Consider the following 144,179-nt stretch of genomic DNA (forward strand, 5'->3'; position numbering starts at 1 on the left):
TTTTTGTTGCCTGACTACTGAGGCTAGGACTTCCAGTTCTATATTGAACAAGAGTCACTGGTGAGGTTGGACATCCTTATCATGTTCCTGACCTTAGAGGAAAAGCTCTCAGCTTTTCCCCATTGAGGAAGATATTAGCTGTCTTTCCTATACAGCCCTTATATGTTGAGGTATGTTCCAACTATACCAACTTTGTGGAGGATTTTTATCAAGAAATGGTGTTGTATCTTATCAAATACTTTTTGCATGTATTGAGAGTACCATATGTTTTTTTTATTAATATGTTGTATCAGGATGATTGATTTGCAGACGTTGAACCACCCCCAACAGCTCAGGAATAAATCACACTTGCTTCTGGTGAATAATCCTTTTAATATACTTGTTGGATTTGATTTACTAGTATCTTATTGAAAATTTTTCCATCCATGTTCATTGGAGATATTAGACTATAATTCTCCTCTTTGGTAGGGTCTGTCTGGTTTAGTGATCAAAGTATTTCTGGGCCTCATAATTTGGAAGTATTCTTTCCATTTCTGCTTTTTGGGTTTTTTTATAATAAATTTATTTTTTATTGGCGTTCAATTTGCCAACATACAGAATAACACCCAGTGTTCATCCCGTCAAGTGCCCCCCTCAGTGCCCATCACACATTTACCCCCACCCACAGCCGACCTCCACTTCCACCACCCCTAGTTCGTTTCCCAGAGTTAGGAATCTTTATGTTCTGTCTCCCTTTCTGATATTTCCTACACATTTCTTCTCCCTTCCCTTATATTCCCTTTTACTATTCTTTATATTCCCCAAATAAATGAGAACATATAATGTTTGTCCTTCTCCGATTGACTTACTTCGCTCACAATAATACCCTCCAGTTCCAACCACGTTGAAGCAAATGGTGGGTATTTGTCATTTCTAATGGCTGAGTAATATTCCATTGTATACATAAACCACATCTTTTTATCCATTCATCTTTTGATGGACACCAAGGCTCCTTCCACAGTTTGGCAATTGTGGACATTGCTGCTATAAGCATTGGAGTGCAGGTGTCCCGGCATTTCATTGCATCTGTATCTTTAGGGTAAATCCCCAACAGTGCAATTGCTGGGTCATAGGGCGGGTCAATTTTTAACTCTTTGAGGAACCTCCACAGAGTTTTCCAGAGTGGCTGCACCAGTTCACTTTCCCACCAACAGTGTAAGAGGGTTCCCTTTTCTCCGCATTCTCTCCAACATTTGCGGTTTCCTGCCTTGTTAATTTTCCCCATTCTCACTGGTGTGAGGTGGCATCTCATTGTGGTTTTGATTTGTATTTCCCTGATGGCAAGTGATGCAGAGCATTTTCTCATGTGCATGTTGGCAATATCTATGTCTTCCTCTGTGAGATTTCTGTTCATGTCTTTTGTCCATTTCATGAATGGATTCTTTGTTTCTTTGCTGTTGAGTTTAATAAGTTCTTTATAGATCTTGGATACTAGCCCTTTATCTGATACGTCATATGCAAATATCTTCTCCCATTCTGTAGGTTGTCTTTTTTTGTTGACTGTACCCTTTGCTGTGCAAAAGCTTCTTATCATGACGAAGTCCCAATAGTTCATTTTTGCTTTTGTTTCTTTTGCCATCGTGGATGTATCTTGCAAGAAGTTACCGTGGTGGAGCTCAAACAGGAGGTTGCCTGTGTTCTCCTCCAGGATTTTGATGGAATCTTGTCTCACATTTAGATCTTTCATCCATTTTGAGTTTATTTTTAAAGAAATTTATTTATTTATTTATTTGCTTACTTATTAAATGTCCAGGTGTTGAACGGTTTTTATTGATTTTAGGGGAGGGGATCTCTCTATTTCCTGGATCTGAATGCCTGTTTCCCTTCCCAGATTAGGAAAGTTTTCAGCTAGGATTTGTTCAAATACATATTCTTGACCTCTGTCCCTTTTGGCACCTCGGGAACCCCAATTAAATGTAGGTTTTTCTTCCTCAGGCTGCCGTTTATTTCCCTTAATCTTTCCTCATGGTCTTTTAATTGTCTCTTTTTTCCTCAGTTTCCCTCTTTGCCATCAACTTGTCTTCTATATCACTCACTCATTGTTCCACCTTGTTAATCCTTGTCATTAGGACTTCTAGTTTGGATTGCATCTCATTCAACTTATTTTTAATTTCTGCCTGATTAGATCTAAATTCTGCAGTCATGAAGTCTCTTGAGTCCTTTATGCTTTTTTCTAGAGCCACCAGTAGCTGTATAATAGTGCTTCTGAATTGGCTTTCTGACATTGAATTGTAATTCAAATTTTGTAACTCTGTGGGAGAGAGGACTGTTTCTGATTCTTTCTTTTGAGGTGAGGTTTTCCTTCTAGTCATTTTGCTCAGTGCAGAGTGGCCAAAAACAAGTTGTACTGGGAAAAGGAGAAAAAGAGAGGAGAGAAAGAAGGAAAGAAAAGAGAAAAATAAAAAGGAAAAAATGAAGAAAAAAAGAAAAAAGAACAAAAAGGGAAAGAAAAAGAAAGAAAGGGAAAAAAAGTTGGGGAAAGCAAACAGAAATCAAAAAAAAAAAAAACACGCGGGAGTATCTTCTGATTCTGTATACTTTAAGTCCCTTGACTTCCCCTGGAAGTTGTCCGTTTAGCTGGTCCTCTGGGGGCGGGGCCTGTTGTGCTGATTTTCAGGTGTTAGCACTTGGGGGAGGTGCTCTGCCGCCTGCCTGTGGTTGTTTACATCGTGAGGCTGCAGGAGGAACAACCACCGTCCGGGGCCAGCTCTGGAGCCCTGGATTCAGCTCCCGTAGTAACTACGGAGGTCTCAGTCTGCAGGGCCTGGATGCTCCGGGGGCGGGGCCGCTGATCTGCTCAGCTTGGGGCAGGAGCGTCCTTGCTGTCCTGGGCCCTCCTGGCCTCTGCCTGTCCCGGGGGGTGGCCAGATCCTGGGCTGTTTCCCCAGTGCGCTGTGCTCCTGGGCCTGTACTATTGGATTCGTGCTCCCAGCCACGTAGCCCCCTCCACGCGAGCCTCCGCCCGAGCCCCTCCCAGCTGCACCGTGGTCCAGCCTTGCGAGGGCTGCAGCCCTTTAGGGAGTTCAGCACACTGTCCCCGGGGTGCAGGTGTCTGTTAGTGTCCCAGGGAGCCTGAGGGCACCCCGCCCTCCCGGGGTCCTGTTCTAACTCCCCACAAGCGCCTTTCTGCCCGGGAAGATTGGTGAAGCTCCTGCTTCTCTGAGAGGGAGCTTTCCTGTCCTGGGGGCACTCATCACGGCCTTAGCCCAGCTCCTCGCGGGACCCCTCCCCCTTGGAGGCCTTTTGTTTCTTTATTTTTTTCCCCCATCTTCCTACCTTGATAGAAGCGTGAACTCTTCTCACTGTAGCATTTCAGCTGTTCTCTCTTTAAATCTCAGGACGAATTTGTAGAGTTTCAGGATTATTTGAAGGTTATCTAGGTAATTTGGTGGGGACAGGTGATTTGGGGACCCTACACTTCCGCCATCTTGCCCCTCCTCCCATTTCTGCTTTTTGGAACAGTTTCAGAAGAATAGGTATGAATTGTTCTTTAGTATTTTTTTTTAATTGTTCTTCAAATGTTTGGTAAATTCCCCTGGAAATCCATTGGCCCTGGAATCTTGATTTTGGAAGTTTTTTTTTTTTTATTATTATTACTGATTCAACTTCTTGGCTGGTTATGGGTTTGTTCTAATTTTTCATTTCTTCCTGTTTCAGTTTTAGTAGTTTATATGTTACTGGGAATGCATTCATTTCTTCCAGGTTGTCTAAATTGTGGCACATATTTGTTCATAATATTCTCTTATAAATGTTTGTGTTTATTCAGTATTGTTTGTGATCTCTCCTCTTTCATTCATGATTTTATTTATTTGCATCTTTTCTTTTTTCTTTTTGATAAGTCTGACTAGAAGTTTACCAATTTTCTTTCAAAGAATCAGCTCCTAGTTTCATTGATCTGTTCTATTTTTTTTAATTTCTATGATTTCTTCTTTTTTATGACTTCCCATCTTTACTGAATTTAAGCTTTATTGGTTATTCTTTCTCCAGCTCTTTTAGGTGTGAGGTTAGTTTGTGTATTTGAGACCTCTCTTATTTCTTTAGGAAAGCCTGAATTCCTTATTCTTCCCTTTTGGGACTGCCTTTGCTACATCCCAAAGATTTTGGACTGTCATGTTTTCATTTTCATTTGCTTCCATATACTTTTTTATTTCTTTTTTAATTTTTTGGTTAACCCATGCATTCTTTAGTGGGATGTTCTTTAACCTCAATGTATTTTTGGTTCTTCCAAATTTTTTCTTGTGGTAGACTTCAAGTTTCATAGTATTATGGTCTGAAATTATGCATGGTAGTTTTCAACCTTTTTGTAGCAATTGAAGCCTGATTTGTGACCCAGTATTTGATCTATTCTGGAGAATATTCCATGTGCCCTAAAAAAGAAAGTGTATTTCTCTGCCTTAGAATGAATATATCTGTTAAGTCCATCTGGTCCAGTATGTCATTCAAAGCCCTTGTTTCCTTATTGATCTTCTGCTTAGATGATTTACCTATTGTTGTGAGTGGGTGTTAACATCCTCTGCTCTTACTCTGTTATTATCAATGAGTTTCTTTAAATTTGTTATTAATTAATTTACATATTTGGCTTCTCCCAAGCCAGGGGCATAAATATTTATAATTTTTAAATCTCCTTGTTGGTAGACCACTTTATTATGATATAGTGTCCTTCTTCATCTCTTATAAAAGTCTTTGGTTTAAAATCTAGTTTGTCTGATATAAGGATGACTACTCCATTTTTTTAATGTCCATTAGCACGATGAATGTTTCTCCACCCCTCACTTACAATCCAGTAGTATATTTTAGTCTAAAATGAGTCTCTTTTAAGCAGTATATCAATAGATCTTGCTCTTTTATCCATTCTGATACCCTATGCCTTTTTAAAATATTTATTTAATTATTTTAGAGAGAGAGATATTGCATGAGAAAGGGAAGGGGTAGAGTGAGAGAGAAATAATCTTCAGCAGACTCTCCACAGAGCACAGAGCCCAACATGGGAGTTGATCTTACAACCCTGAGATCATGACCTGAGCCAAAATCTAGATTTGGATGCTTAACCACCTGAGCCAACCAGGCACCCCTCTGATACCCTATGCCTTTTGATTGGACTATTTATTCCACTTACAATCAGAGTGATTATTTATAACTATCAGTTTAGTGCCATTGTATTACCTGTAAAGTTGCTGTTCCTGTAGATTGCCTCTGTTCCTTTCTATTCTTTGTTGCTTTTGGTCTCTCTTTCCCACTCAAAGGGTCCCTTTTAATATTTCTTGCAGAGGCAGTTTAGTGTTCATGAACTCCTTTATTTTTGTTGTCTGGGAAACTCTTTATCTCTCTTATTCTGAATTACAGCCTTGCTGGATAACATACTCTTTACTGCATATTTTTCCCATTTAGCATGATGAATATTCCATGCCACTCTCTTATGGCCTGCCAGTTTTCAGTGGATAGGTCTGCTGCTAATCTTATGTGTCTACCCTTGTAATTTAAGGAATATTTGTCCCTAGATGCTTTTAATTCTCTCTTTATCTTTGCATTTTGTAAGTTTCACTATGCTATGTCATGGTGTTGATATGTTTTTGTTGATTTGGTGGGGGAGTTCTCTGTATCTCTTGGATTTGAATGACTGTTTCCTTCCCCATATTAGGGAAGTTTTCAGCTGTAATTTGTTCAAATAAACCTTCTGCCCCCTTTTCCCTCTCTTCTTCTTATGGGACTCCTATGATATGGATATTATTTAACTTTATGGAATCATCGAGTTCCCTAAGTCTACCTTTGTGATCTAATAGCTTTCTTTTCCTCTTCTTTACAACTTCATTATTTTCCATAACTTTATCTTCTTTATCACCTATTGTCTCTGCTTCTTCAATTCTCATTGTGTTTATATCCCATCTATTTTGCATCTCAGTTCTAGCATTTTGCTATTTCAGCCTGACTAATTTTTAAATCTTTCATCTGTACAGTCAGGGTTTCTCTGGTGTCTTCTATGTTGTTGTTGTTGTTGCTGTTGTTGTTGTTTTCAAGTCCAGATAGTAGTCCTATGAATATTGTTCTAAATATTGTTCAGATATATTGCTTATATCTCTTTTCAGCAAGTCCCTGGTTCTAATACCTTCCTGACCTTTCTTTTGGGGAGAATTCCTCCATCTTGTCATTTTGGCTAACTTTCTGTTTTCTGTGTATTCTGAAAGTTTGTTACGTTTCCTGCATCTGAAAGTAGTGCTATATTAAAAAAGAATCATACATTGTCAAGGGCCTAGCACTTTCTGGTATATGCTATGTGCACTCTACTGTTGCTTTTTGGCTGTTCTTTCCCACTGGTCCATCATCTGTAAAGTTCCTCCTTCCTTGCAGTGGGGAGTGCTTGTACATTTAACTAGGTGTGCTTTGGTTTGTTTATTAAAATAAGGCTGATTCATTTCATGATTGGATTGTTTGTTTCTATGGTGTTGAGTTTAATAAGTTCTTTATAGATCTTGGAAACTAGCCCTTTATCTGATACGTCATTTGCAAATATCTTCTCCCATTCCGTAGGTTGTCTTTTAGTTTTGTTGACTGTATCCTTTGCTGTGCAAAAGCTTCTTATCTTGAAAAGAAACAGAAAGAGAGAGAGAGAGAGAGAGAGAGAGAGAGAGAGAGAGAGAGAGAAGGAGGAGGAGGAGGAGGAGGAGGAGAAGGAGGAGGAGGAGGAAATGAAAAAAACAAAGTAATAAGCAGAAAACTATAAGTTTGGTTTCAAAGGAAAAAAAAGTAAAGCCTGGTGATGCATGCAACGTGCTTCCTGTGCTGGTCTTCTAGAGGAGAGGCCCACTGCAGTGGCTCAGAGTGAGACCTGCGAAGCAAATATGCACTTGCCAGGCCTGAGGAATGAGTTTTGTTGTAATCCAATCCTACCTCCACTGGGGGAAGGGGGGCACTGTGTTGCTCTCGGACATCTGACTGTGTTGGTGGCAAAAGGGAAAATGGCACCATCCCATTATCTTGAATCCCAGGCAGGAGATCTCACATCTCCTGCTATTCAGGAACCTCTCATGGAATAGCAAGTGACATCAGCACACCCATTGCCACAGCTGTCCTGCATTTTATATTTGGTGTGGGGCTGGGATTCAAAACTCCAAATTTTAAACGACCCAGGACCATGTGGACTGTTCCCCTCTTCTGGCTAGAGCCTTACCCTGCTATGTCTGATGTCTTCTTTCCCAGAAAAATAGTCCCACACTTGTGCAGTGTGTAGAATCTATGGTGTAGCACAGGGAAAACTGACAACCAGGTTATCCACCTTTTTTTTCTGTCTCCTGCCAATGAAAGGTCATTTGCTGGTCCCTGAAGGGTCTTTTATCATTAGAAAGGCAATGGTACTCCAGGAAGGGGAACATTCTGCTCCACTGTGACACAGTAAATCCCTACACCATGTTATGTACTCCCCAGCCAGCACCCTCCTCCCCAGGGGCTCACACCACAGCTCTACTCTAGCAAAAGTTGCACACTTCCAAAACCTTGGAATTTGAGCTCTAGACATTGTTTACAAAATATCTGTGATACTCAGTACCCCCTTGCTCCCCAGACCATGGTCTGGAGAGGTTTTCTTTTTGTGCAAACCTGAAGCTCCACTCTCTCTACCCCTCTCTTTCTCTCTCTTTTCTTTCTTCATAGAAGGGGATCCCTCCCCTCTGTGGCACTGCAGTTTTTCTCTCCCCTAATTCAGTTCTACGTATCTCACACACACCACACTGTCTCTCTCCAACATGGAGATACTTCTCCCAGTCCTCAGATTGATTTTCTGGGTGTTCCAAGTGATATGACCTCAGCACAGTTCTGATCAAGATAAAAGGAAGCCTAGGATCCCCCTACTTATCCACCATCTTAACTCTTCCTATAATGTTACTTTTATATACCAAAGGCCATCTGTTACTCCAGTCAACGTTTTGTCTTTACTCAATGCCTTAAATCCCACCTAATGCTTTATGGAAAATCACCAAGGATCATACTCTAGCTAACTTCTTCCTTAAAATATAAAGAAATTCAAGAACAAGTGACTTATTAGAAAGAGAAATGACACATAATCATTTCTCAACTATAGCTCCCATCTCCATAGTCTTTCTAGTTGCTTCAAGTACATTCTGAGATATGTGCAATTCTTTCAGAATTAATTATGTTTCAGAAATGTTGTGGTGTTTATTAACCTGAAACAGTAGTTATATAAGCTTTTCTTGCAGCAGTATTCATATTAGCCCAATCAATGGGCACTACCACACTTAGAATTTAGATCATCTATTTGGTAAATGGAGCATTTAAAACCTTTTAGGTCTACAACATTAATATGAAAACTTCAAGCTAATTTTTTAAGACATACTTCAGTACTACTTTCTTACTCCTTTATTCCAATCATCTATACTCCCCTTATATATATACTTATTATATTTCCTTTTTATTTTATAAAGTTCTGTATGAGCTTCCATAGACTCTCAAATGAAGTCAATCTCAAAGGAAATAAATTATTTTGTCACTTTTTTCAGTCATTATATCTTAGAGCATGTTCGTTTAATTTAAATACAATGGTTTACAGAATCTAAAATTCTGAATAAAGGCCAGACTTCATTTTACTCAGGACAGGGCATTTGATATGTAGGAGTACATTTAAAATACCTCATGAACTGAAAGGGACACCTGGGTGGCTCAGCGGTTGGGCGTCTGCCTTCGGCTCAGGGCATGATCCCGGGATCCGGGATCAAGTCCCACATTGGGCTCCCTACATGAAGCCTGCCTCTCCCTCTGCCTGTGTCTCTACCTCTCTCTGTGTGTGTCTCTCATGAATAAATAAATAAATTAATTAATTAATTAATCTTTTAAAGAACTGAAAAAAAGTTGAAAAATAAGTGTGTCATCACTATAAGGTTTTCCACATACTACATGAAAGTAAAGAATTTAGGATGCATTTTATATTGTCCCCTTCTTTAAGGTAGACTGGGACCTATAACAAAAAGCAATATAGCTTCTAGACATGTATGTATGTAGGTATGAAATCTTGTGTAAAATATGTGTATATATGAATTTGTGTTTGGACTATTTTCTTTCCTGCTACAAAATAATGTCTGGACTGAGTGCCCTTTAATTATGTAGTTTTATGCAAGGTAAGAACATCACAGCATCAATATGTATCACAAAGCAGCATGAACAAAAGTAATCTAGATTTATTGGCACTTCTATGCTAACCAGATGATTAGACTTCAGGCTACTGTTAAAGACTGTTAGGTTAATAAAAAAATAGAAGAATTGGAACTGAAGATGATGTAGCTGGAACAGAGTCTACAAAAAGAAACAAAGAAATGAGTAAGTTAGACAAAGTAAGGCAGTATCTCCAAGTCCAAAGTTCAGAAGTTTATATTTTATTTTTTAAGTAATTTTTTAAAGATTTTATTTATTCATGAGGGAGAGAGAGAGAGAGAGGCAGAGACAAAGGTAGAGGGAAAAGCAGGCTCCATGCAGGAAGCCCGATGTGGGACTCGATCCTGGGACTCCAGGATCATGCCCTGGGCCGAAGGCAGGCACTAAACCACTGAGCCACCCAGGAATCCCCCAGAAGTTTATATTTTAAAATGATAAGCAATAAGAAGCAACTGAGAATACCCAAGTAATAAAATGAGATTAAATTGATATGCTGTATAAATAATCTGGCAGTAGTATGGAAAGCTTTAAGAATCAAACATTTATAAATCTAGAAAATGTTTTCCCAAAGTCCACAGTTCGCACTAAATAGGTAATAAAATAGTCAACATACTTAGCTATTAGCTTCAAACAAAAGACCAAATGACTGAGAGGTCTTAATGTTTACCAAGTGAATAGTCAGCTTGGGCTTTTTTGTTTTGGTAAGATTTGTTTTTTCTTTTCTTTTTTTATAATAAATTTATTTTTTATTGGTGTTCAATTTGCCAACTTACAGAATAACACCCAGTGCTCATCCCGTCAAGTGTCCCCCTCATTGCCCGTCACCCAGTCACCCCCACCCCCTGCCCTCCTCCCCTTCCACCACTCCTAGTTCGTTTCCCAGAGTTAGGAGTCTTTATGTTCTGTCTCCCTTTCTGATATTTCCCACACACTTCTTCTCCCTTCCCTTATATTCCCTTTCACTATTATTTATATTCCCCAAATGAATGAGAACATATGTTTGTCCTTCTCCAATTGACTTACTTCACTCAGCATAATACCCTCCAGTTCCATCCACTTTGAAGCAAATGGTGGGTATTTGTCATTTCTAATGGCTGAGTAATATTCCATTGTATACATAAACCAAAATGAAACACTGGGACTCCTGCACCCCAATATTTCTAGCAGCAATAGCCAAACTGTGGAAAGAGCATCGGTGTCCATCGAAAGATGAATGGATAAAGAAGATGTGGTTTAAGATTTGTTTTTTTCTAAACCTATAATTGCCTTTCTTTACACAGCCTATAGAAAAAAAGAAATCACTATGCTGAACAGAATGACCACCTCAAAGTAATCTAAAAATTCTTTTGGTATCAGATCACCAAGTAAATTTAAGAATGTGAGATTTGCTTCTCTTCTTCCCTGAAGAATCATGGTCTCTTTACCATGCCAGGCAAGTGCCCAACTGCTTTTATGGACACTCCTATAAGGTCACATGCCTGAAAAAGCTTAAAATTTCCCATTGTATTAAATATCCATTATAGAGAGGCTGTTACTTCTCTCAAAATTAGAAACATTGTGTATTCTGAAATGTATAATGAAATATATTTTGGTATTAACTGCTTCATGAAGGCTTAGAAGCTACTAGCAGTTGCCCCTGGAAATTTAAAATATGAAAAACTTCATGTCATACAATGAAAAAGGTTTCAGTCAAATGATTTAGCTCATTTTTCATTCCCTGTGCTTAGGGCATTGTCCTTTGGCATTCAGAACTGGTAGATCTGATTTTAGAACAATGGAGAAAGATCTCAGTTCTCTATTTTCAAGTGCCTTCTCAAGACACAAGATCTTCAGGCAAAGATAAATCTTTGCTGACTAACTATTGTGTTATTGACAAAGAGAAGAATGAACAAATTATGAAACTTCTTAATAAAAATGGTGGTAAAGTACCACCTGCTTTTCTATTGTTATGACTCCTTGCATTTAACAAATGTTTATTGACTGTCTACTCTGTTTCAAGAACTGGAAATACAAAGGTCAGTAAAAGAGGGCCCCAGCCCTCATGGAGCCTAGTCTATTTTAGGGGAGTCATATTAATCATACAAATGTAATTATATTAAATGCAAAGAGTAGGGATGCCTGGGTGGCTCAGTGGTTGAGTATCTGCCTTCAGTTCAGGGCATGATCCCTGGGGTCTTGAGATCCAGCACCGAACTGAGCTCCCCACAGGGAGTCTGCTTCTCTCTTTGCCTATGTCTCTGCCTCTCTCTGTGTCTCTCATGAATAGATAAATAAAATCTTAAAAAAATAAAGGCAAAGAGTAAAAGTGGAAAAGGAAACTTTGTTTACATATATATATTGTCCATTCCTCCTAATTATACTGTAAGGTTCAAGAGCAGGGATTTAATCTTTTTTCTCCCTGTATTCCCAGTACTGAGAACATAGTAGCATCTTAGTATGTATTAATTGAGAGACTAAATGGATAAACCATCAGATAAGCTCTCTGTTAGAGGGTTGTTTTGGGATACTTGGACAGAAATACAAGATCTTGGGACAAAGAACTCTCTATACAGAGTGAAATTTCTAAAGAGGATGCTAGTCTGGATCATTTCACTTACAGCCAAGAAATGTGCCTGGGAATCTGCTTGAAATGAAGCAAGATGACATTCTATGGAGAGCCTGAACGTATTCTGATTCATTGTGGAAGCTATCCACAAATGGGGCAAAAAAGTCTGCCTTAGTTTTTGTGATTGAAATGCTATTAAACATTTCATGTTTTTTCACCTTTTTTCAGCCCCCAATACTCATTTATTTTTAAAATATTTGTTTCTATTTATCTCACACTATTGTGATGACCTGTAAAAAATGAGAGTTCAATCTTCATACTCCCAGAAGGTTTCTATTCTAATGGTTTTTATCTTAGCATGATAAGTACAGTTATTGCATGTTTTGTTACATATATATGCCCCCCAAAGTTGACTAGGAAGTGAATTTCTTGAAATAAAATTTTAAGTAACATTGGTTTCCATTAAAGACAGAAACCACAGACAGATCATAGAGTAGGAAACTTACCAAAGAATTGATCAATATGGTTGCATCCTTTTGCATACAGGAGTGTATTATATAATAATAATACTAGGGCCTCATAGGATGGGAGAGTATTTGGCTTCTGCTATTTAATTCCAGGATCTCCCCTTACCTTTATTCTATTTATGCACTTTCCCAAATCATAAGAATTCCTCCCATGCTTGGTGAGCAACTGACTCATGTTCACCAAGGGTAATGTTTAGTTTGATTTCCCAGGATGATATTTCTTATGCATGTTCCTACCAAAAAGGAGAAAGTATGAAGTTGTAATTCCTGGAAATCTTGTTAATTGTATCTGTCATCACAGTAATTAAAATGACACTTGGGTTTATATAATGAATAATGCAGTGGTTCTTTTTTTTATAAATTTATTTTTTATTGGTGTTCAATTTGTCAACATATAGAATAACACCCAGTGCTCATCCCGTCATGTGCCTCCCTCAGTGCCCATCACCCAGTCACCCCCACCCCCCCGCCCACCTCCCCTTCCACCACCCCTCGTTCGTTTCCCAGAGTTAGGAGTCTTCCGTGTTCTGTCTCCCTTTCTGATATTTCCCACTCATTTTTTCTCCTTTCCCCTTTTTTCCCTTTCACTATTTTTTATATTCCCCAAGTGAATGAGACCATATAATGTTTGTCCTTCTCCGATTGACTTATTTCACTCAGCATAATACCCTCCAGTTCCTTCCACGTCGAAGCAAATGGTGGGTATTTTTCATTTCTAATGGCTGAGTAATATTCCATTGTATACATAGACCACATCTTCTTTATCCATTCATCTTTCGATGGACACCGAGGCTCCTTCCACAGCTTGGCTATTGTAGACATTGTTGTTATAAACATCGGGGTGCAGGTGTCCCGGCATTTCATTGCATCTGTATCTTTGGGGTAAATCCCCAGCAGTGCAATTGCTGGGTCGTAGGGCAGGTCTATTTTTAACTCTTTGAGGAATCTCCACACAGTTTTCCAGAGTGGCTGCACCCACCAACAGTGCAAGAGGGTTCCCCTTTCTCCACATCCTCTCCAACATTTGTAGTTTCCTGCCTTGTTAATTTTCCCCATTCTCACTGGTGTGAGGTGGTATCTCATTGTGGTTTTGATTTGTATTTCCCTGATGGCAAGTGATGCGGAGCATTTTCTAAACGCCGTGGTTCTTAACCTTGGCTGCATATTGGAATCTGCTGTGATGTTTACAAAACACTGATGTCTGGGATGTATTCCTAAAAATTCCAATTTAATTTGTTTGAAATAATATTGGGCATTAGGACTTTAAAAATTCTTCCAGATGATTCTAAAGTTTAAGCAATAGTGAGAAATACTGCTTTATATATTTTATTAATTTGACACCATCCACAGATGTGATAATAGGAACTTTCTGAATCAATAAAGTTGATAACTTCCCCTGAAGTAATTGGAACCAAACCAACATTTGAAGTACTTCCAACCAGGAACATGGGTATATGTCCCCCAAGATAGTATGAGAATTATACATTTCTCCCTCATACTATCAAGCCTTTGGGAAAAAAAAGAAAACTCTCTTGAAAATACCTTTTTTATTTTATTTTTTTTACATTTCCAGTGATGTATAGCTCTCACCTTGAGAGATTATAAGAATTAAAGGGAGATGATTCGATAATACTAAACATATCATTAACTGAAACACTCTGAGATATGTCTTTGCAATAGCTTCCAAAGTGGAGATAGGCAACAGTTGTGTTTGAATTGTTATATGGTCCATGTAGGAGCATGTACTATTTAAAAATTTGTGCCCCCTTCTATGACACAGACCAGTACAGTTCCATTAAGCCAGTTTTCTTATAGATAGCTGGGCCTTCAGATTTATCTGTTCATGACTTATCTTAAATAGTGCCAGCCAGGAGCAGCTTTACAAAGTAGCACGGTAATAAATTTAATATCACCACTCTTCATCTAGGTGACAGTGACCAAACCAATAAAGTAAGTAAAAGTGGTGATCACCTCTGAAACTTTAAGAATTCTGGTAACTTCTTTTAAGTCTATCTTGGTTGTTTCTCTCACCCGCTCTCCATTCCCCAACTTTATCCTATTGCTACATCATCCTAGTTGCTCCATGCTCTAGGGTAGTGGACTGCTGCTTATACTTTTAGATCATCAACAGCATTTTTCCATTTCAGTCAGCACATCCTCTGAAAACCCTTTAATTTCCCAACTTCCCAGTCATGGGGTTAACTGTCATGGCTTAATAGAATAGTCACTAGGAAGAAAACCTAGCAAGGACTCTCAAAAATTGTTCAAGGTCATAAGACCATTCCTTGTGAAGCAAGGTTAATGGAACTGAAACTATATACTATAGAGAAGAAAAGGCTTAGAGGATTAGTAAGGGAAGGAGATATCCTTGCTAACACTCATGGGAGCATGTTAAACAGCTTCCAAATGTTTTTTACTAATACTTTAATGGACGTAAGCTGCCAAAAGATAGGTATTCTATATAGGGCTTTAAAGGCAATATTAGGGCAGTCCGGGTGGCTCAGTGGTTTAGCGCTGCCTTCAGCCCAGAGTGTGATCCTGGAGACCCCGGACCGAGTCCCATGTCTGGCTCCCTGCATGGAGCCTGCTTCTCCCTCTGCCTGTGTCTCTGCCTTTCTCTCTCTCTCTCTCTCTCTCTCTCTCTGTCTCTCATGAATGAATAAATAAATAAAATCTTTTTTAAAAAGGCAATATTATAGGTAGTATTAAAGAACAGAATTATTTTTTCTTTTTTTCTTTTAGATTTTATTTATTTATTCATGTGAGACACAGAGACACAGGCAGAGGGAGAAACAGGCTCCATGCAGGGAGCCCGATGTGGGACTTGATCCTGGGGACTCCAGGATCATGCCCTGACTCAAAGGCAGGCACTAAACTGCTGAGCCACCCAGGGATCCCTAAAAAACAGAATTAAAAGTGATCTGTTTCTTTTCCACTTCTGAATTATTTGATATGTATAAGATGGCACTTATTATATGCAACCCAGAAGTCTAATTAGTTTTTTTCTTTACCTATGCCCCACTCTGGCTTCTAGATTTGCTGAAAGCAGGACAATTTTGCACTAATTTTTGTACCTTGGTAGCTAAGGTTCAGGCACATAATAGATTCTCAACAACTTATTGAGTATGTGAACAAAAGAGCAAACTCTGGCAGTAAGAAGCTTTATAAGCTGTGAAAGTTTTTTAAGAAAAATTGTAGATTCTTATTCCTTAGGATATATGACTTCAAGATTAGGGATAAGATAGAAAAATGTATAAGCATAAGGAGCAGAATTAAGTTTAGAACATTTATATTGGCTGTGTTCACAAGGGCATATTATTGTCTCCATTTCAACATTCCTGCTACAGCTGGGCTTCGTCAGCTTTTGCCACTTCTGCTTTGCTCCCAGACCAGTGAGATAGAAGAATTTGGTTTGCTCAAGTGTTCTCAACCTCTGTGGTGAGTGAAAGCCCGTGAACTAGCAGGACACATAGCTACTCTTGGCTCAGTCCGGAAATATCCCAGTACAGAACATGAGGAGTTCTACTTCCACTTTCCAGTCCCTAGAGAAAATAACAGTTTGGGTGTGAAAGGTGATGGCTGTATAAGGGACTAAGGGAATATACCAGGGAAAGTCTACTTCCTCTCTACTTGAATTAATCTGGACGGTATTGTGCAATATGAAGGAACACAAACTTTGAATCACACAGAACAGGGTAAGATTTGTGGTTCACTGGTTTCTGGGCAAGTTACTTAAATTCAGAGTCTCTGTTTTATATATAAAGTGATAACTGACAAAGTTGGGATTACACACACACACACACACACACACACACTTAGTTTTCAATAATCTTTAAGATCAGAGATCTAAAGTTTTTCCTATCCAGGGAGCTCCTTTGCAGGTTACCAAATACTCTGCTCTCCATAGGAAAGTTTTAGACAATTTCTTCTGACCTTGCTTTCTACTCTGACTGTTGTCAAACCATTATCTAAATGTGGGTTGTCTATTTTTTCTTTACCATTTTTCCTGATTTCAGAAACAATGCATGAAAATTATTAACAATGAGAACACCACAGAGCAGAATAACTTTTATTAAGCATTTATACACATTTTCCATTTTATCTTCAATATCTCCATATTTTATAATATGTAAATTTTAAGTTCTCTGTTGCATATGAGAACACTTAGTTGAGAGATGAAATAACTTACATAAGTTCCCATACCTTAATAAATAGCAGGTCTAGGATTTAAATTCAACCCTCCTTCTTTGTAGAACGTGAAAGGCCCTCATTAATCCACTCCATAGATTAAAGTTTGTCATTTTCCCTGCACAGAATTGCCCTATGTATATATTAACCTATTATTTAAATGGATTCATTATACATTCTCTTTTAAATTTTTTTCTTCAATTAAGAATATGTTGTAGACAACTCTTTGTTTCTGAACATAGTGTATAGATTTATACCACTTTTTAACAACTTCATGGTATTCTTTATTATATTGATAAACTACAATTTATTTAAACAATTCTAAATTATAGTTCATTTCTATGGACATATTGATAGATATTTAGGTTGCTTCTAATTTTTACCTATTATAATCAATGGTTCAATAAGGACCCTTGTCTGTATTTCATTTTACACTTGTCTAAAGATTTCTATAGAATAATATCCTAAAACTTCAATACCTCAGTAAACATGCTTTTTCTAAATATTGATAGATATTGCCAAATTGTCTTGAAAATGGTAGCAACAGTTTACACTTTGGCCATCTCCATGGTAGAGTGCCTCTTCCCCCATACCTTCAACACTGAGCAGTATCAACTGTTTTTATTTTTTTGTCTATTGCAAGTGAGTTTTAGCATATTCCCATGTGTTTATTAGCTAAATGTATTACTTCTTGTGCAAGTTATCTCCTAACTATTACTCAATTTTTATTGGTTTATTTAAATTATTTTTATTTATTTGTAGATGCTATAATATACAATGGATAATTTATGAGATTTTCAATGCTTTAGTCTTGTCTATTAAAGTAATAAATTATAGCTATAAAAAATTTTGAACTGGAACCCCTGGGTGGCTCAGCAGTTCAGTGCCTGGCTTCCGCCCAGGGCGTGATCCTGAAGTCCCGGGATTGAGTCCCACATTGGGCTCTCTGCATGGAGCCTGGTTCTCCCTCTGCCTGTGTCTCTGCCTCTCTCTTTCTCTGTGTCTCTCATGAATAAATAAATAAAATCTTTAAAAAATGGAAACAAATGAAAAGCAACAAGGCAAAAATTTATTTTAAGCCCACAAATTAAAAACAAGTATTTGATTATTATTTTCCACATGTATAATTATTAAAAAATATTTTAAAAATATGATCATTGGGAAAGATGGAAACTTAAAAGAAAAAATCAAATGCAATATGCAAGTCCATCATATTTTTCAGATTATGACCTATATAGAGTTTCATAGTCTGCTTTATTGTTTCCTATTACCTTGTAAACATTTTCCCAGCCATTACAATTTTTTCCAAAACTATGATGAAATTTTCAATAATTTTATTAAGATATAATTTGCAGAACATAAAGTTCACGTATTTAAAATGTACAACTCAATGATATTTATTATATTCACAGAGCAGTGCAACAATCATCATAATTGATTCTAGATTATTTTAATAATCTCCAAAAATAAATTTGTACCCATTAACAGTCACTTCTCAGTACCCTCTGTCTCCTAGCCCAAGGTAATGATTTATCCATTTTCTGATTCTATAAATTTGCCTATTTTTAAATGAAGTTTTAATGTTGGCTTATTTGTGTCTACCTGCCAATATGGTCACAGACACCTTCTTAAAATGGAATGTGTCAGGTAATGTAAACTTCTACTTAATACAGTGGGAATTTTATTTCATGGTATGCAATTACATAGCTTTGGGTATCCCCTAGGTTAAATCATTTTCTAAGGCAAAAGAGCTACTCAAGTCTGGGGGCTGAAGTCTAGTATATTGGTCAAGGATAGAGGTGCTGAAGAGAAAGTCACCCATCCACACAAGAAGTGGTCCTACTTCACCTTGAACTTCACTTAGAACCTCCTTATTTTCCTCCAATTATTCCTCTAAAAGACCTACCAAATCTTCAAAATCCATTTCAAATGCTACCTCAAACCCTTTCCTGACTCTTTGAAGATTTAGTCATTCATTCCCCTTTAGTTTTATAGCACTTTAAACTACTAGTTATAACATCTTTCATATTCAGTTTGGTTAAACTTAACAGATACTAAGTACCTGGCCCTTGGCTGGGCCCAGAATTACAGAAGTGAAAGTCATAGTACAAGACACAATATTGAATAATGGTAACCAGAATATGAGTTTTGGCTACAAACTGTATAGGTTCAATTCTGAACTCTGCTTCAAATTAGCAATGGAGCCTCACGAAAGTTGTCTACGTTCCTGCAGCTTTACCTTGTCATCTGTAAAATGTGAATAAAATTAGTACCTTCATCATAGCATTGCTATAAGGGTTAAATAAAGGAGACAGTCCCTGTAAGATACCTAACACAAGCCTGACAACAAGTCATCAATCAAAATTTTTGGCACTGAGGGGGGCACTTGACAGGATGAGCACTGGGTGTTATTCTGTATGTTGGCAAATTGAACACCAATAAAAAATAAATTTATTATTTAAAAAAATTTTGGTGAAATAAATTGGAATTAAACTGAAAGTCTACTCAAAAGAGGTCTACAGGAAAGACTGGCAAGCACAGCCTGTCAGTGATCTTCCTAGGCATTGGGATATGAGTGTTTCTTGCTCAAATCTCCATGTCAGTGGCTAAAGTGGGTGGGCGTAGGAAACTCATGAAATTTAGACAGTGTGTTTATATCACATCCACCCACTCAGAGTCACCACAATTGTTTCACTTCCTTTTTTGTCACCTTAAGAACTGGAGCTCAAGAAATTTTGAGTTTTATTGTTCAGTCAAAAAAAGAGCTGGTGGCATATGCTTGTTTCATTTTTTTTGTTGTTGCTGTTGTTTCCCATTATGTGTACATGCATGTAACCAATGGATCCAAACTTGATTTTCAAGTGCAGTCTTGGTTATTCCAGATTTATCAATTCTATTGGCTTTAAAGGATGAGGCAAGCTCAGAGTCCCCCTACTACTCACCATCTTAAGCCCCCATTGGCTTTATACTTTAGAAACTGGAGCCAAATAAAAAAAAGTAGTTTTACTCTGACCAGTATAGAAGGGGCTTCTTCTGAATACATTTCTGGTGGTAATTTAGCAAAACCTTCAGAATTAATGGATATTGCAGTATGAGTGGCAGTTACAAGCAGTCTAAGTTGTAATCCTGGTTCTGACGCTGATTTCACTGTGTAGCTCTGAACAAATTCCATTATCTTTCTTGGCTTCAATTTTTCCCACCTGTACAGTTGACGCAAAGTAGAACTCATGGTGATCTCATGGGATTCTCTAGGCTCTGACTTTCTGTGATTCTAAATATAGGCCTGGAGTTTGGTGGCAAAGAAGGGAGTTGAATGTATTATAGGAACTCTTGGTTCACCATCTTTGGGTCTCCGTTCCTTTCGCTACTCTCCTTTCCTCAAAGGGAAAGGCTTCACCTCCCATGGCTTCCCCATCATCTCTCTCTAAATGATTTTCAAAGAACTCCCTCTGGCTATGACCACTCATCCTGCCATATTCTCTCTGGGAGGACATCTCTATGCAGGAGTCACATCACTCTGTTTCCACATGACTGATCTCAAACTACCTTCTGTTAAAAATAGAAGAGTTCTATTTGTGGTCTTATTGTTGCCCAGGACATCCAGATCTATAGCAGTATCTGTGCTTTCCATTTAACCATTATTCACTCTGGCACAGCCGAATCTTAGCCACTCTTCTTTTCCCAGGCTCTGGTATCCACTTCTAATCTAATTTCATTGCCACCATCCTACATTTGCTCAGTTGTTGCACAATCATCCAGGCTGGTGTCACTGTTTCTACTCTTACCCCTCAGGAGTCTATCATGGAAAAGCCAGGAAAATCCTTTCCAAACACAAATCAGATCATGTGATTTCCATGTTCAGATACCTCCAATCATTCTTTATGTTAGAACAAAAGCTAAGACCCTTTAAACGATATATGGGGCCCTGCATGATATATTCTCCCTCAACCATCCCCTTTCCCACACATCCTCTACCAGTTTTCTCCTTCACTCAGTCTGCTCTAACCACTCTTACTTGAGCATGCTAGGCATGCTTCCTGCTTAACATCTTTCCATTTACAGTCTTCCATTCCTGAAATTATTTTTCTCCAGATATCTGCCAAGCCTGATCCCTCACTTTATCAAATATCTTATCAATTGCCACTTCTCAGGAAATACATGTCATCTTATTAATCTCTGTATTAGTTTTCATTATTGCCATAGCAAGTTACTATAAACTCAGTGGCTTAAAATGACACAAATTTACTATCTCACAGAACTGTGAGGCCATAATTCTGCCATGGATATTATTGAGCTAAAATCAAGGTGTCACCAGGGCCACATTACTTTCTGGAGACTTTAGGGGATAACCTATTTTAGAGTTGTCTTTCTCAGCTTTTAGAGGCCACCCACATTATTTAGCTAATGACTTCTTTCCTCCATCTTCAAAGCTAGCCATGTGGTAACTCCTTGTGTTTTTTATCCATAGTAACATTTTCCTCTGACTCTTTTGCCTCCTTCTTCCACTTTTAAAGACCTTAGTGATTACATTGACACCACCTGAATAATCCAAAATAATCTCAATGTTGATTGAGAAGTTGATTAACAACCTTAACTCCATCTGTAAATGTAATTCTCTCTTGCCATGTAATGTAACATATGCACAGATTCTGGGAATTAGTGGACATTTTGGGGGGTCCAGAATTCTCCCTACCACACCCTTTGTCCCACGGCACTTCTTTAACTTTATGGTATTCATCACCACTTGTCACATTATAGTCTATATTCATATTTTCTAGTTAAACAAGCATATAATCAAAACAGTCAAATAGTTATTCAATGCTTTCTAAAGCATTTCCCCTTCTTCAGAGACAGTTACTTTCAACTCTTCTAACTGATATTCTGATATTTTGACTTTGTAACTCTAAATAATGTCCTTATATTGCTATCTCTTTTATAATCTTTTACAGACATGAGAATCTAGCCCTCATTCACTCTCTTAATTCCATTTACCCAAATCCTGTACTTACACACTCATACATATTTCTAGTTTTCCCATTCTCCAAGTAAATTCATAGATAATTTTGGTGGTGAAAACAACTTTCAGCATATATGTTACTGGGACTTCATGGCTTAGTCATATTGCATATTTTACTTTTAATTTCCATATTTTTGGTTGTTTGTTTAATATTGATTTCTTTCCATTAGAAACTAAGCTCTATTTCTTTTTTAAAAAATATTTTATTTATTTATTCATAGAAACACACACACACACACACAGAGAGAGAGAGAGAGAGAGAGAGGCAGAGACACAGGCAGAGGGAGAAGCAGGCTCCATGCAGGGAGTCTGACATGGGACTCGATCCCAGGACCCTAGGATCATGCTCTGGGCCAAAGGCAGGTGCTAAACCGATGAGCCACCCAGAGATTCCCCTCTATTTCTTTTTAAAATTTAAATTCTATTTGCCAAACGGTTAGTATAACACCCAGTGCTCATCACATCACATGCCCTCCTTAATGCCCACCACCCATTGACCCTATTTACCCCATTTACCCACCCACCTCACCTTCAGCAACCTTCAGTTTATTTCCCAGAGTGAAGAATATTTCATGATTTGTCTTCTTTTCTGATCTTAACCCATTCAGTTTCCCTTCCTTCCCTTATGTATGGTCCCTTTCACCATTTCTTATATTCCACATATGAGTGAAACCATATGATAATTATCTTTCTCTGATTGACTTATTTCACTTAGCATAATAATCTTCAGTTCCATCCACGTCAGTGTAAATGGTAGATATTCATCTTTTCTATGACTAATATTCTAGTGTGTTTGTAATATATATATATATATATATACATATATATATTCATATATATACCACATCTTTATCCACTCATCTGTTGAAAGACATCTCAGCCTCTTCCACAGTTTGGCTATTGTGTACATTGCTGAAATGAACATTGGGGTGCAGGTGCCCTATGCAGAAGACACGAACAGACATTTCTCCAAAGAAGACCTACAAATGGCCAACAGGCACATGAAAAACATGATCCACATCACTTGTCATCAGGCAAATACAAATCAAAACCACATTAAGCTCTATTTCTGTTTGGTTCACTGTTATATTCCCAGTCCCTGGTATAGAATCAGAAGCATTAAACGTACACAATAAGCATATGTTCAGTACCTACTATGTGCCATATATATATATATATATATATATATATATATATATATATATAGTGCCTACTATATTTTTTTTTCAATTTACCAACATATAACACCCAGTGCTCATTCTACTGACCTTGTAAAGCCAGACCTAGCAAGGCCTTAACAGACAAACAGGTCTGTGATATCAAAACTATGCAATCTATAGACCCCTTTCAGAAAAATGACATGTTAGAACCCCAATAGATGTAGTAGAAAATATCAGAGTTGTTCTGGTTAATGTGGGTTTAGAGAATTGAAACCAGCAGTATATAGGTAAATGTTTAAAATCAGTTCTCTGAAGGGGAAAAAATAAGTAGCCCTGTATTATGGCATTCCATAGTTTTTGTGATGTAAATTTTTCCACCATGGTGGATTTCAAACTACCAACATGATGTTACTGAACATGGATTTGGGATGAAATATGCATAATTAGCTCTTTGGATTCAAGTTGGCTCCAGTACCCATCGGTTAAAAGAGTCATCTAAATCTCCCAATTCCCCCCTAAAGTGATACTCTTACAGGACCCCTAGAGATCCCCCATAACGTAGCTTAAAAATCCATGGGTTAAGATGACATTGCTATGGTACAGATGGGAACACTGAGGCACAGAAAAGATGAATCTAGGCCTCCCAATGCCTGTTAAAATGCTCTTTCCATTATTATGCTGCCAATAGCCTAATAGTTTCCCATTACCTTGCCTCCAATTTTTCCACTTTATTCCATTGGTATTCTGCCAGCAGATTTGGCCCTGAAATACCTCTTTCAGCAGAAGCAGCAGCAGCAGGTGCCAGTTGTACTCTAAAACCTTCTATCACTGCCATAGAAGCCTATTAAATCAAGTAGAGGCATCTTGGCTTGATTTTCAGGATCTGCCTAAATCCAGCCAAGCTTTTCCTGTCCCTACATTTCTATATATACAGAAAGCTTAAGTCAAATTTTCTCCCTCTTTACCATTACCAGGATTCTTATTACCCTTGCTGCCTCTGGTCTTTGGCCCTCTCTCACCTTACTTCTTGCCTGAAATTCCTTCCCCTTCTCTTTGCCTCATTAATTCTAATTAAATTTCAGGTCTCCACCCATATTATATCTTATTTGGAGAGACTTCTTAGATCATTGAAGTCCATGGGGTTTGTTATCACCTCTGTATTCCCATTATGCAAATGAGATTCTCTTATTCCCATATTCCTTAGTATGAAATCTGTTCTGGTTGGTTTGCTTTTAAACAAATCTGCCTATCTTTTTATGTATCTTTGGGCTAATGTTTATTTGTGTGTATCTGCATGTTTGCATGAGTGTTTATATGCTTATATGCATGTGTTCTCTGATTATGTCCTGCTTGAGTGTATCGATCTGTGTTTCAATGCTTTTTTGGGTGCCTATGCATGGCTGTGTATATTTGTGTGTCTGTGTTCTATGTATCTCTGCATTTATATTTTGTGTGCTGTGTGTAGATGTGCTAATATTTTATGTCTATGGCCATTTTGTGTGTACATATATGTGTGTATTTCTGTGCATCTCTGTTTATTTTATTTTTTAGTGATTTTATTTATTTATTCATGAGAGACACAGAGAGAGAGGCAGAAACATAGGAAGAGGGAGAAGCAGGTTCCCTGCAGGGAGTGTGATGTGGGACTCAACCCCAGATCATGACCTGAGCCAAAGGCGGTGCTCAAACACTGAGTCACCCAGGTGCCCCTACTTCTCTGTTTAAATGTGCATACGCATACAGGAGGGGTCTCAGCTAATATTTGCATACTGATGAATTAATGGCGAATTACCAATATGTCTTTTCAAACTTTTTCCAGGAAAGTAAGCTATGGAGGTGCAAGTAGGCAAAGTCATAATGACCTCTGAATACTAGTCCTTAAAGGATATGGGTCATTTTACCTGCTACTCACCCACAGTATCTGAGCTCTTATCCCATACATATCATCATCTTAGGAAGCACTGGATTTGAAGATAAGGAAAAGGTGAACTCCTTAGATTAAGGTAATATGCATCTTCCATGATGCTTCTTTTCAACCACCTCATCATTCCATGCTCAGTTCAACTATAGCCCTAGGGAATGGAAGAGGAAGGCACAGACTTTGAAAATAACATGAATTGAAAATCTCCTTTCTGACACTTAGCAACTATGTTACTGTGGGAATGTCCCTTTGTGTCTCTAGACCTCAATTACCTTAACTAAAAAAAGGGATTAATAATGTCTTTCTTGCAAGGTACAGCCACAGATAATGTGCCCAACCCAGAACAGAAGTGCTAAAAATGGTTGTCATATTCCTCTGGGAAGTCTTTCCACACTGTTTACTAGATGCTGTCTAAGCCACATTAATTAATTATCCAAATTAATAATCCATCATGTATCACTGTGTACATGTGTATGCACATCCATTGGTGGGTCCACAATGTATATCTTGACTCTATCTAGAACAAAATCTCATAAGACGGGGTTAATGTCTAAAATTTCTTTTCTCTCCCTTATAATATCTAAAGAAGTTCTGGAAATACTTCATATGTGGTCACTAAAGGCATAAAAGGAACACAATATATTGATGCTTAACAGTATCACTTTGGGAGACACAAAGAGATGAGTTGACATCTTGTCTAGGCAGCTTCTATTCTATGTCATGATTCTGGGCCTCAGTCTCATTTGTAAAATGGTGATTTATTCAACTTACTCATTAAAAATAGTGTCTATGACTATCTGTTATATGTCAGGCACTGTTCTAGGCACTGGAGATATAGCAATGAGCATGCAATACAAAGTTTCTTCCTTTCATGAGACTTATAGTCTACAGTAGGAAACAGACAACCAACGAGTAAACTGGGAAATATACAATATGCCAAGTAGTGGTGAATTTTATGAAGAAAAAGAAAAGCAACGTAAGAGAGTAAGATTAACAGAAAGGAAAGCACTAAAAGGAAAAGTGACCCAGAATCAACAGCAGGGAGTAGGCAACACACATAGAATACTCTCCCGAAGTGCCAGGTTCTTGAAAACAAGGGACATGGCAGAGCAGGGCACTCCAGGACCTCTTCTTCATAAAATCACTACTTTCAAGATCAGAACACATAGCTGACTTTCTTAACACAGAGAAGCAGACAAAATGAGGAGACAGAGAAATTTATTCCAGATTGAAGAGCAGGACAAGACTGTGGCCAGAGATCTAAGAAAAACAGATAAAACTAACATGCATCATGGAAAATTTAAGGCGATAATCATAAAGATACTCACTGGACTTGAGAAAAGAATGAAAGACATGAATGAAACCCTTAACACAGAGATACAGAATAACATAGCAGAGATAAAGGGTTAAATAAATTAAAAGAATTAAACAAATAATAGATGAACAGCAGTATAGAAGAAGAATGAATTAGTTACCTAGAAGACAGAGTAATGGAAATTAATCAAGCTGAACAAAAGAGAGAAAAGGGAATTACCCAACAAGAAAATAGATGTAGGGAAATCTATGACATCATCAAATATAATAACATTCATAATATAGGAGTCCCAGAAGACAAAAAGAGAGAAAAGGGGACAGAAAAATTATTTTAAGAAAAAAAATAGATGATAACTTCCTTATGTGGGTAAGGAAAAGATATCCAAATCCAGGAGGCACAAAGAATCTCCATCAAAATCAACAAAAGCAGATCCATATCAAGGCATACTATAATTAAATTGGCAAAATATAGTGATAAAAAAATTGAAAAGTATTAATAAAAAAGAAGACAGTAACTTACAAGAGAAAACCCATAAGGCTGGGAAGTGACTTTTTGGTAGAACTTTGCAAGCCAGAAGGTAGTGACATGATATATTTAAAGTGCAGAATGGGAAAAATCTGCACCCCAGAACACAATCCACCATGGCTATGATTCAGAATAGTAGGAGAGATAGAGTTCCCCCAAACAAACAAAAACTAAAAAGTACATGACCACTAAAACAGTTCCGTAATAAATGTTAAAAGGGAATTTTTGAGTGTAGAGGAGAGACCAAAAGTGACAGTATAAAGGTAGGAAACACAAAAGCAGTAAAAACGAATTTTTCTATAAATATTGATTAAAGAACTCACATGAAAAGGTTATAAAATATAATAACATCTATCTAAAATGTGGAGAGGAAAGGGAAAAGGAATGGTCAAACTTGCAATCATCAATTTACCATTGACTGTTCTTTGCAGAAGAGGTTATATACAAACACAATGGTAATTATATATCAAAACCACTAATGAGTTTGCAAAGAATAAAGAGAAAGAAAAATATATCATTAAAGAAAATCAGCAAAACATGAGAGAGAGAAAGAAAAGAAAGGACCAGGGAAGATTTCCAGAAACAATGACAAAACAAGTAATAAAATGGCAATAAATACATATCTATCAATAATTACTTTAAATTTAAATGGACTTCGGACCCTGGTTGGCTCAGAGGTTTGGCGCCTGCCTTTGGCCCAGGGCAGGATCCTGGAGTCCCGGGATTGAGTCCGTGTTGGGTTTCCTGCATGGAGCCTACTTCTCCCTCTGCCTGTGTCTCTGCCTCTCTCTCTCTCTCTCTCTCTCTCTCTCTCTGTCTTTCATGAATAAATAACTAAATAAAATCTTTAAAAAAATTTAAAAGGACTAAGTGCTTCGATCAAAAGATATAGGGTGTCAATCGAAAATCAACAAATGCAGGCCAACACCAAGACATATTATAATTACATTTACTAAATATCGTGATAAAGAAAAAATATTAAAAGCAGCAAGAAAAAAAGAATCCCTAACTTACAAAGGAAGACCCATAATGCTAACTGCAGATCTCTCAACAGAAACTTGGCAAACTGGAAGAGAATGGCATAATATATTCAAAGTGCTGAAAAGGAAAAATATGGACCCAAGAATAGTCTATTCAGCAAGATTATCATTCAGAATAAAAGGAGAAATAATTTCCCAGGCAAACAAAAACTAAAGGACTTCATGACCACTAAACTGACCTGCAAGTAATATTAAAAGGGATTCTTTGAGTACAAAGGAAAGACCAAAAGTAACAAAAGAAAGGAAAAAATGAAAATTGCAAGTAATAAAATGACAATAAATACACATCTATCAATAATTACTTAGACTATAAATGAATTAAACACTCTAATCAAAACATAGGGTGTTAGAATGAATAAGAAACGAGACCCATTTATATGCTGTCTATAAGAGACTCATTTTAGATCTAAAGACACCTGCAGATTTTAAATGAGGGGATTGAGAAACACTTATCATGCTAATGGATGTCAAAGAAAGCCAAAGTAGTGATGCCTATACTGGAAAAACTAGACTTTAAAACAAAGACTGTTTCTGAAGCCTGTATCAAGAATTCATTTCTATACCACAATATAGTATGGTTGACTGAAAAAAAAAAAGAAAAAGAAAAACACAGACTATAACAAGAGACAAAGAAAGACAGTATAAAATCATGTTTTAAAGATTTTATTTATTTGACAGAGAAAGAGAAAGCACACAAATGGAGGAGAGGGAGAGGAAGAAGCAGGCTCCCACTGAATAGTGAGCTCAACTTGGGGCTCAGACCTAGGACCCTGAGATTGTGACCTGAGCTGAATGCAGATGCTTAACTGACTGAGCCACCCAGGTGCCCCAGGACAGTATAAAATCATTAAGGGGACAATCCAACAGGAAGATCTAACAATCATAAATATTTGTGCATCAAACATGAGAACACTTAAATATATGAAACAATTATTACCAAACATAAAAGAACTCACTAATAACGATACAATAAGAGCAGGGGACTTTAACACCACACTTACATCAATGGGCAGATTATCTTAAGAAAAAATCAACAAGGTAAACACTGGCTTTGAACAACACCCTGGATCAGATGGACTTAATGAATATATTCAGAACATTACATCCTAAAGGGGTAGAATACACATTATTTTTAAATGGGCATGGGAAATTCTCCAGGATAGATCACATATTAGGACACAAATCAGGACTCAACAATTACAAAAAGACTGAAGTCATACCATGCACATTTTGTGACCACAATGCTATGAAACTAAAAGTCAACCACAAGAAAAAAATCTAGAAAGATCACAAATACATGGAGGTTAAACAATATGCTACTAAGCAATGAATCAGTCAACAAGGAGAGCAGAGAAGAAATTATAAAAATGCAGAGAAACAAATGAAAACATAATGACCCAAACTTCTGGGATAGAGCAAAAGTGGTCCTAAAAGGAAAGTATATAGCAATACAGGTCTACCTCAAGAAACAAGAAAAGTTTCAAATAAATTAACTGACTTTTCACCTAAAGGACCTAGAAAAAGAACCACAAATGAAGCCTAAAGTCAGGAGAAAGAAGAAAATAATAAAGATTAGAGCAGAATAAATTATATAGAAACTTTAAAAAAATGAACAGATCTATGAAACCAGGAGCTGGCTCTTTGAAAAAAACTAATAAAATTGATAAACATCTAAAAATTGATAAACATCTAACCAGATATATGAAGAAGAAAACAAAAAGGACCCAAATAAGTAAAATCACAAGCGAAAGAGAAGAAATAATTAAAACCATGGAAATACAAACATTAATAAGAGAATATTATGAAAAACTATTTGCCAACAGATTGGACAACCTAAACAAAATGGATAAATTCCTAGGAATGTATTAACTACCAAAAATGAAATATGAAGAAATAGAAAACTTGACCAGACTGATAACCAGCAAAGAAATTGAGTCAGAATAAAAAAAAAATCCAAAAAACATAGAAGTCCGGGATACATGACATCACAGGCTAATTCTATAAAACTTTTGAAAAAGAGTTAATACCTATTCTTCCAAACTCTTCTAAAAAAATAGAAAAGGAAGGAAAACTTTAATTTCATTCTAAGAGTTCAGCATTACCCTGATACCAAAACCAGATAAAGACACTATGATAAGAGAGAACTACAGGCAAATATCTCTGATGAATATGGATGTAAAAATTCTCAATAAAATACTAGCAAATCAAATCCAACAATACATTTTAAAAAATTCACCACAATCAAGTGGAATTTATTCCCTGGTTGCAAGGGCAGTTCAAAATGCACAAATCAATCAACATGCTGTATTACAATAAAAGAAAGAATAGAAAACATATGATCATTTCAATAGAAGGAGAAAAATATTTGAAAAAATACAAACACATTCATGATAAAAACACTCAACAAAGTTGATTTAGAGGGTACATTTCTTAATAAAAGCCATTTATGAAAAATATGAAGTTAATATCATTCTCAATGGGGAAAAACTAAGAGCTTTTTCTCTACCATCAGGAATGAGACAGGGATGTTTACTCTTAGCATTGTTATTTAACATAGTACTTGAAGTCCTAAACTAGTAATCAGACAACATAAATAAGTAAAAGACATTGAAATTGATAAAGAAGATGTAAAACTTTCACTATTTGCAAATGGCATGGTACTTTATATAGAAAACGGGGAAGATTCCACCAAAAAATTCTAGAACTGATCCATAAAATCAATAATGATGAAGGATATAGAGACAACATACAAATATATGTTGCATTTCTATGCACCAATAATGAAGCAAAAGAAATAGAAATTAAGATATCCATCCCATTTACAATTGTCCAAAAACAATAAGACACCTGGGAATAAACCTAACCAAAAATGAAAATATATGTACTGTGAAAACTATAAAATACCAATGAAGGAAATTTAAGATCAAATACAGAAATGGAAAGACATTCCATGTCATGGATTGGAAGACTAAACATTATTAAAATGTCTTCGCTACCCAAAGCAACCTATACTACCCAAAGCAACCTATATTTAATGTAATCCCTATCAAAGTACCAACAGCATTCTTCACAGAGCTAGAACAAACAGTCCTAAAATTTGTATGGAACAACAAAAGACCCTTAATAATCTAAGCAATTCTGAAAAAGAAAAGAAAAGCTGGACACATTCCAACTTCTTTTTCAGGTTATATTTCAAAGCTGTAGTGATCAAACACTATGGTACCTGCACAAAAATAGACACATACATTAATGGAATAGAATATAAAACCCAGGAATGGATCCAAAACTATATAGTTAGTTAACCTTCAAAAAGCAGGAAAGAATATCCAATGGGAAACAGACAGTCTTTAAAACAAATGACGGCTACAATCAAAAGAATGAATCTTGACCATTCTCTTAACACCATACACAAAAATGAATTCGAAATAGATTAAAACAGGAAACCATCAAAATCCTAGAGAAGAAAACAGGCATTAATCTTTTTGACATTGGCTGTAGCAACTTCTTTCGAGATATGTGTCCTGAGGCTAGGGAAACAAAAGCAAAAATAAATTACAAGGACTTCATCCAAATAAAAAGTTTCTGCAAAGCAAAGTAAATAATCAAGCCGAGAAGTCAGTGGCACTTCTATACACTAACAATGAGACTGAAGAAAGAGAAATGAAGGAGTCAATCCCGTTGACAATTGCACCCAAAAGCGTAAGATACCTAGGAATAAACCTAACCAAAGAGGTCAAGGATCTATACCCTAAAAACTATAGAACACTTCTGAAAGAAATTGAGGAAGACACAAAGAGATGGAAAAATATTCCATGCTCATGGATTGGCAGAATAAATACTGTGAAAATGTCAATGTTACCCAGGGCAATTTACACGTTTAATGCAATCCCTATCAAAATACCATGGACTTTCTTCAGAGAGTTAGAACAAATTATTTTAAGATTTGTGTGGAATCAGAAAAGACCCCGAATACCCAGGGGAGTTTTAAAAAAGAAAACCATATCTGGGGGCATCACAATGCCATATTTCAGGTCATGCTACAAAGCTGTGGTCATCAAGACAGTGTGGTACTGGCACAAAAACAGACACATAGATCAATGGAACAGAATAGAGAACCCAGAAGTGGACCCTCAACTCTATGGTCAACTAATATTTGATAAAGGAGGAAAGACTATCCATTGGAAGAAAGACAGTCTCTTCAATAAATGGTGCTGGGAAAATTGGACATCCACATGCAGAAGAATGAAACTAGACCACTCTCTTTCACCATACACAAAGATAAACTCAAAATGGATGAAAGATCTAAATGTGAGACAAGATTCCATCAAAATCCTAGAGGAGAACACAGGCAATACCCTTGTTGAACTCAGCCACAGTAACTTCTTGCAAGATGCATCCACGAAGGCAAAAGAAACAAAAGCAAAAATGAACTATTGGGACTTCATCAAGATAAGAAGCTTTTGCACAGCAAAGGGTACAGTCAACAAAACTAAAAGACAACCTACAGAATGGGAGAAGATATTTGCAAATGACGTATCAGATAAAGGGCTAGTATCCAAGATCTATAAAGAACTTATTAAACTCAACACCCAAGAAACAAACAATCCAATCATGAAATGGGCAAAAGACATGAAGAGAAATCTCATAGAGGAAGACATAGATATTGCCAACATGCACATAAGAAAATGCTCTGCATCACTTGCCATCAGGGAAATACAAATCAAAACCACAATGAGATACCACTTCACACCAGGGAGAATGGGGAAAATTAACAAGGCAGGAAACAACAAATGTTGGAGAGGATGCGGAGAAAAGGGAACCCTCTTACACTGTTGGTGGGAATGTGAACTGGTGCAGCCTTTCTGGAAAACTGTGTGGAGGTTCCTCAAAGAGTTAAAAATAGACCTGCCCTACACCAAGCAATTGCACTGCTGGGATTTTATCTCAAAGATACAGATGCAGTGAAATGCCGGGACACCTGCACCCTGATGTTTCTAGCAGCAATGTCCACAATAGCCCAACTGTGGAAGGAGCCTCGGTGTCCATCGAAAGAGGAATGGATAAAGAAGATGTGGTATATCTATACAATGGAATATTAGCCATTAGAAACGACAAATCCCCACCATTTGCTTCAACGTGGATGGAACTGGAGGGTATTATGCTGAGTGAAGTAAGTCAATCGGAGAAGGACAAACATTATATGTTCTCATTCATTTGAGGAAAATAAAGAATAGTGAAATGGAATATAAGGGAAGGGAGAAGAAATGTTTGGGAAATATCAGAAAGGGAGACAGAACATAAAGACTCCTAACTCTGGGAAACGAACTAGGGGTGGTGGAAGGGGAGGAGGGCCGATGGTAGGGGAGACTGGGTGACGGGTACTGAGGGGGGCACTTGACGGGATGAGCACTGGGTGTTATTCTGTATGTTGGTAAATTGAACACCAATAAAAAATAAATTTATTTTAAAAAAGGGGGAGGATCCCTGGGTGGCGCAGCAGTTTGGCGCCTGCCTTTGGCCCAGGGCGTGATCCTGGAGACCCGGGATCGAATCCCACGTCTGGCTCCTGGCGCATGGAGCCTGCTTCTCCCTCTGCCTATGTCTCTGCCTCTCTTTCTCTCTCTCTCTCTCTCTCTGTGGCTGTCATAAAAAATTAAAAATAAAGAAATAAAAAAAATTTAAAAAAAAAAGGAACAATGACGAAACTGGGCAGCCCTGGTGGCTCAGCCGTTTAGCATTGCCTTCGGCCCAGGGTGAGATCCTGGGGACCCAGGATCGAGTCCCACATTGGGCGCCCTGCGTGGAGCCTGCTTCTCTGCCTCTCTTGTCTCTCATGGATAAATAAATAAAATATTTAAAAAAAAAAAAAGAAAGAAACGAGAGCTTTAGATGATACACTGGACCAGATGGATTTCACAGATGTCTACAGAACTTTTAGTCCAAACTCAACTGAATACACATTCTTCTCAAGTGCACATGGAACTTTCTCCAGAATAGACCACATACTGGGTCACAAATCAGGTCTTAACCGAAACCAAAAGATTGGGATCGTCCCTGTATATTTTCATACTATAATGCTTTGAAATTAGAACTAAATCACAAGAAAAAGTTTGGAAGGATTTCAAACACGTGGACATTAAGGACCATCCTGCTAAACAATGAAAGTGTTAACCAGGAAATTAAGGAATAATTTAAAAGATTCATGGAAACTACTGAGAATGAAGATACAACTGTTCAAAACATTTGGAATACAGCAAAAGCAGTCCTGAGGGGGAAATACATTGCAATACATGCATCCATCCAAAAACTGGAAAGAACTCAAGTACAAAAGCTAACTTTCCCCCTAAAGGAGCTGGAGAAAAAACAACAAATAGGTCCTACACCCAGCAGAAGAAGAGAGTTAATAAAGATTTGAGCAGAACGCAATGAAATAGAGACCAGAAGAACTGTGAAAGAGATTAAAAAAAAAAAACAGGGGTTGGTTCTTTGAAAGAATTAATAAGACAGATAAACCATTAGCCTGCCTTATTAAAAAGAAGAGAGAAGAGACTTAAATAAATAAAATCATGAATGAGAAAGGAGAGATCACCACCAATACCAAGGAAATACAAACAATTTATAAACGTATTATGAGCAGCTACATGCCAATAAATAAGGCAATCTAGGAGAAATGGATGCATTTCTGGAAGACCACAAACTACCAAAACTGGAACAGGAAGAAATAGAAAACCTGAACAGGCCGATAATCAGGGTGGAATTTGAAGCAGTCATCAAAAACCTCCCAAGACACAAAAGTCCAGGGCCAGATGGCTTCCCAGGGTAATTCTATCAAACATCTAAAGAAGAAACCATACCTATTCTACTAAAGCTGTTCGGAAAAATAGAAAGAGATGGAATACTTCCAAACTTGTTAATTGAGGCCAGCATCACCTTAATTCCGAAACCAAAGACCCCACCAAAAAGGAGAATTATAGACCAATATCCCTGTTGAACATAGATGCAAAAATTCTCAACAAGATACTAGCCAATAGGATCCAACAATAAAAAGAAGATTATTCACCATGACCAAGTGGGATTTATCCACTTGGATAAATGGGCTGCATTGAGTGGGATGCAGGGCTGCTTCAGCACTCATAAAGCAATTAATGTGATAGATCATATCAGCAAGGGAAAAAACAAGAACCATATGATCCTCTCCATAGATGCAGAGAAAGCTTTTGACAAAACACAGCATCCATTCCTCATCAAAACTCTTGAGAGTGTAGGGATAGAAGGAACATTCCTCAGCATCTTAAAAGACATCTATGAAAATCCCACAGCAAATATCATTCTCAATGGGGAAACACTGGGAGCCTTTCCCCTAAAATCAGGAACAAGACAGGGATGTCCACTCTCACCACTGCTATTCAACATACTACTAGAAGTCCTAGCCTCAGCAATCAGGCCATAAAAATAAATGAAAGGCATTCAAATTGGAAAAGAAGAAATCAAACTCTCCCTCTTTGCAGATGACATGACACTGTACATAGAAAACCCAAAAGACTCCACTCCAAGATTGCTAGAACTCATACAGCAATTCAGCAGTGTGGCAGGATACAAAATCAATGCCCCGAAGTCAGTGGCATTTCTATACACTAACAATGAGACTGAAGAAAGAGAAATGAAGGAGTCAGTCCCATTGAAAATTGCACCCGAAAGCACAAGATACCTAGTAATAAACCTAACCAAAGCCATAAAGGATCTATACCCTAAATACCACACAACACTTCTGAAAGAAATTGAGGAAGACACAAAGAGATGGAAAAATATTCCATGCTCATGAATTGGAAGAACTGATATTGTGAAAATATCAATGATACCCAGGGCAATTTACACATTTAATGCAATCCCTATCAAAATACCATGGACTTCTTTAAGAGAGTTGGAACAAATCATCTTAAGATTTGTGTGGAATCAGAAAAGACCCTGAATAGCCAGGGGCATATTAAAAAAGAAAACCATAGCTGGGGGCATCACAATGCCAGATTTCAGGTTGTGCTACAAAGCTGTGGTCATCAAGACAGTGTGGAACTGGCACAAAAACAGACACATAAATCAATGGAATAGAATAGAGAACCCAGAAATGGTCCCTCAACTCTCTGGTCTACTAATATTCAACAAAGAAGGAAAGACTATCCACTGGAACAAGGACAGTCACTTCAATAAATGGTGCTGGGAAAATTGGACATGCACATGTAGAAGAATGAAACTAGACCATTCTCTTACACCATACACAAAGATAAGCTCAAAATGGATGAAAGAGCTAAATGTGAGACAAGATTCCATCAAAATCCTAGAAGAGAACACAGGCAACACCCTTTTTGAACTTGGCCACAGCAACTTCTTGCAAGATACATCCATGAAGGGAAGAGAAACTAAAGCAAAAATGAATTATTGGGACTTCATCAAGATAAGAAGCCTCTTCACAGCAAAAGAAACAGTCAACAAAACTAAAAGACAACCTACAGAATGGGAGAAGATATTTGCAAATAACTTATCAGAAAAAGGATTAGTATCCAAGATCTATAAAGAACTTATTCAACTCAGTAGAAAAGAAACAAAAAATCCAATCCTGAAATGGGCAAAAGACATGAACAGAAATCTCACAGAGGAAGACATAGACATGGCCAACAAGCAAATGAAAAAATGCTCTGCATCAGTGGCCATCAGGGAAACACAAATCAAAACCACAATGAGATACCATCTCACACTAGTGAGAATGGGGAAAATTAACAAAACAGGAAACAACAAATGTTGGAGGGGATGTGGAGAAAGGGGAACTGTCTTGCATTGTTGGTTGGAATGTGAACTGGTGCAGCCACTCTGGAAAACTGTGTGGAAGTTCCTCAAAGAGTTAAAAATAGATCTGCCTTATGACCCTGCAATTGCACTGCTGGGGATTTACCCCAAAGTTACAGATGCAGTGTAACGCCAGGACACCTGCACCCCAGTGTTTATAGCAGCAACGTCCACAATAGCCAAACTGTGGAAGGAGCATCGGTGTCCATCGAAAGATGAATGGACAAAGAATATGTGGTCTATGTATACAATGGAATATTATTCAGCCATTAGAAATGACGAATACCTACCATTTGCTTCGACGTGGAGGGACCTGGCGGGTATTATGCTGAATAAAATAAGTCAGTCAGAAAACGACAAACATTATATGGTCTCATTCATTTGGGGAATATAAAAATTAGTGAAAGGTAATGAAGGGAAAGTAGAGAAAATGAGTGAAAATATCAGTGAGGGTGAGAAAACATGAGAGACTTAACTCTGGGAATTGAACAAGGGGCAGTGGAAGGGGAAGTGAGCGGGGGGTTGCGGTGACTAGGTGATGGGCACTGAGGGGGGCACTTGGCGGGATGAGCGCTGGGTGTTATGGTATATGTTGGCAAATTGAACTCCAATAAAAAATAAAAGATAAATAAAAATTTAAAAATTAAGAATGAGCAGAAGACATGAATAGACATTTTTCCAAGTCCACATACAGGTGACTAACAGACACATGCAAAGATGCTGAGCAGTGCTAATCATCAGGGAAATTCAAATCAAAACTACAATGAGGTATCACCTCACAGCTGTCAGAGCGGCTAAAATCAACAACAGAAAACAACAGGTGTTGGTGAAGATGTAGTGGAAGTATAATCCTCTTGCACTCTTTGTAGGAATGCAAACTTGTGCAGACACTCTGGAAAAACAGCATGGGGGTTCCTCAAAAAATTAAAAATAGAGCAGTCCGGGTGGTGCAGCGGTTTAGCACTGCCTTCAGCCCAGGGTGTGATCCTGGAGTCCTGGTTTCGAATCCCACGTCAGTCTCCCTGCATGGAGCCTGCTCCTCTCTCTGCCTCCCTCTCTCTCTCTCACACACACACACTCTCTCTCTCTGTCTCTCAAGAATAAATAAATAAATAAATAAATAAATAAATAAATAAATAAAATATTTTTTTAAAAAAGTTAAGAATAAAACTGCCCTATGATCCAGCTATTCCACTACTAGGTATTTACCCAATGAATACCAATTCAATTACCAATGAATATCCTAATTCAAAGAGATACATGCACCTCTATTTTCCAGAGCATTATTTACAATAGCCCAGACATGGAAGCCGCCTAAGTGTTCATTGATTCATGAACGATTAAGAAGATATTTATAGCTGGGATACCTGGGTGGCTCGGTGGTCCAGCGTCTGCCTTTGGCTCAGGACATGATCCCGGAATCCCGGATGGAGCCAGAGCCGGAGCCCCGAGCCGATCAGGCTCCCTGCATGAAGCCTGCTTCTCCCTCTGCCTCTGTCTCTGCCTCTGTCAATGTGTGTGTCTCTCATGAATAAATAACTAAATAATAAGATATAAAAAATTAAAAATAAAATGATAAAATAAGGGCAGCCTGGTGGCCCAGCAGTTTAGCGCCGCCTTCAGCCCAGGGTATGATCCTGGAGACCCGGGATCCAGTCCCATGTTGGGCTCCCTGCATGGAGCCTGCTTCTCCCTCTGCCTCTGCCTCTGCCTCTGTGTGTGTGTGTGTGTGTGTGTGTGTGTGTGTGTGTCTGTAGTGAACAAATAAATAAAATCTTTAAAAAGAAAAATAATAAAATAAAATAATAAATATATATAAATAAATAAAAATAAAATAAAAGAATAAAATCTTGTCATGTGCAACAGCATGGATGGAGCTAGAGAGTATAATGCTAAATGAAATAGTCAGAGAAAGACAAATAGAATATGATTTCACTTGTATATGGAATTTGAAAAACAAAACAAGTGAGCAAAGGGAAAGAGAGGCAGTGAAGGAGAGAGAGAAATCAAAATCAGACTTAATTATAAAGAATTCACTTATGGGCACTTGGCTGGATGAGCACTGGGTGTTATGGTATATGTTGGCAAATTGAACTCCAATAAAAAAGATAGTGGCTATCATTTTTATTGTTGTTATTGTATGTATTGTGTAGTTTGATTTTTAAAAATCTGAAATGCTATAAACATCAAATCTAATAGTGCCTTGGTTGTAATTGAGGAAGCTGATGTTCAGATTTAACTTGCTCAAATTCTCAGAATGAAGTAGATGCAGAGCCAGGCTCTTCTCCAAGTTTCCTGACTTCCTCTTCAATGTTCTTCTCAGGGCTACTGATCCCACTGTATGATTGAAATTCTTCCCCAAAGAAATGCTGTGCATGTTTCCTAGGACATTTCTTTACCTTCACATCTAGAAAGTCCTAATAAGAGGCCAGAGGTAGTTCAAAAATACAATCACCAGGCCAGACAGAAATTGAAAAGTTCAACCTAATAGAGCATACCACTACCAGGTGAATGGGTGAGTACACTAGATGTTAAGCTTAGCTTTCCCTTTAAAAAATAAACAGGATCCCTGGGTGGCTCAACAGTTTAGTGCCTGACTCCCACCCAGGGTGTGATCCTGGAGTCCCGGGATCGAGTCCCACATCAGGCTCCCTGCATGGAGCCTGCTTCTCTCTCTCAAATAAATAAAATATTTAAAGAAATAAATAATAGAATCCTAATGAGCACACTTACCACCAAAGAGGTAGAGCTATTGGAGAAAAGTGATTCAAAGAGCTTTCTGAATATGAGATATGGGAGTATATATCCCTCATGCAACTTTACCCACGGGCTTGCCAATTATTTAAGCCTTAATTTGTAGAAAGCTCTTTCATACGCTTAATCTCTTAAAATCTGAAGCCACAGGCACCAACTCCCAAGACTGTTCATTTGCATAGGTGTATCACGCAGAAGTTGACTGCTGAATATTGTACAGGTCAGCAATGTTGATCTCTCCTCCCAGGCCCACCAAAAAGGAAAATACCCCTATATTGGAGAGAAAAAACTCATCCCAAAGGTCACCCCCCTCAAACCTCTGAGTCTTGTGGAAGAAACTCAAAATAAACACAGCCTGGGAGACCAAAGACCAGAGAGACCTATTGGTTCCATGGAAAGTCAAGTCAATATCCTAGCAGGGGGAAGAATTGCTTCACTCACCCTGAACCTCCAATCCCAGGCAGGGGAGGGAAGAGGTGCTCATGTGACTTGTGCTGAAATAGGGAAGGAAGGAGAATGTGAGATGGGGCTGGGAGTCCAAGTGAGAGATATAGAGGAGGAAGGGAACTGAGTAGGCACAGACGCTGGCAGCCATCAGAAGTCTAAGCAACTTTGATATCAGGAGTCTAGAAGAAAGGACAAAAGGGATTCTGGCTGTGATGGGGCTCTTACTGGGCCTCCTGTTCCTGGGCCACCTAACAGTGGTTACCTATGGTAAGGCAGCAGAAGGGGACTGGTTGCCACTGCTGGCATGGGAAAAAGGCTGGAGGGTTGGAACTGAATGGCTACTGAGGAAAGTCTATTTCTGCTGAATAGGCGAGTGTTCTCACATAGTGCTGCAGACTCTTTCAGCTTTGAGTAGGTGAAGACTGCTGAAGAAGCCAGGAGGTAAGTTTGGGAAAAAATGAAAAGGATCCTCTCTTGAAAAACATCCACATGATTTTCTAGTACTTGCCATATCTCTGGGACATTAAGAAGGTGCTCAATGCCACCCAAATCCCTCCTCCATTTTCTTTCACCTGAAATTCTATAGTTATACCTTAACCCCTCTGTCTCCAGGTCTTGATGCTTGTTAAGATGCATAACCTTCAAAGAAGGAATGTTGTCTAATAGCTAGATTGGACCTTAAAATTGGCCTAAACCCACTCTTCACTGCTATGAACAGTGCTCAAAATATCTGTTCACATATGTCCAGTGACTGAGAATTGGCCACTTTTCCAGACTATGTAGTCTATACAAGGGCAGTTCCAAATGTTAAGAAGTTCTTCCTTGTATTTAACTAAATTCATTTCCTTGTGGCTTCTATCCTAAGTCTGCAACTGTGTTCCTTGGAGACACATAGAACATATCTACTCCCTCGATGCTGTGACAACCCTTTAGAGTTCTGAGGGCAGACATCATGTCCCCTTGATTCATCTCTTCTCCAAGATAAACAAGCCCTAACTCCTTCAACTGGTCTTCACAAGTCTTGTTTCTTACCACCTCCTGGGGAAACTCACTTCCGTGTGAATATGGACCAGTTTTTCCAGGCTACCTTTGAGAAATTAATGCTGGATATATATCCTAAAAGAGGTCTGACTATCCCATAGAAACATTATGTCCTTGGGTATTTCTCCATCTTCTTTTATATCCATGAGAATTGAGACAGATTTTTAGGTAGCTAAGCCTAAGTAATAGCTAAGTGAGACCCAAGAACACCCCAAGGTGTTCTTGCTGAATCTCTGCTTGTTCCATATCTTTAGAGGGAGAGGCCAGATGTATGTTAGCTTGGTGTCTCCTATGTGATAAGAACTCAGCTTTTCATAGCTGACTCAAATTGTGCTACTCTATCTGTGACAAATCAAATTCTAGAACCTAAAGGTAAAAGGGATATTAAATTAAGTCTCCTGGGAGGGAAAAACTGGGCTCCAGGCCACAGAGAATTAGTGGCAGAGTTACTACTACTAAATAATAGTGCTTTCTTTAACAGATAAAATATTTTCATTCTCTAACATGTTTAGAGTACCCCTTTCTATTTTCTCCAAATCTGTTAGCTTGAGCTAATGCATACAGAGACAGGACTGGGACTCAGGGTAACATCCTGTACATGTTAAAGGTAAATTGTGTATGTTTACATGTGAGTGCTCTCATGTATATTGTTTCCTCCTCAGCCTGTGAAGTCCTCTAGACCTGGAAGCAGGTCTTCCTTTTGTGTGGAGTGTTCAACACTATAAACCTGAAGCTCTGGACCATTAACACATTCCCTCTCCTTGGATCTCAGTGTTTCTAGGCTATTTTTACAGTGAGGAGGTCAGCTTGGCTGGCCTCAAAGGACCCTGCCAGCTGAGCAGCACTTTAGAACTGTAGATTCACTTCTAAAAAGCTTCTAGGGGCCAGAATCAGCTGCTAGGTCAAAGACACATGTTGAAATAATCATAATAAAAATAAATTATTTTTTTAAAATATGAACATAAATGATAATAAAAAATAAATTTTATTTTATAAACATTGTAAATATTTTATTAACACTTATTATCTAAGCTAATATTCTATCCAGGAGTCAACCAAAGAGAGGGAGAGAGGCCAGACATGGAGATGTGGGATTCTGGGAAGAGCTCACTTTATGTTATGGTGAGAAGAGGAAGATTTAAAAAGGGACCCAGAATTGGCTCTATAAATAGGCCTATGCCCAGAAAGCCTTTCCTTTCTTTAGAATTGTTACATAGGCCCCAGGTTTTGCTCTTCCAAGTCCAGTTCCTATACCCAGAATGGGCTTCAGTACTGTCCCCTCTTTCTCAAATTAATTTTTTTCTTTTTTTAATAAATTAATTTTTTATTGGTGTTCAATTTACCAACATACAGAATAACACCCAGGGCTCATTCCGTCAAGTGTCCCCCTCAGTGCCAGTCACCCACTCACCCCCACCCCCCGGCCTCCTCCCCTTCCACCACCCCTAGTTCGTTTCCCAGAGTTAGGAGTCTATGTTCTGTCTCCCTTTCTGATATTTCCCACACATTTCCTCTCCCTTCCCTTATATTCCCTTTCACTATTATTTATATTCCCCAAATGAATGAGACCATACACTGTTTGTCCTTCTCCGATTGACTTACTTCACTCAGCATAATACCCTCCAGTTCCATCCACGCTGAAGCAAATGGTGGGTATTTGTCGTTTCTAATGGCTGAGTAATATTCCATTGTATACATAAACCACATCTTTATCCATTCATCTTTCGATGGACACTGAGGATCCTTCCACAGTTTGGCTATTGTGGACATTGCTGCTATAAATATTGGGGTGCAGGTGTCTCAGCATTTCATTGCATCTGTATCTTCCCAAAGATACAGCCTTGTGTCCTGGGGATAAATCCTACTTGGTCATGGTGAATAATTTTCTTAATGTGCTATTTGATTCTATTAGCTAGTATCTTGTTGAGAATTTTTGCATCCATGTTCATCAGGGATAGTGGTCTGTAATTCTCCTTTTTGGTGGGGTCTTTGTCTGGTTTTGGAATTAAGGTGATGCTGGCCTCATAGAATGAATTTGGAAGTACTCCATCTCTTTCTATCTTTCCAAACAGCTTTAGTAGAATAGGTATGATTTCTTCCTTAAACGTTTGATAGAATTCCCCTGGGAAGCCATCTGGCCCTGGACTCTTGTGTCTTGGGAGGTTTTGGATGACTGCTTCAATTTTCTCCCTGGTTATTGGCCTGTTCAGGTTTTCTATTTCTTCCTGTTCCAGTTTTGGTAGTTTGTGGCTTTCCAGGAATGCGTCCATTTCTTCTAGATTGCCTAATTTATTGGCGTATAGCTGTTCATAATATGTTTTTAAAATCATTTGTATTTCCTTGGTGTTGGTAGTGATCTCTCCTTTCTCATTCATGAGTTTATTAATTTGAGTCTCCTCTCTCTTCTTTTTAATAAGGTTGGCTAATGGTTTGTCTCTCTTATTAATTCTTTCAAAAAACCAACTTCTAGTTCTGTTGATCTGTTCCACAGTTCTTCTGGTCTCGATTTCGTTGAGTTCTGCTCGAATTTTAATTAACTCTCCTCTTCTGCTGGGCTTAGGGTCCATCTGCTGTTTTTTCTCTAGCTCCTTTATGTGTAAGGTCAGCTGTTGTGTTTGAGTTCTTTCCAGTTTTTGAATGGATGCTTGTATTGCGATGTATTTCCCCCTTAGGACTGCTATTGCTGCATCCCAAAGATTTTGAACGGTTGTATCTTGATTCTCATTAGTTTCCATGAATCTTTTTAATTCTTCCTTAATTTCCTGGTTGGGGATCCCTGTGTGACGCAGCGGTTTGGCGCCTGCCTTTGGCCCAGGGCGCCATCCTGGAGACCCGGGATCGAATCCCACATCGGGCTCCCGGTGCATGGAGCCTGCTTCTCCCTCTGCCTGTGTCTCTGCCTCTCTCTCTCTCACTGTGTGCCTATCATAAATAAAAAATAAAAAAAAGAAAAATTTCCTGGTTGACCCTTTCATCTTTTAGCAGGATGGTCCTTAACCTCCACGTGTTTGAGGTCCTTCCAAACTTCTTGTTGTGATGTAGTTCTAATTTCAAGGCATTATGGTCTGAGAATATCCAGGGGACGATCCCAATCTTTTGGTATAGGTTCAGACCCGATTTGTGACCCAGTATGTGGTCTATTCTGGAGTAAGTTCCATGTGCACTTGAGAAGAATGTGTATTCAGTTGAGTTTGGATGTAAAGTTCTGTAGATATCTGTGAAATCCATCTGGTCCAGTGTATCATTTAAAGCTCTCGTTTCTTTGGAGATGTTGTGCTTAGAAGACCTATCGAGGGTAGAAAGACCTAGACTGAAGTCATCAAGTATAAGTGTATTATTATCTAACTATTTCTTCACTTTGGTTATTAATTGGTTTAAATATTTGGCAGCTCCCACATTCGGGGCATATATATTGAGGATTGTTAAGTCCTCTTGCTGGATAGATCCTTTAAGTATGATATAGTGTCCCTCTTCATCTCTCACTACAGTCTTTGGGGTAAATTTTAGTTTATCTGATATAAGGATGGCTACCCCTGCTTTCTTATGAGGACCATTTGAATGGTAAATGGTTCTCCAACCTTTTATTTTCAGGTTGTAGGTGTCCTTCTGTCTAAAATGAGTGTCTTGTAGACAGCAAATAGATGGGTCCTGCTTTTTTATCCAGTCTGAAACCCTGAGCTTTTTGATGGGGTCATTAAGCCCGTTCACGTTCAGAGTTACTATTGACAGATATGAGTTTAGTGTCATCATGATATCTATTCAGTCCTTGTTTTTGTGGATTGTTCCACTGAACTTCTTCTTAAAGGGGAATTTTAAGAGTCCCCCTTAAAATTTCTTGCAGAGCTGGTTTGGAGTTCACATATTCTTTCAGTTCCTGCCTGTCTTGGAAGCTCTTTATCTCTCCTTCCATTTTTTTTAAAGATTTTATTTATTTATGAGAGACATAGAGAGAGAGAGGCAGAGACACAGGCAGAGGGAGAGGCAGGCTCCATGCAGGGAGCCCGACGTGGGACTCGATTGTGGGACTCCAGGATCGCGCCCTGGGCCAAAGGCAGGCGCTAAACCGCTGAGCCACCCCGGGACCCCTCTCCTTCCATTTTGAATGAGAGCCTTGCTGGATAAAGTATTCTTGGTTGCATGTTCTTCTCCTTTAGGACCCTGAATATATCCTGCCACCACTTTCTGGCCTGCCAGGTCTCTGTGGAGAGGTCTGCTGTTACCCTAATATTCCTCCCCATAAAAGTCAGGGATTTCTTGTCTCTTGCTGCTTTAAGGATCTTCTCTTTATCTTTGGAATTTGCAAGCTTCACTATTAAATGTCGAGGTGTTGAACGGTTTTTATTGATTTTAGGGGGGATCTCTCTATTTCCCTGATCTGAATGCCTGTTTCCCTTCCCAGATTAGGAAAGTTTTCAGCTAGGATTTGTTCAAATACATATTCTGGCCCTCTGGCCCTTTGGGCACCCTCGGGAACCCCAATTAAACGTAGTTTTTTCTTCCTCAGGCTGTGGTTTATTTCCCTTAATCTGTCTTCATGGTCTTTTAATTGTCTGTCTCTTTTTTCCTCAGCTTCCCTCTTTGCCATCAACTTGTCTTCTATGTCACTCACTCGTTCTTCCACCTCGTTAACCCTCATTATTAGGACTTCTAGTTTGGTTTGCATCTCATTCAATTCATTTTTAATTTCTGCATGATTGGATCTAAATTCTGCAGTCATGAATTCTCTTGAGTCCTTTATGCTTTTTTCTAGAGCCACCAGTAGCTGTATAATAGTGCTTCTGAATTGGCTTTCTGACATTGAATTGTAATCCAGATTTTGTAATTCTGTGGGAGAGAGGACTGTTTCTGATTTTTTCTTTTGAGGTGAGGTTTTCCTTCTAGTCATTTTGCTCCGTGCAGAGTGGCTAAAAACAAGTTGTATTGGGAAAAGGAGAAAAAAAGAGAGAAGAAAAGAAAAGAGAAAAAGAAAAAAGAAAAAAGGAAGAAAAAAGGAAAAAAGAGAAGAAAAAGAGAAAGAAAAATAAAGAAAGGGGAAAAAAGGGTGGGGGAAGCAATCATTAATCAAAAAGAAAGAAAAAAAAAAAACCACGGGGGAGTATCTTCTGATTCTGTATACTTTAAGTCCCTTGGCTTCCCCTGGAACTTGTCCGTCTAGCTGGTCTTCTGGGGGAGGGGCCTGTTGTGCTGATTTTCAGGTGTTAGCACTTGGGGGAGCCTGGTGCAGGGCTCAGTGGGGGTTGTTTACCCCGTGAGGCCCCTGGAGGAACAACCCCAGTGGCTGTGGCAGCTCTGGAAACCTGGATTCAGCCCCCACAGTAACTACAGAGCTCTCTGTCTGCAGGGCCTGGAGGCTCTGAGGCGGGGCCTCTGATCTGCTCAGCTTGGGGCAGGAGCGTCTTTGCTGTCATGGGCCCTCCAGGCCTCTGCCTGTCCCGGGGGAGGCTGGATCCTGGGCTGTGTCCTGGTGCCCTGTGCTCTGGGGCCTGCGCTGTTGGATTTACCCTCCCGGCCGCACAGCCGCCTCTCCGCAGAGCCACCCCTGAGCCCCTCCGAGCTGCTCCCGGGGCCACGCAGCCCCCTCCGCGGAGCCGCCGCCTGAGCCCCTCCAAGCTGCTCCAGGTCCCGCAGTGCGCGCTGCAGCCCTTAGGGAGCCTGGCGCACTCTCCTGGGCGTGTAGGTATCTGTTAGTGTCTCAGGGAGCCTGAGGGCATCCCCACCCTCCTGAGGTCCTGCTCTAACTCCCTGTGGGCGCCTTTCCACCTGGGAAGGTTGGTGCAGCTCCTGCTTCTCCGGGACAGGGCTCTCCTGTCCTGGGGACACTCGCCCGACCTTAGCCTGGCTCCTTGCGGGGCCCCTCCCCCTTGGATGCCTTTTGTTTCTTTCTTTTTCCCCGTCTTCCTACCTTGATAGAAGCACGAACTCTTCTCACTGTAGCATTCCAGCTGTTCTCTCTTTAAATCTCAGGCCGAATTCGTAGATTTTCAGGATGATTTGAAGGTTATCTAGGTAATTTGGTGGGGACAGGTGATTTGGGGACCCTACTCTTCCGCCATCTTGCCCCTCCTCCCTTAAATTCTTTTTCAATAAAGCCCCTTGAGTCGATGCTTAGCCCTGGTTTTCCTCCTGTGGGGGTATAATATTTGAAGAAAATCAATTTTTCCCTGAGAAATGAGAGCAAGGACTGGGAAAGGCTTTTCAGAAAGTAGCCAGCAGATAGGGATTCTTTTCCTAGGAATTTAGGTGGATATTATCCTAGAATAACATTCTTTAAGCCATGTCAAGTAGGCTCAAGTAAGGGGTTACTAGTTTCAGTTGTGGATATTAGATGAATAAGGTAAGAAGGCAGTGTAGCATCTTTATTCTAGGCCTCTAGGCCGAGCTCAGCTCCTGCTTTCTATGACTTTGGATAATCATGTTTCTCTCTCAGCTCGTCTATGTGTATTATGGAGGAAAGCAACTAAAAGCTTTTGCAGCTCTGCCATTCTAGAATTCTTCAAATTCTGTATTTCCTGGTACCTCAAGCTCTGTTACACCAAATATCTCAAAATTTGGTGGTTTTCTTGGATCTATAATGGGCAGAATATTCCCCCAGGAGGTGAGGTTTTCCTGAAATAGATTTTCCCTACCCAGTCTTCCAGCAAAGATAGGTGTATTGCTTAATTTCACCAACATTTCATATTGGCTATCAAGTCAGCCCTGTTGCTGTAGATACAGGCTACTCTGTCCTTTTCAACTGCCTTATAATCCAACGATGGCCTATTTCCTCCCCATAACTTTGGAGGTTCCCTCAGGTCGGTGAGGGTAGCTGTTTACCTTCTCATGTGCTAACTTCTCCTTCAGGTCATCATTAGAGCTGACAAATATCTAATCTAATCTAATCAATCTGTCCACTCTGGGGAAGACATATAGGGGACTTCTATAATATAAGAAGAATCAATACAAGTTTCTTTTGAAGGTATGAGACAGATCTGGCATTTATCCAGCACTTACTGAATGCTAGCCATTATCCTATGTGCTTTCACAGCTATAAGCTCATTTGATCGTCAAAATAACCCTCCATGGAAGGCTTATTATTACCTCCATTTTATTGATGACCTGAAGCTCAGATAGGTTTAGCAATTTACTCAAGGTTGCACAGAGATGTGGTGACACAGGTCACATGTTAAGACAAACCTTGGACTTTTATTGGTGTTATTCTTCTTACTACATCATGTAGTCTTTTGCTATTTTCCTGATCTCGCTAGGTGCTACTCTTCAGTGTTTCCCTAGTCTCTCTGAGAACCACAAGGATAGTTAGAAGGTGTAAGTCAATTATACTGAGGTTACCTTCACTTTGGAGATCAGAGTACAAGGTCTTTGTGTGTGTGATGCCCTGTGCCTACCCTACACTTCCTCTTTGTGATACCAATGAAGCAAGAGGAGGAAGAAGAGAAAACAAGAAAAAGAAGGAGGAAGAATAGAAGCTAGATGGAAGAAAGGGTTGAAGGAAGGAAAGAAGGTAGGAGAGGGGAAGAAAAAATAAAAGGGGAAAAAACAGGTAATTCTTAGAAATCTGGTTACTAACCCTGTCCCATACCCCTATTCTGGAATGTAGGGGAAAGAGTCAACTGTGACCTACTTTTAGAAGTGACTTTCAAGACTGAAAAATTGAGACTGGCTATTTACAATATTGACAGACCAGAGTGGACTATATAAGAATCCCCAGGAAGTTTCCAGAGAGGGTTATACAAGCAGTTCCCCCAAGATCAGAGAGAAAACATACAAACACATAACAAAGGCATTTTCAGCTGTTCCAGATGTCCTCACAACAGATTGCTGCCCTTTTGTCAGGAAAAGAGTGTGAGAACGCTTTTCAGAGGAGAGGCAGCAGATTTGGGAGAGCTGGAAGAAGATTAGTAAGAAAGAGCACATTAAAAAAAAAAGAGCACTTTAAACCAAAAGGCTTAGATGGTTTTCATGGGGCTTAAGGCTGGTATGTGTGTGCTTGCAAGTGACACATATGTGTTCATGATGATGATAATCCATGTCTGTATGCATATGGTGGTCTGGACCAGCAATAGAACAGTAAAACTCACTACCATCTGGTGAAAGTTCACCACCACCTAGAAAATAAAATTATTTAACTTCCATTTCCATTGTAGTCTATAAGCACTGAACCATCTAGAAGTGGAAGGGACCTTAAAGAGTAATGCTGTCCAAGACCTAAACAAAGCTCACTACTTCTCCCAGACCACTTAGTCATTCAATAAACAGTTCTGATTAATTATCAAGTTCATTGTTAGGACAAACCAAAATCTTCCCCTATCGCATTCCCATTTGTGGGTCAGAGTTCTGCTCCCTGCTCAATTTGAAACACTCCAGAAACTATGTGGTGGATTTAACAACATGGTCTCATGTTTATTTACTCTTTTTACTCAACACTTTTACCTTGGCCAAAATATGCTGGTAATGTTTTAAGAATCTCTGATGAGGACACAGGCTAGTGTCACCACATCAGTGGTACTTAGTATTTGGCAATAAATTCTGAGAGCAAGAATCCTCCCATCCTACTATCTGTTTGACTGAAGCCTTGGAATATTGGGCTACATAACAGGCATTTATTCAGTAATATCTTACATTTTTTTAAATTTTTTTTTAAATTTATGATAGTCACACACAGAGAGAGAGAGAGAGAAGCAGAGACATAGGCAGAGGGAGAAGCAGGCTCCATGCACCTGGAGCCCGACGTGGGACTCGATCCCGGGTCTCCAGGACCGCGCCCTGGGCCAAAGGCAGGCGCCAAACCACTGCGCCACCCAGGGATCCCACATCTTACATTTTGAACCTCCTTCTTCTAGGACAGATATAAAGAAATTGTCTACATACAATCCCTCACTCCTGGTTAAAGTTAAATAAAACACAAAATCCTCAAAATAAGAGCTTATGAATGAAAATTTCTAGTAGGAAATGATGGCTCTGTCACACCCCCAATTCCTCTCCCCTATTCTTCCCTCCCCAGCACACTAATGAGCAATCTCCTATTGGTCCTACTACCATCCTTACCACAGCCAGCTCTAGTATTTTATTCAGACCTTTTTCCTTTTCAGACATTTTCCTCTCCATTCTTCCTCAGGATGGAATTTTCCAATATACATTTGGTGAAACCTAAAAGAAACCAAAAGTGAAATACAGAAAGAGATGTCAGAAAAAAAGGTCAAGTTTACAAAGTGCAGATTTCAAATTCAACAATAACTAATGATTTTTGTTAAACATTTCACACAAATTTCCACCCTCAGAATTGTCCTTTGTCTGTGTCCTTCCTTCCTTCCAAAGAAGAGCTTAGCGTTAGGGATCTAAATACTGAGACTTTCTGAGGGAGCAATAGGAAATAAGCAGGGAATATGGCCCTTTCTTTCTTAGGTCTGTAGTCCCCACATTTCTCCAGGTATATAATTACATAGTAAAATATCCCAGATACAACTTTTCAACATTTGCTCCTATGCTTCCTTTGAAAAACATTGAAAGAAGTTCTTTTTTATAGACTTACAGAATTTCAGAGTTTGAAGAAAGCTTAGAGATCATTCCATTCATACTCTCTACATTATAGATTAATAAAATGGGTCCTCATGGTGGAAAGTGACTTATCCAGCGTCATCTCAAAGCAAAGCAGTGACAGGAAAGGAATTTTAAACTGTCAAGAGCCAAACAGTGCTGGGAGATTTCCTTCTGAGGACTGTTTCTGATTGATGGGAAGGCTGGCAGAGAACAAAAGGGAACATGAAATCTGAAAATATGATGGAAGGAAATTTGAGAGGTGTCTCAGAAGCCTCTTGAAGTCCTCCACTGCCATCCTAGCTCCCAGGTGGGTGTGCCATCTATGTCTGCTTTCTTCCTCCTCTTCAGGCCATCCCATCCTGGAAGCACCTGAAAGTGTGACAGGGCCTTGGAAGGGGGATGTGAATATTCCCTGCACCTATGGTCCTCTGCAAGGCTACACTCAAGTCATGGTAAAGTGGCTAGTACAACGTGGCTGGGACCCAGTCACCATCTTCCTACGTGATTCCTCTGGAGACCATATCCAGCTAGCAAAGTACCGAGGCCGCCTGCAAGTGAATCACGAGGTTCCAGGAGATGTGTCCCTCCAACTGAACACCCTGGAAATGGATGACCGGAGCCACTACACGTGTGAAGTCACTTGGCAGACCCCTAGTGGCAACCAAGTGGTGAGAGATAAGATCATCGATCTACGCATCCAGAAAGGTAAGTCACTGTGAGAGTAGGAAAGCACTGATAGACAAAGACCAAATAGAAGACAGTAATCCTAGAAAACCTCTAGAAACCCAGATAATTTTGTTCACTTGTACACAGGCTTTTATCAGTCATATGTATTAATCAGGAAATGTGGAAAGGCAGAGGGTCCTCAGGGTCATCACTCTCATAGTATAATTTAAGAAATGTTGGGAAGGGTTTCTGGCTTTTAAATCTCTACCCCTTCAAGTGTCCCAGAAATTTTAGCATCCACACCCTGGTTGCCCTCCTTGGGCTCTGGTTCTTGAAAGTCATAAAAATGAGTATATCTATCTAATCAGGATATTAGAGGGTAAATAGATGCTGACAAAGAAGCTCTGGTGAAAGGGATACTGGGTTTAGTCAAGATACATTTTGCTGATTTGACAGTTTCGTGAAAACCCTGGTCCTGGTAATCCCTGATAATCCAAAAGTGCCAACAACCCAAAATCTCTGTCCACTAAAGCCTAAAGAAACCTCTCTCTCTCTCTCTCTCTCTCTCTCTCTCTCTATATATATATATATATATATATATATATATATATATATATATATATATATATTTTAACTCTGGATTATCCAAAATGTTGATAACACAAAACAGTACCTAATATTCCAAAGGAAGCTATTTTTATTTACATTATCCTATTTCTTACTCTCCTCCTTAATAAGTAGCCCCTTTTATTGTCCTTTGCAGATATATAATTATCTCTGTACCCAGCAAGGATGACTCAGCCTTGTCTTCACATATCCTTATAACTTCCCAGAGCCTCTGCTTTTGTCTTCCTTTTGCAGTCTCTGTTTCCAAACCCACAGTGACGACTGGCAGTGGCTATGGCTTCACAGTGCCCCAGGGAATGAGGATTAGCCTTCAATGCCAGGCTTGGGGTTCTCCTCCCATCAGTTATGTTTGGTACAAGGAACAGACCAACAATCAAGAACCTATCAAAGTAGCAGTGTTGAGTACTCTACTCTTCAAGCATGCTATGGTGGCTGACTCTGGATCCTATTTCTGTGCTGCCAAAGGCCGGGTAGGCTCTGAGCAGCGCAGCAACATTGTGAAGTTTGTGGTCAAAGGTGAGCAATCCTTTCTTTTGGTGATCCTTGCAATGGACCATCTTGTACTGAAGATACCTTGTACAGAGAAGAGAGTTTGTATGTGTGGAGATAGAGGGTGTCCTGGGTTGCACAATCACAAAGAAAGAAAAATTCTGGACTGATGATAATAAGGCTGGAGACAATGCCTGTCATGTTGTAGGTTAAGAAGATAAAGACAGTAAAGGGGAAAGTGACATTCACTAATTAAATCATATTTGCCAGATACAATTCACAAGAATTTAACACACATTTTGTAATTGAATCCCATATCTATCTCATGAGATAGCTATAATTACTCTCATTCTACAGAAGAAACTGAAAATCATAAAGGGACATTTATTTGCCCAGGAGCTCACGGTTAGGAAGTTCAAGTTGGAACTTGCACACAGATCACATACTCTTTCCATTATGTCTGATTTTCTCTTATGGTTGAATCTTATTTATTTGTTTGTTGTCTTTTTTTAGTATAGTTGACACACAGTGTTATATTAGTTTCAGGTAGACAACATAGTGATTTGACAAGTTTATACATTATTCTGTGTTCACCACAAGTTTAGCTGCAATTATATCACTATTACAATGTCATTGACTATAGTCCTTTTACTGTGCCTTTTAAACTTCTTTTATTCCCTAACTGGAAGCCTGTATCTCTCACATCTCCTCACACATCCACTCTGGCAAAAATCAGTTTGTTCTCTGCATTAATGGGTCTGATTCTACTTTTTGTTTATTCATTTCTTTGGCCCGATATGGTCTTTTTATGTATGTATGTATGTATGTATGTATGTATGTATGTATGTATGTGTGTATGAGAGAGACAGAGAAAGCACTAGCAGGAGAAGGACAGAGGCTGAGGGAGAGGGACAAGGAGACTCCTCGCTGAGTAGAGAGCCTGGTCCAGGGATTGATTCCAGGACCCCAAGACTATGACCTGAGCTGAAGTCAGACATTCACCCAACTGAGCCATCTAGGCACCCCAGTATTTGCCTTTCTTAGTTTAACATATTTCACTTAGCTTAATACCCTCTAGGTTCACCATTTTGTCTCAAAAGACATAAATTTATCCTCTTTTATGGCTGTGTAATATACAGATATTATATCACACGTAATATATATCACACCTTCTTTATCCTTTTGTCTATCGATGGACACTTAAGTTGCTTTTATATCATGGCTAATGTAAATAATGCTGCAATAAACATAGAGGTATACATATCTTTTCAACTTAGTGTTTTCATTTTCTGTGAGTAAATTCCCAAAGGCAGAATTATTGGATCATATAGTATTTCTATTTTTAATTTTTTTGAAAACTTCCATATTGTTTTACATAGTGGCTCTACCAGTTTGCATTCTCACCAATAGTGTATGAAGTGATTTCTCCACATCTTCACCAATACTTGTTATGGCTTGTATTTTTTATTTTAACCATTCTGACAGGTATAAGGTGATATGTCATTGCTTTTTGTTTGTTTTGTTCAGTGAGGATTTTTTATTGTTATTTTATTGTTTGTGTTTAGTTTTGCTTCGTGAAATAAAAACCCAGATATCTACATAGTTTCCTTAATACCACCCCCCCTTCTTCTTCTTAAAGTCAAATGAAAGTTCTGGTTGAGGTCTCAATGAACATTGGCTCTGGTAAATCAATCTGGCTATTTCATACAGCATTATCCTGGGATTACTACAAACTATGTACATAAAGGCTGCAGGCTGAGGTTTAATTGAACAGCCCAGCAGTGATATAACTAAATGAATTTTGTTGCCTTCCAAGAGATCACTTTGGAAGGGAAGACATTTATTCAAACAAGGCTGCCATTTCCCAAAATACGTTGGGAACTAACTGCTTTTAAGTACTTATCCTAAGAGCCCCCTGAAAATTGCTATCCTCAGAATATAGCAAGGAAAATGACCATGCTGGCTGTATTTAGAATAGGAAACTAATGTTAGTTTGAGACTTCTAAGTTTATCTAGAGGGATTTCTTTCCCGAAGTTGAGTTGTAATGCATATGTGTGTGCTGTATGGTTTGGTCTACTAATTGGAGAAACAAGGGCAATCTCACTGTTAAGGAATTATATGGTCCAATTCTCTGAGAGTTGACAATATGGTCAAGCAGAGAGAACATTGCATGGCCAGAAAGTCCAAGAATTTTATACTTCATAAAGAGATAAGTTGAAAATTCTCACCTTTCTGTGAATTAGTTCCTAGCCCATTTGGGAAAGACCTTGCTTACAACCAATCAACTTGCCTATTCCTTATCAAAGTTTATGCTTACAGACAACATAGCTGTTAGGCAGTGCTTAACATTGCCCCCTACTGATGAAAAAGGAAACAGGCTCAAAGAAGGCCTTGTACCCTTCCCTGCTCTCAGACTTCTTTCTTCTATACCTCAAACTGGCTCCATGATTCTGGTTCCCTGTATCATCTCTGACATATGTAGCTCTGAGCTGTCATCCCTTTGTCTCACCCTCTATGCAGTGCCTCAGTTCTGGGAACGCCCTGTATGCTTTGCCCTTTTTCACACTCATGGACTGCTAAGCTCTCCTGATAAAACAAACACACAAAATAGCAGAGATGAAATTGATACCACTTTAATTTCATGCTGTATAATGTCAATTGCCCATCCTTGTGCTATTTACTAATTTTCTTATTTTTGTCCCATTCCTGATAGCAGCAGTTCAGAACATTTTCACTTTATTTTGGGCCTCCAGACCTACTCTCAGAACATGAAGTTACGTCCTCCTTCTTTGAGAATATCCAGAGACCCATGAGTTGTGACTTTTTTTTTGTATTTTATTGGAGTTCGATTTGCCAACACATAGTATAACACCGAGTGCTCATCTCATCAAGTGCCCCCGTCACTGCCCTACACCTAGTTACCCCATCCGCCTTCCCACCTCCCTTTGCACTACCCCTTGTTCATTTCCCAGAGTTAGGAATCTCTCATCTTCTGTCACCCTTACTGATATTTCCCACTCATTTTCTCTCCTTTCCCCTTTATTCCCTATCACTATTTTTTATATTCCCAAAATGAATGAGACCATATAATGTTTGTCCTTCACTGATTGACTTACTTCACTCAGCATAATACCTTCCACTTCTATCCACGTTGAAGCAAATGGTGGGTATTTGCGATTTCTAATGACTTCTAATGGCTGAGTAATATTCCATTGTATTTATCTATCTATCTATCTATCTATCATCATCATCATCATCATCATAATCATCTATCTACCTATCTATCATCTATATATCTATCTATAAAGATAGATATATAGATGATATAAATAGATAGATACAGCATATATATAGATAGATATAGATGATATAGATATCTATCGATATGTAAGATAGAGAGATAGAGCATAGATAGATCTCACATCTTTTTTATAATAAATTTATTTTTTATTGGTGTTCAATTTGCCAACATACAGAATAACACCCGGTGCTCATCCCATCAAGTGCCCCCCTCAGTGCCCCTCAACATACAGAATAACACCCAGTGCTCATCCCATCAGTGCCCCCTCACCCCCACCCCTGCCCTCCTCCCCTTCTACCACCCCTAGTTCATTTCCCAGAGTTAGGAGTCTTTATGTTCTGTCTCCCTTTCTGATATTTCCCACACATTTCTTCTCCCTTCCCTTATATTCCCTTTCACTATTCTTTATATTCCCCAAATGAATGAGAACATATAATGTTTGTCCTTCTCCGATTGACTTACTTCACTCAGCATAATACCCTCCAGTTCCATCCACATTGAAGCAAATGGTGGGTATTTGTCATTTCTAATGCCTGAGTAATATTCCATTGTATACATAAACCACATCTTCTTTATCCATTCATCTTTCGATGGACACCGAGGCTCCTTCCACAGTTTGGCTATTGTGGACATTGCTGCTATAAACATCGGGGTGCAGGTGTCCCGGCGTTTCATTGCACATAGATGAGTCTTCTTTTCTTTATCCAATATGATACCATATTTTTAAAGATTTTTATTTATTTCTTCATGAGACACGCAGACAGAGAGAGGCAGAGACACAGGCAGAGGGAGAAGCTGGCTCCACACAGGGAGCCAGACATGGTACTCGATCCTGGGACTTCAGGATCATGCCCTGGGCTGAAGGCAGGCGCCAAATTGCTGAGAGACCAAGGGATCCCTCCATATATTTTTTATTGGAACATTCAGTCCATTTAAATTCAGAGTGATTATAGATATCAATTTAGTGCCATTTTATTACCTGTAAAGTTGCTGATTCTGTAGATTGTCTCTGTTCCTTTTCTAGTAGTTGTTACCTTTGGGCTCTCTCTTTACTAAAAGGATCCCCTTTAATATTTCTTGTAAGGCTGGTTTAGCGTTCAGAATTTATTTTTTTAGTAAATTTATTTTTTATTGGTGTTCAATTTGCCAACATACAGAATAACACCCAGTGCTCATCCCGTCAAGTGCCCACCTCAGTGCCCGCCACCCATTCACCCCCAACCCCGCCCTCCTCCCCTTCCACCACACCTAGTTCGTTTCTCAGAGTTAGGAGTCTTTCATGTTCTGTCTCCCTTTCTAATATTTCCCACTCATTTTTTCTCCTTTCCCCTTTATTACCTTTCACTATTTTTTTATATTCCCCAAATGAATGAGACCATATAATGTTTGTCCTTCTTTGATTGACTTATTTCACTCAGCATAATACCCTCTAGTTCCATCCACGTCGAAGCCAATGGTGGGTATTTGTCGTTTCTAATGGCTGAGTAATATTCCATTGTAAAATTAGACCACATATTTATCAATTCGCTTTCATTGGACACCGAGGTTCCTTCCACAGTTGGGCTATTGTGGACATTGCTGCTAGAAACATCGGGGTGCAGGTGTCCCGGTGTTTCATTGCATCTGTATCTTTGGGGTAAATCCCCAGCAGTGCAATTGCTGGGTCGTAGAGAAGTTATATTTCTAACTCTTTGAGGAACCTCCACAAAGTTTTCCAGAGTGGCTGCACCAATTCACATTCCCACCAGCAGTGCAAGACAGTTCCCCTTTCTCCACATCCGCTCCAACATTTGTGGTTTCTCGCCTTGTTAATTTTCCCCATTCTCACGGGTGTAAGGTGGTAATTCATTGTGGTTTTGATTTGTATTTCCCTGATGGCAAGTGATGCAGAGCATTTTCTCATGTGCATGTTGGCCATGTCTCTGTCTTCCTCTGTGAGATTTCTGTTCATGTCTTTGGCCCATTTCATGATTGGATTTTTTGTTTCATTGCTGTTGAGTTTAATAAGTTCTTTATACATCTTGGATACTAGCCCTTTATCTGATACGTCATTTGCAAATATCTTCTCCCATTCTGGAGGTTGTCTTTTAGTTTTGTTGACTGTATCCTTTGCTGTGCAAAAGCTTCTTATCTTGATGAAGTCCCAATAGTTCATCTTTGCTTTTGTTTCTTTTGCCTTCGTGGATATACCTTGCAAAAGTTACTGTGGCTGAGTTCAAAAAGGGTGTTGCCTGTGTTTTCCTCTAGGATTTTGATGGAATCTTGTCTCCCATTTAGATCTTTCATCCATTTTGAGTTCATCTTTGTGTATTGTGCAAGAGAGAGGTCTAGTTTCATTCATCTGCATGTGGATGTCCAATTTTCCCAGCACCATTTATTAAAGAGACTGTCTTTCTTCCAGTGGATAGTATTTCCTCCTTTATCATATTAGTTCACCATAAAGTTGAGGGTCCATTTCTGGATTCTCTATTCTGTTCCATTGATCTATGTGTCCGTTTTTGTGCCAGTACCACGGTGTCCTGATGATCACAGCTTTGTAGTACAACCTGAAATCTGGCATTGTGATGCCCCCAGCTATGGTTTTCTTTCTTTTTTTAATTTTTTTCAGCTATGGTTTTCTTTTCAAAAATTCCCCTGGTTATTCGGGGTCTTTTCTGATTCCACACAAATCTTAGAATAATTTGTTCTAACTCTCTGAAGAAAGTCCATGGTATTTGGATAGGGATTGCATTAAACGTGTAAATTGCCCTGGGTAACATTGACATTTTCAAAATACTAATTCTGCTAATCCATGAGCATGGAATATTTTTCCATCTCTTTGTGTTTTCCTCAATTTCTTTCAGAAGTATTCTATAGTTTTAAGGGAGATCTTTTACCTCTTTGGTTAGGTTTATTCCTAGGTATCTTATGCTTTTGGGTGCCATCGTAAATGGGATTGACTCCTTCATTTCTCTTTCTTCAGTCTCATTGTTAGTGTATAGAAATGCCACTGATTTCTGGGCATTGATTTTATATCCTGCCACGCTGCCAAATTGCTGTATGAGTTCTAGCAATCTTGGGGTGGAGGCTTTTGGGTTTTCTATGTAGAGTGTCATGTCATTGGCAAAGAGGGAGAGTTTGACTACTTCTTTGCCAATTTGACTGCCTTTTATTTCATTTTTGTCTGATTGCTGAGGCTAGGACTTCTAGTACTATCTTGAATAGCAGTGGTGAGAGTGGACATCCCTGTCTTGTTCCTGATCTTAGGGGAAAGGCTCCTAGTGCTTCCTCATTGAGAATGATATTTGCTGTGGGCTTTTCGTAGATGGCATTTAAGATGTTGAGGAATGTTTCCTCTATACCTACACTCTGAAGAGTTTTGATCAGGAATGGATGCTGCATTTTGTCAAATGATTTCTCTGCATCTAATGAGAGGATCATATGGTTCTTGGTTTTTCTCTTGCTGATATAATGAATCACATTGATTGTTTTACGAGTGTTGAACCAGCCTTGCATCCCGGGGATAAATCCTACTTGTTCAGAGTGAATAATCTTCTTAATATACTCTTGTATCCTGTTGGCTAGTATCTTGTTAAGAATTTTTGCATCCATGTTCATCAGGGATATTGGTCTATAATTCTCCTTTTTGGTGGGGTCTTTGTCTGGTTTTGGAATTAAGGTGATGCTGGCCTCATAGAACGAATTTGGAAGTACTCCATCTCTTTCTATCTTTCCAAACAGCTTTAGTAGAATAGGTATGGTTTCTTCTTTAAACGTTTGATAGAATTCCCCTGGGAAGCCATCTGGCCCTGGACTTTTGTGTCTTGGGAGGTTTTTGATGACTGCTTCAATTTCCTCTCTGGTTATTGGCCTGTTCAGCTTTTCTTTTTCTTCCAATTCCAGTTTTGGTAGTTTGTGGCTTTCCAGGAATGCGTCCATTTCTTCTAGATTGCCTAATTTATTGGCGTATAGCTGTTCATAATATGTTTTTAAAATCATTTGTATTTCCTTGGTGTTGGTAGTGATCTCTCCTTTCTCATTCATGAGTTTATTAATTTGAGTCTTCTCTCTCCTCTTTTTAATAAGGCTGGCTAATGGTTGATCTATCTTATTAATTCTTTCAAAGAACCAACTCCTGGTTTTGTTGATCTCTTCCACAGTTCTTCTGGTCTCTATTTCATTGAGTTCTGCTCAAATCTTTATTAACTTTCTTCTTCTGCTGGGTGTAGGATCTATTTGCTGTTTTTTTCTCTAGCTCCTTTAGGTGTAAGGTTAGCTTTTGTATTTGAGTTCTTTCCAGCTTTTGAATGGATGCTTGTATTGTGATGTATTTCCCCCTCAGGACTGCTTTTGCTGTATCCCAAAGGTTTTGAACAGTTGTATCTTTATTCTCAGTAGTTTCCATGAATCTTTTTAATTCTTCCTTAATTTCCTGGTTGACCCTTTCATCTTTTTTAGCAGGATGGTCCTTAACCTCCATGTGTTTGAAGTCCTTCCAAACTTCTTGTTGTGATTTAGTTCTAATTTCAAGGCATTATGTTCTGAGAATACACAGGGGATCATCCCAGTCTTTTGGTATCTGTTCAGCCCTGATTTGTGACCTAGTGTGTGGTTTATTCTGGAGAAAGTTCCATGTGCACTTGAGAAGAATGTGTATTCAGTTGCGTTTGGACGTAAAGTTCTGTAGATATCTGTGAAATCCATCTGGTCCAGTGTATCATTTAAATCTCTTGTTTCTTGGGATCCCTGGGTGGCACAGCAGTTTGGTGCCTGCCTTTGGCCTGGGGCGCAATCCTGGAGACCGGGGATCAAATCCCACATTGGGTTTCCGGTGGATGGAGCCTGCTTCTCCCTCTGCCTGTGTCTCTGCCTCTCTCTCTCTGTCTGTGACGATCATAAATAAATTTTAAAAAAATTAAAAAAAATAAAAATAAATCTCTTGTTTCTTTAGCGATGTTGTGTCTAGAAGACCTATTGAGTGTAGAAAGCACTAGATTGAAGTCACCAAGTATAAGTGTATTATTATCTAAGTATGCCTTATCTTTGGTTATTAATTGATTGATATATTTGGCAGCTCCCATATTCGGGGCATATATATTGATGATTATTAGGTACTCTTCTTGGATAGATCCTTTAAGTATGATATAGTGTCCCTCTTCATCTCTCACTACAGTCTTCAGGGTAAATTTTAGTTTATCTGGTATAAGCATGACTACCTCTGCTTTCTTTTGAGGACCATTTGAATGGTGAATGGTTCTCCAACCTTTTACTTTCAGGCGGTAGGTGTCCTTATGTCTAAAATGAGTCTCTTGTAGACAGAAAATAGGTGGGTCCTGCTTTTTTATCCAGTCTGAAACCCTGAGCCTTTTGATGGGGTCATTAAGCCCGTTCACGTTCAGAGTTACTATTGAAAGATATGAGTTTAGTGTCATCATGATATCTATTCAGTCCCTGTTTTTGTGGATTGTTCCATTAGACTTCTTGTTAAAGGGGAATTTTAAGAGTCCCCCTTAAAATTTCTTGCAGTGCTGGTTTGGAGGTCACATATTCTTTCAGTTCTTGCCTGTCTTGGAAGCTCTTTATCTCTCTTTCCATTCTGAATGAGAGGCTTGCTGGATAAAGTATTTTTGGTTGCATGTTTTTCTTATTTAGGACCCTGAATTTATCCTGCCAGCCCTTTCTGGCCTGCCAGGTCTCTGTGGAGAAGTCTGCTGTTAATCTGATATTTCTCCCCATATAAGTTAGCAATCTCTTGTCTCTTGCTGCTTTAAGGATCTTCTCTTTATCTTTGGAATTTGCAAGCTTCATTATTAAAAGTCGAGGTGTTGAATGGTTTTTAATGATTTTAGGGGGGAATCTCTCTATTTCCTGGATCTGAATGCCTGTTTCCCTTCCCAGATTAGGAAAGTTTTCAGCTATGATTTGTTCAAATTCATATTCTGGACCTTGTTCCGTTGGGCGCCCTCGGGAACCCCAATTAAACGTAGATTTTTCTTCCTCCTGCTGTCACTTATTTCCCTTAATCTATCCTCATGATCTTCTAATTGTTTATCTCTTTTTTCCTCAGTTTCCCTCTTTGCCATCAACTTGTCTTCTATGTCACTCACTTGTTCTTCCACCTCTTTAACCCTCTTCATTAGGACCTCAAGTTTGGGTTGCATCTCATTTAATTGATTTTTAATTTTGGACTGATTAGATCTAAATTCTACAGTCATGAAGTCTCTTGAGTCCTTCATGCTTTTTTCTAGAGCCACCAGTAGCTTTATAATAGTGCTTCTGAATTGGCTTTCTGACATTGAGTTGTATTCCAAATTTTGTAACTATGTGGGATAGAGGACTGTTTCTGATTCTTTCTTTTGAGGTGAGGTTTTCCTTCTAGTCATTTTTCTCAATGCATAGTGGCGAAAAACAAGTTGTATTGGGAAAAGGAATAAAAGAGAGAAGAGAAAGTAGGAAAGATAAAAAAAGAAAAAAGAAAAAAGAAGTATAGGAAGAGAAAAAAGAAAAAGAAGAAGAAGAAAAAGGAAAAAAGGGCAGGGAGCAAACAGAAATCAAAAAACAGAACAAAACAAAAAAACGGGGGGGAGTGTCCTCTGATTTTGTATACTTTAGATCTCTCGACTTCCCCTGTAACTTTCCAGTACTGCTTGGTCAATAATTTGTTTTTCCCCTGTCTGTCTAGCTGGTTTTCTGGGGGAGGGGCCTGCTGTGCTGATTTTTAGGTGTTAGCACTTGGGGGAGCTCCTCAGCCCTCTGCCTGGTGCAGGGCTCAGTGAAAGATGTTTAAGCTGTTTATCCTGTGAGGCCACTGTGAGGCTCAGTGGGGGTAGTTTATCCTGTGAGGCCCCAGGAGGAACAACAATAGTGTCAGTGGTCAGCTCTGGAGCCCTGGATTCAGCTCCTGCAGTAACTATGGAGCTCTCAGTCTGCAGGGGCCTAGATGCTCCGGGGGTGGGGCCACTGATCTGCTCAGCTTGGGGCAGGAGTGTCGTTGCTGTCCTGTGCCCTCCTGGCTTCTGCCTGTCCAGGGGGAGCGCCGGATCTTGGGCTGTGTCCCCAGTGTCCTGTGCTTCCGGGCCTTCGCTGCGGGAATTGCACTCCTGGCAGCGCAGCCCCCTCTGCGCGGAGCCTCCACTGAGCCACCTCCAAGCTGCTCCCGGGGCCGCGCAGCCCCCTCCACGGGAAGACTCTGCCCGAGCCCCTCAGAGCTGCTCTCGGGTCCAGCCGTGCGGAGACTGCAGCCCTTTAGTGAGCTGGTCCCCGAGATGTGGCACGCTCTCCCTGGGGCGCAGGTGCTCTGTTAGTGTCCCTGGGAGCCTGAGGGCATCCCTGCCCCTCCTGGGATCCTGCTCTCTCTGTGAGTGCCTTTCTGTCCGGGAAGATTGGTGCAGCTCCTGCTTCTCCGGGCGGGGCTTTCCTGTCCTGGGGGCACTCGCCCCGGCCTTAGCCAGGCTCCTCCCAGGGGCCCCTCCCCCTTGGATGCCTTTTGTTTCTTTCCCCCCTCCCCCCGTCTTCCTACCTTGATAGAAGCGTGAACTCTTCTCACTGTAGCATTCTAGCTGTTCTCTCTTCTAGTCTCAGGCTGAATTCTTAGATTTTAAGGATGATTTGAAGGTTATCTAGGTAATTTGGTGGGGACAGGTGACTTGGGGACCCTACTCTTCCGCCATCTTGCCCCGCCCCTCTAGTGTTCAGAATTTCTTTAGTTTCCTCTTTGTCCTGGAAACTTTTTATCTTTCTTTCTATTCTGAATGACAGCCTTTCTGGATAAAGTATTCTTGGTTGCATATTTTTTTCCATTTAGTCCCTTGAATTTATCATGCTGGCTCTTTCTGGCCTGCCACATCTCTGTGGACAGGTCTGCTGCCACCCTTGTGTTTCTGCCCTTGTAGATTAAAGATCTCTTGTTCCAAGGTGCTTTCAGGATTTGATCTTTATCTTTGAAATTTGCAAGCTTCATTATCATATGTCAAGGTGTTAACCTATTTTTACTAATTTTGGGTAGATTCTCTTTGCCTTTGGGACTTGAATGCTTGTTTCCTTCCCCAGATTAGGTAAATTCCCAGGTATAATTTGTTTAAATAAGCCTTCTGTCCCTCTCTCTGTCTCTTCATCTTCTATGACCCCTATTTCACTTTATGGAATCACTGAGTTCTCTAAGTCTCCCTTCATGATCCAGTACTTGTCTTTCTCTCTTCTTTCCAGGTTCATTATTTTCCATCATTCTATCTTCTATAATACTGACTCTCCAGCCTTGTTTATCCTTGCTGTTAGAGCCTCCATTTGTGACTTCATTCCAGTAATAGCATTTTTAATTTCAGCTTGACTAGGTTTTAATTCTTTTATTTCTTCTGTTAGGGATTCTTTAGTGTCTTCTATGTCTTTTTTTCAAGCTCGGCTATTATATTTATAATCATTGTTTTATTTTTTAAGATTTTATTTATTCAGGAGCGACTGTACAGAGAGAGAGAGAGAGAGGAGAGGCAGAAACACAGGCAGATGGAGAAGCAGGCTCCATGCAAGGAGCCCATTGTGGGACTTGACTCCCCCCCCCCCCGGACTCCAGGATCAAGCCTTGAGCCAAAGGCAGACACTTAACCACTGAGTGAGCCACCCAGGCATCCATATAATCACTGTTTTAAATTCTAGTTCAGGGATGCCTGGGTAGCTCAGCGGTTGAGTCTCTGCCTTCCGCTCAGGGCGTGATCCCAAAGTCCAGGATTGAGTCCCGCACTGAGCTCCTTGCAGGGAGCCTGCTTTTCCCTCTGCCTATGTCTCTGCCCCTCTCTCTCTTTCTCTCATGAATGAATAAATAAAACGTTTAAAAACATAAATAAATTCTAGTTCAGATATCTTGCTCATATCCATATGGATTAAGTCCCTGGCAGTGAGTACTGCCTTCTGTTCTTTCTTTTGGGATGAATTTCTTCATCTCATCATTTTGTCCAGAAAAGAATAGAAGAAAAGGGAGAAAAGACAGCAATAAGAACAATAAGAAAAAAAAACAGAAAACAAAACAAAACAAAATTTAAAAAACTCAAACCAGAAACAAAACAGAAGAAAACAAAAAACTAGATCCTGAATGTGTTTTGGTCTGCTTGTTAAGAGAAACTAGGTTCCAATGTAGGAAAGGAAGAAAAACATATATACACAAAAATAAAATAAAATCAAAGAAAGAGGGATCCCTGGGTGGCGCAGCGGTTTGGCGCCTGTCTTTGGCCCAGGGCGCGATCCTGGAGACCTGGGATCGGGTCCCACGTCGGGCTCCCGGTGCATGGAGCCTGCTTCTCCCTCTGCCTCTCTCTCTCTCTCTCTCTCTCTGTGACTATCATAAAAAAAAATCAAAGAAAGAAACAAAATTAATATATATAAAACATATATAATTTTAAAAGAATAAAAAATAGAAAGAATAATAAAATAGCTGAAAATAACACTGAAAGACTAAACAGTTTTAAGTAACTCATGAATGCTATATTCTGCTTTCATCAAGAGCTGAAGTTTTGCAGTTGTCCATGATTCATAAGCTTGTTGCTAGGCAGTTATTCCTGCTGGTCTTCTGTGGGAGGCACCTGTTGAGCTGATCCTTAGGTGCCTTTGCAGTTGTTTTGGAAACATTCCTTCATTCCCAGGAGGCTGGGCTCAGAGTCAGTAGTTCCAATTTCCACTATGTGGTACTGTTTTGCTCCCTGAATGCTTTCATCACAGATAGGAGGGATGAAAATGATGGTACCCCACTCTCTAACCCAGAAGCTGAAAATTCAAGGACCCTGATATTCAGTAAGCCCTAAGAGAAGCAGTCTATCACCCTTGTCTCTCTGGCTTCTGTCTGAATTCTGTATTAACCCAGCCTGTGACTGAGTGTTTTTATCTGAAGCACATGACTCAGTTTCAAGACTCTGAATTTTATAGACTCCTGCAGTGTGGACTCATGCTGTTCCTCCTGGTGGAGGGAAGGGGATCTTTCCACATCTCTGCCTTTTGCTGGACCCCTGCCAGGAGAGTAGTGGATTTACTGTGCAACAGTTTGCAGTTTATGGCAACACAGCACAGAAAGCCAGCACATCAACATGTTTTTAGCTGGCTTCCCCACTCTTATGCCTGGGAACTTTGCTGTACTCAGGCACCCCTGTTCTTATTATAATCCTGGCAATCCTGAGACAATGCTTTCCCACCTGGGATTCCATCCTGCTTCACCACCTAAGCAGCTTTAAGCCAGGGACATCCCCCACTGTATCAGAATTCTAAAAGTTCTGATTTTGTGTTCCACTGCTAATAATACTTTGAAGTAGCCTCCTTAAGCCAGCTTCCTTCCCTCCATCATATCCTCAGATATATTACCCTGGATTCAAATCTCTGCACCCCCTACCTTCCAAAAAGTGGTCACTTCTTTTGGAAGAATTGCAGCATTTCTTATCTCAGATCTCTGATAGATTTCTCAGGTGTTCAGAATGATTTTATAACTATCTAGCTGAATTCCAGGGACTAGAGATTTTTAGGACTATTCTTCCACTATCTTAACTTTACCCACACCTCAGCTTACATTTATTTTGATTAGATCACTGGCCATTATCTCTTCCAGTTATTATTATTATTATTATTATTTTGGAATGAGTTCCTCCATCTTGGCATTTTGTTTAAACCTCTGTTTACTGTGTGTTAGGAAAAGCTGTTATGTTTCCTGCTCTTGAAAATAATGATTATATTAAGAAGTGGTCATATACTGTTCAGAGCATGGTGCTTTAGGAAGGATTTTTATTTTTATTTTTATTTTTAGATTCTGTGTGTGCTCCACTCTTCTGTTGGCTACTCTTTCTTTCTGATCAGTTTTCTTGCAGTTTCTTCTTGCTTGCAGTGTGGAGTGTTTGGACATGGTCCGGTGTGTGGCAACTTTTATCTAGTTATGTTTTGTTGTGCTTATTAGGAAAGGCTAGATCTTATTTCCCCTAGAACTGAACCGTTGTAGCACTCTATGATCAGTAGACTTGCTGCTGGTCTTCTAGAGAAGGGAACTGCTGCGCTGGTTCTCGGCCTATATGTCCTTGTATAGATGCACCTGCAGGGTGCAGTAGGGCAGGGCTCAGTGTAAGCTGTTCCAGCCTCCACTGGGATCACCGTGTTGCTCACTGAAGTCTGTCTTTTCTAATGGGCATGGAAAAAATGGTGTCACCTCACTCTCTCATCCACAGAGAGGGGAGTTCACATCTGTTTCTGTTCAGGAAGCTCTCAGAGAAGAGTGAACAATCTTCCTTCTTGTGTCCCCTCTTGTGCCTTCACTCTGTCTATGTCTGAGCCATCTGTTACCTGGCAGCACTGTATTCCTGTGTTTTATTTCAGGCATGTGACTGGGTTTCAAAGCTCCAAGTTTTGGGGACCTGGCACAGTACAGACCTGCACTGATCCTCTGGGGGAAGGTGTCACAATGCTTTGGCTGGTGTTATTTTGTGCTAGAAATGCAGTCACATGACCATGTGGGGCTAGGAGTTTATGGTAAAGCATAACCTAAAGCTCGCTTCCAGGTTAGCAGCCTTCAGCAACTGCCTCTGCTACTATGCTAATTAATGGGGCTGCTCAATAGCACCCACCTTCTCTTTTGTCCCCTGAGAGTCAGTGTCACCTCTCCCAAATGCACTCCAGGAAGGGGAACTCTTTCTCCCCATGCAACCCAGGGGATCCTCAGACCACGTTGTCTGCTCCTGGGCCTTTGCCCTCCTTCCCCACAGGCACAACCTTGTGTTGTACACCGTATCTTCTTTAACCAGGTGGTGCTGCTATAAACATTGGAGTGCATGTACTTTTTCAAATCATTATTATTTTTTTGGCTTTTAGATAATTACCTCATAGTTTAATTGCTGGGTCAAAGGAAATTCTATCTTTAACTTTTTGAGAAATCCCCATACTGTTTTCCAGAGTGAGAAATCAGTCATAAATCTTGTTGAGAATCTCTTATACATGATGACTTGCTTCTCCCTTGCTGCTTTCAATATTGTTTCATGGCTTTTGCTTTTAATTATGTGTCTTGGTATAATTTTTTCCCCTTATTTTCCTACTTGGAGTTCCTTGAACTTCTCATATTTCCAGAATAATGCTTTCATCAAATTGGAGTTTTTTTATGTTATTTAAAAATAATATTTTGTCTTTTTCCATCCTCTATTTCTAGGACTTTTATTATGTGTAAATTGGTACACTTGATGGTGTCCCACAGGTCTGTGAGGTGCTGCTCATTTTTCCTCATTCTTTTTCTTTTATGTTTTAGTGGCTAATTTCAACTGTCATCTTTTCAAATTTACTGAGTCTTTCTTTTGCCACTTTAATCAGCTCTAGTAAATTTTTCTCCCTAGTGATTTTTTTCTTTTGGTGATTTTCCCTTTCAACTCCAGTATTTGTAGATGGTTTCCATTTTTATAATTTGTGTCTCTTTATCAACATTCTCTATTTGGTTTGAATCAGCTTCATTTCTTCAGTTCTTCAAACATGGTTTCCTTTAGGCTTTTGAACATACTTAAAATAATTTATTTAAAATCTTTGTTTAGTGGGATGTCTGGGTGGCTCAGCAGTTGAGCATCTGCCTTTGGCTCAGGTCATGACCCTGGGATCCAGGATCGAGTCCCACATTGGGGTCCCCACAGGGAGCCTGCTTTTCCCTCTGCCTGTGTCTCTGACTCTCTTTCTGTATGTGTCTCATGAATAAATAAAATCTAATAAATAAATAAATGAAATCTTTGTTTAGTAAGTCTAATACCTGTGCTTTCTCAGAAACAGTTTCTATTTATTGATTTTCTTACCTGTTTATGAGATTTCTAGTTTTCTTGAATATCTCACATTTTTATTGAAAACTAGAGTTTTTTAAATAATATAATGTGACAATTCTGGAAGTCTGATTCTCATTCTTTCTCCAGGGCTTATTGTTGGTGTTGCTTGTGTGCTAGTTTCTGTTTATTTGTTTAGTGACTTTTCTGAATTAATCCAGTATACTTTTTTTTATATTCTTTGTCATAGATGGCCACTGAAGTCTCTACTATATTAGCTTGGTGGTCAGCTAATGATTGAATAGAGATTTCCTTAAATACCTGAAACCAATAAATTTCCCAGTCTTTCCTACAGGGCTCTGTTGCCTGTCGAAATATGTCTTTAGTACTTACACAGGCAGTTTGTAACTGTGTCATAACTTTCACTCCCTACTTACACAGAGTCTCAAGGCTAGCCAGAGGTAAAAAAGCCTATGACCTTCTCATGTCTTAACTGAACATGCACACAGCACTATGCTTGGCAGTGACCTTCTAGATTCTTAGGAATGTGTCAAGATTTTCAAAGCTCCCATTGACATTTCATTCTTCAGTTTTTCTTTTTAAGTTTTTTGATCAGTCTCTTGTTTCCCTCAACTGTTATCCATTGTCTCAGACAGCTGTGTGACAAATATATCTCTCCCCAATGGAGAGTCTTAGCACCGAGTAACCAGTAAAGACAAGTCTTTTGAGTCAGAAAATCACTGCACAGGTCAAATAATGAGAGTTGTTCTGGAATTAAACTGCTCTACTCATTCAAGGCTATTATTGGCCTGGGGAGGAGTAATGGGGTTAGGGAAAGTTAAAATGGCACAAAATTGCCATTATTAACATTAAGGTATTTTTCTTCTAAAAATGTTCCATGAATTGATGCAAACCCTTGGCTATTGTTTTAATTTGGGGGGAAAAGTTGATTTGAAAAATTTTGCCAGTTATTGTATTGCTTTTGTGAAGAAACAAATATCCAGAGGTCATAAATATACCATTTCCATTGACATTACCCACAGCCACCATCTTTGTAGTATTTTCTAAGTCTCTCTCAAGAAAATTAATAGCTAAATTTCAAAAGTTAGTAAAAATAAAATATGTCTTTCTAATCCATATTGAAAGACCCTCTGGACTCTAGTTACACTTTCCTTGGGAGTCTATGTACTCTGGTTTAAGAATCCTACTTTATAATGATGTGAAGGATGAACAGGTAATGCCTAACTTTTCGGCATCATGAGAAAAGTGTTGAGAGAGGTCCAGGTGTGGACTTGACTGGCCTTAACTTACTTCTTTTTAGTTGGCTTTCTTACTTGCTAACTTCTGCAGGGCATTCAACTGTTCACTCAAGGCTGCCACAGCCCTTGACTAACCTCGCTTTTCCTTGCAGACTCCTCAAAGCCACTCAAGACTAAGACTGAAGCACCAACAACCATGCAATCTCCCTTGGAAGGTGAGTTTTATTGTGGTTCTGTGGATGCAATAGAGTCCTGAAATGATGCCATGGAAGGCAAAGGAGGAGACTTTATGCCATTATATAGGTATTAAGAGGTCACTGAGTTCCTCGGAGAAAACATGGCAATAACAGAATGGAAATAAAAGAAAGGTAGTAATAATTAAAACGTTGTGAAAAATGAAATAATAAATACGTATACTCTTCTTTGTGAAATTTTCTGAACCAAAAGTAAGAAAGTTAGAATACTCATGTTGGAAAAGAGAAAATTCTGACTTCTATTTAGCTCTTAATCTGATTTTCTGTGGGACTTTGGATATGTTGCACTGCCTCCTCCATGGATTCTTCCCACCACTAACAGTAAGAAACCAAGATACCTCATCTCATAGTACTAATGGTAAATAGATGGCCAGGATTTCTGGAAAGCTCAGCATAGATGCCCAATGAAAGTACTCAAACTTTGCAGTCACCTTATACCTTATAGTTCTTGGCTAGAACAGAGGACTCGGATCCTAATACTTTGTTTTCATAGAAACATCTACAGTGAAATTGATTTGGAAGTGGACCACTGAAGTAGATGTCTACCTTGGGGCGGCCAGTGCAGAGCCAGGTAAGGGAAAGCCAGGATTTCTATCCTTCCCTCTTGGCTCCGAACTTTGCAATTGAAACTTCCCACAATAAACACTATTCTGTGGCTTTTTGACACAATTGTCAAAAGCCCTGGAGATGAGCACAGTGCATGGGATTGAGAGGGAGAGATACAAATTAATTAATGAGCAAAGCCAGAGTGGATTTAAGTGTTAGATGTGTTCTTAGCTGGTTCTCTATTGCCACAGTAATATACCTCACCTCCCAAACACTCTAAACAATAATAGGAATGGGACAATGGCCTCAGCCAACTCTCCTAGGAAGATGGGCATTGGACCACATAAGGGTATTTCAGGGCCTCATTATTATGTAAGCTCTTAACCAGGGTTCACCAAGCACCTTGCAGCTGATTTTTTATTTCTCCAAGGTTTCAAGGATTCCTAAGTCATGATCTCTAAGATTCAAACCTCAAAAAAAAAAGTATTTTTTGTGTCTTATCTGGAACTTATAGTCAGCTTGTATGCATAATCTAGGGCAACACTGATTGTTAAAATAATGAAAAACTTTTATGGTAGTTGATAATTATATGCTTTCATTAATCACTGAGCAACCTACTATCACCTGATCTGCTCTGCCTTATTTCTTAGAACTCTCCAGACCACACATGGTCCTGCAACAAAAGTGTTGATGCCTGGTATAGCAGGGGGTCTCTGAGACTCTATGTTTACAGTCAGTATCTGTTTTAATTTTTTGATGCTAAATAATGATGACTATCACTAATGGTTTCATCCTCTGATTGTGTATCAATAATGGTGGATTTCTTAATGTCCATGTACTTCTCCCCTTCTGATTGCACAGCTTTTTGTCTATCTTTAGGCATAGCCCAAATTTGTTTTGTGGGCTACCTTTATATTGCCATCTTCTATAATTCCATACCTCTTGCAGGGCAGCATCCAATGAAACAAGGGAGATTAGAAGATAATTTTTGGAGAGTTGGTTTGATAAAATGAGAAAATAACCTGGGGGAATGAAAATTCTCAGAATCTTGGCTGTGTGCCCTATATCCCCCATCAGTGTTTTTTGTTTGTTTGTTCATTTGTTTGTTTGTTTGTTTTTACTACTTGGATCCTCCCTGTACAAAGAATTTTTTCTTCAATCTTTATCAGTTTATAGCTTGGATTCTCTCATTCTATCCTAAAGCAGCAGAATACACATGATTTTCAAGTGCACATGGGACACTCTCCAGAATAGATCACATACTAGGTCACAAATCAGAACTTAGCAAGTACAAAAAGAATGAAATCATACCAGGCATATTTTCTGACCACAACACTATGAAATTTGAAATCAACCACACACAAAAAAATGTGGAAAAAACACAAATAATTTGATATTAAGTAACATGATACTAAACAATGAATGGGTCAAAGAGGAAATCAAAGAAGAGATGTAGCTTGGGTTATCTCCAACCACAGTTCTGAGGACCACAAATACCAGATGTTTTAAATTTATTTTTTAAATTCAAGTATAAGTAACACACAGTGCTATATTAGTTTCAGGTGTACAATGATTCAACAATTCTATACATGCTCAGCACTCATCATAAGTGTACTCTTAATCCCCTTCACCTATTTCACCCATTCCCCCACCCACCTCCCCAATGATAGTCATCAGTTTTTCTCTATATTTAAGAGTTTTGTTGCTTATTTTCTTTGGACATTTGTTTTATTTCTTAAATTCTACATATGAGTAAAGTCATATGGTATTTGTTTTTCTTTGACTGACTTATTTCATTTAGCATGATACCTTCTAGATCCATCCATGATTTTGCAAGCCACAAAGTATTATTCTTTTTTATGATTAAGTAATATTACAGATTTCTAAGACAAAATATTTTAGGGTCTGGTGAAAATAAAGCCAGTTGCAACAACAAATCCTAAGGACAGTGAAATTCCTTTCCCTATCTCTATCCCCTGGTCTCACCCCCTAAATTCAGAATACTGTAGCTACAAGTATATTAGACATTATATAATCTTTTCTCTTCATTTAAGATTTTATTTCTTTATTTGAGAAAGAGCATGAGTGAGGGCAGGGGAGAGGGAGAAGCAGACTCCCTGCTAAGAAGGGTGCCTGACGGGTTTGATCCCAGGACCCTGGGATCATGACCTGAGCTCAAGGCAGATGCCAAACTGACTGAGCCTCCCAGGTTCCCTGTGACATTATGTAATCTTTTCATTGAACTTGTGAGAAAACTAAGGCCTACTCAATAATTTGAGTAAAGCCACTGTATTTATTTTTCTCTGATGGCTATAAAAATTAGTACATTAAACTTAGTGCCTTAAAATAACACAAATGTATTATCATATACTCCTAGAGATCATCTGACACACTGGGCTAAGATCAAGGTATTAGCAGGGCAGTGTTTTTTGCTGGAGACTTTGGGGGAAGAATCAGTTTCTTTGTTTTTTCTGGCTTCTAGAAGCTACTCATCTTTCTTGGTTCTTGGCCCCCTTCCATCATTTTCAAAACTAGCAATGTAACATCCTCAAATCTCTGTCTAACTTTGATCTCCTTTGTTTCCCTTTTCCACTTTTAAATGACCCTTGTGATTACATTGAGCCTGCTCAGGTAATCAAGATAATCTCCCCATCTCATGGTCAGCTAATTAGCAACCTTAAGAATATCTGCAACCTTAATTCCTCCTTATAATTTAAACTAAAATACTCATGGGTTATGGGGATTTGGATGTGAACATCTTTGGATAACCATTGTTCTGCCTACCACAGTAATACAAGTAAATAACAGATCCAGGACTGGAAGCCTAGTCCAATGGTTTCCTTCAGATTGCAGGCATAGTTGGGATAGTTAACTCATGAGACCCAGTGGAAATATGTTTTGAGGAAAAAGAAAACTGAGCACTTGTCCAGAGAGTGTGAAGAAAAGAATTCTTTTTTTAATTGTTAATTTTAAATTCAATTTAGTTAGCATATAGTGTGTTATTAGTGTCAGGGTAGAGTTTAGTGATTCATCAGTTGCATATAACCCCCAGTGCTCATTACATCAAGTGTCCTCCTTAATGATCACCACCCAATTATGCAATTCCCCACCCACCTCCCCTTCAGCAACCTTCAGTTTGTTTTCTAGAGTTAAGAGTCTTATGGGAGGGCAGCCTGGGTGGCTCAGTGGTTTAGGTCCTGTGTTCAGCCCGGGCATGATGCTAGAGTCCCTGGACTCCAACATGGGATTGAGTCCCACATCGGGCTCCCTGCATGGAGCCTGCTTCTCCCTCTGCCTGTGTCTTTGCCTCTCTCTCTCTCTCTCTCTCTCTCTCTCTCTCTCTCTCCTCTCATGAATAAATAAATAAAATCTTAAAGAAAAAACAAGAGTCTCTTATGGTTTGCCTCCCTCTCTGTTTTTATCTTATTTTTCCTTCCCTTCCCCTATGCTCATCTTTTTTGTTTCTTAAATTCCACATGAGTGAAATCATATGGTATTTCTTTCTCTGACTTATTTCGCCTAGCATAATACCTTCTAGTTCCATCCATGTCATTGCAGATGGTAATATTTCATTCTTTTGGATGACTAAGTAATATTATGAGATATTATGATATATATATCCATTCATCTGTCAATGAACATCTGAGATATTTCCACATTTTGGCTATTGTGGACATTGCTACTATGAACATTAGGGAGAATGTGCCCCTTTGAATCACTATGTTTGTATCCTTTGGATAAATACCTAGAAGTGCAATTGCTGGGTCAAGGGTATTTTATCTTTAACCTTTGAGGAACCTCCATGTTTTCCAGAGTGGTTGCACCAGTTTCCATTCTCAACACCAGTGTAAGATGCTTCCCCAAGGGGAAATAAATGTTTTGCCTAGAAGCAATTGACCAGAATATCAATAAGGTAGCATTTTTGTGAAGCGGGAAGTCAAGGGACTACTTTCTCTTAAGAGTAGGTGAAAAGCTCTATTAATGACCCCAAGGAAAGCATGGAGGACTAGTTCAAATGCCCAGGCCAATTAGCCATCAATTAGAGGGTTTGGAAGAATATGTTTATACATGGAGTCTGTAGCCTCTGGAAGTCTTTCTCATAGGTTTAGGGTCTCGTTTGTCTCTCTGGTTAGCTAATAAAGGTAGGAGAAAGTTAAAAGTAGAAAAGAAAGAGTTATGGGCTGGTCTGGGCTGGTCCTTGGAATCTCTGTTTCTGAACTCATTTTCAGCCATATACGTCTTGGTCTTGTTTTACCTCCTAGGAAAGGGCCTGCCTGTGTTTTCTATTGTTCTCATCATTTCCCTATGCTGTATTGTGGTCTTCATCATGGCTTATGTCATGGTCTGCCGGAAGACATCTCAACAAGGTGAGTGATGAGTACTATTGAGTGGCTTTTTTTATTAATTCATTCTGACAGTATAGTAAGGCATAATTTCAAAGGGCTTCCAGCCTAGTTTGGGATTGAGGGTAGGTGTGCATGGAGACAGACATGCAAGCCAACAATGACAATATGATTTATGGAAGTTTTTTTTGTATATTTTTTATTGGAGTTCGATTTGCCAACATATAACACCCAGGGCTCATCCCATCAAGTGCCTCACTCAGTGCCTGTCACCCAGTCACCTCATTCCTCCCGCCCACCTCTCCTTCCACTACCCCTTTTTTGTTTCCCATGTTAGGAGTCTCTCATGTTTTGTCACCCTCTCTGATTTTTCCCACTCATTTTCTCTCCTTTCCCCTTGTAATCCCTTTCACTATGTTTTATATTCCCTGTATGAGTGAAACCATATAATGATTGTCCTTCTCTGATTAATTTACTTCACTCACCATAGTACCCTCCAGTTCCATCCACGTCGAAGCAAATGGTGGGTATTCGTCATTTCTAATGGCTGAGTAATATTCCATTGTGTGTGTGTATGTATATATATATATCACATCTTCTTTATCGATTCATCTTTTGGTGGTGGATACTGGGGCTCCTTCCACAGTTTGGCTATTGTAGACGTTGGTGCTATAAACATTGGGGTGCAGGTGTCCTGTTGTTTCACTGCATCTGTATCTTTGGGGTAAATCCCCAGCAGTGCAATTGCTGGGTCATAGGGTAGCTCTATTTTTAACTCTCTAAGGAACCTCCACACAGTTTTCCAGAGTGGCTGTACCAGTTCACATTCCCACCAACAGTGCAAGAGGGTTCCCCTTTCTCCACATCCTCTCCAACATTTGTTTCCTGACTTGTTAATTTTCCCCATTCTCACTGGTGTGAGGTGGTATCTCATTATAGTTTTGATTTGTATTTCCCTGATGGCAAGTGATGCAGAGCATTTTCTCATGTGCTTGTTGGCCATGTCTATGTCTTCTTGGGTGAAATTTCTGTTCATGTCTTTTCCCATTTCATGATTGGATTGTTTGTTTCTTTGCTGTTGAGTTTAATACGTTCTTTATAGATCTTGCATACTAGCCCTTTATCTGATATGCCATTTGCAAATATGGAAGTTAACTCACAAATTTTTGGTATCCAGCTCAGTACAAAACCATCCCTGTAATGGGTTGTCTAACAAGGATGCAAGAGAAACAAAAGTCACAATCCTTGGCCTCAATTTGCCTATAATTTATTTAGAAAATTCAAAGTAGAAACATGAAGTTTATCAATATCCATACATAATAATAAATTCTATAGACTCAAAACCTTGAGAAAACAATCAATGTCAAAGGTTTCCAGAGAAGAGAGTTGCTTTGGGCTGAAGTGATTAACAAGGGCTTTTATGAGGAGATGGGAGTTAGACCAGGTCTTGGAGGATGAAAACAAATTAGAAGGCAATCTCAGGAAGGAGGAACTACATGAGTAAAAGTGCAAAGGCTTAAAAGATGACTGTGAGTGGGGTCATCAATGTAGAAAATTCATGGGTAAATGCAGAGGAAAAGGAAAGTTTACTCCTGATTATAGAGTGTCTTAAATAACAGGCTAAGTAACTTGGAAAATTTTCTCTAGGCATTGCAAAGAACTAAAAGTCACCAGTTTGGTTTTTTTTAAGCAAATGAGTGGCATTGTGAAGGTACAGTTGTCAGGGCCATTTAACAACTGTGAGCCAACAGAGGAGGAAAAAGAGTTTGGATGTTGATTTCTACGTAAAACCTAGCTACACCTCAATGCCTTCTGCACTGGCCATTTTGCCTAACAGTAGTGTCTTTTTCTCTGCAGAAGCTCCTATTCCCAAATAACCTGGTTTACACCCTGGCTTTCTCCAGCCAAAGGCAAGAAGGGAGCCATGAATATTTCTTTCTCCTTGGTCTTAAGTATAAGCTCTGGTTTTGGCCAGTAAGCATGGCTATGACCCATGAGGCTGAACTTGAAAGTAGAGATATCTCAAGTAGCCACAAATCCAATGAATACTAAAGGAAAACCTTCTTCATAGTCTCAATGAGACTAGGTATAAACTGTAACCATATTTGATTGTTTCTCTCTCAAAAACCTTCCAAGGCTGCTCTGGGCCCAGATTATAGAAGTCAAAGTGTTGCATTCCATTAATGGTCCTCTCTTATGTACCCTATCTTCTTGACCCTCACCACTCCTTACTTTCATTTTCAGTTACTGGAGTCAAACAGGCAAATAGGCTATACACCTCATGACTTCATGCTTTTTCCCTTCTGGATTGCCTTTCCAGTATTTCTATTATTTACCTATCTATAAGAGAGATAGCCTTGAGCCATCAATTCAGTTTAACATGTAGTTACTAATTGCTTACTATGTGCCAGGCATTGGGCATATAAAAATGAAAAAGACAACACCTGTATTATGAAGAGCTACCAGGCCAATAGGGGAGGTAAGACATGGAAACACAGGGCAGTATCATAAAGTAGAGGATGTGTAGCATGCTCTGTTTGCTTTGTTCTGGTTTAATGCACACATTACCAGTTGTATTCGTGTAAAATTATAAACTATTGGAGGGCAGTACCAAAAGATATCCATCTAGTACCAGGTTATAGAGCCTTTAAACCTTCACGGAATGTAGATAGTTCTCCTTCACAGACACTAGGGAGCAATGGTGATCTACTCCAGGACCTTTCCTGGGCGCATGGTGGATGAGTGCATTTGGAAATGGCTTTGGTCATGGTCCCTGACAGATTATCTCAGCCCATTCTGCCTGTGCTCTGGCCTGGCCACCAAGTTTCCACAAAATCTCCTGAAGAACCTTTGGCAAGAGACTCCTGGTTGGAGAGTGAGTCCAGTTCCAGTGTCCTTTACCCTACCACATGAAGCAACAGTTTCAGCCCAATGTTCTGAGTCAAAGAATGTCAGAGAGGGTAGTAACCAAGTGTGCTTCCTCTTCTTCACTCTGAGAAATCTGTATTCCTGTGCTTTAATTTACCTTCCCAATACCTCCCAATTGTGGCCCTCTTCTCTGTCTCCCATTTCCTCATTTGTCCACATTTGGCCCTTGTCCACTCCCCGTGGAGAATTCTGACTTGATTCCTCCTTCTTTTTTAGAGCATGTCTATGAAGTGGCCAGGTAAGACTCCCTCTGCTCTTCCATTTTCTTTTTTGTTTTGTTTTGAGGTTTTTAATTATTTTTTGTATTTTTATTGGAGTTTGATTTGCCAACATATAGTATAACACCCAGTGCTCAACCCATCAAGTGTCCCCCTCAGTGCCTGTCACCCAGTCACCCCAATGCCCCACGCACCTCCCCTTCCACCACACCTTGTTTGTTTCCCAGAGTTATGAGTCTCTCATGGTCTGTCTCTTCCATTTTCTGAACATTTCCCTGCCCTCATTCTGTTTGTCACTGGCACGGAGGAAGAAGGGGTGGTTCAAACCCATTTCTAAGCCCAGAGGCCTTCAGGGCTGGGGCACTGCTTTCTTCCCTCTCTGAAGCACCTCTGAGATTCTTTCTTGGCTCCCTGATCACACAGGATAATGCATGTCCATCAGCCTCCTTTTCCCAGAATCCCTTGATAACAAGAGCCTAAGGGTCAGTTGGCAAGAATTGGGACAGAAGTGTGGGAAACTAAAGTCCCAACCTGAAGTCTCTTTTTATGGGTTGTGGGATCTTGAACCACAGGATACATACCAGGCAGGCCAGAAATTCTGGTGAAAACTGGAGAGTGGCCATTTTCACAAGTGGCTGCTCCAGCGAAGAGCCATCTTCCCAAACTCCAGGGAATGACTACTCTGACGATACCTGCCTGGGCCAAGAGTACCAGATCATCACCCAGATCAACAGTGACTACACTCATCTGCTGCACACAGTTTCTCCAGATTATGAGCTTTTGGCAACCAAGGATGAGAGAGTCTGCTAAAAATGCCCTGCTAAGCCAGGGTCTGCTGCCATAATTGCCTATTCAGTCCCTGTCTTCTGCATAGCTGCCTTCTCTGCTACGTCTCTCCCTGGATAACCTATCGTGTATTCCCTGCCAACACTGAGGTTTCTAAGAGTGACTGGCTTTGCTTAAAAAGTTACCATATGCACTTTTAAACAAGACTTCTGGGTCAGGCCTTAGGCCCTTCTGCTATCTCTTCTTCTGCTGCTTCTCTTTAAACACCAGCAGGAAGTTCCCATAGCACTAAGACATAGTCACCATGCCTCCAGATGTCACTCAACTTTGGCCTCTTGCCACCAGAAGACCATAAGGAAAAAACTTTGCCAGCTCAAGGGACTAGTTATGTCCAACATCACTTCCTTTTTTTTCAGGGCCAGATAGCTTTTAAGATTTTTATGTAACAGGCCAGGGTTCAGTTTTGCTCCTGAACTGTTAGTCTAGTGCTCTGATATTCTTTTAGTGTTCAATAAATATCTAATCATATCATTCTTGATTGTATTGGTCTTCTCTCAAGTACCTACTAAGTGATTAAAGTGAGACTAGTTGAGATGTTTGGAATTATAAATAAAACCTTTTCATTCTTGGTCTTTTTCTTTCCCACCCATGCCACTTTAAGTTACTTCAGAGATGGGCCCATCTGGGACATAATGAATGTTTGGCAAATTAGTACCCAGCTGCCTTCCATTCCCTCCCTTGTTACCCAGCCAACTACACCTGGATAACTCTCTTAAATCAGTTATGAAGCTGAAAATGAAGGAACCATTCTTATGTTTCTGGAGACTGTGGATGCAGAGATAAAGGGCTCCCTTTCCTTCCAAAGTATGAATATATCACCCTCAAAATTTCTACCTCCTAGAATTGTAAAATCTTTGCAGTATTTGTATTCATCATAATTTATCTCTATGCCCTGGCCTCTTATTACAATTTTGAGTAGGAGGTCAAAGCAAGGAAGTCTTTTTCCTCAAGCATAAATGGGAAATAGGAGTGTAGGTGTGTGTGTGTGTGTGTGTGTGTGTCCACCTGTGTGTGTGCATGCATGCATACAGCTTTATTTCAGTCTCTTCTATAAAGACCTTATTTAGGGTGGCTCATGACCACTTCCTTTCCCTCATATAATTCACGTCAAATCAACCTCTTTGCTCTTCACGGAAGCTGTTTTTGCCACTTTGGGTTCCAGTGTGGTCCCAATGTCAGCTCAGTTTCACCAGGAACTTCTCCCCTTTGGTATGATTACAGAAATCAAAATAGTACAAAGAAATGAACAAGATGGAATCCTCTAATTCAACACCACCAACCTGCCAAGTCCATGGTCTAAACCTCAAAGTTTTCCTCATGCCCATATGCCAGATTCACATTGTTGGTGAAAGGAGCAACTTATTTTTCCCCACCCATCATGCTTACAAGCCTCTGAAACAGGAACCCACCGAGTGGAAACTTCAGCTTCCTTCATGAAACAGCCATGTCCAGATCCCACACCCTCAGGGAAAAAATTATCTCTTCCCACTACCCTTAAAGAAAGGAATGACTGGGGTTAGAAAGAGAATCCTAATTACATGTCCACTGGTAAAAGGAGCCCCAATCCCAGGGATATTCTCTTGACAACCCCATAGAACCTATGGACCTCCATGGATTCTCTTGTCTCCAAAGGCTTAGAGATTATTGATTTTAATTCTCCCATATTACACTTGAGGAAATAAAGCCTAGAAAGGAGCAGTAACAGTCAAACATCACACACATCAAGTCAGTGGTAGAACAGAGACCATAAAACAGGTCTGTGAACTCCTAGGAGCATATTCATTGCAGCAGAAAACTTCTGGGTATCATCTTTGACCAAAAACGAATATTCTTTTCCATATAAGACAAGCCAGGAAGAGAGTCCTAGGTATAGGACTAGCCCAAAGCTACAGTGTTGGCTAAACAAACATGAGAGGAAAACATAGAATTGTCTTCAGCAGATGGCTAGTGAGGGAAAGCTGGAATAGGAGATCCTCAAAAGAGAGAGAAGATATGATGTCCCTCTGTGGCAGTTTCCCAAGTATTGGCCAAGAGATTTCACCACTTTTCCACAGAGAAATATTCATGTTGCTTTCAATTATTTGTTATGTAACATGTCTTAACTAGATGCACCTGTGTATTTATCTTGGAGTGTATTAGCTAGATAATTTTCAGTAGAACTGGTTTCAAAAATTTGTAATGCTGATGCAAATAATATATATATATATATATATATATATATATATATACTGAATATATACTGAAATATATATTTCCTGAATCTATTTATTTATTTTTGTGTATATTATTTTTCTAGGGCTGCCATACAAAGCACCACAAATTAGGTGGCTTAAAACAATAGAAATGAATTTCTCCTGTTCATACACATTTCCAACATTTCTAGGGCCTTGCCACGTTCTGTCTGGAGCCTGCAGAGGAATCCTTGCTTCTCCATAACTGTGAGAAATTTGAGGACAAATTTGAGGTTCCCTGGTTGCAGCTGCAGAACCACCGTCTCTGCCTCCACCCTCTCACGAAGCCCTCCATGTCTCCATCTGACTGTCTTATTACAAACACACTAGTCAATTGAATTAGGAGGCCACCCCACACTGTCATCATCTCATCTTTACTAATTACATCTTAGCACCCCATTCCCAAATAAGGTCACTTTCTTAAGTCCTGAGTTCTACAACTATAAGGTATTTTCTTTTGGAAGATACAATTTAATCTAGGATATAGGGGAAGAAGAATCCTTTCCAAGATGCTTGTAATTGTTAATTTTTTAAAACATAGTTGCTTTGCACTGAAATGAAACCTAATAAAATAAACATTAAGACCATAAAAAAGAGATGGCCTATAGGAAAAAAAAATTCCATGATGAGATAGGCATGAGAAATGCTACCTTCTACAGCTCTCTATTGGATATTTCCAATACAACATAGAATATTAAAAGCTCTGAAAATCCTGCTATAAAGCACCTGTATTACTTTGAGTTATCAAATAATTCCAAAACATATTTGCCCTCTGGGTCTACTTTTTTTTGCCCTTCTTCTCCAGCCCTTGACCCTATTTCTCAGGAGGAAACCCCTCAATCTTGATTCTTACCTCACATATCCTACAGAATTATGATGACTACGGTTTAATTTTATTCACAAAATTCCTGGACGGCATTTTGACCCAAAACCAAGAATAATGATCTAGTATGAAGTCAATCAATCAGTAAACATTTATTATTTTCTGTACCCAGAATATTGAGCTACATGCTGGAGTGGAGATTGAAAGGGAAGATAGCAATCAAGGAAACATAGTGTTGTCTTCACAATTTAGTGGGGACTTCAAAAATAACCCCTGGAAAAGTCTGCTAATATTTCAAGAGGTGCTATTGGGCAATAGGAGAAGGTTCCTCAAAGAGTTAAAAATAGAACTGCCCTACAACCCAGCAATTGCACAGCTGGGGATTTACCCCAAAGATTCAGATGCAGTGAAACACCAGGACACCTGCACCCCAATGTTTATAGCACCGATGTCCACAATAGCCAAACTGTGGAAGGAGCCTCGGTGTCCATCAAAAGATGAATGGATAAGGAAGATGTGGTATATGTATACAATGGAATATTACTCAGCCATTAGAAATGACAAATACCCACCATTTGCTTCAACATGGATGAAACTGGTAAGTATTGTGCTGAGTGAAGCAAGTAAATCAGTGAAGGACAAACATTATATGGTCGGTCTCATTTATTTGGGAATATAAAAAATAGTGAAATGGAATAAAGGGGAAAGGAGAGAAAATGAGTGGGAAATATCAGTGAGGGTGACAGAACATGAGAGACACCTAACTCTGGAAAACGAACAAGGTGTGGTGGAAAGGGGGTTGGGGTGACTGGGTAATGGGCACTGAGGGGGGCACTTGATGGGATGAGCCCTGGGTGTTATGTTATATGTTGGCAAATTGAACTCCAATAAAAAAGAAAAGAAAAGGACCAAGGCAAGGAGTGTTTGAATGAAAAAGAAGAAAATATAGGTTAACTTTCAAAGGTCCTTGGGGAGACTGGACTTTGGCTAGGCCAGAATAATGAGAAATAATTGAATAGGCAGAAAACAATGGAGAAAGTATTACCAGAAGGAAAAAAGACATGAGGACAAGGTAAAAGATAGATAAGTTCAAAATGTGTTTAGAAGCCCAGGCTGAGGGGGATCCCTGGGTGGCTCAGCGGTTTAGCGCCTGTGTTCAGCCCGGGCATGATCCTGGAGTCCCGGGATTGAGTCCCACGTTGGGCTCCCTGCATGGAGCCTGCTTCTCCCTCTGCCTGTGTCTCTGTGTCAATCTCTCTCTCTCTCTCTCTCTCTGTCATAAATAATTTTTTAAAATTAAAAAAAAAGCCCAGGCTGAGTTTCAGAAAAGTGGGTTTCTAAGCTCTGTCATGAAGCTTGTGTAAAAATTTTGGTGTTCTTATTGGGAGACTCTGTAGGAGGAATGTGAATAAAGAAAATATATATCAAAGAGTACTTCCATCCCTGGGCCCTATATACCTTTTCAAGACCATTATATCCCCCTCAGGCTCTGACAATGTAGAAACAGTCCAGGGCTATAGCTTCAAGAGTTGCCTTACTTTTCCCCTGGCAACATCAGGGTACTTCAGTTCCCTCAAAGTCACTGAAAATAACTTATGAGAGCTTAGTTCATGTTTGGCGAGTGATCTTTTATCCAGCTGGCAGTTTATTTGTTGTATCCCAACTCTTCTGGCCTGGAGCTGTTAGGCATGTGCCGCACTTGGGGTATTTGACAAACTGACACTCTTCCACATGGAGTGTCTAACTCAGCTTGTCAAATACACGGAGTGTGGCACTGCAGGAGGCCAGGCCAGGGGTTTCAGTAGGAATGCAAGATCTTCCTGGGAGATGTGGCCCTGGAGGGAAAGAAAGAAAAAGGAGTCACACCTTGAGCCCCAGAGAAACTGCAGAGGCAAGGGACTAGCCTGAATATAATAGGGAAGTGAGCAAAATAAGCATAAGGCTCCCAACCAGAAGATGAATCCTAAAAGAAGGCCCAGTTGGGACTGTAGATGAGGCCCCAGTGCCCAGACAGGGGTCCTCAGGCCTGATAGCTGTGGCATTTCTTGGGGTTCCAAGCTTCAGTGGGTTCCTATATGCAGTAGGGAGAGAATTTGGTCATTGTCCTGCCTCTCTGACCTCAGGAAAGCACCAGGCCCCAGAGTCAGTGTCCATGGCCCCCCTTCCCAACCCTCCCACAGTCTTGTGGCTATAAACATAGACTTTGAGGTTAAACATGGACTTGACTTTGATTCTACCATTAAGTAGCTAGGAAACCTCAGTAAATTATTTCATGTCTCTGAGCTCCAGTTTTCCACATCCACAAAATGGGTATGAGTACCTACCTAATAAGTTATTGTGAAAATTGCATGAGGTAATATATGTAAAGCCTTTAGTTCAGTATTTGATACATAACAAATGTTCAAAAAATTTAAGTTGTGCTACAAAAAGGAAAGCAAGAGCCATTGACAATTGATTTAACAGAGTCAGAACTGATGAAACAGTAATACTTCATGGCCTCAGCCCTGCCTAACATGGTCTCCCTTGTACTATCAGGACTAAAGAATGACAGCTATAAAATGACTATCATCTATTCTTACCCACTCATATTATAAATGAGAAAATGAAGGTTCATATTGAGGAAGAGAGTTGCTAACAGTTATACAAGTTGTTCACAGTTTGGGCTGTGGTCTATATCACCCCATTGTACCTTTCAGCTTTCCTCATTGGTTATTTTACCTCTCTATCCTATATATCTCTCAGATAAAAGGGAGACACATCTATAAGGATGGAAAAAGACAAATGGTAGACTTGACAGTGAGGCACTGGGATCTTTCCACCCACAGCCATTAGGGAAATAAGGAAGCTGCCAGCAGCATGGTTACATCTTGAATTTCTAGAGGAGTTCCCTTGGTAACACCCATATCCTGCTGATAAAAATTCCAGGTTATCTGTGCAAATGCTTCACCCTCCCTACTGTGGCAACTGATCTGTGACAAAGTAGGTGACCTATATTAAATTCTGGCATGACAAGTGTCAAACATTATAAGATTGTCAGGAATAGAAAACCACCCCATGAGGTCAGAATGCCCTGTCTCAGCTAAGACAAGGCAGAGAGACTTGTCTTTAGGAAAAAAAAGAATTTAAAAAACTTAACTCTTTTAGCTGATGAGGGAGTGACATGCTTCTCCAATTTGATATGTAGGAGTGACTTTGAATATAAGGTTGTAAACAGTTTTTCCCATCCCCTCATTTCCCTTACCTATTCAGTCCACCTCAAGTCAACTAGAAGTGTGGTTCTTTTAGCCAAAGCAGCAATCTTAGTCACCATATATGGTATAGTGGGAAAAATCAGACAAACTTGGATTCTAATGATGCCTTGAGTACCAACTACCCAATCATAGCTTTGGGTAAGCCTTTCTTTGAGCTTCAGTTGTCTTCTCTGGAAATGGGGACAAAAAAGACTTACCTGGCAGAATTGTTAGGCAAGTGTTCAGTGAGCTCTCCAGAGCTTCCCATATGGCTCAGTCCCTGGAGCTATGGGTGGAGGCCAGCCAAGAAAGCTGATTAATAGAGTTTGAGTTCAGGAAGGCAAGACAGAAAGAACTGGACTGATGCCTTTTATTTCATCATCTTCATTGGCTACCAGCTCCAGTGGGAAGACCTGGATAAACTGGAGATGTCCGCAGCCTCCTGAAAGCCCTTTCTAACTTAATTAAAAAGAGAGAAAAATATGAAGTAGCTTAAGATTCCTTCTTATTACACTCAAACTTGAAGAGCCTTATAGACCGTGTCACCTCAATATTAATAGAAGGAAGTTAGTGGCTGAGCTGAAACCAGATAGGTTTTATTTCCACTCTTGATGTTCTAGTCCATGTGTCTTTAAAGAGTGTATATAAGAAAAATAGGTTCAGCTGAAAAAGACTGGTCAGACCCCATAGGAAGAAGATGTAAATATCTACAGAGAGATATTAAGGAATTCTGAAAGCTCTTCTCTTGGTCTGTCATACTACACAAAACATTATTTGTCCCCTGATCTATCCTGGCAGGGTTAACACAGCAAGCGGCAGGACTTGCCCTGCATCTGATCCAGTTGGGCCTCCTCATACATACAAGAGGAAGTATGGAATTGTTTGTAGGCATGGTTCATGCCTGCATTCATCCCCACCCAGAGATATTTACTCAGCATCACTCTTATGTCTTGTCTCAACGGGGGGTGTGTGTGACAACTATCAAAATAAGGGATATAAAAACTAAAAGAGTCTCTATATGCTATCCATCTAATATTTCCCCTCCTCTTCTTTGCAGAAGAGGCCAAAAAGTGAGACTTAGTATGGAAAGATGACTTGCTCAAAGATACATAGTAGGTAAATGGCAAAATCAGGACTGCTACTCAAACTTCCTGACCCCTGAGTCCAGAGCACATGCCACTTCCATGTGACTATCTCCTAAATAGCCTGTTTGAGAAAGACATGTCATCCTCCCTGCTTACTATTAGAAATATTGAGATAAAAAACCAATGGGAACCTTCTTCCCACCCACCCTTGACCCAGGATCCCTGAGGAAAGTACAAGAAGAATGGGGTAGGCAGGTCCAAGCCACCTTTGGTAGCCAGAGACACTGTCCAAGTTTGGAAATCCAAATAGAGAGGACAAATGGATAGTATACCTGTTACTGGAGTGATGCCTTGGTCTCAGAGGAGGCAAAGGTTCCATGGTGATAAGCCAAACTGCAGAGGCCAGAGGTGACTGGGCTTTTTGCCTGGAACAGAAAGGCTGTGTGTTTTGAAGGGCTTTTAGTGTCTTCAAGAGGAAACAGAAATGAGGAAGATAAGGCTGAGGTTAGCCAACGGAAATCTGGGTACAAAATGACAAAACAGTGTTGTGAAAGGGTCCACTACTGCAGCAACAGTCCTCACGGTCATGTTCCCTCCAACCCTGCCAACTTGTAGCTAACCTTCTGGTTCTCCAAGCTGCAAAGAGTTGAAATAGAAAACCTCTCGCTGTCTCAGGTTCTACCTATGGGCTAGGAGATGTCTCTGATGTTAATGATGGAATCCGGAGATGTCACAGTTGAGACATTATCAAATGAAATGCCACATTGTCAAAATTGAGAAACAGATCCTCTGAGAGATGAAAGAAAAAGGCTGATATCAAAAAGTGAATTAGTGGCATAGATGAAATTTAAATCCACTTCTATCAACTCCAAAGCGTGGATTCTCTCACTGTCAGTATATACCCCCTGGTCCTGAAATATCCTTTGTACTTCCCCCTTGACACATCTTCTCACCTGGGACAGCTACATAATTTGCAGGGCCTAGTGAAAAATGAAAGTGAGGGGCCTCCTATTAAAAAATATAGAATTTAAGAATGGTGACAGCAGAACGTTAACCCCTCCTTGTGTGGGGTCTTTTTTAAGATTTTATTTATTTATTCATGAGAGACACAGAGAGAGAGGCAGAGACATAGGCAGAGAGAGAAGCAGTCTCCACACAGGAAGCCTGATGTGAGACTCTATCCTGGGACTCCAGGATCATGCTGTGGGCCGAAGGCAGATGCTCAACTGCTAGCCACCCAGACATCCTGTGTGGGGTCTTCCTAAGCATGGAGACCTGGGAAATTTTATAGATCACATGGCTACAAAGCTGGCTCTACTGGCACAGCTCTGACCACAGATCATATTTTGGCATCCAGCAGCTTACAAAAGGAAAGAAAGGAGGAAAGTCACATCTATTAATAAGATTACATGCTTTACATGTGTTATCTCATTTAATCATCAACTCTCTGGCATATTCCCATCCCTATGAGAGGATGAAGAAACTGAGGCTCACAGAAGTAAAATGACTTGCCTATAAACACAAAACTAAGAAAAAAATGGAGAAAACAGAATTTGCACTCAATTCTTTTTTACTCCAAATGTTAAGCATTTTCCACCCTCCCATACTGGCTACAAGGAGAGAAGAAAGTAGTTGACCTTGAAAGTAAAATATGATGCCAGACCCTTAAATGCAATTGTGACTTTCAGACTTCATTAAAAGTGTGAGAAGAGGGATCCCTGGGTGGCGCAGCGGTTTGGTGCCTGCCTTTGGCCCAGGGCGTGATCCTGAAGACCTGGGATCGAATCCCACGTCGGGCTCCCGGTGCATGGAGCCTGCTTCTCCCTCTGCCTGTGTCTCTGCCCCTCTCTCTCTCTCTCTCTGTGACTATCATAAATAAATAAAAAATTTAAAAATAATAAAAAAAATAAAAGTGTGAGAAGAAAGTGAGTGACTTCCTAGCACCATGTGTTTATGTGTTTGCAATCCTTGGGAAGTTCCCATTTGCAGCCTGGGAGACATTGGATTACCATTATGCAGTGTTCTACATCATGAATCCTGATGACATGGCAGAAAGGAGTGGCAATTTTTCAATGCTTTTAGGATATACTTGTGATTGTTTTCAAAGATTGCAGTTTTCAAGTTCCAGTCCATAGCATAAGTAAGATCCTGGGCAGTGCTCAAGCCCTGGTGAATAATCTATCCAAGCTACATACAGTCTTACAAATTCAAGTTTAAGAGAAAAGACTATGTGCGAGGAGCCAGGAGTCTTGTGCTCCAGTCCTAGATCCGTTAGCTCTGTTTCCTCCCTTAGCTTTGGTTTTCCCTTTAATCAACAGAAACTGGACTAGATGATCTTAGTGGCCTCTCCAACTTAAATATTCCCTGGTGGCTTCTTTATAAACCTCTCTATCCCTGCTTCTCCCTCACTGTGGGCTTCCTTGCGGTCACAGGGTCCAGAGACTGTAGGGACAGATTGAGATAGAGATTCAGTTGCAGTCACACTACTCTGCAGAAACTTCCTTCTACCAGAATAATTTACTGGCTTAGTCCTTAAGACCAGTTTCCCCAGATATGGCTTCTAGAAAGATTCAGTTCCTTTTTATATTTGGTTTCTGACTAAAGCTTGGGGTGGAGCCAGGATTGCCCTGTGGGCATTTTCCTAGGGAGGGACTCCCTTCTTTCTACTAACTCCACAGAGATTGAATAAATTCATCTGCCCACTCTTTTCTTCCCCTCACCTATGAGTAATCTACTGGCTTTTTAACAGAAGCCTTCTGGAGACGATGTTTTTACCTAAAGTACTAATTGATAGTGGTCGCTTTGAACCATATAGTATGTCCATGAAAGAGAGCATTAGGACCCAGGAGAACCTGAAAATCATGCCATCTATGCAGAAGACCTGAATTAGAGTAAAAACATTAGGATCCTCCAAATTACTCTTCACCTCACAAGCACAAAGCATGCTGGGAAGGGCCCACTGTACAGCAATAGCACACAGGGAACTTTCTTCTAAGTCTGTTGTCCAACCAAAAGACACACAATTCTCTCATTTTGGATGTTTTTTGACTTAGCTAAACCTATTAAGGGGGAAGAGGAAGAAGAGAGTTGGGTGAGGAGAGCTGTTAGTCAGTGCTGGAGTCCCACACTATAGACACATTCATTTATTCACTCAGTACTGGAATAGAACAACAGAATTTTGAGTCAGAGTCATTGTGTCTTGGACTGTAGGTTTTAGCCTGTGAGTTATAGACCCACCTCTATAAATTATTAATTATATGTCTTTGAAAAATCATGCACAGCCTTCTGGAACCTCAGTTACCACATCATATTTAGGTATTCCTGGGCAGGCACGTACCCAAGGAATTGTGTTTTTCTTCAGTGTGAGATAAGTAATTTGACAGAAGTACAAAGTGGTGTCAAAAGAGTGTGACTGTTCCAGGGCAGGGGGCAAGGAGGTAGTTCTTGGAAAAGTAGGATTTTAGCTAGATTTTAAAAGATAGAGAAAATAATTATGCTCATTGTCTCTGAAAAGCTTTCTCTGATGACCCTTCTCCCAGTGAAAATAATTGCTCCCTGCAGTGCTTGCCTCTAGTGTCAAAACCTGTTCGTACTATACTTATGTGTTTATATCTCCCGGAAGACCAAAGCTGCCAAAAGTAGGAATCATGTCTGACCCCTTCCTTTCTTTACAGTGCCAGACATGAGATAGTTACCCCAGAACTGCAAGTTGAATAAATGAATGTGTAAGTGCATTTAGCAAAGAAGGAATCCTTATAGCCCAAGTCACCCACATTCCTTAGCTTACCTTATCTCCATGAAGGCCTCCCTTTAACTTCAAGTTTATTTCCCTGCTCATTTAATCCCACCTCTTATTGGAAGCCTGTCAAGAAAGGCTCCAAGAACAATTGCAAAGCTGAAGCCACTTCTTGTGCAAGAGGCCAGTATATACACACTCCACCTTAACCCCGGTGGTTCCTTGTACATATGATTGCACCGGAGCTTCCTCTGAAAAGAAATCAAAGGCTGATGCAATCTATAGGGAACCACCTGCCAGGATGGAAAAACTTCATATATACTTGGGCCTGGAGACAGGATATTTACTGTGATGTTCCCCACAAGTCCAGTGACATTGACAAGAAAAGTGACAGCAATTGACCTACCAACTACAGTTCAACTTTATTCAACAAGGATGTGTGGAGCACTTACTGGCTGCAAAGCTCTGTGCTTGGCACCAAGGGGAAAATAAATATACAAAAGACCAGTAATATACATCTAATAGAATATGATGTGACCTATAAATTTTCTAATAGCTACATTAAAATTTGAAAAATAAATAGGTGAAAGTAATTTTGATAATAGATTTTATTTAACCCAATGCATCCAAAATATTATCTTAACCTATAAGCAATGTAAAAATTTATTAAAGAGATATTTTACATTCTTTGAAATGTAATGTGCATTTTATACTTACAGTACATCACAATTTGGACTAGCCATGTTTCCAGTCCAATTGTCACATGTAGCTAGTAGCTAATTGGACAGCACATGTATAAAATGTGGTCCCTTCCCTCAAGGAATTTACAGCCTAGTCTAGGAGCCAGAATAATAAATAAGTATGTACAAGTAACAGCTACTATAGTGAAGGTGCACGTATGGAAAAAAGAACTTCACCGGAAGTTAAGAGTCTGAGCTACAGTCTTTCCTCTGTCACTGGTTCTTTGTGTTATGTTGAGTAAATCCCCCTCTTTCTAAGGGCCTCCATATTTCCATCTCTACAACGAGACTGGACTAGATTTTTTTCATTGAACAAATATATGTTGAATGTTTTCTAAGTATCAAGGCATGGCACAAGGCACTCAGGATACAGAGATGAACAAGGCACATAACAATGCTTGCTTTCTCGATATTTGCAATGTAGTGGAAAGTAATTATTAAACAAACAGTCGTGGGTAAATATGACAAGAAAGTGGGAAGCACAGAGAGCTGGGAGAACACGTGACAAGAAAAACATAATCCACCAGGCTTGGATAGGTCAAGTAAACCTCTCAAAAGAAGTAATCTTTGATGGCTGTCTGCAGAATGAGAAGAAGTGAACCACGTGAATAATTGGTGAACTATCATTCCAAGCAGAAGAAGCAGAATATGTAAAGACTCTGTGATGGCAAAGAATGTGTTATATTCCAGGAATACAAGGAGACTCAAGTGGCCTAGAATTAAGTGAGCAAAGGAAAGAATAACTCAAAAGAACAGTAGTAGAGAGGTAAGCAGGGGGCCAAAGTGGGAAACGTCTTATAAACTACGTTGAGGATCTGAAATGTATCCAATGAGTCATGGATAGCCAGATAAGGTACAGATGATGCAGTGTTCTTTCATCTCTAAGATAAGAAAATAGAAACTAGAACTAGAATGCTAGAACTTGGTTTAGCATTGATTTAGAAGGCAGTTAATTCCTACATACTTCTCTCTAGGGTTAGTTACCATGACACTTTTCCTTAATGTTCTTGTCCTATATTTGCATATATCTGTTTCTATAGGCTCATCTAAAGAGTGTCAACCACCATAATTTGTATGGCAATAAGTAGTTTAGAATCCCAAATTTATAACCTGAACTTCTCTAACCGAAAAGCAGATGTTATGATGTAGATGGTCAAATGTCTCTTACTGTTAAAGAAGGTCACAACTATGTTAAGTGGGAAATAAAAATATCAAAGATGCTCAAAATGGGCTCTTGCCTGGTTACAAGTATTTCAGGTCATCCTGTGAGACCTTGTGCTATACTTGGGCCTGGAGACAGGATATTGGACAAAAGGATTGAGCTTGCAGTTCAAAGACCTGACTTTGAATTACAATTTACCACTTTCCAGCTGTAGGGGCTTGGGTAAATTACTAATATTTTTGACTATCCATTTCCCTATTTCAAAATTGAGGCAAGAAATAGGTACCTCATGGGATTTTAGGAAAGGGATATACCTGAGAACTTTTGTCAAAACTAAATAATACAAGGTAAGAACCCCAAAGACTACAGATTTCACAATAAGGGACACTGCTCCTCTATTCTCAGTTCTAGGAAGAATAAGAAGTAAAAAAATGGAAGTGAAAAGGGTTTTTTTAGTGTTTATTATACTAAATATTCTCATATCCATTATATCACTTATTCTTCTCAATAACCCTACAGAATAGGAATCATTCCTATGTCAAAAATTAGGGCACAGAAATTCAAAGACATTAAATAATTTCCCCCAAAGTCCCATATTTACTGAGATTCAGACTTTTATTGGCTATACCCCTAAAAAGGCATGAGAGGGGCTACTCAAGAACTCAACATTTCCTTTGGCTCCTTAAAAACTTGCAGGCCAGCCACTCCTTCAGCCTTATAGAAAAAGGAGTCATTCTATGAGATTACAAGCTCTATGAGAGCAACAACAATGTCTGTTATGCCCAATTTTTTATTAAGTTGCTATTTTTTTTCTAACTTGATTTTGGGAGTTCTTTACATATTAGAGAATTTTTCTATTTATTTTTTTAATAATAAATTTATTTTTTGTTGGTGTTCAATTTGCCAACACACAGAATAACACCCAGTGCTCATCCCATCAAATGCCCGCCTCAGTGCCTGTCACCCATTCACCCGCACCTCCCGCCCTCCTCCCCTTCCACCACCACTAGTTCGTTTCCCAGAGTTAGGAGTCTCCCATGTTCTGTCTCCCTTTCTGATATTTCCTACCCATTTCTTCTCCCTTCCCCTCTATTCCCTTTCACTATTTATATTCCCCAAATGAATGAGACCATATAATGTTTGTCCTTCTCCGATTGACTTATTTCACTCAGCATAATACCCTCCAGTTCCATCCACGTTGAAGCAAATGGTGGGTATTTGTCATTTCTAATGGCTGAGTAATATTCCATTGTATACATAAACCACATCTTCTTTATCCATTCATCTTTTGATGGACACCGAGGCTCCTTCCAGAGTTTGGCTATTGTGAACATTGCTGCTATGAACATCGGGGTGCAGGTGTCCCAGCGTTTCATTGCATCTGTATCTTTGGGGTAAATCCCCAACAGTGCAATTTCCCTTTGTATATTATAAGAATTGCAAACATTTCCACTAGTTCATCATTTGCCTTTTGACTTTGCTTCTAGAATTTTATATTTTTGTTTATTGCCAGTGTCTTCTACCAAGCTCTTTGAGGGCAGCGATTTTAATTTATTTGCAATATCCCTAATGACTAGAAATATGCCTTGTTTATAGTAGGTACTGAATAAAAATTTACTGATGAAATATAATTCCTCCTGTTGCACAGGCCAGAAAATGAGGTGACATCTAAATACTGAATGCCATAGTCCTCCTTTCACCCTGGTTCCTGATGACCTGGAAAATGAAATTAACTAGAATTAAAGACTAATTGAAAAAAGACCTAACAAAGAGTATCAGGAGACCTGAGTTTCAGGTCCAACTGTGCCATGCCTTGTTGTATGACCTCGGGAAAGTCCCTTCTTTGCTCTAGATGGTATTTATTTTTTTAAAAAAATTATTTATTTATTCATGAGACACACACACAGAGAAGCAGAGACATAGGCAGAGGGAAAAGCAGGCTCCATGCAGGGAGCCCAATGTGGGACTCAATCCCGGGACTCCAGGATCACACCCTGGGCCAAAGACAGATGCTCAACCACTGACAAAGTCTCCACCAAAAACGAGAACTACAGACCAATATCCCTGATGAAGTCAGATGTAAAAATTCTCAACAAGACACTAGCCAATAGGATCCAACAATACATTAAGAAAATTATTCACCATGACCAAGTAGGATTTATCCCCGGGACACAAGGCTGGTTCAGCACTTGTAAAACAATCAATGTGATTCATCATATCAGCAAGAGAAAAACCAAGAACCATATGATCCTCTCATTAGATGCAGAGAAAACATTTGACAAAAGACAGCATCCATTCCTGATCAAAACTCTTCAGAGTGTAGGGATAGAGGGAACATTCCTCAACATCTTAAAAGCCATCTACGAAAAGCCCACAGCAAATATCATTCTCAATGGGGAAGCACTGGAAGCATTTCCCCTAAGATCAGGAACAAGACAGGGATATCCACTCTCACCACTGCTATTCAACATAGTACTGCCAGTGCCCGTCACCCATTCACTCCCATCCCCCGCCCTCCTCCCCTTCCAACACCCCTAGTTCATTTCCCAGAGTTAGCAGTCTTTACGTTCTGTCTCCCTTTCTGATATTTCCCACACATTTCTTCCCCCTTCCCTTATATTCCCTTTCACTATTATTTATATTCCCCAAATGAATGAGAACATATAATGTTTGTCCTTCTCCGACTGTATGTTAGTTAATTGAACACCAATAAAAAAAAAATCAACATAGTACTGGAAGTCCTAGCCTCAGCAATCAGACAACAAAAAGACATTAAAGGCATTCGAATTGGCAAAGAAGTAGTCAAACTCTCCGTCTTCACCGATGACATGATACTCTACGTAGAAAACCCAAAAGACTCCACCGCAAGATTGCTAGAACTCATACAGCAATTTGGCAGTGTGGCAGGATACAAAATCAATGCCCAGAAGTCAGTGGCATTTCTATACACTAACAATGAGACTGAAGAAAGAGAAATTAAGGAGTCAATCCCATTTACAATGGCATCCAGAAGCATAAGATACCTAGGAATAAACCTAACCAAAGAGTCCAAGGATTTATACCCTCAAAACTATAGAACACTTCTGAAAGACATTGAGGAAGACACAAAGAGAAGGAGAAATATTCCATGCTCATGGATTGGCAGAATTAGTATTGTGAAAATGTCAATGTTACCCAGGGCAATTTACACGTTTAATGCAATCCCTATCCAAATACCATGGACTTTCTTCAGAGAGTTAGAACAAATTATTTTAAGATTTGTGTGGAATCAGAAAAGACCCCGAATAGCCAGGGAAATTTTAAAAAAGAAAACCATATCTGGGGGCATCACAATGCCAGACTTCAGGTTGTACTACAAAGCTGTGGTCATCAAGACAGTGTGGTGCTGGCACAAAAAGAGACACATAGATCAATGGAACAGAATACAGAATCCAGGAGTGGACCCCCAACTTTATGGTCAACTAATACTCGATAAAGGAGGAAAGACTATCCACTGGAAGAAAGACAGCCTCTTCAATAAATGGTGCTAGGAAAGTTGGACATCCACATGCAGAAGAATGAAACTAGACCACTCTCTTTCACCATACACAAAGATAAACTCAAAATGGATGAAAGATCTAAATGTGAGACAAGATTCCATCAAAATCCTAGAGGAGAACACAGGCAACAGCCTTTTTGAACTCGGCCACAGTAACTTCTTGCAAGATACATCCACGAAGGCAAGAGAAACAAAAGCAAAAATGAATGATTGGGACTTCATCAAAAACAAAAGCTTCTGCACAGTAAAAGAAACAGTGAACAAAACTAAAGGACAACCTACAGAATGGGAGAAGATATTTGCAAATGACCTATCAGATAAAGGGCTAGTATCCAAGATCTATAAAGAACTTATTAAACTCAACAGCAAAGAAACAAACAGTCCAATCCTGAAATGGGCAAAAGACATGAACAGAAATCTCACAGAGGAAGACATAGACATGGCCAACAAGCACATGAGAAAATGCTCCACATCACTGGCTAACAGGGAAATACAAATTAAAACCACAATGAGATACTACCTCACACCAGTGAGAATGGGGAAAATTAACAAGGCAGGAAACAACAAATGTTGGAAAGGATGCGGAGAAAGGGGAAACCTTTTCACTGTTGGTGGGAATGGGAACTGGTGCAGCCACTGTAGAAAACTGTGTGGAGGTTCCTCAAAGAGTTAAAAATAGACCTGCCCTACGTCCGAGCAATTGCACTGCTGGGGATTTACCCCAAAAATACAGATGCAATGAAACACCGGGACACCTGCACCCCGATGTTCATAGCAGCAATGTCCACAATAGCCAAAGTTTGGAAGGAGCCTCAGTGTCCATCGAAAGATGAATGGATAAAGAAGATGTGGCTTATGTATACAATGGCATATTCCTCAGCCATTAGAAACAACAAATACCCACCATTTGCTTCGATGTGGATGGCACTGGAGGGAATTATGCTGAGTGAAATAAGTCAGTCGAAGAAGGACAAACATTATATGGTCTCATTCATTTGGGGAATATAAACAATAGTGTAACGGAATAAAGGGGAAAAGAGAAAAAATGAGTGGGAAATATCAGAAAGGGAGACAGAACATGAGAGACTCCTAACCCTGGAAACCGAACAAGGGGTTGTAGAAAGGGAGGTGGGCGGGGGTGGGAGTGACTGGGTGATGGGCACTGAGGGCTGCACTTGATGGTATGAGCACTGGGTGTTATTCTATATGTGGGCAAATTGAACACCAATAAAAATAAATAAATAAATAAATAAATAAATAAATAAATAAATAAATCCAAAAAAAGGAAAATTAAAAAAGTAAATAAATAAATAAGTAAATAATGAATACAAGAATATTAATTCAAAGGGACACATGCATCCGTATATCTATAGCAGCATTATTTACATTAGCCAAGATAGGGAAGCAGTGGTGTCCATTGATTGATGAATAGGTAAAGAGTATGTGATATATATATATATATCACATATATATATATTCATATATATATATGAATATCACTCAGGATAAATAAGAAATTTTATTTACAAAAACATGGATGAAGCTACAGAGTATAATGCTAAGTGAAAAGTCATAGAACGACAAATATATAATTCCATTCACATGTGGACTTTAAGAAACAAAACAAGCAAAGAAAAAGAGATAGAATTACAAGGCAAGAAACAGACTCTTAACTATAGAAAACAAACTGATGGTTATCAGAGGGGAAGTGGGTGAGGGGATGGGGAAACAGGTGGAGGGGATTAAGGAGGGCACTTGTTTTTGTTTTTGTTTTTGTTTTTAAGGAGGGCACTTGTGATGAGCACTGGGTGATTATGGAATTGTTGAATCACCATGTTGTACACCTGAAACTAATAATTCTGTATGTTAAGTATACTGGAATTAAAAGAAAATAACAAAAAAAGTGAACTTTTAGCAGGAGATTTCTAAGGTTGCAACAAGTGCCCTTCCTGCAATACTACACTACCTCTAGATGACTATCAACCCTCCAGATGACTGAACTCTTCACACTCCTTCTGATTTTTTTTACCTCCAAGCCTTTTTAAAAGAATTTTGTTTTAAATTCTAGCATAGTTAACATACAGTGTTATATTAACTTCAGGTATACAACATAGTGATTCAACAATTCCATGCATCACCCAGTACTCATCGCTACAGGTGCCCTCCTTAATCCACATCACCTATTTCACCCATCCCCCCACCCTACCTCCAAGCCTGTGAACTTCCCTACAACTTATGACTGACCCCTTCTTATCACTCAGAACTTAGCTTAAAATATCCTCTTTGTGGAATGGCTTCCCTTTCAATCCCAGCTAAAGTATCTCTCCTTACCTATTTTCCCTTACACAGTTAGAACCCTACTGATTTCCTTCCTAATACTTCCTACCATTTAGAGTAATTTATGTTTTGGTCAATTTACGTGCTTATTGCTGATCATCTCCCTAGTTCTGGACACTACATTTTGTGATTGAGAGCTCTGTAAGATAAACAAGTACTGTGTTTCATTCATAGATATATTAGCCTAGCATAGTACCTGGCACATGATAGGAGATATTAAATAAATTTAGTGAGTAAATGACTAGTGCCCTGATACAACATAAATCAGGATGAGAAGAGATGATGTTACTGGCTTCAATTTTATGATTATGCTGAAACAGAATCTGAAGACATGGAAAGGCCAAATAACAGTTAAGTTGAATGGACATCAAGCTCTAGTAACAGCAGAGCTCAGGTTCTGGCCATGGAAGGACGATTAGGTAAGGGCAATTGATCAGTAGAGTAGGAAAGAAGATGGCTCATGGCCCATATCTCTAGGCCTTGACATCCTCAAGTGTAAACCAGAAGTCATAATCTTTGACCTGCCTAAATTACCGAACTATTGTCAGATCTGATGTAATAGATGTGAAGGAAGAAAGTAGGATGGGGAGGGAACCCATGAGTGGGTGGCTTATCTGCCACCACCCCTAGCCCAGGCTTGGCCTAATGTAGCTTATGTAACCACATCCCCAGCCTTTAAATTGCAGAGTCATTGTAAAAGGGAAGTCCCAGCAGCAACAGTCTGGACTTGTAGCACATACCTCTGCAGTTGCTCAAGAATGACAGTTGGCTTTTGCATCAGTCCCTCTGTACCATTCTGCCCCCAACCCCACCCCCCTCCATACTACCTCCCCAAAACCTGTGTGGCAATTTACAGCCTAGCATTTCCCCACCACTGTGGCAATGTTCTGATCTTCCAAAGTCTCAGGAACCCTAGAGTGGTTATGGGGGTGAGAGGAACGAGGTTTTTTGTACTCCTCAACATTAGACCTGATCTATCTGGGAACATGTCTATGAGGCCATCCTATGCTCCCTTCAACTACTAACATTTTGGGGGGGTTAGGTTAATTTGACAACCTGCATTGGTCTTTTTAGGGCTCCATGTTGGAAATGTGGCTTAGATCAGTTCAGAATCCCATAACTGGTAAAACAGGCTAGAAGTTTAGGCTGAGTTGTACTTAGCTTACCTCATTCCTCTCTTGTCATCTTAATCACAGGAATCATTTTGGATGGGAAGGGGAAGACACTCATACTTAGCGAGTCCTTTTCCAATTCTTTAATTTATTCATTTAACAGACATATGAGTATTTACTTTGAGCTAGGACCCTGTCTAATGGGGAAGATAGCCAAATAAACAAACTTCCAACTAGCCCAATGTACTCATCACTATGATATGTTCAAGGGTAATATGTAATATGTTATGTTTAAGCTACAGTGGCAAAGCAGGAGTTATTAACTTACTGAGGAGAGTAGGAATAGTTTCACAAAGAAGATTTTAACTGAGATGTGAAAGACAAATAAGAGGATAGAAAGCAGCTGAAAAAAAAGGCATAATATGCACTCTAAAAGAGTATCCTATGCCAGCATGTGCAAATATGTGGATATATAAAACAGGTACATTTGGATGACTAAAATTCTATATGATTTGAATGCAAGATTTATGTTGAGGAGTGACAGGAGATAAAACTGAATAGATGGATAGGTCCACATTGCTGAAGACCTTGAATGTCATGCTCAGTTTAGAATTCATCTCCAAAACAATGGAAAGTAATTTAAGAGAATGCTAAAATCCATTCAGCACCTCCCCAAAGTATATCTTATGAACCCAGATTTCAACAACCAGTCTGAAAAATGTGCAAGTTGTTATGGGAGCAATAGGATAAAATTTTTCGACCTGAAGTTATCCTGGGAAATCTGAAATCTATGTCTACAATATTTATGATTAATATTGCCTAAAGATAGAACTGTTCATTTCTATTTCTGAATTAAAGATTTATACTGAGGAGCTTGGGTAGCTCAATCAGTAAGGCATATGCCTTCAGCTCAGGTCATGATCTCAGGGTCCTGGGATCAAGCCCTGTATGGGCTCCCTGCTCAGTAAGGAGTCTGATTCTCCCTCTCTTCTGCTCTTCCCCCTTGGTCCTTCTTTCTCTCTTTCACTCTCACAAATAAAATAAAAAATAAAAGTCTTTAAAGATCTATAAATATAAACCAAATTCTCATTTTGCTTATTCCTAGAAAGGAAGTCAAGAGCCCAAAGGTTTCTCAAGTTATCAAGTACTGACCAAAATGGAAAATGAATGTTCCTCAGGAAAGAAAAACAAGATTATGCTAGCAAGAGAACAATGGGTGGTTGCCAGGCAACCCTGAAATTCTAGGGGAAGAGTTGTAATTAGTAATTGCAATAAATATCCTTGATCCTTCGCACTCCATATCCTTTATCTCACAATATCTTATTCATGCATTTTAATTCATCTATTCTCTATTTATTTAAACCTGTGAGGTGGACTAGTTTAAGCCCAGCCTCTAAAGAACAGAGTAAAATGTTATTGGCTGAATTGTGTCTTCCCACCAAAATTCCTATACTGAAGTCTCCAGAACCTCAGAATGTAATTGTATTAGGAGATAGGGCCTTTAAAGAGTTGATTAACTCAATATATGACCATTAGGATGGGCCATAATCCAATCTGACTAGTGTCCTTCTAAGAAGAGGAAATCTGGGCACAAAAAAGTCACCTGAGATATGTGTATACAGAGAAAAGACCATGTGAGGATACAGTGAGAAGGTTGCCATCTACAAGCCAGAAAAGAAGCTGCAGGAGAAACCAAACATGACAACACCTTAATCTTGGAGTTCTAGCTTCCAAAACTATGAGAGAATAAATTTCTGGTTTTTTTAAAGAAATTCAGTCTGTAATATTTTGTTATGGTCGCCTTAGAAAACTAATGCAGGCAGGGACCATTTTTTAGTCTACTTTCCACTGATGTCTCTCTCAAAGCATCAAGAGCCCCTGGGTCAGGGGAGGCCTTATTAATAGTCTGGTAAGGTCTCTCTCCTTCTCTTTAACCATTATGACTAGGGTACCTCATGAGCAACAGAACCCAGGCACTAAGTCCAGTTTCTTGCAGCTTTTATATCAAATCTTGACAAGGTACCAAGTGATTTTGTCATTGGAATATTTTGTTCCCTCTGTGAGGTCCCCAGAAGTGGTCAGAGACAGGAAAGATTTGTTAGGAGTAACATACATACATCCCACCAACTTTTGGATAAAGTCAAATGGAAAAGCAGAAAATCCCTGGATATGGATCAAGAAACCTTCTGTGTTCAGCTGTGCTCTTAACTAGTTGTGTAACTGTAAGCCCTTAGTGTCTCTAAACCTTAGCTTTCTCATAAATAAACTAGTAATAATATGTATCTCTCTGGTCTCTTATAGTGGCTAAATGAATGTAAGAGTTGATTATTATAAATTCTGGAGGAGTTGGAACTTGGACAGTCACTATGAAGGCATGCCAAATCCCACAAGGGGCACACATTCCAATCCTAGCTCTTCTACTTGTTCATGAAAAGGCCAAGTTAGACCACAGTTGATCTTGTTTGGAAACTGTCCCAAACAGAATCAACAAGAAGCATATGAGCTGGACTCTTTGTAGAAAGAGTTGAACCTGAAAAAAGAATCTGTACTGATTTAATGGGAATTGAATGTAAACCAAGTCTCCATCAAGGTACCTAAGTCTAATCTTTAGGAAGACAAAATCAGGAATGGAATTTGACAATTTGACTGGGTGATGGGCACTGAGAGGGGCACTTGATGGGATGAGCACTGGGTGTTATACCATATGTTGGCAAATCAAACTCCAATAATATATATACATATATATATAAAGAAAACAGTAAAACAGTAAAATAATATATATATATATAAACTCCAATAATATATATATAAAGAAAACAGTAAAACAGTAAAATTATATATATATATATATATATATATATATATATATATATATATATATAAAGAAAACAGTAAAACAGTAACCTACTCAATTATGTTGTAACTTAGCAGAAGTTACTGTTGTGTTTTCATAAGAGGGGAGGTTGGTGGGGGAAGGGTATCTATAGATGTTAGAGGAAAAGGAAACAAAAATAGAATGTGTCAGTGTGGCACTGACACTATCTAAGGAGAGAGGCCACTGAGTCTGTGGCTCAACCTGTGCCACAGAAGCAGAAGTCTCCCAAAAGTTTGAGAGACCAATTCATACAGCCACCCTGACTCTGGGTTAATATCCCAGAAGCAAGTCTAAGCCCTTTTGCCTTATTCCTCTATTCTTCAAACTCTCTTTTGCACTCAAGTCTACTCTAATGAGTGGACTCCTCCTAGATCATATCTTGGATGAATGGCAGATCTGGGTAACTCAGCTTTGATTATGGATAATAGGAATTAGTGCTTCTGTGTCTGATCAACTGTGGGTGAGGTTTCCGGTCTCACCAAGCTAAATCCAGACCTTGAACCTATGATGATCCCTTTCTGAGTCCCACTCTCTACCAGGGGTCATTTCTTTGTAATAACATATAGCTAATTGGAGGGGCCTTCTTTGGATCAGAAGTTATTACTCAGTTCTTAATTCTTTCATCTTCTTTGTCTCACCTCCCCAAACTTCCTTAAAACACACACACACACACACACACACACACACACACACACACACAAATGGAGGAGATATGGCCTAAAATTAACATGTGTAATCCAATTTAAGGATTTTGGTAGATAGTGAGCTCAATATGTGTTGGTTGTGAGATGTGGTCGCCAAAAGTTAACGTTATCTTTGCATTGACAAAAATGCAGCTGTATTGTCTAAAACCAGGAAAGTGACAGTCTTATTCTACTTAACACTAGTCAGACCACAGAATATTTTCCCTTATGGACACCATACTCTGAGAGGAACATTGACAAATGGGACAGCCTCAGGCCCCACATTTCCCTAAATATGGTTGTGGGTTCTTACTTCCACCAGAGCAACCTTATCCTGCAAGCTCACCACAACACAGCCCTGCTTGCAGCCTAGCCTCAAAGCATATCAGGAAGCTCCCATCAGCCAGAAAGCCATGAGTCCTGAAGAATTTGAGGTCTTGTATTTTTCTGCCTCTCAAGCATTAGGGGCTTAAAATCATGAGTCAATTCAAGTAAGAGCCATTCTATTTTGTTATAAAGCATCATAAATAATAGCCATTCGGGCCACTACCACCCATTATTGGCCAAACTATTTTCTGCTTTAGGAAGACTTTCTTAGATCCCAAGCCTATGTAGATATCTCACAGCCAAGCATGAAAAAAGTAGAAATGTGGGGGGTACAGAACAAATGAAATGGACCACTTCCCCCAAGTTCTTTGAACTTGCACACATATAAACAGTTTGGAGCAGTTCTTGCTTAGTGGTTTTCCTCATTATAGATGGTGTCTATCCAATGGATTGCGGAAGTTTGATGGATCACTCTGCATTTCATGGCTCTTGACTGGAGGTGGTTTCTCACTGCAGAGTATGGTGCAGTTACAAGCATTTTTGAGCATGGTGTTACTCTTGAAAGAGTAGATAGAAAAATGTCTGAGGTGCCCTTATCATCCTCTGTCCTTACACTGCCTGTTGATGTGGTTGATGTTCTTGCTCTAGTTGATGTTGTTGCTCTTGTTCTTAAAGATATTAATATTCCTATTACTCTGAATTTTCTTTCTTTTTTAAAAGATTTTATTTATGACAGACACAGAGAGAGAGGCAGAGACATAGGCAGAGGGAGAAGCAGGCTCCCTGCAGGGAGCCTGATGCAGGACTTGACCCCAGGACTCTGGGACCACTCCCTGAGCTGGAGGCAGACCCTCAATCATTGAGCCACCCAGGCATCCTTGCTCTGAATTCCCATGTTGCTAATATTGTTGCTTCTGCTGGTAACAATAGTGCTATAAATTCAGTAGTCCATAGTCCTACTGGATTTCCCCAAGTCACAGTTTCCCCAGTTTTTTCAGAAGGTATGTAGGTTATTCATCACATGTTTTGTTGGCTTCCCTAGAAAGTGGCAAGTCAAGGACTAGCAGTCCACTTCTAGCAGTAGACCAGTCCTGGGGATACAGAGGATAGTTTCTGATTCATTTTTGGCCAAAGATTAACACTGAAGCACTAGATCACACATTTAACCAGTGTTTATACAGCTAATATCTTGCACATAATACCTATTTCATAAGGCCCTACTTCCAAGCAGATTGTGACACTAAAGCTAGTGAGAAACAGCCTTAGAGGGTGAATGTATTCAGGAGATTAGATACCCTTTCCTATTGCTTCTGGCCATTTGAATGAGAGCAACTTCTACTCACCCTTACTCTATTCCAGCCTATCCAATGGTCCACCAGCCTGGCTACCTCAAACCTATCAGTCAAGGTACTTTTATTTTACATAATTATTTGTAATTATAATTATTTGTAACTATATATTTATATGCATGGCTATTTTTATATGTATATATTTTATTGGAGTTCAATTTGCCAACATATAGTATAACACCCAGTGCTCATCCCGTCAAGTGCCCACCTCAGTGCCCATCACCTATTTATGTCAATCTCTCCCACTTAGCTGATCACAATTTTCACATGGGCAAGAATTTTCTAAAATGTGGAAGATAGCAGGTGTCCAACAATTAGATAAATAAAAGAATCAATGGATGCTAGGAAAAGTCCACTTGTCTCTCAAGATTCAAAATGCTAAACATAAGCTAACATTGTATACATTTATTATGTCATCATTCATAATCATCTAATTTGTTTCATAAAAAGACAAACCAAAATGGAAAAATAAGCAAAGGATTTGAACAGGAATTTCACAGAAGAGGAAAAACAAATAGTTGTTAAATATATAAAAAGATGCACAATTTTACTACTAATCAGGTAATTGCAAATTAAAAAATAATAAAATATCTCTCATTAGCAGAGTTTTAAAGTTTGATCATTTCAAATTTGGCAAAGATACTGAAAATAGGTAACCTCAAACATTAATAATGGGAATTTGAATTGGTATAGACATCTTAGAGGCAATTTTTCAGCATAAACTAAATGTTAAAATAAGTATCCAGGGATCCCTGGGTGGCGCAGCGGTTTGGCGCCTGCCTTTGGCCCAGGGCGTGATCCTGGAGACCCAGGATCGAATCCCACGTCGGGCTCCCGGTGCATGGAGTCTGCTTCTCCCTCTGCCTGTGTCTCTGCCTCTCTCTCTCTCTCTCTCTGTGTGTGTGACTATCATAAATAAATAAAAATTTAAAAAAAAAAAAAAATAAAATAAAATAAAATAAGTATCCATGTGATATTATTGCTTTAAAATAATTATTTTTTAAAGATTTTATTTATTTATTCATGAGAGATACACAGAGAGAGAAAGAGAGAGAGAGAGAGAGGCAGAGACACAGGCAGAGGGAGAAGCAGGCTCCATGCAGAGAGCCTGACGTGGGACCAGATCCCAGGTCTCCAGGATCATGTCCTGGGCTGATGTCGGTGCTAAACCACTGAGCCACCAGGGCTGCCCTGCTTTTAAATAATTCTGTATGTATGGAGGTGGAATATAGATGAAACAAGGCTGGCCATGTGTTGATAAATGTTGAAGCTAAGTGTTATGCATCCCATGACCTACTAATTTCTCTTCTGGTATCTATCCTAAAAAAAATATTCCTACACATATGCACAAGGAAGCATGTCAAGGATATTTATCTCAGTACTGTTGGAAATAGTAAAAAATTAGAAATAATTTAAACCTACATCAGTAATGATGTAGTCAGATAAATGATTGTACATATATACCATACAATACCACATATCAATTAAATAGAATGAAATGCATCAAGATACCCAAGTCATGCTTTTGAGTGAGAAAAGTAAATTGTAGACTAATATGTTCAACAAGATACCATTTCTATAGAAAATAAATACCATGCAGACCATTCAAAACAATGCCATGTGTATTACACACACATACACACACACAGAGAGATACAGAGAGAGATGATAGATAAATAGGTACGTAGATTATAGATGGGAATCTTTAGAGAATCGCCTGTAAGAATACATACTAATGATTATAGTGTTATTTCTAAGGGATGCGGAAAGGGACCAGGACTAGTGTAGAGGGAAGACTGGTGGTTAAAGACAGCATTGATCTTATCTGTACATTTTATGTATTTTAACTTTTACATTAAAAATGTTGAGTACCTTAACAAAAAGAAGTACCTTCTTTAACAAAAAGATCCAAAATTAAAAATTAATAACCTGGAAAAATGTTTATGTTAAATTGCCAAGTGAAAGGAAATAGGTTGCAAAACAACATAATCATATTTCAAAAATAAATAAAGATGTCTGAATGGATGTACACCAAAATGTTTACAGGATTATCTTTAGGCAGTAATGTTGGTGAAATTGCAGGTAGTTTTGTTTATTTCTTTGTTTGTTTATGTTGTATTTGTGAACCTGTATTTTTGCATTTTATTATAAGTATGTAATATATCTAGAAAAAAGCGAGCTAAAAAAATGTAATAGTTATTGAGTTTATATAAGAAAACAGCCTCCATTTTAAAAAGAAAAAAAAGCCAATGAAGGAGAGGAAAAACCTAGAAGGAAACCTCTAGGTAGAAGGGCCTCTATCTCCTTGCCACTGAATCTTCCATCAACAAACACTGAAACACTGAGCAGTTTATTCTGTCAGGCCCTGTTTAGAGTATGGAGGGTGAGGTGGTGGGATGGAGGGAGTGGTAGGATGAAAACCAAATTTTTATCCTAAGGCTGAACTTGACCTTGAGGCTCTGTCACTATACTTACCACTGCTACCACCTTGTCCAGACACCAACCCTCTCTTTTCCAACCCCTACCATTACAGAGAATACAAACATAGAAAATTTACTTTCAATATATTCATTTCAGGTTCCAAATTCATTCTGAAAAGCAACCAAGCCCTCCAATTCTTTTAAATAGCTACCTTCAGCTTTCCATAAGCTGCTCTAACCTTGGTTGCACTCCTTCTCTTCCAGTCCCTTAATGTTAAGAACCATTTTATTATCCTCATATAATATCCTTATCTCATTGGTGTTTTTCCACCCATATTCCCAAGCAAACATACACACACACAAACACACACACACACACACACACACACACACGCACACACACCTTCCTTTATGTATTTTTTTCTTTTTTCTTGCTATTATAGAAGTAAAGATGCTAAAAATAGAAAACTTTAAGTGTACAGAGAACAGGTTGTTTGTTTTTGGTGTTGAGTTGTATAAGTTTGTTTTTATATATTTTGGGTTATAACCCCTTATTGGATATATCATTTGCAAATATTTCTCCCATTCAGTAGGTTTGCCTTTTTGCTTTGTTGATGGTTTCCTTCACTATACAAAAGCTCTTTATTTTGATGTAATGCCAATAGTTCACCTTTGCTTTGTTTTCCTTGCCTCAGGAGACATACCTAGAAAAATGTTGCTATAGCCAACATCAGAGAAATTGCTGCCTGTGTTCTCTTCTAGAATTTTTATGGTATGAGGCCTCACATTTAGGTTTTTAATTTATTTTCAGTTTGTTTTTGTGTATGATGTTAGAAAGTGATTCAGTTTCATTCTTTTATTATAGTTATCCACTTTTCCCTACACCAGTTACTGAAAAGATAGCCTTCCCCCCACTGTATTTTTTGTCCCCTCTGTCATACATTAATTAACCATATAAATGTGGGTTTGTTTCTGCACTCTATTCTGTTTCATTGATCTATGTGTCTATTTTCATGCCAACACTACACTGTTTTGATTACTAGAGCTTTGTAGTATGTCTTGAAATATGGGATTGTAATACCTCTTGCTTTGTTTTTTTCAAGATTGTTTTGGCTATTCAGGGTCTTTAGCAGTTTCATACAAAGTGTAGTATAGGGATTGCTTTGAATCTGTTGATTGTTATGGGTAATATGGAGGTTTTCACAATGTTAATTCTTCCAACCCATGAGAATTAAATATCTTTCCATTTGTTTGTGTCATGTTCAATTTCTTTCATCAGTGTCTTATAGTTTTCAGGGTACAGATCTTTAATCTCCTTGGTTAAATTTATCCCGAGGTATTTTATTATTTTTGGTGCAATTATTTTTTTTAAGATTTTATCCATTCATGAGAAAGAGACAGAGACAGAGAGACAGAGACACAGGCAGAGGGAGAAGCAGGTTCCATGCAGGGAACCCGACATGGGACTCGATCCCAGGACTCCAGGATCACGCCCTGGGCCAAAGGCAGGTGCTAAACCGCTGAGCCACCCAGGGATCCCTTTTTTGGTGCAATTATAAATGGAATTGTTTTCTTAATTTATCCTTCTGCCACTTCATTAATAGTGTATAGGATAATAATTTTGTATTCTACAGCTTTACTGATTTCATTTGTTACTTCTAGAAGATTTTTGGTGCAGTATTTAGGGTTTTCTTTTTTTTTTTTTTTTTTTTTTTTTTTTTTTTTTTTTATTTATTTATGATAGTCACAGAGAGAGAGAGAGAGGCAGAGACACAGGCAGAGGGAGAAGCAGGCTCCATGCACCAGGAGCCCGACGTGGGATTCGATCCCGGGTCTCCAGGATCGCGCCCTGGGCCAAAGGCAGGCGCCAAACCGCTGCGCCACCCAGGGATCCCGTATTTAGGGTTTTCTATGTATAGTATCATGTCGGTTGCAAATAATGACAGTTTAACTTCTTTACCAATAAAGAATGTAGTTGACAGCATTGCAATAGTATTATATGGTGACAGATAGTAGCTATGCTCATGGTGAGTAAAGCATAATGTATAAACTTGTTGAATCACTATGTTGTACACCTGAAGCTAATATAACATTGTGTGCCAACTAAACTCAAATGAAATAAATTAATAAAAAATAGTGATCAATGAGGAAAATAAAAAAATGTAGAGAGAACAAAATACACGTAATGGAACAAGAATGCCATTCTACAATCAAGAGGTAACTATAGTTAACTTTGTTGGTTCATTTCTTTCCAGTCCTTTTTCTGAATGTGTGTATGTGTGTGTGTATTACTTGTTTTCCTTGACATTATACTCTGTTGTGTCCTCTTTTACTCACTTAATGTCATAAAACTGACATTTCCTCCTGTTGGTAAATATTCTTTGAAATGGTTCTATATTATCTCTTACAGTTATACCACATTTATTTAGCTATTCCCTGGAACATTTAATGCAGTCCACCATAAATCTATATGTATACGTGAATGTGTATGTATATGTATATATATCTTTTTCTTTGCTCTGGCTCCATTTCTTTTTTTTATGTTATATATATATATATATTTTAAAGGTATCTTAACAAAATTTATTTCTGGGTTATTTATAGTTTTTTGGTGTTCAATTTGTCAACATACAGAAAAACACCCAGTGCTCATCCCGTCAAGTGCCCACCTCAGTGCCCGCCACCCAGTCACCCCCACCCCCCACCCACCTCCCCTTCCACCACCCCTAGTTCGTTTCCCAGAATTAGTATATATATATATACTATATACTATATATAGTATATATATATATATCAGGTGTAAATCTCAGTAAATCTATAAACATGCATGTGTAGTCAAAATAATTTTTTGTTTTATAACTCAATTTAATTTCTCTTTTTAAAAAGATTTTATTTATTCATGAGAGACACACAGAGAGAGAGAAAGAGAGAGAGAGAAGCAGAGACATAGGCAGAGGGTGAGGGAGGCTCCTCTTGGGGAGCCTGATGTAGGACTTGATCCCAGGACTCTGGGATCACTGCCAGAGGTGAAGGCTGACTCTCAACCACTGAGCCACCCAGGCGTCCCTCAAGTTAATTTCTTTTTCCAGTGTCCAGCCTGCTATAATGACAAAAATGTAACCTCTGAAGTCCTGGATACCTTTGTGCAGAAGTCTTTGTCAGAATCTTTATTTCCTTAGAATAGATTTCTAGAAGTAAATGGAAATGTTGAGTCAAAGGATGTGGACTTATTTAAGGATTCTTATTCAAATAGGTAGACAGAGAGATAGCATATATTCTTATATACAACTATACAGATAGTTACCTTGCTACAAAACACTTAAAAAAATCTTAAGCCCTTTTGCTGGTTTCATATTAAAGGAATTATCCTAAGGAACTTTTGTTATCTTTATTCTAATTTATAATAAAGCACTGGCTTAGTCTGTAGCCTTTGAGAAGAGATGGACACAAAACTCTTACACTTCTACACTGAGAGAATTCAACTCTGCCCTGCTTTGAATTGCTATCATCAAAGATCAATTTTGGTGAGAATCTCCTTCATGAAAAGTACCCTGACATATAAGAATATTTTTCATGCAAGTCATAATGATTTGCTCATTTAGTAAGTGGGAAGTCATTCTCAGGACTACTGTGAGAGTTATGGAAAAGAGTAAATGATTATTACCCAGTGCAGGGCTTGGCTCTCAATATTTCAGCTTAGTCTGATAACATTCTGAGCATGAAGTGATTAATTGATAAGGTAATTGATTATTTAACATGGTTTCACTGGATTGGAATAATTCATTCTAGATTTGAGTAATTTGAATTCTTGTCAAATCAGTATTTATTTAGGTTTGGAAAATGGGTTCAGTAGAAGTATGTACATAGGTATTGTGCTAAAGCTATGTGTGTACAAGCAAAGAAGTGTCTCTGCTCTTTAAAAAAGTTAAAATAAAATTGAAAAGATATTTATCCTTGAATATTTATCCTTGAAATCAATGAAAAAATTCTGAGATGATTCTGAGATACCATGCTAATTACAATCAAATTGATAGATATCCTAACAATGGCATATTTAGGAAAGGATTCTTTTTGTAGAGAAAGGAGGCTTCAAATTAAGCCTCCAAATGCCTGTAACAGGTACAGAGAAAGGGAAAGAGAATGGGAGGCAGGAGAACAGCTTAAACTCAAGATAAAAGGTTTGAAGGAGCACCTGGGGGGCTCAGCGGGCTAAGCATCTTACTCTTGATTTCAACTCAGGTTATAATCTCATGGTTGTGGAATTCAGGCCCAAGTTGGACTCTGTGTTCAGTGGGGAGTCTGCTGGAGATTCTCTCTCTTCTCTCTTTATCTGTCTCTCTTTCTTTTTCTCCCTTTCCCTTTTCCTTTCCCTTTCTCCCTTCCCCCTCTCATTCTCGCTCTGTCTCTCAAATAAATCTTAAAAAAAAAAGATATAAGGTTTGGAATAAACCTAATACAACTGGGACAAGAGGCAAAGGATGTGAGGCCCTGAATACTGAAATTAAAATCAAGACACTCAAAGAGTTAAAAATAGATCTGCCCTACGACTCAGCAATTGCACTGCTGGGGATTTACCCCAGATAAGGATGCAATGAAACGCTGGGACACCTGCACCCGATGTTTATAGCAGCAATGTCCACAATAGCCAAACTGTGGAAGGAGCCTCGGTGTCCATCGAAAGATGAATGGATAAAGAAGATGTGGTCTATGTATACAATGGAATATTACTCAGCCATTAGAAATGACAAATACCCACCATTTGGTTCGATGTGGATGGAACTGGAGGGTATTATGCTGAGTGAAATAAGTCAATCGGAGAAGGACAAACATTATATGGTTTCATTCATTTGGGGAATATAAAAAATAATGAAAAGGAATAAAGGGGAAAGGAGAAAAAATAAGTGGGAAATATCAGAAAGGGAGACAGAACATGAAAGACTTCTAACTCTGGGAAACAAACTAGGGGTGGTGGAAGGGGAGGTGGGAGGGGGATGGGGGTGACTGGGTGGCAGGCACTGAGGTGGGCACTTGACGGGATGAGCACTGGATGTTATTCTGTATGTTGACAAATTGAACACTAATAAAAATAAATTTATTGAAAAAAAGACAAAATGGATGATACTTTAATATACAGGCTTTAGAACCATACTACTTGGGTTTAAATCTTGCACTTTTAAACTGGTTGACTTTGGACAAATATCTTAACCTTTGTTATTATATTATATATGGCTTAGTACCACATAAAGACATGTGAGAGTCTCAGCACAGAAGAGATGAGGTCTCTTAGAAGCACACACACAGAGTGATAAAGATACAAGACACAGAGAGAAAGAATGTTTAGAGAAAGACAATGTTTAGAGAAAGATCCCTTGAGTCCCATCCCCTGAGGTCAGGATGTGCAAAGGAAGAGAAAGTCAGTTATCAAAGAAAAGCAGCTAAAGGTAAAAATGCTTTAATGTCATTGAACAACTCAGGCTTTCCAGGGCTATTTTATCTGGTGGGAAAAAAATAAGTCAATTCTCTGGTACATTTCTAATTCTTGGAGTGATAAGCATAAATGCTGCTCAAGTGGTCATGCTCTCCTTAGGGACCTTTCTCCCCTTGAAGAGCCCTATTTTGAAAGGTAATACGGACCTTAATTGATGTTTTTGGCTCTTAATGTAAATGCATCAATGCATCACATTGGTCAGATGAAAAGCTCAGTGTGTCTCCTCTGGGTTTTAGGACCCTGAGTCTGAAGAAAATGTGCAGCAAATAAAAATTAACTGTGAGGTATTTTTAATGAAAGTATTATTAAAGTGTATTCAAATAGATTCAGGCTTTAGTGTTCCTTTGATTACATTTCCTGACAGGAACTGGATGAGTAACAACAGTACTGAACTTGGAGTTTTTCTCTGCCTCCTTCCCTTAGTGTGGTCAACTCCATCTCTGAAACTTTAGTTTTTCTTCTGCAAAATAAGGAGCTGAATTCACCTCTTAAAATCTCTCCTGAAATTGTTGAAGATTACATTGGTTGTGAGAGGACTTTATTCATAAGAAGTTTCATAAATGTGAAGAAGTGAAATTAGTAGGCTAATAATTATCAATACGTGCACTCAGATAAAACATGAAAACAGAGGGAGTACTACATGAGGATTCTTGTGTAGTTTGAGGCTAATGTGTGTGGCCTGCATGTTTTCAATGGAATTGCAACCATTCTTGAAAATATTCTGGAGGTCAATGGATAACATACTTTGGTATATAATATACTTTGGCAAACTAATATTTGCTTCCCATTCAATTCCTAGGCATTAAAGCAATGTAAAAGCCAGAGTAAATAGGACATAGTCTGCATATTGATTTACCTGAAGCTTGTCCAGATGTCTGGAATCTGCCTATTATTTTTGAATTACTCTCTCCATATCTGCCTCCTATCCTCCATTTTGATCAATATCAGAAGACCTAGAAGGCAGGAGACCAGAGTTTGGGCCCCATCATCCCTGGACTTACATTGTATCTCTGAGCAAACTTAAAAATAATTTGTTATTCTTCTGTCCTGCCTGACAAATTAACTACACAGCTTGGTGTGTGTGGGGGGGTGGTGGTGGTGGTGGTAATAATAATAGACTAGAAAGTGTAGTTGCTTAGAAGTTTCAGGAATTACATAAATCGAGAAAAGTACTCTGCCTGGCATATAAAAGCTTTTACAATCTGGCACAAGGTCCCAGTGTCTCTTCTATCCCTTACCATTTTCTCTGAAAATGCGATATCTTTTAGACAGTCTCTTCAATAAATGGTGCTGGGAAAATTGGACATCTACATGCAGAAGAATGAAACTAGACCACTCTCTTGCACCATACACAAAGATAAACTCAAAATGGATGAAAGATCTAAATGTGAGACAAAATTCCATCAAAATCCTAGAGGAGAACACAGGCAACACCCTTTTTGAACTCGGCCACAGTAACTTCTTGCAAGATACATCCACGAAGGCAAAAGAAACAAAAGCAAAAAATGAACTATTGGGACTTCATCAAGATAAGAAGCTTTTGCACAGCAAAGGATACAGTCAGCAAAACTAAAAGACAACCTACAGAATGGGAGAGGATATGTGCGAATGATGTATCAGATAAAGGGCTAGTATCCAAGATGTATAAAGAACTTATTAAACTCAACAGCAAAGAAACAAACAATCCAATCATGAAATGGGCAAAAGACATGAAGAGAAATCTCACAGAAGAAGACATAGACATGGCCAACAAGCACATGAGAAAATGCTCTGCATCACTGGCCATCAGGGAAATACAAATCAAAACCACAATGAGATACCACCTCACACAAATCTGAACTTTAATGCTTGCTTGTCTCTTGGCCTGAAATCATCTCCCCTTTTCCTCCTTCACTGATAGGTAAATTACCCTACATCCTTGGTGATCCAGCACATCCAACATGACTCTATTATTACTCTAATCACACTGGGTTTTATCATCATTTGTCTGTCTTTACTTAGAGAGACACTAGGAGCTTTCTCTAAAACAGAATCTATTCATCCCCAGGTCTTAACATTGTCCCTCACACACAGTAGTCACTTGGCATTTGTGGAAGAAAAGAACAGGGAAGAAAAGAGGGTGGGGAGGGGAGGAGGAAAGCTGCCAGGAAAGAACCCAGAATTCAAAATCACCTGGTTAGGTTTGAATTCCAATCCAGCCAACTTGTAACTGAATGATGTAGAACAAATTACTTCACCTTTCTAAGCTTCAGTTTATCTCTTATATTGAGTTAATACTCTCTAGTCCTTTCTGCTTCACTCAGTTTACTCCAACATGGAATAAGTGAGGGAAAAGAAAGAGAAGGTAAAGATGAAAGAGGAAACAGAGAGAGATATAAAGGAAAACTGCAATTTGTGAGGAAGAGAAACAGTTTAAGGTCAGAGTTAAAGGTAACGCTGGTTGTTGGAAGAACAAAGACCACTAGAGGGCAATATTATGGCAGGGAAAATTTCCCTAGTAGCATGCGGAAAAGGTCCAGCAAAATGGACGAAGTCATATAGGAACACAGACTGCTGGAGGCTCAGTCAGAACTTAGAGTTCCCTCTTAAGTTTGATATGTCACATACCAGGTGATTGAAACTACATAAATGGGCCACAGCTTACTGGTGTTCATAGCTGGAAAGAATGAATCACTATTCATTTGTTGAGATTGTTGGTATGTATCACCAAATTTAATGTGTTTGAGTTCTCACGAACATGCTAAAATGCTACTCTTCTGCCATCTCACAGCAGGGTACAAGGTCTGTCTTCCTGTCTCTGGGGCTGTCTCACTTCACTGACCAAACACTTAGTCCTTCCTTGGCCCCATTCCCACTATCATTTCCATTAATCACACCTTGAATTACAGTACTTACCTGCTCAGAAGCTACCAGTAGCTCTTCCTTGCCTACAGAACAAAGTTAAAACCTTTTAGTCTGGTACTCATGGTTTACTATAACCTGCTTCTGAAGAACCTTTGTCTGCCTCCCTCCTCACCTTTTTATCAACTTCCATGGAACAACCAAGCTGGACTGCTGTCCAGTCTCTGAACATATCTGCTCCTTGCATAGTTCTATTGGCTTAACTTGGCTCACTGTATTGGAATCTTCCATAAGATGAAACTCTAATAGTCTTTAATGACACTGTTGCATAACAATTTTTCCCATAGAGCCTCCCCTTATTCTACTAGTCACAAAAACTGCCAGAAGCCAGAGACTTCTCTGGGATTTATATGTTTTTCACTTAGATTAGATTTGTGTCATTCATTCACTTACTCATTTATTCTTTAGTTTAGCATATATTGACTGAGCATTTCTTATATGCCAGGTACCATGTAAAGAGCACAGAAATGAACAACACTTAGTTGTGGCCCTCCGAGAGCTGTGTGCATCTGGAGAATGGCATATATCACACCGTATTGGTTGTGTATGTATTGTATGATAATAGAGGTACACAAATACACAAAAGGACTGAAAAGGGCTGAGAAAACTAGGTTAGAGCCAGCTGGAATGCCAGATAAATATGAAGGCAGAGCGTACATCTTTGGATAAATGCTATTCATATACTTATCATGTCAATTCATGTTTGGTGAATCACTCAGTCCAGTATAAAATGGGTCATTTGAAGAGATTTTTTAATTGGAGAGAGGGATTTGTGAATTGGGCCAAGGATTGTAGCTGAGGTAAGGGATAATTACAAAAATCTCCATTTTTTTCTCCTAGATAAGAGTTGATTGGGAGCAAGAAATTGCCTTATCTAATTATTCCCCCATAGCACCTGAAGTAAGGACTTTGTGATTGAAAGCTTAGGCATGTGTAAGGTTCCTAAGTTGGAAGATACCTTAGGTATTATCTAGTCCTTGTTCCACAAATGAGGAAAAGGAAACTCTAACAAATGATTTGCTCAGAATCATCCAACTTGTTACTGTAAAATTTAAGACTGAGAACTCAAAATTCAGTGCTCCTGTAACTACTCTACATCTCATATTTCAAAGCCTTCAACAGTCCTCAGTGTGGCTCAGACCCCTGGCTGCAAAGTTCTGACATATATCTCCAGCATGTTTATTTCAGAGGGAATGGTAACTAAGATCTGGATCTCATAGTATACATGGGGAGACTGAGACCTAAAGAGGAGAAGTAACTGGATTAACAGATCTGGAGCCATAACTCTTGAGATATCTGTCAAGTGGAATTGAATACATTCCCTATAATCAAGGTATCATGCCTTGCATCAGGTAACAAGTAATTATGCTTGCTTTAGAGAATAAACAGATCACTAATTGCCATAATTCATCATTTAGTTTTAATCTCAAATATGTATTCTTTTACAATAATCTTCCATATCATGGAACATGTTCTTTAAGCAACAAGCATAATAATAAGTTTCTCTGAGATCTCTAAGCAATTTGTAACTACCTAGAGAAAATTTTCCTCACTCCCTCTGCTTGGCCTTTCTCCTCCTTCCCTACTACTGCTAAAGGGAAAAAAAAGGGGGGAGAAATGTATATAATTCTTTCCAAACAGTGGTAGTTTTCATCTGAGTCTCAGTGTAGGTCTCAGTAATAGGACCAGCCTTCTGTTCCAACACCTCAATTACACACACACACACACACACACACACACACACACACAATCTCAGCCTTTCTGAAATTTTCTGGCCTGAAGTTTACTTCAGTTCTAGCAGGATGTACAATGCCACTCTATTATTCTAACCCATCATAAGTTCCCATTCAGATATAACCCATCTCTTCTTAATGATGGTGGCAGTCTGACCCCTCCTTCCTTTCTCAGTCCTGTCTTTCTCTAGAAAACTGGGATCTTCCAAGTTCTTTTTGATGTAGTTTTAGAAGATAGGTGAGGTTTGGTGGGGTCCAGAGCTGATGACCAAGAAGGAATTCTTGAGATGTCTTAGGTGCAAAATGGTAGTTTTATTAAAAGCACAGGGACAGGGGCAGCCCGGGGGGCTCAGCGGTTTAGCGCCTTTGTTTGCCCTGGGCATGATCCTGGAGTCCCGGGATCGAGGCCCACGTCGGGCTCCCTGCATGGAGTCTGCTTCTCCCTCTGCCTGTGTCTCTGCTTCTCTCTGTGTGTGTGTCATGAATAAATAAATAAAATCTTTAAAGGAAAAAAGCACAGGGACAGGACTCATTGTCAGAAAGAGCTGCTGTTACCTGCTGGTCCCTGCTGCCCCAGGATTGTGAGAGGCAACTGATTATATACTTTGTGGTGGGGGGGAAGAAAAGATAAGGGAAGTTCCAAAAGGATTTTCATATGCTAAAAAAGACTCACAGGATACTAGGACAGGATATTGTCAGACCAAGGTTATTTTTCCCTAGAACAAGGCATTAACATTAAGACACTTGGAAGCTTTCTAGAGGAAGATTATACTCTGCCTGCCTCAAGTATTTGTCAATAGGTTGCAGGTTATAAGGACATTTAATTTTATCTACATTCCCTTATGCCTTTGTTTCTTTCCCACATCACTTTTCATGCTTCCTGTGTCTGCCTATCTCCAGCTTTGTCTAAATTCTTCTATTCAATATAACTCCCTAGGGGCAAATCTTATTCGGAGTTCTAGCACCATAGATTAATCTTGCCTATTGTTTGTATAACATATAAACATATAATGCCTGAACTTTTTGTAAATATAATCACATAGTATGTACACTTTTGTGTCTGGCTTCTTTCACTAAGCGTGTTTTTGAAATTATTTTATATTGTCCAATTGTATTAGTCATATATTTCTCTGTAACTATATTACCTTACAGTTAGCAAATTAAAATAACACACATTTATTATCTCATAATTTCTATGGGCCAAGAGTCTGTGTATGGCTTAACTGGGTCCTCTGATTCAAGATCTCAAAGCTGAAATCAAGATTTGGCTAGGGCTTATAGTCACAACTGGGATTGATTGGGGAGATATTTACTTCCAAACACATGGTTATTGGCAGCATTTGGTTACTTGCAGGCTGCTGGAATGAAGGTCTCAGTTTCTTGAAGGATGTTGGAAACATATTACAATAAGCTATAAAGACTCATTTCTACTGAGTTCATCCCCAGGATGAGAATCCCTAGATCATAGGGCACACATATTTTTAGATTTAGTAGATATTTATACATGCTTATTGTCAATGCTCACAATTACTTTGGAGGTAACTATCACTATCCTTATCATAGAGATAAGGAACCAGAAATTTAGGGAGGGAAGGTAATTTGACCAAGGCCCCAAGATAGTAGAAAGCATCAAGTCAGGATTCAAACCCAGGTCTTGCTGGCTCCAAGATCTTTCATACCAAAATTTTTAAGCATCAGCCATTTTTATACCACTTTCACAATTTCTGCTATATCTTAAGGAATAACTATCCATGAAATTATTGTTCTGATCTGCAAGTACTTTTTCCCTAATACACATAGATTTGTACACATAACTGTCAATATTTCTATTGAATAGAAGAAACACCAAAGGAACATGTTGGGGATGTTGGTTGGACATGTTCTATAGCTCTGCTAGGGTAGAGAATGGGATTAAGCATATATGTGGGTGAGTATAAGTATCTCTGTTACACAGGATTCTCTCTCACCATTCACTTCACCTCACCATGTCTCAAGTTCTTCAGCCTGCCATATGAATTCAGCCGTCCAGCTATTTACATTCAAAGAGAAGAATTATTGCCTGGTATTTGTTCTTTCAGCACAACTTTCTTGTTAATGTTGCAGTTCAGGGAGCTAAACATGGCCATGGGGTGAGACCTCCTTCTCAATGTGATGTTGATTGTGTGAAATGATTACTATCATTGAAGAAAATAGATCTGCCCTACGACCCAGCAATTGCACTGCTGGGCATTTACCCCAAAGATACAGATGCAATGAAACGCCGGGACACCTGCACCCCGATGTTTATAGCAGCAATGGCCACAATAGCTAAACTATGGAAGGAGCCTCGGTGTCCATCGAAAGATGAATGGATAAAGAAGATGTGGTTTATGTATACAATGGAATATTACTCGGCCATTAGAAACGACAAATACCCACCATTTGCTTCGACATGAATGGAACTGGGGGGTATTATGATGAGTGAAATAAGTCAATTGAAGAAGGACAAACATTTTATGGTCTCATTCATTTGGGGAATATAAAAAAATAGTGAAAGAGAATAAAGGGGAAAGGAGAAAAAATGAGTGGGAAATATCAGAAAGGGAAACAGAACATGAAAGACTCCTAACTCTGGGAGTTAGGAGTGGTGGAAGGGGAGATGGGCGGGGAGTGGGGGTGACTGGATGACGGGCACTGAGGTGGGCACTTGACGGGATGAGCACTGGGTATTATTCTATATGTTGTCAAATTGAACACCAATAAATAAATTTATTTAAAAAAACAAAAAAAAAGAAAGAAAGGATCATATTTTCAGTTCCAGATTCAATGAATTTCAATTAATTGTTTTTATGATAGTATGCCTCCCCCATCAACAAGGACTCCCAGTCCCTTCTAAACCATGAGCAGCAGATGCTTTGTTTACACAATGAATTGATTAATTTGATAAATTAATGTATTGGTACTGGAAGAACACTTACACTCTGAACCACTCATATACCAACTTACCATTTTAAAACAGTTTAGGTTCCTTCTTAGTCCTGACAGTAGTTTCAGACTTCAAATTAAATTGTGAATAAGCCAGTGTTGTTGGAGTGCCTACTGGGTGCCCAGGTCTGGGTCAGTTTAAGCAATGCATCAGAGAGGCACAAGAAAAAGAGAGGAGGAGAAAAATCAAATATGGGTCATTTATTCTAAGTATTATGCTAATTACTATTATTTATAAATTTACTCACCCAGCAATTCTCTGAAGGAGGTATTATTACTATCTTGCTTTTATAGACAAGGATTCTGAAAGGTTACATAAGAGTGGCAAAGATAGGATCCATCTCTAGGCCCAGCCAACACCAAAAGCTACATTTTTCCTACCACAGTGTACTATTAAGTAGTGTCTCTTCCCTTCAGCTCTACTCAGTATAGTAGGGAAAGAGAGACTCTTTGAGTAGGAAGGAAAAGTCAAAAACAACAAAGACTAAAAAGGAACAGAGAGTCTCTCCAGAAACAACAAATCAAGTAATAAAATGGCACTAAAAACATATCTATCAAGAAGCATTCTGAATGTAAATGAACTAAACACTACAATCAAAAGACATAGGCTGTCAGAATGGATTAAAACAACAACAACAAGATCCATCCACAAGAGACTCATTTTAGACCTAAAGACACCTGCAGACTGAAAGGGAAGGAATGGAGAAATATTTACCATGAAAATGGATGTCAAAACAAAGCCTGTGTAGCAATAATTCTATCAAACAAATTAGATTTTAAACCAAAAACTGAAAGAAAAGATAAAGAAGGGCACTATGTCATAATAAAGGGGACTATATAACAAGAAAACCTAACAACAGTAAATATTTATGCTCATAATTTGGGAGCACCCAAATAAATAAAACAATTAATAACAAATATAAAGAACTCATTGACAATACTACAATAACAGTAGAGGACTTTAAAACCCCACTCACAGCAATGGGCAGATTATCTAAACAGAAAATCAACAAGAAAACAATGGATTTGAATAACACACTGGACTAGATGGACTTAACACATATATTCAGAACATTTCATCCTGAAGCAGCAGAATACACATTCTTTTCAAGTGCACACAGAACATTCTCTATATGACATACTGGGTCACAAATCAGGCCTCAGCAACTACAAAAAGATTGAGATCATACCATACATATTTTCTGACCACAATGCTATGAAATCTGAAGTCAACTACAAGAAAAAATTTGGAAAGACCACAAGTATATGGAGGTTAAAGAATAGCCTGCTAATGAGTGAATGGGTCAATCAGGAAATTAAATAAGATTTTTTAAAGTACATTGAAAATAAATGAAAATGAAAACAAAATGGTTCAAAACCAGTGGGATGCAGCAAAAGTGGTCATAAGAGGGAAGTATATAGCAATAGAGGCCTACCTCAAAAAATAAATAAAACTCCAATAAACAACCTAAACTTATACCTAAAGGAATTAGAAAAAGAACAATGAAGCCCAAAGCCAGTAGAGGAAAATAAATAATAAAGATTAGAGCAGAAATATAACTCTGGGAAACGAACTAGGGGTGGTAGAAGGGGAGGAGGGCGGGGGGTGGGAGTGAATGGGTGACGGGCACTGGGTATTATTCTGTATGTTAGTAAATTGAACACCAATAAAAAAAAAAGGCTAAAAAATAAATAAATAAATAAATAAATAAATAAATAAATAAATAAATAAAAAATAAAAAAAAAATAAAGATTAGAGCAGAAATAAATGACATTGAAACAAACAAACAAACACCCAGTAGAATAGATCAATGAAACCAGGAGCTGGTTCTTTGACAAAATTGATAAACCCCTAGTCAGACTTCTCAAAAAGAAAAAGGGAAAAACTGAGATAAAATCACAATGAGAGAGGAGAAATGACAACCAACACCACAGAAATGCAAACAATTATAAATTACATGACAACAAATTGAACAATCTGGAGGAAATGGTCAAATTTCTAGAAACATGTAAAAGTACCAAACTGAAACAGGAAGAAATAGAAAACTTGAACAGACTAATAACCAGCAAAGAAATTGAATCAATCATAAAAATATCTCCCAACAAACAAAAGCCCAGGGCCAGATGACTTCACAGGGGAACTCTACAAAACATTTAAAGAGTTAATACCTATTCTTCTCAAACTATTTTAAAAAAATAGAAATGGAAGGAGAACTTCCAAACTCATTCTATGAGGGCAGAATTCACCTGATTCCAAAACCAGACAGACTCCACTAAAAAAGACAACATAGGCAACACCCCCAATGAATATGGATGCAAAAATTCACAATCTCAATACAAAACTACATTAAAAGAATCATTCACCATGATCAAGTGGGAGTAACTCCTGGTCTTCAGGGGTGGTTCAATATTCACAAGTCAATCAATGGGATACACCACATTAAGAAAAGAAATAATTAAAACCATGTGATCCTCTCAATAGATGCAGAAAAAGCATTTGGCAAAGTACAACATCCATTCTTGATAAAAACCTTCAACGAAGTAATGGCAGAAGGAACATATCTCAATATAATAAATGCCATAGATGAAAAACGTATGGCTAATATAATCTTCAATGAGGAAAAACTGAGAGCTTTCCCCCTAAAGTCAGGAACATGACAGGGATGTCCACTCTTATCATTGTTGTTCAACATAGTTACTGAAAGTCCTAGCTTCAGCAATCAGAAAAAATGAAAGAAAGAAAGAAGAAAGAAAGAAAGAAAGAAAGAAAGAAAGAAAGAAAGAAAGAAAGAAAAAACGCCCTTCCCAAAAAGGCAAGGAAGAAGTAGAATGTTCACTATTTTCAGGTAATATGATACACTCTATAAAAAACCCAAAAGACTCCACCAAAAAATTTCTAGAACTGATAAGAATTAAATACATTTGAGGAATACAAAATCAATGTACAGAAATCTGTTGAATTTGTATACACCAGTAATGAAGTAGTAAAAATAGAAATAAAGAATTAATCCCATTTACAATTGCACCAAAACCCATAAGATATCTAGGAATAAACTTAACCAAAGAGGCAAAAGTTCTGTACTCTGAAGCTATAAAATTCTGATGAAAGAATTTGAAGAGGACACAAAAAAATGGAAAGGCATTCTATGCTCATGGATTTTTAGAACAAATATTGTTAAAATGCACATACTACCCAAAGTAATTTACACATTTAACACAATCCTATCAAAATACATTTCACAGAATTAGAATAAACCATATTAAAACTTCTATAGAACCACAAAAGACCCTGAATAGACAAAGGAATGTTGAAAAAGAAAACCAAAGCTGGAGGCATGACAATTCTGGACTTCAAGTTATATTACAAAGCTGTAGTGATCAAAACAGTATGGTATTAACACAAAAACAGACAGATAGATCAATGGAACAGAATAGAAAACCCAGAAATGGACCCACAACTCTGTGGCCAATTAATCTTTGACAAAGCAGCAAAGAATATCCAGTGGGAAAAAAGTCTCCTCAACAAATTGTGTTAGAAAAACTGGACAGCAACATGCAAAAGAATGAAACTAGACCACTTTCTTACACCAGACACAAAAATAAATTCTATATGTTGGCAAATCGAACTCCAATAAAAAAATACATAATCAATCAATCAAAAGGATGAGAGATCTAAATGTGAGAAAGGACAGGAAACCATCAAAATCCTAGAGGAGAACACAGGCAATAACCTCTTTGACAGCAGTTGTGCCAACTTCTTACTAGATATGTCTCCTGAGGCAAGGGAAATAAAAGCAAAAATGAACTATTGGGATTTCATCATGATAAAAAGATTCTGGGGAGAGTCCAAGATGGCAAGGGGTAAGAGACTTTAATTTCTTCTGGTGCCAGGATTTTAGCTAGATAGGTATTAAAGCATTCTGAATACCTGTGAACTCAACCAGCTCTAAAAAAAAAGAAGAAAGAAGAAAGAAAAAAAGAAGAAAGAAAGAAAGAAAGAGAAAGAAAGAAAGAAAGAAAGAAAGAAAGAAAGAAAGAAAGAAAGAAAGAAAGAAAAAGAAGAAAGAAAGAAAAGAAAAAGCTGTAACTCTACAAATAGAAAAGCGACCACTTTCTGCAAGGTATGAGGTGCAGAGAAGTGAATTTGAGGAGATATGTGGGAAGATAAACCACAGGGATAGGGAGCCTCCATCAACTGGCTACTAGAAAGTGAAGTAGCAGCAGAGCGCAAAATAAGAACTTCCGGAAGTCTATTCTGGTGACGACGCCCCTGCCTGAAAAGTGCTCAGGCTGTGAAGTGGGGGAAGAATCCTTGGTCTCGGGATCTTCAGGATCACAGGAGCACCCGGGACCCTGAGTACAGCAGTGTTCCCAGGCATCAGATTTGGGGCAACCAACTGAATCAGCGAGCCCAGGAGTGGGCTCTCACCTCAGAGTTGACATAAACCACGAACCATGGCACAGTTAATGGACTGCTCTCCAAGTAGGGGCCCAGCAAATGGCAGAACAGGTAAGCTATCCCTTTTTCCCCCAGGGAGGAGTGGCATGGGAGCACACCTCAGGGATCTGTAGGGTTTGAGAACTCAAAACAGGGTTGCATGCCTGAGACAGAAACATTCAGTTAAAGGCTAGGTGACTATGAAGTGTAGACAAAGACCAGGGAAACAGGAGTTACTTACTGCTTTTCCCTAAGCTTTTGGCACTGGGGCTGGAGATTTGGGAGGCCACCATTTTCACTTTCATCCTCTAAATTTGTGTGAATGGAAAGACTTCAGGGAACAGGAGCCACATAAGCAATCCAGAGAAGATTACTTAGGCTGGTCCCCTGGCAAGTGTGGTACAATTTCTAGAGAAAAAGATGCTTGAGAATCAATGCAGCAGTCCCCTCCCCCAGAAGATCAGCACGAACATCCAGCCAGGACCAAGTTTACTGAACACTGAGAAATGCAAAACTCCAGCACTTAGAGGAATATATAGCATATAGAATTCATGGGGGTTTCCCCCCCACAATTCTTTAGTCTCAATTTATTTTTTTTCTTTCCGTTTTCAACCAATTTCTTATTTTATCAATGTTTTTTAAAAATCTTTCTTAATTTTCATTTTTACTGTTATATTATACCCTTTCATTGTATTTAATTTTATCTCATATATTTTTTTCTTTAAAATTTTTGGATACAGTTTCTTCTAACAGACGAAAATACACCCAGAATCTAGTGTATGGCTCTATTCTCTTCACCTGTCTGATCATATTCACTTTTTTCTTTTCTTTTTTTGTTCTTTTGGGTTTTTTCTGTTTTGTTAAAGTCTTTTTAAATTTTCATCTTTACATTTACATTCTATCCTTTCAATGTATTTAATTTTGGCTATATATGTGTATATTTACAATTTCGAGATGTAGTTTCTTTAACAAACCAGCCAAAATACACTCAGGATATAGTGTATTGCTCCATTCTGTTCACCTGTCTGTTTACAATCCTTTTTTTTTTGTATTTTAATTTTCATTGTTACACTTATATTCTATCCTTTTATTGTAGTTTTTTGTACATATAAGTTTTTCTTTCATTACAATTTTGGAACCTAGTTTTCTAACAAAAGTACCAAAATATATACAGGATCCAGTATATTGCTCTATTATGTTCACCTGCCAAATTATATTGTTTTTTACTTTTTTTCAGATTCGAGTATCTTCTGATTTGTTTAGTGTATATGTCTCTGGGGTTCTTGCCATTTTAGTATTTCGCTCCCTCATCCATCTATTCTTCTTTGGATAGAATGACGAGACAGAAAAACTCACCCCAAAAAAGAGAACAAGACGCTGTAGTGACTGCCAGGGACATAATCAATATGGATATAAGTAAGAAGTCAGAATTAGAGTTCTGAATAATGATTATAAAGATACTAATGGGGCTTTTATTTAATTTTTAAAAGATTTTATTTCTTTATTCATGAGAGATACAGAGAGGCAGAGACAAAGGCAGAGGGAGCAGTAGGCTTCTGGCCGAGAGCCCAACATGGGACTCGATCCTGGATCCCAGATCACGAGCTGAGCCAAAGACAGAGGCTCAACCACTGAGCCACCCAGGTGTCCCACTTGTGGGGCTTTTAAAAAGCATAGAAGACACTAGAGAATCACTTTCTGGAGAAATAAAAGAACTAAAATCTAATCAAGTTGAAATAAAAAAAGGCTATTAACAAGATGCAATAAAAAATGGAGGCTCTCTGAGTGGCTCAGTGGGTTAAGCATTTGCCTTCAGCTCAGGTCATGATCCCAGAGTTCTGGGATCAAGTCCCACAGCAGGCTCCCAGATCAGTGGGGAGTCTGCCTTTTCCTCTCCCTCTTTGTTTTGTTCCTTAAATTCCACATATGAATGAAATCATACTGGATTTGTCTTCCTCTGACTGGTGTATTTCACTTAACATTATACTCTTGGGCAGCCTGGGTGGCCCAGTGGTTTAGCGCCTGCCTTTGGCCCAGGACGTGATCCTGGAGTCCTGGGATCGAGTCCCACATCAGGCTCCCTGCGTGGAGCCTGCTTCTCCCTCTGCCTGTCTCTCTCTCTCTCTCTCTCTCTCTCTCTCTCATGAATAAATAAATTAAATCTTAAAAAACCACATTATACTCTCTAGTTCCTTCTATGTTTGCCAAAAAAATGTGAATATATATCACATTTATCCATTCATCAGTTGATGGACATTTGGGCTTTTAACATAATTTGGCTATTGTTAATAATGTCAATAAATATAGGGGTACATGTAACCCTTTGAATCAATGTCCTTGCATATTTTTTGTCCTTGCATATTTTGGATAAATATCCAGCAGTGCAATTACTGGATCATAGGATATTCCTAATTTTAACTTTTTGAGGAATCTTCATAATGTTTTCCACAATGGCTGCAATCCTATGAGTAGTGTAAAAGGGGTTTATTTTTCTCCACATCCTTACCAACACTTGTTGTTTCTTGTGTCGTTGATTTTTGCCATTCTCACAGATGTGAGGTGATATATCACTGTAGTTTTGATTTGCATTTCCCTAATGGTAAGTGATTTGAGCATCTTTTCATGTCTGTTGGCCATCTGTATGTCTTCTTTGGAGAAATGTCTTTTCATGTCTTCTGCCTATTTTTAAATTGGATTGTTTTTTTTGAGTGTTCAGTTGTACATGTTCTTTATATATCTTAAATAGTAACTTATTATCAGATATGTCGTTTACAAATATACTCTCCTATTCCATAGGTTGCTTTTTAGTTTTGTGATTGTTTCCTTCTCTGTGCAGAAGCTTTTTATTTTAATGAAGTCCCAACAGTTTATTTTTGTTTTTATCTGCCTGTCTCAGGAGACATATCTAGAAAAATTTTGCTATGGTCAATGTCAGAGACATTACTACCTGAATTATAAATAATATATATATTTAAAAGTTCAATATTGTCAGGAATATTTACATTTGTCCTGGATAAAATATGATGATAAGATACTTGAAAGTATTTTTCAATGAGCTTTATGATCAAATAGGGAGCTGATAATCAGAGAATACAAGAATACAAGGAACTTTTGGGGGGCCTTCTCCCCTCAACTAAAAGGAACTATGTACCCAGAGGGAAAGAGAATATCCCAAATCCACTGCGAAATAATTTACTAAAACATTCCAAAAACACACAGCTCTCAATCTAGAACATAAGAATCTTTTGATTTCCATCTTGGTTGAAAATTATTTTCCTTGATATAAAGTAGGAAATGAAAGATGGATAATTGGATTGGTGGGTCAGTCTCTTGACTACAATTCAGATTGCAACCCAATTCTTTGATAAATGGGAAAAAAAACTATCTTTGTCCTACAAATCGAGTATTTACAAAAACAGAAATGCAGCTCTAGAAGGTAATCAAAGCCCTCCAATCCTTTTAACCAATCCCCAAACCTCCCCTATTTATTTCAAAATGCTTGCAGATTTTGTAAAACGTCTGGACATAGAAAACAAAACTCCTTCTTGGAGAAAAAAATATATCATTTTTCTGTGCCTTTGAGGTGTTCTACCCTGTCTTCTTTAAGAACCCTGAGCCACAGCGGTTGAACGCCTGCCTTTGCCTCCGGGTGATCCTGGATTCCCGGGATCGAGTCTCACATTGGGCTCCTTGCATGGAGCCTGTTTCTCCTTCTGCCTATGTCTCTGCCTCTCTCTCTCTCTGTCTCTCATGAATGAATAAATAAAATCTTAAAAAAAAGATGTTAACAGTACGTCCTAAAAAAAAACTCCTATATATAAAAAAAAAGAACCCTGAGCTATCTATCTCTTTGAAATGCAAACTTCAGGGAAATAATTTTTATCTGAAGGGGGAAAGTATTCAAAAGGAGGCAAATGAGGGAACAAGATGGCAGAAAAGTAGGGTCCCCAAGTCACCTGTCCCCACCAACTTACCTAGATAACTTTCAAATCATCCTGAAAACCTACGAATTTGGCCTGAGATTTAAAGAGAGAACAGCTGGAATGCTACAGTGAGAAGAGTTTGCGCTTCTATCAAGGTAGGAAGATGGAGAAAAAAAAAGAAATAAAAAGCATCCAAGGGGGAGGGGCCCCACGATGAGCCGGGCGAAGGCTGCGCAGTGAGTGCCCCCAGGACAGAAAAGCCCCGTCCTGGAGAAGCAGGAGCTTCACCAATCTTCCCAGACGGAAAGGTGCTCCCAGGGATTTGGAGCAGGATCCCAGGAGGGGCGGGGATGCCCTCTGGCTCCCAGGGGCACTAACAGAGGACCTGCGCCCGGGGAAGAGCATGCCACACACCACAGCCAAGCACCCTAAAGGGCTACAGCATGCACCAAGCTGGGCCCGGGAGCAGCTGAGAGGCGGCTCCGCATGGAGGGAGCTGAGCAGCCCCGGGAGCGCGATTCAGCAGCAGTGCAGGCCCTGGAGCCCAGGGCGCCAAGGGACACAGCCCAGGATCTGGGGCTTCCCCGGGACAGGCAGAGGGTGGGAGGGCACAGGACAGCAAGGACACTCCTACCACTGGGCGGCCCCAAGCTGTGCAAATCAACGCCCCCACCCCTGGAGCATCCAGGCCCCTGCGGACTGGGAGCTGGGGTAGTTACTGCGGAGGGTGACTCCAGGGCTGAAGAGCTGGCAGATGCCACTGTTGTTGTTCCTCCTGGGGCCTCACAGGAAAAACAACCCACACTGAGCCTCACAGTGGCCTCAGGATAAACAACTCCCACAGAGCCCTGCACCAGGCAGGAGCCTGAGCAGCTCCCCCAGGTGCCCACACCTGAGAATCAGCACAGCAGGCCCCTTCCCCAGAAATTGACCAAGCAGCCCTGGAAAGCTCCAGGGTAAACCGAGGGATTTACAGTACATAGAATCAGAGGATACTCCCCCTTTTTTTTTGCTCCCCCCTTTTTTTCTTTTCTCTTTTTTTCTCCTTTTCCCAGTACAACCTGTTTTTGGCCACTCTGCACTGAGCAAAATGAGTAGAAGGAAAAACTCACCACAAAAGAAAGAATCAGAATCAGTCCTCTCTCCCACAGAGCTACAAAATTTGGATTACAATTCATTGTCAGAAAGCCAATGCAGAAGCACTATTATAAAGCTACTGGTGGCTATAGAAAAAATAAAAAGGATTCAAGAAACTTTATGACTATAGAATTTAGATCTAATCAGGCAGAAATTAAAAATAAATTAAATGAGATGCAATCCAAATTAGAGGTCCTAATGACGAGGGCTAACTAGGTAGAAGAGGGAGCGAGTGACATAGAAGACAAGTTGATGGCAAGGAGAGAAACTGTAGAAAAAAAGAGAAAAACAATTAAAAGATCATAAGTATAGGTTAAGGGAATAAAGGACAGCCTCAGAAGGAAAAATCTACATTTATTTGGGGTTCTTGAGGCGTCGAAAGGGACAGAGGTCCAGAAACTGTATTTGACAAATCATAGCTGAGAACTTCCCTAATTTGGGGAGGGAAGCAGGCATTCAGATCTAGGAAATAGAAAGATCCCCTCCCTAAAATCAATAAAAACCACTCAACACCTCGACATTTAATAATGAAACTTGCAAATTCCAAAGGTAAAGAGAAAATCCTTAAAGCAGCAAGAGACAAGAAATCTCTAACTTTTATGGGGAGAAATATTAGATTAACAGAAGACCTCTCCACAGAAACCTGGCAGTCCAGAAAAGGCTGCAGGATATATTCAGGGTCCTAAATGGGAAGAACATGGAGCCAAGAATATTTGATCCAGCAAGGCTCTCATATAGAATACAAGGAGAGATAAAGAGCTTCCAAGATAGGCAGAAACTGAAAGAATAGGTGACCACCAAGTCAGGTCTGCAAGAAATACTAAGGAGGACTCTGTAAAAGAAAGAGGAAGTCCAAGGGAACAATCCACAGGGACTGAATAGGTATCATGATGACACTACATTCATATCTTTCAAAAGAAACTCTGAACGTGAATGGACTTAATGACCCCATCAAAAGGCGCAGGGTTTCAGACTGGATGAAAAAACAAGACCCATCTATTTGCTGTCTACAAGAGACTAATTTTAGACATGAGGACATCTCCATCCAGGAAATAAAAGGTTGGAGAACAATGTACCATTCACATGGTCATCAAAAGAAAGGAGGAGTAGCCATCCTTATATCAGATAAACTAAAGTTTCTCCCGAAGACTGTAGTGAGAGACGAAGAGGGACACTATATCAGAGTTAAAGGATCTATCCAACAAAAGGACTTAACAATCATCAATATTTATGCCCTGAATGTGGGAGCTGCCAAATATATCGTCAATTCATAACCGAAGTTAAGACATACTTAGATAATAATACACGTACACTTGGCGACTTGAATGTAGTGCTTTCTACAATCGACAGGTCTTCTAAGCACAACATCATCAAAGAAATAAGAGCTTTAAAGGATACACTGGACCAGATGGATTTCACAGATATCTACAGAACTTTACATCCAAACTCAACTGAATACACATTCTTCTCAAGTGCACATGGAACTTTCTCCAGTATAGACCACATACTGGGTCACAAATCGGGTCTGAACCGAAACCAAAAGATTGGGATCGTCCCCTGCATATTCTCAGACCATAATGCCTTGAAATTAGAACTAAATCACAACAAGAAGTTTGGAAGGACCTCAAACACGTGGAGGTTAAGGACCATCCTGCTAAAAGATGAAAGGGTCAACCAGGAAATTAAGGAAGAATTAAAAAGATTCATGGAAACTAATGAGAATGAAGATACAACCATTCAAAATCTTTGGGATGCAGCAAAAGCAGTCCTAAGGGGGAAATACATCCCAATACAAGCAACCATTCAAAAACTGGAAAGAACTCAAATACAAAAGCTAACCTTAAACATAAAGGAGCTGGAGAAAAAACAGCAGATAGATCCCACACCCAGCAGAAGAAGAGAGTTAATTAAAATTTGAGCAGAACTCAACCAAATCGAGACCAGAACAACTGTGGAACAGATCAACAAAACCAGGAGTTGGTTCTTTGAAAGAACTAATAAGATAGATAAAACATTAGCCAGCCTTATTAAAAAGAAGAGAGAGAAGACTCAAATTAACAAAATCATGAATGAGAAACGAGAGATCACTACCAACACCAAGGAAATACAAACGATTTTAAAAACATATTATGAACAGCTATACGCCAATAAATTAGGCAATCTAGAAGAAATGGACCCATTCCTGGAAAGCCAAAACTACCAAAACTGGAACAGGAAGAAAGAGAAAACCTGAACAGGCCAATAACCAGGGAGGAAATTGAAGCAGTCATCAAAAACCTCCCAAGACACAAGAGTCCAGGGCCAGATGGCTTTCCTGGGGAATTCTATCAAACGTTTAAAGAAGAAATCATACCTATTCTACCAAAGCTGTTTGGAAAGATAGAAAGAGATGGAGTACTTCCAAATTCGTTCTATGAGGCCAGCATCACCTTAATTCCAAAACCAGACAAAGACCCCACCAAAAAGGAGAATTACAGACCAATATCCCTGATGAACATGGATGCAAAAATTCTCAACAAGATACTAGCCAATGGGATCCAACAGTACATTAAGAAAATTATTCACCATGACCAAGTAGGATTTATCCCCGGGACAGAAGGCTGGTTCAACACTCGTGAAACAATCAATGTGATTCATCATATCAGCAAGAGAAAAACCAAGAACCATATGATCCTCTCATTAGATGCAGAGAAAGCATTTGACAAAATACAGCATCCATTCCTGATCAAAACTCTTCAGAGTGTAGGGATAGAGGGAGCATTCCTCGACATCTTAAAAGTCATCTAAGAAAAGCCCACAGCAAATATCATTCTCAATGGGGAAGCACTGTGAGTCTTTCCCCTAAGATCAGGAACAAGACAGGGATGTCCACTCTCACCACTGCTAGTCAACATAGTACTGGAAGTCCTAGCGTCAGCAATCAGACAACAAAAAGACATTAAAGATATTCGAATTGACAAAGAAGAAGTCAAACTCTCCCTCTTCGCCGATGACATGATACTCTACATAGAAAACCCAAAAGCCTCCACCACAAGATTGCTAGAACTCATACAGCAATTTGGTAGTGTGGCAGGATACAAAATCAATGCCCAGAAATCAACGGCATTTCTATACACTAACAATGAGACTGAAGAAAGAGAAATGAAGGAGTCAATCCCATTTACAATTGCACCCTAAAGCATAAGATATCTAAGAATAAACGTAACCAAAGAGGTAAAGGATCTATACCCTAAAAACTATAGAACCCTTCTGAAAGAAATTGAGGAAGACACAAAGAGATGGAAAAATATTCCATGCTCATGGATTGGCAGAATTAATATTGTGAAAATGTCAATGTTACCCAGTGCAATTTACACGTTTAATGCAATCCCTATCAAAATACCATGGACTTTCTTCAGAGAGTTAGAACAAATTATTTTAAGATTTGTGTGGAATCAGAAAAGACCCCGAATAGCCAGGGGAATTTTAAAAAAGAAAACCATATCTGGGAGCATCACAGTGCCAGATTTCAGGTTGCACTACAAAGCTGTGGTCATCAAGACAGTGTGGTACTGGCACAAAAACAGACACATAGATCAATGGAACAGAATAGAGAACCCAGAAGTGGACCCTGAACTTCATGGTCAACTAATATTCGATAAAGGAGGAAAGACTATCCATTGGAAGAAAGACAGTCTCTTCAATAAATGGTGCTGGGAAAATTGGACATCCACATGCAGAAGAATGAAACTAGACCACTCTCTTTCATCATACACAAAGATAAACTCAAAATGGATGAAAGATCTAAATGTGAGGCAAGATTCCATCAAAATCCTAGAGAACACAAGCAACACCCTTTTTGAATTCGGCCACAGTAACTTCTTCCAAGATACATCCACGAAGGCAAAAGAAGCAAAAGGAAAAATGAACTATTGGGACTTGATCAAGATAAGAAGCTTTTGCACAGCAAAGGATACAGTCAACAAAACTAAAAGACAACCAACAGAATGGGAGAAAATATTTGCAAATGACGTATCAGATAAAGGGCTAGTTTCCAAGATCTATAAAGAACTTACTAAACTCAACACCAAAGAAACAAATAATCCAATCATGAAATGGGCAAAAGACATGAAGAGAAATCTCACAGAGGAAGACATAGACATGGCCAACATGCACATGAGAAAATGCTCTGCATCACTTGCCATCAGGGAAATACAAATCAAAACCACAATAATTACCACTTTACACCCGTGAGAATGGGGAAAATTAACAAGGCAGGAAACCACAAATGTTGGAGAGGATGTGGAGAAATGGGAACTGTCTTGCCCTGTTGGTGGGAATGTGAATTGGTGCAGCTACTCTGGAAAACTGTGTGGAGGTTCCTCAAAGAGTTAAAAATAGACCTGCCCTACGACCCAGCAATTGCACTGTTGGGGATTTACCCCAAAGATACAGATGCAATGAAACGCTGGGACACCTGCACCCCGATGTTTATAGCAGCAATGTCCACAATAGCCACACTGTGGAAGGAGCCTCGGTGTCCATCGAAAGACGAATGGATAAAGAAGATGTGGTTTATGTATACAATGGAATATTATGCAGCCATCAGAATTGACAAATCCCCACCATTTGCTTCAACGTGGATGGAACTGGAGGGTATTATGCTGAGTGAAGTAAGTCAATCGGAGAAGGACAGTGTATGTTCTCATTCATTTGGGGAATATAAACAATAGTGAAAGGGAATATAAGGGAAGGGAGAAGAAATGTGTGGGAAATATCAGAAAGGGAGACAGAACATAAAGCCTCTAACTCTGGGAAATGAACTAGGGGTGGTAGAAGGGGAGGAGGGCGGGGGGTGGGGGGAATGGGTGACAGGCACTGAGGGGGACACTTGACGGGATGAACCCTGGGTGTTATTCAGTATGTTGGTAAATTGAACACCAATAAAAAATAAATTTATTAAAAAAAAGAAATTTAGCACAAGTACATTTATATTGCCACTAAGAATTACAAAGGGTAGATGGAACAGAGGGATGAAGGTATGGACATCAGTAGATGTCTAACTTTCTCCCCCTTAGTTTGATCACCACCTGAAATGTAGCTACTTGTTCTTTTCTGAATATTTTTATTTTAAATTTTGTTTTTCTTTCTTTTAAGGTGATTTCAACATGAGACATATGGAGATTCAGAGGAAGTGGGGTAGGAGATGGGGGCAGTTAGGGCAAGGCCCTGACAGTGGGCAGTTCCCTTTATCCAACCCCAGTGTAAGGACCCTGCCCCTTACATTTATTAGGAGATTTTTTTTTTGGTGTAAATGGTTTGAGGGCCTGCAACTTTGCTATCTTGGAACTGTCCTGACTTCCAACTCTGTGCCCATGGACAAAAGACTCCAAAATCGCCGTCTTTGTCCAGGCCACTGGAAGTTTACACAGTCTGGCTGCTCTCTGTTTTGGTAGAAGCCATCCTACCTCTAGTAAGAAGGATCCAGTGTCAGGTGACTCCCCAGGAGCCAATAGGCATTTGGGTGGGGTGGAGGTATGAGCAAAAGAGACGCAGAATTCTTTCTAGGGACCGAAAAACAACTGGGTGGGTGATTGTGAACCATTTTCCTCTAAGTGTCTCTCTTTTTTTCCCCATCCCCTTTGGTAGAAACATTGAATCTTCCTTAGGGATAGACCTGGGAGCCAACTGATGAGACTGGAGAGATCCAGGAGATGCAGGCCCAATCCTCTCTAACACTGCTCATGAACCAAGTGATCTGAGTCCAGTGTCCCCAGCTGGGCCTTGGGCTCCCTCAATCTATATGACAGCATTGTGAGGATGCCACAAGGCCATGTGCCCAACACAGAGGAGGGCTCAATAAGTCTTTCTTGAACAGATTCATATATGTGGTAGTGCTTTGAAAATCATAAAGCTCCATACTAAATGGTAGAGATAATTAGACCACTCTGCCATGCAGTCACATAAAGGAAATTTCCCCACCCATTCTCACCCATAATTTGAGATTGGAGAATGGGAGGGAAATGGAGAGAAAGAGAAATTAGAAACTATAAATAAAAGAATATGAAAACAATAAATAAAAGAAAAACCTAGGGCCAGATGACTATCTGGGGCCAATAGGTATTTGAAAGGGGCAGTGAGGGTATAAGCAGGAGAGACTCAAAGCTCTTTGTAAGGACAGAATAGCAGAGCTCAAATGAACCTTGGATATTTACTTTTAGGCCCCAGCTCCTGTTTGCCTGCCTCCAGTGATGAATAATTGTTTTCCTCTTGAGGCAGTTTATCCTGATCATAACCAGCTCTGACTGTTAGAAAGTATTCCCTTGTGTTAAACTGATAACTGCTTCCCTGCAGCTTGAAATTCTACCTGTTTAGTACCATATAGAAAAAGTTAATGCCTTGATACCAACTGATACATTCAGTTAATGTATGGACATTGACATAGGCAGGTGTTAGGGAGGAGTAGATTATCTCATTCTGTATTTTTATGAGCCAGTCAGCACCTCCTTAGGATTACTGAAAGCTCAATAAATACATGTTGAATGAATGAATGACCATCCCTTGGTATGCATGACTGCTATAAACTCGGGCTGAAGTCATTCCTACAATCTCCAAATCTATTAACCTACCTATCAACCTCTAAGCCATCCCATAGGATTCTGAGTCTTCAGTGTAACTACCTGTTTGTTCAATAATTTGGGACCAAATTGCAATCTTACAATGGGAAGAGTAATCTATTGATAAACCGACATTCTCTTCCACATCCCAAGGCTGATAGAAGGCAAATTGCAGTAATAATTGGAAGTCTAAAGTAGAAGATGACACTTAATCAAAGTATCAAATAGAGGGTTTTATGGTAGCACAAAGGCAGAAGTACTTGAGTCCACCTGGCTGGGAGGGACTGTGGAAGCAGATTCTAAAACTGAATCTTGGGACTCCTGGGTGCCATTCGACTCAGGGGGTGATCCTGGAGTTCTGGGATCGAGTCCTGCATCGGGTTCCTGCAGGAAGCCTGCTTCTCCCTTTGCCTATGTTTCTGCCTGTTTGTCTCTCATGAATAAATAAATAAAACCTTAAAAAAAATAATAAAAAATAAAACTGAGTCTTGAAAAGAGCTTCACATAGAGATAAGGTGGAACGATTGGATGTAAAGGGGGCAGGCAGTCCAGATAGAGGGAATTTCATAAAGTCATGAGCAATGTTTCAGGATAAATGGCAGGAGATTGCAAAATGGCTAAGACTTCCTAAATGGTGTTCCATAATTTGAATAGGGAAGAGCAAATAACCATACCTAATTCAATTTGATTCTGGAGCTGATCCAGAGTTTGACAAAAAGCTGGAACACAAGTAATTGTCATAACTACTCTGATCAGTGCTGTTCATCTTCACTGTTTTCATTTCACTTCTTACCATCATAATGACTGCTGGCATCATCACCACTATTAGGACATTGCTTCTACCTGAGGTGTCACCTTAATTACCACCATTCCAATCCACTGTGATCCCCACCATTACTTTGCCCACACCCTTTGCCATTAACATCCACCATCCCTCTTGCTATGGCCCTCCTACACAGTCTTTCTCAAATACTCCAAAAGGCTGAGGGAAATATTCTGTCCTTCCAGGGAACTCCTGAAGATGCAACCCAAAACATCTACGTACAAGTCAAAATATCTCTGAAAATTTAGGCTGTGTACTAAATATTAATACAAATTTTGTTTCCTTTGATATAGCCATGTTATTTTAAGTTTATTTTCCCTTCTCCTAATCTATAAGTAAAACTTCTTGCATGATGTTTTTTTGTGTTTATTCTGCCACTTCATGTATCCATTAGCATCTGACCCTTTTCCTTGCTTCCATCCCATAAGAATTTATATATTTGCATCTATATGTATCTGTACCTCTATCTATATCAACTGATTGATCAATATAGCTATATCCTAATTTGACAATTGTTTCAGGGGCAGCAGAGCATAACAGTTAAAAGTATAGATCTTAATATCAAATAACTTGGTATGACTCCCACCATGACTCTGACCTTGGAAGAATTACTTGACCTCTCTCATTTTGTTTTCTCATCTAAAAAAACAGAACTAATAATACTGGTCACCACACAATATTATTGTAAGAAATTAATGAGTTAGTGCATGTAAAGTGCTTAAAACAGTACCTGGTACATAATATGTGCCTGATAATTTTTTAGGGGATGAGAGAGAATCCCATCAGGCTTCATCCCCGGTGTGGAGCCCAATGCAGCGCATGATCCCACCAGCCTAAGATCATGACATGAGTTGAAAAAAAGAGTTGGATGCTCAAGTGACTGAGCCATGCAGGTGCCCCTGTGCCTGACAATTTTTTATAACTATTACTGAGCCAATCTAGCCTTTTCAGATCACTTAATATATGCCGGGTACAGTGATAACCTATGCTGTTGTGGGAAAAAAAAATGGAGTCAGGTGTGAGACTAATCTTTAAATTGTGGGACGCCTGGGTGGCTCAGAGGTTGAGTATCCCTTCGGCTCAGGGTATGATTCTGGGGTCCTGGGATAGAGTCACACATCAGGCTCTCTGTGAGAAGCCTGCTTCTCACTCTGCCTATGTCTCTGCCTCTTTCTCTCTGTGTCTCTCATGAAAAATACATAAAATCTTTTTAAAAAAATCTTTAAATTTCCCATGCTTGGTAAGGTAGGGAATGAGGTGAATGGGTTCATTACAGAGTAAGAAGTAAAATGTAATTAATATCATAAAAATCAAGTGTCATAAAAATTTGGCATTTAATAAAAATCTTGACGATAGGTAGGATAAACACAGGTGGAAGTGCACCAAATTGAAGGAATCTCATGGACAAAAGAGCAGAAATGGGAAAATACCAGGCACATTAGAGAAACTAGTGTTGCAGTTTGATTGGAGCATGGGATTTTTTGGAATAGTGAAAGATAAGTTTGACCTACAACACACACATATATATAGAAAAGAAAATCCTTTTTTTTTTTTTTTAAATTTTTTTAATATTTATTTATTTATGTATGATAGTCACAGAGAGAGAGAGAGAGAGGCAGAGACACAGGCAGAGGGAGAAGCAGGCTCCATGCACCGGGAGCCTGATATGGGATTCGATCCCGGGTCTCCAGGATCACGCCCTGGGCCAAAGGCAGGCGCTAAACCGCTGCGCCACCCAGGGATCCCTAGAAAAGAAAATCCTAAAAGGGAATTCAGCAACATTGGTACTTTAGTTTCTTTTTAAACAATATTTTTCAAAATAAGCATGATCATCTTTATATCAAACAAAAACAACAACAAAAAAAACCAAATCGATTTTTTCTTAAAAATGGGGGTGGGACAATTGTGTCAGGTTAGCAAAGGGGACTTGAAGGGACCTGTAGGTTAGTACAGCGGAGGCCTCATAATCACCAGCTTACCAGTTCTTTCACTGTCTGATTTTGGGTAAATCTGTCCTTCAGTTTCCACATTTAAAATTCATTCATTTATTCAACAAATGTTTACTGAGCACCTAGTATGTGTCAGATATTGTTCTAGATGATGGGGATATGGCAGTGAACAAAACACAAAAGTCTCTGCTCTGTTTATATTTTAAGCTTTAAAATAAAAGTCTTACTTTCACCATGTGAAATCTTGAAAAGTGCCTCCCTTCCTCAGATTCCATAAGGCCCTATTAAGGAGATAATTTGTTGGTCTCTATGCCTGTCTGCATACCCTTAAAGTGTTTCTATTGACATTTCCTTAGCTGCACGCACCTTCAATGATACTCTTTTCCATCGCTCTAAGGATCACTTTCTAAGCCAAACAACAAACACACTTTCATTTCCCCAACTGTTCCCAAAAGATCAACCCATGTGGAAGAGGGTCCAGGACCTGCCTTCATCTACCATGAACACATACCCTATTACCTTGCTGCCCTGTCCCAAATGCAGCTTGGTATTATTTTGTAGACTTAGCTGAGCATTGTTCCAGGCACAGTGTTGGACTGGAAATCATTGCAAAAAATTGGAGTTGTAGATGGGCATCTCTGCATTCATTATAGATATCCAAGTTAAAGAGAAACAGGCTAATAACAAAGTTTGTCTCTCAACTCATAAGAAACCTCTGAAGGAAAGACCTGGATCCTAGTCTTAATTCTGTCACAGTTTCATTACCTCAAAGTGGGACTTCGTGATGAAAGGCAGTATCCCAGCCAAGGAGGGGAATGTCCCAGAGTGAAAATGCTGAGGGTGGCTACAGAACTCTAAGTCTACAATGTACATTACTAGACTGGTATCATAAAACCTATAGCAGAGCTTAGTAGCCTCAAAACCCTATGAATAAACGGATACAAGATGGTAATATAGGAAGATCTTTAATTCACCTCCTCCCAAGGACAAAAAAAAAATCTATGGGTATGAAAAAAATTTCCTCTAAAAAATTCCTGGAAACTAGATAAACATCACTTCCACAACAATAGATTAAAAGGCTGCATCAAGACAGGTAGGAGGGGCAGAGACACACTCTTTCCAAAAACCCCATCTGAAGTGTGGCAACCTATAATTGGGAGCAATCTTAAAAGCATGGACCTTCTCCCCGAGGAGCAAGGAGTTTGTCCCTCACATCAGGTACCACCACTCTTGGATTCTGCACTAGAAAGACAATCCCCAAAAATATTTGCCTCTGAAAACCAATAGGAATATGTCCAGGAGAACCATAGTACTGTAGGGAATGAAGAACCTGCTCTTAGTGTTTACATGCAGGCTCACTCATCCCAGACCCCAGGACAAAAGCAGTAGTTTGAAAAGCACCATGTATGTATGTGAAGACCCACTTATTAATCTTAACATGGGCAGGAACCTGTTTGGGCTCTCTCCAGAAAAAGAAGTGTTGGTTGTTGCCATTTTTGAGATCTCATTCTACTTGGCCAATTCTGGGGCTGGGAGGCCCCGTTTTGCCAATCTCACTCTAACATGCTAGTGCCACTGAGCAAGCGCCTTCCACCCATGCCACAGCTGTGCCACAGTCACCAAGTGAATGTCTCACATCCCCACCATGCTGCAGTCACACTACTGCTAGTGAGGCAAGCATCCCATAGCCCCAAAACTGCAGCCATGCCACAGCCAACTAAGTGTGCTCCACATTCCCCTGCACCACAGACATAGCCCTACCACAGCCAGTAAGTGTGTGCAGCCAACACAAGGAATGCCCCTTGAGTGGCTAAGTCTAGCAGCCAAAGGAAAATGCACCTTTGGGACTCACAGATCATCTCCTACGCAAAATCATTTATGTAGGACTAACAGAGGTAGCTATTTCACCTAATACATGGAAAAATATAGACAAATAGGCAAAATGAGAAAGAGGAATGTGTCTGAATTGAAAGAATGAGAAAAAAACTCAGAAAAAGACCTTAATAAAATGGAAATAAGTAATTTAAAAGAGTTCAGGGTAGTGGTCATGAAGTGCACTCCAAACTTAAGAGAAGAACAGATGGACACAATGAGAACTTCACCAGAGATAGAAAATATAAGCAATTATCAAACAGAAGTCACAGAGCTGAAGAATACAATAATTAAATACACTAGACACTAGAAAAATACACTAGAGGGGTTCAACAGCAGATAGGATGAAGCAGAACAGATCAGGAAGCTGAAAGACAAAGCAATGGAACCCACACAGACAGAGGAGCAAAAAAGAAGAGTTATAAAAAGGAAAGATAGAGTCCAAGATGGTGGCATAAAAAGATCCTGAACTCACCTCTTCCCATGGACACAATCAATATACATTTATATCAATTCCTCATGAAGAACTGAAGGCTGATTGAACAGCTTCTGAAGAACAAATGATAGAGGGACCACAAAGAGAAGAGTAGGCGAGATGGAGACATGGTAATGACAGGAACTTCACCACAGTGCACTGACCTGCAGTACATAGGGAGAAAGATCTCTGAGAGGCCTGTGCAGACTTACTTGCACTGAATCACAGTGGAAAAATAGTGGTTTAAAGGGTAACTAGCAAAGTGCAAGGTAGCAAAGAGTAGGGGTCCTCCTTTCATCTGGTCCCCTTAATTTAGCTAGATAACTATCAAACCATCCAAGAACACTATCAATTCAAACTGAGATGTATGGAAAGAATGCCTGCAACTCTACAAATGCAAAAGTGACCATTTTTCTCAAGGTAGGAGCACAGAGAAGAGAAACCTAGGGGATATATCAGAAAATAAACAGCAAGGGGAGGGAGCCTTTGTAAATTGGCTCCAGGAAAGTGATAGAACTCTGAAGCTCAAAATTGGAACCTATAGAAAGCTGCTCCTGTGAGAGACTTCCCTACCTGAAAGGTACTCAGCAGTGAAGTGGGACAGAATTGCAGGTGGGGCAGTGGGATGTCAATATTCCTGGAGGCACAGAAAGAACAGGGATGCCTGAGCCAGAAGAGCCCAAGAATTGGAGCAGGGAAATGGGTTTAGGTCAGTGAGCCCAGAAGGAGGCTCAGCTTGTTTTGCCATAAAGGGCAAACTACATCCAAATCAGGTGACTGCTCATTGTGTGGGGTCCCTGAAAAGGACTGGAATAAAGCAACCCTCCACCTTCCTCTGGGAGAGATGGAGTAGGTGTGCACTCAACTGTGTAAACACTCTCCATGCCAGGGCTCTGTAATGCACAGAAATGGAGTGACCCTCCACTACCTCTGGGAGGAGTAGAGTGGATGCATGAAGGAGTGGGCAAAGGCTTTATCTGCCTTAGCCCTACAGATCGCACAAATCCGTGTCTCTGCCTGTCCCTGGGGAGGATTTGAGTGGTTGGGCACCATGGAGTTTGGCACAGAGTTTGGCACACAACAGGATCTCTCAGTTCCGGGGCTGGAGATTGGGGTGCAGCCATTTTTATGCTCACCCTCTAAAGAAGCAGGGAAAGCCTCCAGGGAACAAAGGCCTCACACAGCAGACAGCTTACATTGAGCTGGCACCTCCACCCAGGAACAGACACCTGAGAATCAGTGCAACAGGCCTCTCCCCCAGAAGACTAGCTGGAAGAACAGGTGAACAACAAGTTTGCTGACCAAACAGGACTGGAAAAATCCAGGGTTAGGGGAAAATAGTATATAGAACTTGAAGGGGTTTTTTTTAATGGTTTATCTTTCAGTTTAAAAATTTCAAAGTTTTCTTTCTTCTCATTTCAACTAGTATCTTATTTTATTAACTCTTTGTTTCTAAGTCTTTTTATTTTTTATTTATTTATTTTTTTAAATAAATTTATTTTTTATTGGTGTTCAATTTGTCAACATACAGAATAACACCCAGTGCTCATCCGTCAAGTGTCTAAGTCTTTTTAAACTTTCATATGTTACAATTACATGTTATAGATATAGTCTTCATTTTTGGCTTCCTATCAGTGTATTCAATTTTATTTTTGTATATATGTTTGCTTTATTTATAATTTTGGAATTTAGAATCTTTTAACAGAGACCAAAATATCCTCAGGAACAAGTGGATCACCTTGCTTTGTACATTCTGTGAGATTATATTCTTTTCACTCCCCCATTTTGCCCCCCCATTTAAAATTTCTCTCTTCTCTCTCTCTCCCTCTCTCTCTCTCTTTCTCCCCTTTCCTTTGTCTTTTTTCTTTTATTCTCTAGTTTCTGACCTCTTTGGAATTGTCTAGTGTATATTTTGCAGAATACTACCAAACCAAATTCAACAATACATTTAAAAATCAGTCACACACACACAAAAAAAATCAATCACCATGATCAAGTGGGATTTATTCCTGCTATGTAAGGGTGGTTCAATATTCGTTAATCAATCGACATTATATAGCACATAAATAAGAGAAAGGATAAAAACCATATGATTTTTTGAATAGATACAGTAAAAGCATTTGACAAAGTACAACATCCATTCATGATAAAAACTCTCAACAAAGTAGGTTTAAAGGGAATATACCTCAATATAATAAAGATTGTTATATTAAGAACCCACAGCTAAATCATACTCAATGGGGAGAACCTGAGAGCTTTCACCCTAAGGTCAGGAATAAAACAAGGATGTCCTTTATCACCACCTTTAGGTAACACAGTACTGGAAGTCTTAACCACAACAATTAGACAACAAAAAGAAATAAAAGGCATCCAAACCACTAAGGACAAAGTAAAAATCACTATTTTCAGATGACACAACGCTATGTAGAAAACCCAAAAGACTCCACCAAAAAAAATGCTAGTACTGATAAACACACTCAGTAAAGTCACACCACACAAAATCGATGTGCAGAAATCTTTTTTAAAGAGATTTTTATTAATTTATTCATGAGAAACACAGAGAGAGAGAGAGAGAGGCAGAGACACAGGCAGAGGTAGAAGCAGGTTCCATGCAGGGAGCCCAATGTGGGACTCTATCCCGGGACTCCAGGATCTCGCCCTGGGCCAAAGGCAGGCGCTAAACCGCTAAACTGCTGAGCCACCCAGGGATCCCCCAATGTGCAGAAATCTGCTGCATTTCTATATACTCATAATGAGGCAGCAAAAACAGAAATTAAGAGAACAATTCCATTTACAATCGCACCAAATAAATAAGACACCTAGGAATAAACCTAACCAAAGAGGTGAAAGAACTGTACTCTGAAAACTATAAAACACTGATGAAAGAAATTGAAGATGACATAAAGAAATGAAAAACATTCCATGCTCATGGATTGGAAGTATAAGTATTGTTAAAATGTCCATACTACCCAAAGTGATCTATACATGTAATGCAATCCCTATCAAAATACTAATAGCATTTTTCACAGAGTTAGTACAAACAATCCTAACATATGTATGGAACAACAAAAGATCCTGGGTTGCAAAAGCAATTTGTAAGAAGAAAAGCAAAGCTGGATGTATCATAATTCCAGATTTCAAGATATATTACACAGCTGTAGTAATCAAAATAGTATGGTATCGGCACAAACATAGACACATATATCAATGGAACCAGAAAGAAAACCCAGAAAAGAACCCACAACTATATGGCCAATCAATCTTTGAGAAAGCAGAAAAGAATATCCAGTGGGCAAAAGACAGTCTCTTCAAGAAATGTTGCTGGGAAAACTTGTCAGCTACATGCAAAAGAATGAAACTGGACCACTTTCTTACACCATACACAAAAATAAATTCAAAGTGGACTAAAGACCTAAATCTGAGAACTGAAACCATAAACGTTCCAGAAGAAAGGACAGGCAGTAATGTCTCTGACACTGGCCATAGCAATTTTTTTCTAGATATGTCTTCTGAGGTTAGGGAAATAAAAGCAAAAATTAACTCTTGGAGCTATATCAAAATAAAAAGCTTCTGCACAGTGAAGGAAACAATCCACAAAACTAAAGGCAACCTACTGTATGGGAGAAGATATTTGCAAATGACATATCTGATAAAGGATTAGTACCCAAAATATATAAAGGACTTATATAAATCAATACCCAAAAAACAAATAATCCAATTAAAAATTGAGCACAAGAAATTAACAGACATTTCTCCAAAGAAGATAACCAGATCACCAACAGACATATGAAATGATGCTTAACATCATTCATCATGAGGGAAATGGAAATCAAAACTACAATGAGATATCACCTCACATTTGTCAGAATCGCTAAAATAAAAAACTCAAGAAACAACAAATATTGGCAAAGATGTAGAGAAGATGGAACCCTCTTGCACTGTTGGTGAGAATGTGAACTGGTGAAGCCACTGCGGAAAACAT

The 144,179-nt window shown here is 39.2% G+C and overlaps 1 protein-coding gene and 1 long non-coding RNA gene across 7 annotated transcripts; one reads left to right on the plus strand and one right to left on the minus strand.

Annotated features, from left to right (window-relative positions):
• Positions 1-39,543: 39,543 nt before the first annotated feature.
• On the plus strand, positions 39,544-99,543 carry VSIG4 (V-set and immunoglobulin domain containing 4). 6 transcript variants are annotated; one of them, XM_072818178.1, is made up of 8 exons: positions 39,546-39,739; positions 50,396-50,752; positions 51,575-51,856; positions 69,268-69,330; positions 69,863-69,940; positions 74,178-74,282; positions 77,403-77,424; positions 77,977-78,721. In XM_072818178.1, exons 1-8 carry the CDS (start codon positions 39,685-39,687, stop codon positions 78,212-78,214), a joined length of 1,200 nt encoding a protein of 399 aa, XP_072674279.1. In that variant the 5' UTR covers positions 39,546-39,684; the 3' UTR covers positions 78,215-78,721. The 6 variants fall into 6 exon arrangements, with proteins under 6 accessions (XP_072674281.1, XP_072674280.1, XP_072674278.1 ...); XM_072818180.1 differs by lacking the exon at positions 69,863-69,940 and having other exon boundaries at positions 39,544-39,739; XM_072818177.1 differs by lacking the exon at positions 77,403-77,424 and having other exon boundaries at positions 39,545-39,739.
• LOC140628719 (uncharacterized) lies at positions 81,433-86,411 on the minus strand. Its single transcript, XR_012026724.1, has 2 exons — positions 85,952-86,411; positions 81,433-83,139 (listed from the first exon to the last, which is right to left on the minus strand). It is a non-coding gene; the product is annotated as an uncharacterized lncRNA (long non-coding RNA).
• Positions 99,544-144,179: the final 44,636 nt, after the last annotated feature.

Source organism: Canis lupus, chromosome X (genome assembly GCF_048164855.1).
Source record: "Canis lupus baileyi chromosome X, mCanLup2.hap1, whole genome shotgun sequence".
In the NCBI taxonomy this organism is placed as follows: domain Eukaryota; kingdom Metazoa; phylum Chordata; class Mammalia; order Carnivora; family Canidae; genus Canis; species Canis lupus.

What these genes read in the sequence shown, in the direction of transcription:
- VSIG4 (XM_072818177.1), top strand. Translation starts at nt 39,685, where the DNA reads ATGGGGCTCTTACTGGGCCTCCTGTTCCTGGGCCACCTAACAGTGGTT. An exon ending in CCTAACAGTGGTTACCTATG is followed by an intron (nt 39,740 to 50,395) that starts GTAAGGCAGCAG and finishes CCTCCTCTTCAG; the next exon opens with GCCATCCCATCCTGGAAGCA. An exon ending in GGCGGCCAGTGCAGAGCCAG is followed by an intron (nt 69,941 to 74,177) that starts GTAAGGGAAAGC and finishes TTTACCTCCTAG; the next exon opens with GAAAGGGCCTGCCTGTGTTT.